This window comes from Triplophysa dalaica, chromosome 3 (assembly GCF_015846415.1).
Source record: "Triplophysa dalaica isolate WHDGS20190420 chromosome 3, ASM1584641v1, whole genome shotgun sequence".
Lineage (NCBI taxonomy): Eukaryota > Metazoa > Chordata > Actinopteri > Cypriniformes > Nemacheilidae > Triplophysa > Triplophysa dalaica.
The window spans coordinates 1,182,898-1,326,646 of NC_079544.1; the positions used below are offsets into that span (position 1 = coordinate 1,182,898).

Genomic DNA, 143,749 nt, shown 5'->3' on the forward strand with positions numbered 1-143,749 from the left:
GTTTTCTTTGAAAAGTATTAACTTGAAATTTGAGATCTGAATAAGAGCAATCAAATTTGATCAATCTGAATGTATTTTATCTGAAATTCTGTAAGTTGATTTTTTTTGTATCTGAATTTGTGAGCATTAAATTCAGGTTTTTAAATTGGAAATCAAGAATTTTCATATTTAAATTTCATATCCAAATGGGACTTCACTCCCAAATACTCATTTCTTGTTTTTCATTACTTAACCAAGCAGGAGTCCCATGTTTGTAGCCCAAATAAGGGTCATATTCAAATTGGTCAACGTATAAAATTGGTACAAATTGGTCTTATATTTCCCAGAATGATGTCTCAATTGGGTTGAAGAGGAAAATTTAAGGCATTTCATTTCATGCATCAAAGAATTAGTGTTGCTGTAAAGTAACGGTTAATTCAACAGCCAGTACCTAGACAGCACCGACAGTGACAGAGAATAACTCGAAACCCAAATCCATTGTTTGTCCAGACATTGGTCCCAGAGCACAATTAAAGCCCAATTAAGTAAAACCTAAATAATAAACACTAGTGATTAATTTATTTGGTCACTGTACCAGTGGGAAACTATTGTTATGTGGCTCAGCTGGTCAATATATCACAATAAAATTGTTTATAAATTGATGGAAGTGTTTTTTCTAACTGTAAAAAGTATTTTTTGTTGAAACGAAACCTACTCCTTTTCACCGATGAGTCCCTGTAATAATCTATGTTTTTTTTATTGTTGTTGGGATATTAACAAAAATCCCAAAAGTGTCTGTAGCAGATGAAGTTGTGTGTTTGGCTTACAATAACTGATAATAAGATGAGGAAATCCAAACAGATTCACCAAGCCAGAGACAACTACAAAAAGGTGTGCCCCATCGTGCATATATGTGGTCATTTGTTCATATGTTTTTACATATGGAAGAAGAGAAAACATGCAAATAAGTTATAATCCCTTTCAGTTGGCATTTAATGTGCCCCAGACGTACTAAATGACAGAGACAGGTGTTTTACATTTTGATAGAATAATATGCTTTATTGTTCATATTACCTTATAAACAATCCCATCAATTAAAAGAACAACAAGCTTTGATGTTTCTGAATACATGTTGATATAGAAGCCAAATAAGCAAAAGATTTAGATAAAAGGTGCAAATGTTTATATATCAGAAAAGCCAAGTGAGACATTGTTAAAAAAACAATATGCTGAATGTTATAAAAGAATCGTTAATTTCCCTTGTAAATAATCACATCACATTGCTAATCTAAAACCGCATCTTGATAAACCCACCCAAGGAAAAGCATCATCATTAGTTTGGTCATTCAAATCTTAGTAAATGTATATTCTATATAAAAACTGATGTCAACTCAACTCAACCCCACACCTAAAACATGAATAGAAACTCTTGTTACATCTTAAGAATAGGAATTAGCATTTGTCTTACTAAGACTTGACTTGACTAAGTGTCATCGCACTATAACTACTTGAAGTGTAGTCAACACTGCCCCTGCGTGAGCCAGTACGAGACCCTGCTCTAGATCCTGAGCGAGAGCCTGGGCCAGAGGACACATTGTAGGGGCTGCTTATTCCTTTTGAAGACATGGAAGTAGCCTGGAGCATCTTCATGCCATTGTTCTCCTCCACCATGCAGTTATCCATCGCCTCTTTGTATGAGATCTTCAATTTGGTTTTAGGACAAGTAAGGTTCTTAATGTAGGTCCTCGAATCCTGCAGCTTTTGTGCTCCTTTGCCATCAAGCCATCCTCTTCGTATAGCTTCTTCAATGCAAACCCGCCGGCCAGTTTCAGGCTCGAGAAGTCCTCCTGTCAGATACTGGAACTCCAAGAACCTCTGGCCTGCCTCGTAAGGCAGCCATTTTTCCCTGATGGCCTCGGCGGCAGACAGTTTCCTCTTGGTCTTCACATCCTCGAAACCCGCATAAGCCTTCTGTGCTGGTTTCAGTTTGGCAGCCATGTCATCGTCGATGATGCTCTGTTGTACGGCATCTTTCAGAGAGAGTCTTTGGCCAGTGGAAGGATTTATTACACCTCCCGTACAAACCTGTGCTTCCAAGAATCTCTGAGCGGTGATGTTGTCCACTATACCACGCCGCTGGGCCTCAGAGATGGTTATCTTCTCTAGGGTCTCTGTATCAAAGATGGCTCCCACAGGGCTCTGATCATCAAAAATATCAGCTGGAGGGGAGAGTGTGATGGATATGCCAGAGAAACGTTTGCGGACGGTTGGAGATGATGGTGCGATCTGTGTGGGACTGCTGCAAGTGGCAACGTCCTCAGCACTGCTGGACTGGATGTTAAGCTCCAAGCCACGGCTTCTACTGTTGATCATACTTGCAAACTCAGTGAGCGTCAAAGTCCCCGCACGATACTTCTCCAGGCTTTGTCTATCAATAATGCCCCTATCTAGTGAATCTTGAACGTCATACTGGTTTCCAGTCTTGCGATCGACAAGAACTACTCGCTTGCTGCCATCAGATCCTGAGATCGTGATCTCTTCCCACTCGCACTCCTGTTCAGAAAGTTCCAGGAAAGTGTCATAGTCAATCAGCTCCCGGTGGTACGCTTCCCGAACAGTCATCTCTTTTCCTGTGTCAGGGTCTACAATTACCACTCTTCTCTTGCGTAGTGTGTTCTTTTGAGTTGTTGTCTGCTTTGGCTTTGTCTTGTCTTTCAAAGGTAAAAGGATGAGGCCGCTCTTGGGATCGGTCATGCACCTCTTCTTTAGTTGCAGATACGTTAAGTTTTCCTGAGTGTTGGGGTCAAAGAAGCCTTTGGTGTCGTCACCCTCATATGACAAAATGTCATTCATTACATGATCAAAGTAACCTTTCTTGTAGGCCATGTCCACTTCAATTCGATGACTGCCTTTAGGATCGATGATTCCTCCACTGGCTATCTGAGCCTCCAGCAGTCTAATGCCATGACCCCTTTCGATCACTTCTTTTTCAATAGCTTGAAAGAGCGAAATTGTTTTTCCAGTTGCGGGATCTTTGTATCCTGTGACAGCCCGCTCAGCAGACAGAAGTTTGTCTTTAAACTCCTTTCCTACAAGACCTCTCCTCCATGCCTCATCTACTGTCATGCAGATATTGTTGACTGGATCGACAATGAAACCGGAAGCAGCCTGGGCCTCGAGTAGCTCTAGTGTGGTTCCCCGTCGGAGTAGTCCGTCTTTCATGGCCTGGTAAATGGACATGACACTATTGTTGGCCTCATCGTAAATACCAGCAATACAAGAAGAACCACCAAGGTACTTTTTGAGCCTCTCCTCAATATCTTTGCCTGTAAGCTTTCCTTGATTAATTTGATCCAAATCTGCTTGACTAAGTAAATTGGAATCTAGAAGCTCTGGAATCGTAACATCATTACGAATGCCTTTTACGGTCACATTCGTCGACCCCTGAGGTTTAGCGATCTCATCAGTCTGTGTACACTTAACTGATGCAACTGGACGCTGCTGCAACCTCCTCAGCTCTATTTCTAGCGACTCCCTTAGACGAGTGAGCTCTGAGATTTCCCTCTCTGAGCTCTGAATACGAGTCTTGTAGCGTTCGTCCACACTCCTCAGCTCAGCAGTCAGTCTCTGGATCTCACTCCTCAAGGAGGCCCTGTCTCTCTCTGCTTTGTCTTTATCTAATTCGCTCTGCCTGATCTGCCCTTCTTTTAACTCGTACTGGCTTTTCCAGTGCATGAAGTCTTTTGAATTTTTTTCAATTTCATCTTGGTAGCGTTTCTTTTGCGTCGTTTCGGATTCCAAGGAGATTTTGATGCGTCTGAGCTCCTCTTCATAGCGCTGCTGCTTTCCTTTGTCCTGATCCAATAGTTTCAGTTTTGCTAAGAGATTGTCTCTCTCTATGACGACTTCTTTGTAGTGGGTCTCAGACCTTTGAATCATCACCGATGTCTGAAAACAGAAAAGAAAATCGGTTTATTAAAACAACTCATCAAAATCATCTAGAAAACTTAGCAAAAAAGAACAATGAACACAAATCATGCTAGCAGAGGATAGATGAGTTATGACCTTGAAAAAAAATTCAATTCCTTTCAAATTGAATTTTTAGCCAAAGAAAATCTGAAAATTTATTTGCGACCATGCAGTGTGCAGCAAAGGTGATTTCAAAGGTCACTGAAACATTATCCAGCAAAGCAGTTTCAAACAAGCCAAAATTCTGATGCATTTTCTGATTCAAATGATGTAGATAAAAATACAATTGTGCCTCTCAAGGAAATACCTCAGAGAATTGCTTTTGGATTTGAGCAATTTCGACCCTTAAACTTTCTCTCTCTTTAGTCAGTTCATTGATAAGTTCCTGCAGTTCCAGTGCCCTGTTATTGGTGGTTTGCAATTGGAACTGAATGGCCGACAAGCGTGATGCACTTTCGCTCTCGATGGTGCTCAGGCCTCGTTTAAAGTCATCCCTCTCCATTCGCACACTCCTCAGCTCTTCCTCTAGCCGCAGACGTTCCTTGGTAAGATTCTGAGTGCTGCTTTGCAGCTTCTCAATCTCAGTGGTGTTTTCATTTAGCACCCTACTCTTGTCCTCTAAAGTCTTATAGAGACAATCGTTGCGCTGGTTCGCCTCCCGGACACGGGCCTGTTCCTGTACAAGCTGCTGCTGCAAGGCCTTCAATTCAACCGTCACCCTAGTCAAATTATCTAGAGTGACCTTATACTCCTTCCGAATTTTATCCAACTCGTCACGTAAACCACGAATCTCCTGGTCATATTTGCGGCCGGAAACACTTTCTTTTTCCTGATTAGACCGAAGAGTGCTGATGGTAGTGGTGTATTCACGGCACGTCTGGTTAACCCTCTCCAGCTCAATTTCGATTCTTTTTCTCTTTGTGAGCTCATCCTGTGCGCCTCTCCTCTCTGTTTCCAGTTCAACCTGCAACTCATTGACCTGGGACTGCAGTTGATTGATGCGACTCTGGAGTCTGGTGGTGTTCTGTTCCAACTTGCTCCTCTCATTTGTTTGCTTCTCCATCTCTCTCTTCATGACCAGTATCTCTTGCTCAGTGATCTTCAGCTTGTTAATGGTCTCGGTGGTGGAAGTGTGCTTAGTGAGAAGTTCGCTTTGAGATTGTCTGAGGCTTTGGTTCTCAACCTCCAGGGCTTTCTTTCTTCTGGCCTCATCTTGCAGGTTCTGTGTCAACACGTTAATCTGATGGATCTTATCCTGAGCTGCTCGATTGGCCTCGGCCAGTTCCACCTTGTGTCTTGTTTCGATCTCTTCCCATGATCGTCTCATGTTCTGAATCTCTGACTCCAGTTCTTTCTTGAACTTGCCCGTCTCTGTTGCTGAAGATCTCTGCTGAAGTGCATCCGCCTCTGCTTTCCTCCTTGCTTCTTCTGTGCGACTGACGGAGAGCTGCACCTTTCTAAGTTCATCCTCTAGGTCCCTTTTCTCAGAATTTAATCTATCCAGCTGGAGTTTTAGGGCCATTGATTCCTCATCCTTCTGCTGTGACGCCATGAGCACGGTGGTCTTGGTGACGTGGATCTCAGATTCATGAGTTTGCTTTAGGCTATTAATCTCCTGGCTCAACTGTGATCTTACCTTTGAGGTCTCTGACTCTGCTGCAGAGCGCCGGGAGGCTTCATCGTCCAGCTTCGATTTCAGCCTTTCGATCTCCCGCTCTTTTTCTTTGATGTCCCTTTCATATTGACTCTTGGACTGGTTGAGAGCGTCCAGTTCTGTCTGTCTCCTGCGTATAGTAATATCATACTGTTCCTGCTGGGTGGTGTAACGCTCCTCAGCCAGCCTCCGCTTGCGTTTCTCCTCTTCGATGTTTAAGGTGAGGCGGGACACCTCGTCTTGTAAGCTCCTTAGCTGATTCTGGGTGCTGTCCAGGCTATCCTTAGTAGTATTGCATTGAATGAGGTGGGTTCTCTTTATCTCTTCCAGAGATATTAGCTGTTCTTTGGATTTGTTGAGCTCCAGCCGACTGCGTGTCAGACTTTCTTCTACTGACTTGTTCTTCGCCATTTGATCATTGATGTTATCCTTCATACGCCTCAGCTCCTCCTCCAAAAGTTCAATTTTAGTGTTTCTCATCTAATCAAAAACAAAAATCCAAATTAAATACGTTACTGGGTGAGGTAAAACAAGCAGAACAAATGAAAAATATTTTTTAAAACAAGACTCACATTTACATTTAGTAAATTAGGAGACGCTTTTATCCAAAGTGACTTACAAGTTGGGTTAACCATGCAAGCAATAGGTTCAAACATTGGGACATCAAAAAGCATAAGATCAATAAAAACAGAGCAAAGTTTAGTTTATTTAAGCTTAAATAAGCATGCTTTTTAAGCAGTCTTAAATTTAACTCTAGCTAATGATGTGGTTTAAGAAAGGGATAATTTGCAGCTAGCATTCCTTTGGAGGGCTTTATACCACGACGCGGAGGCCAAGACCCATCTGACGAAAAAACCTTTAATGCAAAGCTAGCCATGGATTATCTCGCTTATACCATGTTCACTTGCCAAATTGAAGCTGTTATTGATGTTTACAGTGTCATTTTGGATCAGACTGGAGAAAATGAAAGTCAGTTAATTTCAAACATTGATCAAACTGACTGCAACTACCTACAACTTCAAGCCAACCAGAATTGAGTGTTCAAACAGAGTATGGTATAAACCAAACAATTATAATAATTTAAAAACGTCAAAGTCACCTTTTCAAAGGAATGGTTTTCTAAACGTAAAGACAGCACTTTGTGCATTTTTTTTAATTGCATCAGACGTAGTTGCTTACCTTTAACTCCTCCATGTTTTTCAGCATCTCACCAAGAAATTTGTAGTAGTCACTTGATCGTGTCAAGAGCTCGATGTACTGTGACTGCATCTCTGTTGACTTTACCAAAACAGTTACAAATCAGTTGTTGTAAAAAAGCAATGCATTGTTTTTGTCTGTTAAAACTTGATGAACTGTGATGTAAATCTGCCAGTACCTCCTGTCTCAGTTCAGTGGCTGGAGACTGCAGCATAGTCCTCTTGATGGGAATGTTGAGAAGCGTCTCCAAACCTGCACTGTAGGAAGCCAGCTGGAGCTCAAAGTCCTGTCAATACACAAAGATGTATATTAAAACCCTGGGAAGACCTTTGGTGTGATAGATTTCATGCAATTGAGACAAATGTGATTTTATTTACCTTGATGGAGGCAGCACATGTGTCAGAATCTTTGACCACGTCATCCACCTTTTCTTTTCTTCCTTTTATCTCAGAATACAGTGCCTGTTCATTAGAGAAACATTCATCCATCAATCTATTTTAATCCAATAATTGATCAAATTAACCACATTTCTAAACCCAGATTAAAAAGTCTTCAAATTACTTTAACTAATAAATTTATCTTTTTTTTTTTCAAAGTAAAGCTAACATGTAATGTTACCCAAATTTCACTAGAACTTCAGTAATAAAGCTCAGGTATATGGTTGGGACATGGTGCCTTAACTGACTTTTTGTTGGTTCAGGTGATCCATTAATTTTTCCACACTGCTGAATTTAGTCAACTGGAGGGCATCTTGGCGGTGACGTGTCTCCTGAATCCATTTGTTAATCATGCCATTCGTCTGCTTGTAGTGACTTAACTGTTTTGACTGTTTTTCCAGGTCCCACGTCCTGAAAAACGATGATTATTACATATTAACTTGCGCATTATATTATATATATATTCAGGAGGGGATCAAAAGAAGAATCAGCGAAACACATTACCTGCTATCAATCTGAGTCACAATTCGACGCCACCGGTCAGTCATCTGCCCAACCAGTTCTGTGTACTTGGACAGATCAACGTCGCACTGATGGAAAGACTGACCTATCTGACCGTTCCAATGGATGGCCTTGGACAGCTCAGACTCCATAGTCTTTAAAACACCTTTCTTTTGCTCCAGATCAGCTTTCATGTTCTGCAGAGGCACCACATAGTTAACACCCGCTTAGACAACCGAAAAGGAGACGATGATCTAAAAAAATACTTGGTCAGGTAATTTTACCTTGAGAGTCATGCAGTATCTCTCAACTTCATCCGAATCCACAGAAGACGTTTCTCTCTCTGTAAGACGGGCTTCGTGGACTTTAATGACGTCCTCAGCCTGCAGGAGACTCTGCAGCAGAGCCTGAAGAGACGTGAGCCTGCACACAGTACAGACAAATCCTCATAAGAACAAACATCAGATCTTCATAAGCCTTTTACAAGTTGTCAAGGTCGTTAATAAGAAATAACTGACTGAATCTTAGCAAACTCTCATTTTCTTCTCAGTGTACGTACAGACCGCCAGCGACTGTGTCGCTAGTTTCTTGCTACGAGGTGGTTAGAAGGCATTCTTAGTAACATTCATAAACAAACCCTTCAGTAACTGACTAGAGACGGATGCATGAGCTCCGCTGCTTTACTCCTATTGGCAGATGCTAAAAGTCGCTCGTCTTTGGCATAAAGTTGAGCAAAATGAATGACATTTCCTCGTTTTGTTGCTGGCGATCTGAATGGGGCAGGGACCTATAACTGTAAACATTGCCATGTTTGACCATGTTGAATGTTCTTGCCTTTGGATATAAGCCGTCGAGAAGCCTTGCAAGCTGCCCAGTTTCTTGTTGATGTGGTCCAGTTCGGTGCGCAGGTACCGTGTCTGCTCTGCGTTAGTGCTTCCCTCCAGCTCTCTCAAGATCTTTTCCCTCAGACGCAGGTACTCGTCTCGGATAGAGTCCAAATCACGATGCACACCCTGAAATAACCAAGATTTTTACTTAATTTACTCATTTAGCTGTTAAAAGCTGATCAGACTCTGGACTCTGGACAGTCCAAATCTGTATTGAAATATATTGGTTTTGAATAATATTGGTTGACCAATATAAGTTGATGCTGATATCAAGAGAAAGGGATTTTAGGTCTGGCAACGGCTGATATAGAGTTGATTTGCATCGTTTGTATTCGTCCTGTTTTCGAATAGTCTATATTTTTTTTCTATCAGATGTTTGTTCGGTAGTCTCTGTAAGTGAAATCTAGTGAATTGCACCCAGCCGTTCACCCCCCTCCTCCTGTTCGAAATGCTATGACGTCTGACAGAACATGGTGAATTATATGCAAGGGGACCCAGGCTGAAAACCGCTCATTCTAGGGTAATAAAAACATAACGCTTCATTGTGTAAGCTCTTTATACACCTCTAAAGTCATAGTTAGAGTATGTATATTATATTGCATTTTGGTTTCATATATTGTTGTCTTACAATGTGCATACAATTTGGTTGAGTTTTTCGCTTTTCCACCATCCAAATACAATAAATGATGTATGTACAATGACAAAAAAATGATCATGTAAATCAGTACTTCAAAACCATCAGTGGGCTTGGCCATCAATCAATGCTAAAGAAATCACAAAAATGTACAATGTGTACAAGTGTGCGAGTGCTGGCGATGTTTGTGTATACCTGTAGCCGCACAAGTCTTTTTGAGCAGTCCTGTACGCTGTTCTCCTTCAGAGGCACATGAAGGTCCTGAATCAGTCCTGCCTCCGCTGCCTCGAGTTTGTATCTGAGAGCGCTCAGGTCTGACATGAACCCAAAGTTCAGTCCGGAGCTGTTCGTCACTGTGGTATTCGACACCTTGTTATTTGTCACCTTGATCGTCGTCCCTCCATTCTTCTCCTCCACTTTCTGGTTCACTTCTTTCGGAACATTTTTCGAATCTGTTACAGTCGTGTTCTCCCCTGAAGCACAAATGAAACCTCAGGATCTTTTTGAAGGCTGCAGTGCATTACTTCATCTACATGATTAGGTTGTTTGGACTTACTGAAGATGGGGAGCTGGATGACCAGGTTGTCATAATGCGTCTGTGCTCCCGTGTATTGCTGCTCGATGAGTCTCCTGTCTTCTTCTCCAAACATGTTGGAGCCCTGACTGTTATGTATAAACTCCATATAGCGGCCCTCCAGACTCTTGATAATGTTGCGATATTCCTCGGGGCGCATTTGAGACAGCTGTAAGAGGGCGAGAAACAAACATTGTTTTAGTCACGTAAGGCAGACAGAGCTGAGAGTATGTGTCGATTTGTCATGTAGTAATTCATACCATGGAGATTGTGAGGGAGTTAATGTATTGAATGTCCTTCATGCAATACTTCCAGGAGATCAGGCTCTTGATGTTGATGTACAGCTGACTCCAGATGGACATGATGGCTTCATAGTACTGCTCGTTTCTGTGGAGCAATCCATGAGTCAGTTCTCATTGGCCTTCTTTAAGATCATATGCGTTTCTATCTGTATGTGTTTGTGTGTGTATGTGTGTATGTGTGTGTGTGTGTGCACGTGTAAGTACTTGTTGGCCAGGTTGATGCTCTGAGGGTTGGGTGGTGGTATGATCAGACACACTGATGGTATTTCCATGTCCAATCCTCCAGGTCCAGTTACGTTCCACTTACAGCGCTCTGAGTTGTTCTTCAGAATTCCTGTGTTGTCCTTCAAAATGCCTTTCTGTAACAGACAAGCACGAGTTGCAAAACCCGATTAACACCACACGTGATAACTATAGAGTAAACGAAGTTCCGAGATTCCACATCCCCACAATAGTGATAACTATAGAGCAGAACAGTCCCCACAGGATTGATTTCAGCGGACAAAAGTTCTTGATTTTGCAGCTGCTTTATTCAAATTTAGCGATAAAGATTGCGGCTTTTTTCTAGAAAAAGTTTAAATACTACTTGATTAGACAAATAGTTCTTAACACTACCACATGTGAAAACATTATTTATAAATTTCCTATGATTTAAAGGCATGCAGCAGATTCGTACAGACGGTCTGGAAACCTTGGACCCTTAAAGTTGCAAAGGCCCGCCCATGAGGCCATTTTGAATGACAGGTCAGGCAACCAATCATGTTTGCTTTTAATGCTGCTTCATGTTTATAGTAGTGGAAACGTCCCTGTGATAACAGACTTTATAGAAATCTCCATTTAGTTGATCGTAATGAATGTTCATTGTTATCAATATAAACAATCTTCGTGGTCTTTGTGTTTTTTCCAGGCGTATTGTTTAAGAAAGTGAAACACACGTCGCTGAGCCTGACTTGACTCAAAGCCACTAGATGGAAAGCCTTCAACCTTTCGCCATAAAAGCGTAACGGTTAATGTTAACGCCTTGGCTTCAGCGGAACGCAGGGGGCTACTTTAAAAAAAAAAAGATGTTATCTGTTACGTTTTCTCCAATTGTAAGTGTTACAGGCCCTTTTATCCCCATAATAAGAGTATCTCTGATTGACTTTTGGAGCAGGTTTTGACGGAATGCATGATGTGATGATGTCAAATGGCACGTCTTCGGCGAAAATATACCTAATTTTGCAAGTTTGTTTGATTATACGTTAAATTCTGCGATCTCAAAGTCCTACAGGGACAATACAATCGTCATTAATTTAACTAATTGTTCATTTAGAAATTAAGAAAGTGCATAGATTTGGAACGGCTTTCTATAACTATTTCTCCCATACAGATGTATGATAAAGGTGGTTGTGTGGTAGTATGTGATTCCGAATCGAGCTGCTGTCTTGAAACATTGACTCCGAATTATTGACTTCGTTCTGTAACAAAATACTCCTTATTTGCTTTATTTTGTTGGACAAATATAATATGCAGAATTGTATTTTTGTTGACCTATCAATGTGACAAAACTCTGTTCTAAGTGATTATCATTTTACTGCATGAAATTTTCTGTAGAGAACCACTGAAAAGAATCAAATCATGAGTGTGCTTGAGAGTGCTTACATGATCTTGTTTGTAGTCACACAGAGCTTTCACTATGACCGGACTGCTGCTCTTGTCCTCTGGGTTCCGAGGCTTCAGACACACGATGTTCTTGGACTTGCTGACCAGCGTCTGTACCTGCCTCTTATTCTCCATGATCCTCTCTTTTTCTTTCTACAAACACAACATTATTACAATGGGCCGGTTTTGGTCATATTTTTCAATTGTGTAAATGACACCACACAGTGTAAAAAATGTAAACACGCTCTTCAGGTGTTCCATTGTTCTGTTGGCTTGCTTGGGATGTTTTATCACAATTTTAATGTATTACAGCTGAAAGTATTCAGTAGCGATCCCTTGCATCATATTTTGACATTCAATTCAAGAACAGCTCAGTTTTGTGGTGGTTATATCACCACCGGCTCTGTTACCTCCAGGGCTTTGACCATTTCTGTGAGGTTCTCCAGTGGTGTATTCGTGTCAAAGATGAACTTCTTACGGATGCTCTCGTCGTCTTTCTGCAGTCTGGTGTACGTCTCAGTTGCCTCCTTGAAATACTACAAAACACAAACCACACAATCCAGTTAAAATGTTTTTGTTATTTCGTTAACTGGGAATTCCGAGCTTTTGACCAGTTCAATATTGTATCTTTTAGTTTTATGCTCACCAAGATTTTGTTGACATTATGCATGACATATTTAAAAAAAATTGAGTTAAGACATTTTTATGATGTTGTGAGATACGCTTTACTATACAAGAAGCAAATTAGATGGGGGGAAGAAAAACCTTGGTTATAAATAGCGTTATAAGGTCTAATCATTCTGAACAACATGAAACCGATGTATCGGCCGCCGATATTAATTAAACACCAACGGCATTATCAGCAATTGCATGAAATAGGCGATTGCCAATGGTTTATTATGGCCCTATGATTTCCGTGAAGTGGTAAACACAGATGGAAAGTAACAAACACTCCAGAAAGTACTTAAAAGTACTCAATTTGTGCTGTGAATAGCGCTAATAATAATTCAGCCGCTGTTTAAATATCCGATCTTCTTGTTCTGTGTGTGAATGAGGGTGTGGTAATGTGTACTGTAGTGGACTTTTTAGCATCTGGTGGACGCAAACACATAAATGAATCAGCGCTGCTCTAACAAAGTTACCGCGGGCGCATTTTACTATTTCATTTGAGAGAAGCTGCTGACAAACTTTGCAGCAAGCCGTCAAAATTAAAGTCTGTCATCAAAATAAAAGTCCCGTTAACCACATGCTACTAAAAATTTACAAAACTAGTAATTAAATGTAAGCAGACTTAAAACAACAGAAGATGTAAGATATTGGTTCATATTAACATAGTTGTACAACAAAAAAAAGACAGAATACAGAAAAATAAAAACGGAATTTAGGAAAAAAATAAAACAGATTTCAAATGTCCCTAGTTTATTAAATTAACTGCATGGAGGCAAGAGTTGGATGTCTGAATATCCAATGTTTTTCTCGGGGCAAAATATTTATGGTAAATTGCAACATCTCAGACTTTATCTAAATTTATTAAAGAAATGATAAATTTTAAGTCAAGTTTCAGTTAATGTTTTTAATAAAAAAAATATTGGATATTAAAATCCCCTTATAAGATTGTCATGTTGTCATATTGTATTTTTATCTTAAAATCTTAAATGGATCCAATTCATGTTCAGTAAAATTAATTTAATGCAGAAAAACTAGCTATTTTATAGTACTGTATGCAATTGAATGATATTGGTATGGGTAATAGTTGTTTGATTATATCGGTTAACAAAAAAACGCAGTAATAAAAACACGGTCCAACTCAATGGTTTCTCAAAGACCCAATGACATTCTGTCCCTCACCTGACTGTAGGCAGCGTTCTCTCTCAGGTGGACTTGAATGCAATTGGTGATCTGCAATATCCAGCTCCATTGGGTCTGTAATGTGTCCATGTACGCCTGCAAGAAACAGGAATTAGAAAATGACAATAAGGACACATAAAAATGAATATAAAGCAACTATTTTATTTTCTATAGAGAGGCATCCCTTCTCCATTCATTGGGTATTATTGCTTAAGGATTGTGCATTTTATTTTATACAAATAATCCAAAAGAATTAACAAAAAAGTTTATCGTGTCCCAAAAAAATTATCCTTTTTTGTCACGTCCATAACGCATGCTTATTTCCCATTTTTAAAATGTAATATTTTTTATAGACTGACATTTTTTGATTTTTAGACCCTATCAACAAGAGTTCAGTAAAATATAAACATATGGTTCAATATTATCGTAACAAATTCATTCTCTGAGCATTTTTATGTCACATCCATAACGCAAAATGTCACGTCCATAACACTGGAATTGCCCTGCTAAACACCCAGTTTGCCACAACCCTCACATGTGTGAAACCAGTTTTGGCCAGAATTAACTTGTAGTCATAGCGCCACCAACTGGCAGATGTAGAGGCTGTACCTGTATCTTATCAGACGCCGGGTGTTGGTTCCTCAAGAGGCCGTCCACCTTTGCCTTCAGTTTGTTCAGGTCTATCTCCTTTTCTTCCAGGTCACACATCATTTTCTGACAGGAAGGAAGAAAGTCATTCTTTTGCATTGTATGTTAAACGTTTGGTAAGATGCAGTGACTTTAGCAAACTGTGCATGAGGTAACGGGTCCTGATGCGTGTCTGCGTGTGTCTTACCGAGTAGCTCTCTTGTTTTTTTGGAATGTAGGAATCAATGTTTTTATCTCCCCAATCAAACATCAGTTCTTCTTCTTCTCTGTCATTCACCCACATGATGGCTCTGGAAATCTCCTCGAGGATGTTCTGCAGTTCTTTCAGGTGAACCATCCGAGTGTTTGACATTTTCTATGTGGTGAAGAAAAACGACGTGAAGATGTTTCGTGCCTCTGATATTCCATCAGTAACACATCGTCATAATTTTAAACTTAAAAGTCAAGGCAACTTTATTATATAGCGCTTTTTACAATTTTAATTGTTACTAAGCAGCTGTACGTGAAACTTATTGACTTCAAGCAAAACGTTTAAAGTTATACAAGTAAAACATAGACACGCACACACCGGTTCAAACATACCAACGTATAAAACACAGACTCACAACTGCGAACACACACTTACGGCCATTGAAAATTGCATCCGAACATTACATTACATCATTACATTAATTATATTATATTATATTATATTTTACTATATTATACTATATTATACTATATTACTACATCACTTACTTTACATTATTACATTACATTACATCACTTATATTATATTATATTATAGATTATTATTACATCACTAACATAACATCATTATATTATATTATATTACTACATCACTTTCATCATATCATTACATTTCTTGCAATATAATATAATTAGTGGTGGGCATAGATTAATTTTTATAATCTAGATTAATCTAGATTAATTCCAAGATTAATCTAGATTAATCTAGATTAAAATGGCTCATTTGAATTCTGCCGAAGGCATTCAGAATATGTGTGCTACCCAAATAATGACTAAAAGTAAGTCTTTGAGAACAGGATTCTCAAGCCAGGTGGCGCATTAGACCAGGGGCTCATCTCCTGTTTCCAAAATGCATCACAAACTGCTTGAGAAAGCTGTTCTACTATGATAATTGGTGATGGAAATTAAATTATGTTCAATAAGATGAACTTGTGTTTACTTCCGCATTAGCTAAGGGATGATTTGCGTTTAGGTGGTACTTGAGACTGGAAGAGCTCCTACAGTACATTTACATTTAGTCATTTAGCAGACGCTTTTATCCAAAGAAATTTACAAAGAGTGAGGGAGCAACAAGCGATATGTCATACAGGAGCCATAATACATTAGATCTCAATACAAAGTTACTGGTTTCAACTAAAGCTAGACCCCTACCTGTTGAGAGAAAGGGTTTTTTTTTAAACCAATTCCGCATTGCACAAGGTACAAACAACCTTAGTCTTGTCGATGTTTCTATTGGGAAGCTTCTTAAAAATTAATATTCCCTGAAGCAAACCCGGCGGCTTCATAGCTGGATCCATGTTAGCACGTCACGTTTGATGCGTTAATTTCACAGTAACGTGATGTTGTGTTCAGACCAAACGCGAATGGCGTGTCAAGCGCGAGTGATTTATATGTTAATGCAAAGAGCCAATAGACCTACTTGCTGCACGAATCGCGCAAATGAAGCCCTGGTTATGAGATGATGAGGCGGCTTCTGCTTCCGCGAATGACGCAAATCACGCGAGTTGAAAAATCTCGTTCTCGCCCCGTACAGTGCAGTTAAGCTGGTATACATCCGCGCTAAAATATCAAGGTGAAAGTCATCATAGCTTGCGTAGTATAGACCCAGCTCCCAACCCAACTTTGAGAATAGATTAACGGCGTCATTTTTTTTATCGCGCGATAAGAGTCTGACTGCGTTAACGGAGTTAACGGCGTTAACGGCCCACCACTAAATATAATATTATTAAATTAAATAACCTTACTTTATTGATAATGGTTTATTATAGTTGATTATCTTTGGACTAACCTGTAAAGTATCCCATTCTTGGTCCAGGGCATGAACTCCACCTTTATCTCTGCTCTGCCTCTGAAGGAAAACATATAAAGAGACTTTAAAGTTCAGCCAAACAAGTTCATGACGCAATTTTGCACTCATAGGTTTACGACTGCATACTCCCAAGTGTGCACTATACGTGTACGTGTTCTTTAGTGCCTACACTTTCCACATGCATATTTCCAAGGCCCTGTTGTTGCATTTCATGATTTCAAACTCTATAGAATTTGTTTAAAATACCTATAAAGAAAAATAGCTTTTATGTCTCTTTGTTGCATTCACGTGAACCACACACACTCACCAGCTCCTCTCGTGCTCTGTCCACCTCTTGGCTTCTCTGAATAGAACTATGAAAGCTGTTGTGGTTCACGATTTGTTGATTGATGACATTTTCATCTTCGCCAAAGGGTGCGGTCTCGATGAGGCGCTGCACACACACAAAAAAACACACGTGTCAGGTAAACGAGCACACCCATCAGATTTACACACCTGCCGGAGTTTCCCTCGCTGCAATCAAACTGTTGCAAAACACTGAAACATACTTTGAAAAACAAAGTGGCAAATGGGGACATTTATAAAATATGTATAAACTGAAAGGTGATGATGCAATGCAATGCAATAAAATGGAGATGCAATGTTTTTATACAATATTTGTGCAGATGTCAATGATTAATGTGATTCACGCCTCTAGACTGCAGCGATTAATCATTAACATGAGTGTGAATTACAAGAGCTCTCTCATGCTGATCTCAGATCAGTTCATCGGTTTCTTATATAATGTCTGGGAATGAGGATCGGGACCTCATCATGGTTTTAATGTTGTGTTAGGAGACTCCGGAGTTATTTCAACTATACACCCCTACAGAGCTCGGCGCAGATAACAAAACAAAACCAGTTACACCCGACCCTGAAACACACTCACTGCTTTTGTTCCGCTCCCTTTCACTTTAGCCACTCCCTGTGTTCCCCCTCCTTTCTCCTCCAGCCACACAATGCAGGTTCTGTCTGTGGTGAACTGTGTGTGTGTGAGTGTATCACAGGTAGCTGATACATGTGGATAATGTGTGCACGGACCCGAGTAATAGCCTGGAAATCTGTCATGTCATCATATTACTTTCTTTCACTTTTTAAAGAAAAAGAGAACAAACAAATATGGTGCTTCTTGTGCTTCAGATATTAAATACTACTGGCCTAACATTAATAAATAGCTTAATAACCAAAAAGAGTGATAACCATCACATTCTTTTAACATCGTTCTATTTCGCCTGTCTCTATGCTTGTTGTACGGACAAAAAAACTTGAGTTTGTTTGCAAAAACAAAAAAGTTGTATTCTTGATGTTTTTATTGTGTTAGTTAGCTGTGTTTTTAAGTTATCATTACTAATTTGAAACAACCGGACCACAGTTGTATTAATTGTATAAATTGTGATATGCATATTAGAATATACCCATTTCCAATAATTGAAAATATGCTGCAGCCCCTCATTTCTATGTACACGCATAACGTGTTATATTTTTTTTTGCATGCCTGACAGGTAACAGAGAGAGACAGAGAGAGAGGGGGAATGAGAGTGACAGAGACAGAGAGAGAGAGACAGAGAGAGAGAGAGAGAGAGAGAGAGAGAGAGCGAGAGGGTGAATGAGAGAGACAGAGAGAAAGAGAGAGAGAGAGAGAGAGAGAGAGAGAGAGAGAGAGAGAGAGAGAGAGAGAGAAGAAGGAAGAAAGAAAGAAAGAAAGAAGGAAGGAAGGAAGGAAGGAAAGAAGGAAGGAAAGAAAAAAGAAAGAAAGAAAGAAAGAAAGAAAGAAAGAAAGAAAGAAGGAATGAAAGATACAAAGAAGGAATGAAAGATAGAAAGAAAGATAGAAAGAAAGAAGGAATGAAAGATAGAAAGAAGGAATGAAAGATAGAAAGAAAGATAGAAAGAAAGAAGGAATGAAAGATAGAAAGAAAGAAAGAAAGATGGAGAAAAAATGCAGAGAAATTAAACTGAAGCTGCTGCTGATATGAATAAGTTCATGGTGAGGTGGACTGGTTTTTGGGGTGTGGTGCGGTAGGAAACGGGAGTGGTACTAATACCGGGTGTGTCTCCTGCTATAGGTGTGGAAATCATTACAAGCTCAAATATTGCAAGTAACAACAAGTGAGCGTCTGATACAGAGAGGCACAAGCGTGTTTGTGTGCACACACCCCTCCAGTACTTCAGTCTCTCAAAGACATCTCATGTTTCAGAGGGTCAGAATGTGAGATAAGACTCATCACACTAAACCGGCCTGGACACGAGGGGGAGACTGAATTCCAATGTAGTGGCGTCAGTCTGAGCTCAACGGCCTGTAAACTCTTCCCTTGTGTCATTCTGCAGGGCTGGAGTTCACGTTAGCATCTCAACGCGCTCGCGGCTCTTCTCCAGACAACTGCATTTGGGCAACAAGTCCTGCAGCTTTCGCAGTTAAACAAAGACGCACACAGCTCAAAAATCTCTTATAAACTAGGTGTGGATTCTGCCGCTGAAATCTGACTTTCACACCACATGCGAAAAATGTGCTGAACATCAGTGATGTGTACTACAAGAGAAGTGTGCGTGCAAGACAGTCTGAAGATTTTAATGCATTTATATGGAATATTTGCCTAATGGGGCTGAATAAAATAACAAGTGATCACTTTACCACTATATAAGTTGTTTTGAATAGCCGTGTAAAAACACACCTTCTTCTGGTTGATCCATCCTAATGCGTCCTGTACGCTCTTGTGAGATTCCCCCCAGTTCATTGTGCTCATGCCGGTGGTCATGCCGGTGTTCATGCCCATGCCGGTGTTCATGCCCATGCCGTTGTTCATGCCCATGCCGGTGTTCATACCAGCGCTCATGCCAGTGTTGATGGTGCTAACATTGGTGTTCATTACGGTGCCGCCCCTCCTCATCGTTCCTGTGATTGAGTTTCTGATGCCGAGATGTCTGGTATAGCATTCCTCTAACCTGAAAGATTATCGGCATACATATTTGGGTCTTCCTCCTTATTTCACTTTAAACTCAAGTTTAAATTACAACATTAAAACCGTCAGAACAAGACTTCTGAAAGGAAAATCCATAAAACATGAGTGAATCAAAAATAAGCCAATTCAATATTTTAAATAAACCAATTCAACATCACTCGCTCTGTCATTTCCACAACAAAATATAAAATATTTCAAATACGATTCACTAGCTAGCATAGTTAACATTAGTATGAACTATGGCAAAAGTCAAATCAGTGTTAGTTTTACTTGCCAACATTAACATGCACAAGACAAAGGAATTCAAGGAGTAGTTCACTTTCAAAATAATTGTTCATGATCATTTACTCACTCACATGTCATCCAAGATGTTTATGTGTTTGTTTCTTTAGTGGAAAATAAATGAAGGTTTTTGATTGAAAACATTCAAGGATTTTTCTCCATATAGTGGACATCCATGTTTTCATTACACACCTTTATTTATTTTCCACTAAAGACACGAAAACATAAACATCTTGGCTGACATGGGAGAGAGTAAATGATCATCAACATTTATTTTGAAAGTGAACTACTCCTTTAAATGATTTTTGTTGGTTGAGAAAAATGACAGACTTCTCTATCTGCATACATTAGTCGTATGCATTATTGTGAATATTAGAATAAAACCCTGATATTGTGCGTAACTCTGTGCCTCTGATTTACATACTTTAAAGGTATAAATTACGTGATGGCATACTAAAGTTGGTTTTATTTATTCACGTCAAGGCACACACACACACACTCATGCACGCACACACGCGTCAGTTACCCGCTAAATATCATGTCAGAGGATTGACCGGACATCTTTGATTCCTGGCCACACATTTCAAGCTGGTTCATGTACTCCAGAGCTGCAACCATGTTTTTGTCCACTTCAGCCGCCGGTCCCATCTGCAAGCATATGCATCCATTAGAATAATTCTCTAACTAAAGTTCACTCCAAAAAGTCGACCGCAGCAAAACTGCAGGAAAGAATTCAACATGTCAGTGCACAGCCTAAAATTGGACAGAGCACAGGAAATTCCTCTGAAGGGAGAACAAAAGCTTTTAAACAAATCCAAGCGTGATACCCCGGACACTGTTTCCCTTACAAAACACCAGCTCTCGCAAAAAAGGGAAGATTCGGGAAACAAGCAAAAAACAAAGGCACTAAAAGAACTTAAAAGACGTTTGTTACTCTGCCAAGTGCCTTTTACAGCGGAGATCCCCAAAAGCAATAAGTCTTACGCCATAAATGCCACACAAATCACACAGTTTCTCAACATCAACTTTACAAAAGCCGAGCTGAAGTCATTTCAGAGAGCTAAGAGAAGGGCTGTTATGGACACCTCAGAAGTGAAAGTTCAAACCGCTGCGCTCACGGGTCATGTGAAAGAAATGACACTCACGTTATCCAGGATGATTTGAGCTTGATCCATATAGTTCATACATTTGTTGTAAAGAATCTGAGCTTTCATCTGAACAGACATGGAGGATGATGACATTCTAAAAGAAGAAAGTTATTTAAATCACACTTGAACTTTCAAGAAATCACATTTTCAGACACATTTTCAGGGATACTTCACCCACACATGAACATTCTGTCATCACTTATTCACCTTACAGTTGTTCCAAATCTGTTCTGATGTACGCAGAGAAAAATATTTGGAAGAATGCTTATAACCGTTCAGAAGTTGCCACCCATTGACTACCATAGTAGAAAAAATACAATGTTATTCAAAGGTGCCCCAGAAATGTTGGCTGTCGTACATTCTTCAAAATATCTTCTTTTGTGTTCAACAGAACAACAAAAATGATAAAGTCATTTCCTACTATGGGAGTCAATGGGGGGCAAGATCTGTCGGGTCATACACATTCTTCCAAATATCTTTCTCTGTGTTCATCAAACAAAGACAGTTATACAGATTTGGAACAACTAAGAGTGAGTAAATGATGACAGAATGTTTCTTTTTGAGTGAAGTATCCCTTTAAAATGTAATTGTGCTTGGATGTCTCACAAACTGTTAGTTCACTGTATTTATGATAAGGCCGTTACAACAGATGCTTACGAGTTGATTAAAACCGAAATAATGTATTAACAATTCAAACGGACACGGAAAATCTTGACTTTTTACTCAATTTGGGTTCACATGTTTCCGTCCATTGCCAAACTAATGGAATGTGTTGGACCGAATTTCGAAACTCCGTGAGATTTTGACTTCCCTTCTTCTGATTGGTTCCTTCACTTAAAATACTGCTGTGTGATTGGTCCCTGTCTCTAAAGCCCGCCCCCGGACTTAATCGTAACCCTTACCTTCGCAGCGGAAAACAGGGGAGTCAAAATCTCACGGGGAGTCCGATTTTGATAAGACACAATGTGATATCAAGATTGATATATAAATCCAGATTTAATAAAGATGTTTCGTTTAAGTATCAACGTGGTATTTTAGCAAACCAAAGAGAACAATGGAAGGAAATAACAACAGCAACACATGAGTCACTTGCTGACATAATTGTGAATAGCAGAGGTCAGATCTTTTCGTCCTGTTAGAATCGGTATATTGACACATTTTAACACAAACATCGTTATTATGCCTAATTAAATTTTTTAAGGAGAGAATTTGAGGTCGAGACAACCATTCGAGCGAACGCATACGTTGTTGTCATAGTTTGTTAGTCAAACAAACTGGCCTTTTTCTTCAGGGGTTTTACAAAGAAAAGAAACAAAAATAAGAAAGAAGCTAAACTTGTATAAAACGGTATAAATAATAACTCACGTCCGTGCTACTCCTCCTCCTCCTCCTCCTTGTGAGTTTCTGGAGAAAGACTGCGAAGTGACCTGTTGCACGTAGTTGTCCGACGGGTATCCATTACTACCCATGAACACCTGCCCACCATCAGTCCTGAAACCCGTGGTGAGATCGGTCCGCGAGCCGGATCTGCGTCCGGTCGTGTGCAGTCTGGTCTGAGATCCGTGCATACTCATCTTTCTGAAAGCTTCAGCCACTTTTCGTGGGCCAGTAACTCCGAATGAAAACGCAAGAACAGTATTAAAAGTCCTCTTCTTTACTCTCCTCTCCGTGCGCGTCTCTCCTCGTCTCCGCCTGCGCAGTGACTGGACTCTGCGCTCTGTGTAGTTCCGGTTTTGGCCGTTAGACCACACCTAGACCTGCGCCTCGATCTGCTCGCCTGGGGAGATATTTCTCATGACGTGACATTCCCACACTCTCCCAAGAGATCGAGGATTCACTTTTTCTTTAAGACTTCGTAAGTTGCTGACTTTGAAAAGGTTTTGTCTTTTATTTGTTTGTGATTATTATCACGCTTCATTTGGCTAGAGGGTGTTTTACGCAAGATTTTCAAAGACGCATCAGACACATGCAGATAAAACACCTTCTTGTTTCGTTTGGCTGATCGTTATTTGTTAGTCTGGTTGTGTTCGAAACACATAACACTTCTTTATTTAGATGATTTGTTTCATGATATTATCTCATTTAAAATCGTGCCACATTATTGCAGAAACAATGCGCATGAGATGCAGGGAGACGGAGACGCGCGCACACCCTGTCTGACACAGACACTCAACATTTAGAGGACTTTCGCCTGTGCATGTGTCATCGACACACCCACCTCACCCAGTCACACACCCTTTCAACTCCTTTGAGACCGAAGAGACCTTCTCGTTTTGCCTTTTCTCTTGTGTCCTTGTCTTGTATAGACTTCTTAAGAACGGCTTGCCAGTTTAATTAATGCAATTGAAAAATCATAAACATACATTTCCCCTATTGCATTCTTTAATAATTCTTTGGTTATTTTTCAAGTATAAGCATGTGTTCGACTGTACTATATAAATGATATAGATGCTGATATAGTGAAGATGTCATGATTAAGATAAGTCAACAGTTTTGTGTTTAACTGTGTTAGTGTGTGTAGTTAGTTAATCGTTAACGTTGTAATATTGAATTCACGGCTTTTGCACCGGATCATCTCAACCAACCATTTGTCTCTTACCTAGACCTTAATCAATCTCACTGATAAGTATTCGCATTATCCTTTCAATGGCTGGAGCGCTGAACCTGTTTATCAGGTGCACACCCCTTTGAATCTAAAACTCTTCTTTCAAATGCCCAACTTTCAACGCTCGAGAATGTTTAACTTTGGAATTGGAGGTAAATCCAACCTCGGCTAGATTCAGCCCTTTAGACTTTAACCTTTAAACCATTAGCCAGAGACTAGCAGCTCTAATATACTCTGATGCCCTGGTCTAATTAGAAAATATCAGCACAGTGATCAAATATCAAGTGTAAGGCATTACAAGTGTCATGTAAGGGATTATCTCGCTTAGACCATGGTCGTCTGCCAAATTAAAGCTGTTATCGATGTTCACAGTGCAAATTTTGAGCAGACAGGTGCTTTTGACGGGTTATTTTCATCGGTTGAAGTACAGTAGTAATTCACCTCAAAATAAACCCTGTTGACTTTCCATGGTCATTTTTATTCCTACTGTGAAAAGCCATTGGATCTTATTTTGAGGGTAACATACACCTTTTATTTCAAACACTGATCAAACTGACTGGAGCTACCTGTGCATTCAATGCATTGGCTGCTTTTGGTCAGCTGCTGCGATATGTCAACGGCGCCGCCATATTGGTCACGGCAAGAGTAACATGTAAGAGTAGCAACCAACAGGTGGTCTAGGTATGTCTATGAATAACCGGTTTTAATACACAGCTTCCAGCCAATCAGGATTTGTAGACCATGGTATAAAATGCAATAGCTCACACCCTTGAAGGATTTTAAATTTGTCATCCCAACATTTAATTCAGTGTAACACCCTATACAGACATGTTTAACCTAGATATGGATGTAAATAATAGATATTTATGAACTTTTTACGGGTCCAACTAGACACTTAAAACTTGAAAGTACTCCAGATGACCTCACCCCACTCGGCAAATGGAAATCAAAAAATGATCATGACTCCATTACACAATTTTTTGCCATATTAGCATTATATTTTTTTTATTTCGCAAAAACGTAGTTGTGCAAAAAACTAGATGGAACTAATCCTTTGAGAAAAGAAATATAGCATTAGTTATTTAACATTGTTGAACTTCCTATTTATGTGATCCAAAATACAATAGCAGCCGTATTTTATTTCAAGAACTTTGATGCGTGTAAGTCAAATACTGGGCATATGTGACAGAACTAAGCCACGTGCTCACTCTATAATAATAAAACACGATGAAGATAACCAAACTATTGAACTTAATCAAGCAGTCTAGAAGACGAGAGTTTTGTTGAAGTCACGCATCTTGAAAAACATTTGCATCACCAACAATTGTTACTGTAAGCAGCAATTTGATATGTTTACCAAAATATACTAACCTAAGGCACACTTGTTCTACCCCGAACACATTGTAGATCATTTGATATTATGTAATTGTTGTTTATTACAGTAATAAAGTCCTTCTTTGAGGACCCGCAGCGCTGCACTTTTCATATGTTATCTGACTCATCTCTTCAACTCGTATTTCTGCCGTGGACCTAAATTTTTGAATCAGTCAGATTTGTTAACTCACCGCAGTGAATCCCCAGGACGAGGATTAAGAATCACTAGTATAATATACTTAAACTAGGAACATTGTGTTTCATAATTACAAAGAGCGTCACACACCTACAGACACACCAGGCCTCTTTATTTATGTATTCAGTTTTGGCACACTTAATTGTTGCACTGATAAGAGTCTATGCATGAAAAAACTTGTCTAAGGTATGCTATAAACAATGACTAAGACCGGCGCTACCACTCACACACTTAACTAAACATATTAGCTTTAAGTCCCTTTGAACCGAAAGTTGACATCGTTTTTACTTTCTTATTTTTATTCTAACTTATTTTAATTCCAGATCAAATGGAATTTCTAATAAGGGAAAATAGTGGATGTTGCTTTCGGCTTTCTCTGCGATTTGATTGGATGTATAAAAACAGCTGTTTTGTTTTGAAATGGAACTGGCAGCAGACTGATTTGAAGATTATGAGGGTACATAAACTTTAAAAGAAAATGACCCACATTGATAAGATATTCACTGCAAATATAAGCTATTTACTGCAATATTTCATGAAAAAATAAGAATTGTCATTTTTTATTTACCTGGCACTTTAAATGTGAAAGTCCCAAAATACTAAATAAACACAAAATATTACATAAATCTTTCGTTTGTACTGGGACTGAAAATGTGTTATTTAGGTTTAAAAATAACTAAAAGATTACCCAGCAGGTTATATATGCATTGTGCAATTTTGTACTATAACATATTGTAATTTACCCTATTGATGAATAAAAAAAAAAACGCAAATAATGTAAGATATTCTAGCCATTTTGCTAACGTCAGCAACAGACCCTTGCTCCAAAGACCCATCCAGCCAATCAGATGTCAGTAAACTGAAACCAGCAGACGGACAGTCGGACAGAGGGCACTTCTGATTGGCTTATGGTTGTCACAGCGACAAGTGTGATTTCTCACAATATTGTGTTCAAATACTTTATGAGTATGTCTCCTCTGTGAGTTACGCAGACAGATGTTTATTCAGAAATGACTTCCAGACATTACCAGGAGTGGTTTATAGGGGTGGGGCCATCACCTCTCCTCAGTTCTCTCTACTTCGGTAATTTTCAGGTGTGGCTGCCTAAATAGTCCCGTGTCTTCACCTGCTCGGTCCCTCTTGTTATGTTTCTGTTCAATCCTTTCCTGACAGTACTTTAGTCACGGTATTCTGACAAAATGTTCACGACACACCCTTAGCGGTGAACTCCCACACACACAGACAGGTGTTCTCACAGGTTTTTGATCCAAACTGTTTTTTTCCTAATCATAATTAATCGTCTCATAATTGTCTTTTTTAAGCGATTGTCATTTTGTTCGGAGGCAAAACCATTTAGTCACTGGTTTAAGTGGATTTTACGAACTATACCAGCATGAAACCAAGTGCGAATCAGCGAGATTGAGTGCGTTTACATGCACAAAATAAATGGATATCTTTCAAAAATCAGCTTTAAAAGAAAGCTGTTTACATGCATGCTAGGCTAAAACCGGCTACGCATAATACCGCGTTTACACAGAAGTTTAAGACTTGCCGGGTTTTTTCGCGTGCAGTGACGTCATCGTCGATAGTCTGTTTAGTACTTAAAAAAGCAGCGGGAAAACGGTCAGAAGCTGTATTTTTAAATACAGTCCCTTATATGTTATTTTACAATTACTTCCGTTTGGGACTTTTACCGCTGCGCTTTCAGACATGCGCACATACAAAACTGAGAGAAACCCGGTAAAGGCGTTTACACGCAGCGCGAAATCGGAGTAAATTTGCAAAAAACTACCTCTGCCGAGCGGGTTTATGACCTATCCCCAATCAAAAAAACGTTTTACGCGTTTTCATGACCTTATATATCAGCTTATTAAGCATAATCGGCATGTAAACGCGCTCATTGTGATGCACAAACACTGAAGCATGGCAGTCAGACGTGATTTTATGTAACTGAAGAAGAAACTTTATAAAGGTCATAGAACAGAAAGCACTTGAACGTTTGCCGAGTTTCAGATGTGACTGCCAGCGCCACTGTTGTTCTGACAAGACATCAAAACCTCATTCACAAACACGCATGCGCGCGCACAGAATTAGTCATATGATTTTACACACCTCATGACTTCATAAACCACAGTCAGCCATGCCCCATTTTATCTGCTTATTACCGTTTATTTCGCATCATATCATAGTTACAGCTAGATAAAAGCTTTAGTACAGTTACGCGTCTTATCAGACATTATTCACACATCCAGAAGGGAAACCAAAAACATTTTCCCAGAGACTATTTTTCTTAAGCACGTGTTGTGACGGCGGGCCCTTCTCGTGAGCTAATTTATTACTTAGCAAGCAAAGAGTATCATTTATGACACGAGTGTAAAGAAAGTTTTGCCCAAGAGTAAAACCTTCACACATAATTGTTATGAATGATGCCTTGAACCTGATTTTTATCATAACTGCGCATGCAAGAGGCGCGTTTAATTTTGCCATTGAAACCTTCATTACTGTATAGTTAAACCCATTGTGGATGTTTTTTTAATAAGATATATCTATTTAAGCTGTATATTAATGTCAAAGAAGTCTGCATTATTGATCATCACAGGCTAAAGAAGGTATGACTCATGGCATTGGATCAAAGCTTGAAGATTTCTAGTAAAAGGTGTGGCCAGCTACCAACTCTTTGGCACAACATTACCAGGGGTTGATGTGACAAACATAAAGCAATAAAATTACACAACAGATTTAACTGACTAAAATCTGAGTGAACTTGTGGTGTAACACAAAACAATGGCATTTATATTTGATAAGATTTATCAGTGCATGTTGTTTTCAGTTGAAACAGACTGGGCTTAAAGTGATAGTTCACCGTAAAAAGAAAACAGAGTCATCTTTTACTCGGCCTCTTGTCGTTCTTCTTTCTTTCTTCTGCAGAACACAAAAGAAGATATTTCGAAGAAAGTCAGTGGCCAAACAGCGCCAACACCCTTTAACAAAAACATGATGCATTTCAAAGTCACAATGTTTTGTGTAGTTAGAATGGGGACAGGGCAAAACAAAATGAAATTTAAAAAATGTAAGTGTTATTCATACTTAATACATTCATGGTAAAGTAACAGTCATCTACTCCATCTATCTAATGCTCTTGATTACACTGTTTATTCCAAAAACAATCATATAGCTTGTCATCACTAGAGGGCAGACTTGCCTAAATTACAAAACTTCCCGGTGATTTGGCTTTAAAATATTGGGGGGGGGAGACAGATCATTTTAATACACACGCACGTGTAAAATGATAAATAAAGCCACACTTCAATGCTAAAAAATAATGTACAACAACAAGAGACAACTATCGTCAAAAAGATTTTGTTTTTGCTCAACACTAGTGTTCAAGTCCATCGACTACGAGCATTGACCAGTAGAGGGCATCGGCTCCTACAAAACGAGCATCACCATATTAATTTTATCGTACATCTTTATTAAAGAAAAATATGGACAAACAATGTTATCCAAACCAAAGAAGAGGTTTTCTCTAACCGATTAAGATAAAACTCGAGGTCCACAGGCAGCTCGTGTATATGTGTGATAGATACACACAGTCTGGTGAGCAGAAGTTGAACGCACAGTCAGCGCGAGCGTGCAGAGGGCGGAGGTTCGGTCGTGGTTCCGCCTCCACAACTGTTTATTGTCTCTATATCATCCGAAGAGAGCCAGTGTCTGCGAATTAACTGCTTTATTTGGAACAAGACACGAGATTCGTCATCTCACTGGATCACATGACGCATGTCAGTCTGTAATGTCCAGCAGCGGCTCTGTGCGTCTGTGCGCAGGTCGTGACAGGTGTGTTACCTGTGGCTGCGAACGGCGGAAAGGGGGCAGGGTTGTTTTCATCGCCGTGTGCTTTCTTCCGGCTCGGATCACCGGCACGACGTCGAAATGAATCGCTGTGACCGCACTGTTTGAAGACTCGGGACCGTGAACGCGTCTGAATGGCGGAACGCTCGTGATAGCGGACCTTTAAATCCACCGAACAGTTCGTGGCGCTTTACTGTATGAATGGGCTAAGACGCGCGCACCACTCCCTTATCACTGACAATACGCGCTCTCGATACAGCGTTTATTGAGCTCGAACAGCGAGTCTCTGACGCATTACAGAACCGGGCTGCGGGCAGTATGTGCGAGACGGTCATGGCCGTTTGTCAGCTGGACACCGAGGCTCATCCACCGGAGAACGGCTTCGTCACCCCCGAGACGAGCAGGACGCCCGATATACTTTCGCAGATCGACGGCGGCGTCTTTGCCCGTCTGGGAGGCTTCGGGAGATTCAGATACAGCTGGTCGTTTTGACGTGCATCCCGGCGATATTCATCGGCTTCAGCCAGTTTTCCGACTATTTCCTCCTCGGGCAGCCGTACAACACGTGCGCCCGTGTGCACGAGAATAACAGCGACCCGTCGGCCGCTGCGCCCGCGTTCAGCGGCATGAGTAATGAGAGCAACGGCACCGATCGGTCATCGCAGTGCTTCTGCACGCAGTCGGAATACAAGCTGGAAACCGGACTCGAGCAGAACGTTGTCACCAAGGTAAGCTGCGTTATTACGCGTATCGTCGTTCCATCAACAGTTGTTCAGGGTAAACCGGCTCTGTTTGTTTGACAGGCGCGTGTGTTCGTGGCTTTAACAGTTAACACAACGAATCTCAAACGACTCTCGCTGTATACACACATGTGGTGAAGTGAGTTTATTTATATTGCATATTGCAAAAGCGCAGACTGACAGGGAAAGAATGGCATTGCTGACTTCGATTAATATGAGTCATCTGCATCAACAGTCATCTGGGGGGGTGTCACCGGGTTCCCCTCACGGTGACTGGATGACATAACCACCTCGGTACACCAAAAACAGATAATCAATTCTTCTTTATTGGCCTTCCGTATCAATGTATTGCGCAATAGTAAATGTGGGTCAACTCTATGGATTACCTGGTAACTGTGAGCAGGATACAGAGATAATCTCAAACACGCCTGTTGGCTTTCTTTGATCATATTAGTGTCACATTATGCTCGTTCAAGATAAGCCGCTTGTTCTTGAAGCAACCGCGATAACCGTCTCATTTCATTCATTCGAGCAGACTGTCAATCACTTCGGATGAAGTGCCAGGGGTCGTTCCATTGGGAAGTGGTGATGTGCGGATTCAACCAATTATAGTCGTCCATCCATTTTAGTCGTCGGGATTTTTAAAATGGCAATAAAATGTAATTGTGTATAACATTCTCTGGGTTGATTAGATCAGACATGACATGATTAAACGAGGAAAGCACAGATAAGCAGGAGTTGTCAACTATGGAATAGAAATTGATCAGATACGTACATATAATACACTGATCTGAACTGCATTTGATGCAAAATATGGAGCCAAGTTAAACGCACTTTTTAGCAATATAATATCTATAAAGGAAATAAAATGTATTTTCAAACTAAGACACGTTCTGCTGTGATGCTAAACGCAGTGACACCAGTTGATTTAAAGTAACAGCCAAACTTACTTCAGAGGAAACGTCTGACATCATGTGTTCACAGTTGCCTCGGTTTGATGTTTTCATATTTACCATAGTTCATAACAGCCGTACGTTCTTGCATGAGGATTGAGTCTCTAAATGCTTCATGGGGTCACGGTGTGTTTTTAGCACTTCGTGAGTATGTGTGAAAGGTCGAGCACGCTCGCCAATGATGAAACCTCGCACACTGAGTTTGTGCACTGATTTGATTACATATTTGCAGATAACTTTATACAACACTACGATATGAAGTCGTCTTATTCAGAATTCAGAGGAATAACGGTACAGATTCGGCAAAAGAATCAGACGGCAGGCAGCGTACGGTGGAAGTGAATCAGCAGAAATGCACAAAGGCTTGAATTTACCCATGACTGTGCTGGTTTGTCTCAAAGGAAATCTTTAATCATCATCGGCACACGTTCTCAGGCAAACCTCAGCCATCTACAGTATTTACTCGCTATCTTTCATCTATTAAGGAGGTGATGATCAATGCATGTGGTTTCTTGCTGATAAGCCTCATCTCAGTAATGATCAGCCATTAGAAATATATAACGCTCATTATCTGAAAACACATCACAGGCTTGTTAATGTCAATGCGGACTGAGAGAAGTAGTTCATCTAATAATGTAGAGAAGAGTTAGTGTGCTGTTTGTGGGCTTGTTCAGAGAAAGGCAGCGTTCATACCAGCGCGTTTTATTTTAAAAACACAATCAGACTTTGAGCATGTGGAGATCGTTCAGACGATGGTACGACTTTTGACATTTCTGTACCGAGAGGTCACGCTGTGACGTTTTGATCTTCTATCGGTCTCACACGTGACACGAATTCGCAGGTCAGAGTTCACCAAACTTGAACGGCCGTGTAAACAAGTAAACTTGTTTGACTTCAAGTACACAAATTGATGCGGTGACATTACAACAGCACGTGAGAGAATCGAGAGCCTTATGCTTTTAAATAACATGGATAACAACTCATCTATCCACACATTTAATTTTATACTGGAAATTCTGTGACTAGTAACTAGCTACTAGCTGTCATCAACAACCAACTTGTACTGATAGAATGCGTATACAACTGTTTACAATTGTGCGTGCATGTCCAGCGTGTCTGGATGGTCAAGTGACATGTTTTCAGTTGTGTGGTGTAAACGCAGATTTTTTTCGGAAACTCATGTAAAAACGGCAGTGTAAATGTGGATCGCTGTTTTCGTACGACAACGGGCTAATGTAGACAGCACCTAAGTCTAAATTCTGTCTCTCTTTGGAAAAAAATCTCAGCGCTGAATTGCAAGCTCAAGCCGCAGATGATGCTAAATAGAGAATATTTGACATTTGAGTCAGTTAAAGGATAATTCATTTTTCTCCCATCTATTCCTCCGACCGTTTTGGTCAAAATCTATCATGGGATTGTTTCCAAGTGTTTGTGCTGCCGTAAGAAGGGTGGTTATAGTCATAGCTTCGACCTGTTTCATCATATATTTCATATTTGCTTACTGTAGGAGCAAGCCGGATACACAAGACCGCACCCTTAAAGTAGTATTTGATCTGCAAATGTTCTTGGACTTCAATGCTTTTCTCCATTCATTTCACAAGTGTGAATGACGAGATCATCTGTGGCCATTATTAAAGGTGTTTGCTAAGGGAAGCGTCACTGTTACTCGCTCGTCTAAGCACTTTGAACAAATTCTTAACATAGTTATTTAATTTTAGTGCACAACCCATCTAGCTTTTGTTACCAGCTAGAAAAAAGTCCACAATAACCAAGGAACTGCGTAGAAATGCTAAACTTTAAATGTTGATACCATAAATTCATGCAGCTTATTCATGGGGATCCTGTTACTTTTCCAACTGATCAGATTTACTGAACTCTCTTACATTTACATTTACGGATTTGGCAGACGCTTTTATCCAAAGCGACTTATATTGCATTATACTATACATTTATACATAGGTATGTGCAATCCCCTGAGATCGAAACCCACAACCTTGCGTTGTTAACGCAATGCTCTTACCACTAAGCTATAGGAATCATTTAAAATGAACCAAAGAGAATGCAAGATGTGAATGAGCTTTGGTCATTTATTAAGACTGGTTAATTCAGTTGGCTTTTTTGGGGTTTAAGGTTAGTTGGAAATGATGAAAAGCTTTATTTGATAAAAAAAAACATTTCTGTTTGGTTAAATAAAAGTAATGTTTTATATAAATGAATAATTATCATTTTCATCTAATTTTATTATAACTTTTAATATTTCAAAGTTTCAAACTTTGAATAAGCCATTTAAAGGCACAGTAGGCCTTCGCGTGTGTGTGTGTGTGTGTGTGTGCAAGATCAGGATGGCACCAGCTCCCCCTCATTTTGAGCCAGAAAAAACCCTGAGAACAGAACCTCTGTCCCAGAGACTCTGTGGTCTTTAATAACTAGATGTTTTTTTGTCATAGCACAGTAGTGTTTTGTTAATATCTATAGATAGTAGATGTAACTGCAAAGTCACAGACAGTAAAGATGAAAGAGGGCTGGAGTGGCATCACAGCAAGTGTCTCATCTGACCTTAAGTGATTCAAATAACATCTCAACCGGCTTAAATCGTCACATATTAAAATGGATTTTTAGGAATTATGGGAAGTTATTTGGTTAATTATGATATTCACAACACGGAACTGAAAGTCTGAAAGTGAGAACGTGTACTGAAAATCTCTTAAAGCACTTAAAAGTGGAGGAACTACATGACACAGCACACTGCATCTGTCAGTGCTTCCTCATCTGATATAAATCATCACGGATGACTTCTCTCTTCATGTCTGTGGAGGGAGTTCAGGGCCCTGAAAGTGAATTTCTCCAAGATCAACTTGGAAACAATAGTGTAGTTAAATCTCTGAGGTTCGCTCTATAAACCCGTTTACCGTAATGGACCTGCTGTGAAAGAGCCAACAGAAATACTTTGTCTTAAATTCTCTTGAAATGCAGTTGCATTTCACACTGGACTGGCCCTGTCCTAACACATCTGACTGTCTCTCGGAGGAATGAGCGGAAAATAATCAACAGCAGGTTTGTCTCCGTTGTCTCTTTCAAAAAGAAATATGTCTCGAATTTCCAATGGACGGCGTTAAAGGAATGTGATGGTCCCACTGACTGAGTCGTCAAGTCGGAATAGTCACTTGAAATTAGAGCCATGTTCTTATTCTGGTGTCCTTGGGCAGCTCGTGAAACTCAATTTCTAGCGGGAGAGCCTTGTAGATTTTGAGGACTATTCTAATTGCATCGGAGGCCCCACAGGATTTCAATTTAATAGGATGATGTGAAATGAATAGGAGAATATCATCACTGGGAGATACAGATGGTTGGGTTTTGACATAAAGGTCACGATTTGGAGTCGATGACAGTGGAGTAAATAAATGAACTCTTTCTTCTTTAGTTTAGTGTAGGAGGATTTAAAAAAAAATGGTTGGACGATATACTGTATTTAGCTCACTTGGTGGATCATTGCGTTAGCAACGTAAAGGTCATGGGTTAGATCCTCAGGAACCGCAAGTCACTTTGGACAAAAGCATCTGCTAAATGTGTAAATGTAGATCAGGCTTGTTACATTTTCAACTGATGAATTTAATAATGCCATCCATTACTCAAATTTATTACACTGCTCGTTGGAATGCTTGGTTCTGATTGGCCAGTCACGATATTTGCATGTTCGATATTTTCCCATATAACAACCTCTCAAAACTAATAACACACGGTAAACCTGATGCAGCTAATCATTTGAACAGGTTTATTTTTATAAATTGAATATAAATTTGTCCTTTATAGGGGAGTATGGTGTTTTTAAATCTTCCAAACGAACAAATCACTCCATTTCATCTCCCCTCTTTCTGCCATGCGCTTATCTATAAGTGCCCTCCCCGCACAAAGACGTAATATGCGCGGGTGTAAGAGGCTTATTTAATGCTATTATTGAAAAAGTGGAAGGAAATCAATAGAGTACAGAACACAAAAATGTCCCAAAAACAAATTGTGTTGTGTGTATTGTATGCAGCGTGAGGCTAATGCAGAAAACATGTTTAAACATGCGCGCCTAGAGAGTCAGACATAAACTACTAAACTGAGTTCTTTCACTTCTTCTTACTCTGAAACAGACAAATAAACACAAAATGACGTCAAAATTCCCATATGAGGAAGGGTCCATGTAAAAGTAGTCCGTTTTATGAACATTAAGAGCTGGTAAACAAAACAGACGCGTCATTAAATAATAGATCCATATGTCTGTAATGAGCGCTCTTAAAGGGGCAGCAGCATAATAAAGATCTCTGTTTAAAATAAAGAAAAAGTAGCACAAAATAATGAAGTTGTTTAAAAATATGCTTTAAACACACTTTACACTTTGTGTTGAAAGAGAGTTTATGAAAAAGAAACAAAATCGATGATCATAACACACAACTTGTTTTTCTTTATCAAACTATTCACAACGTTAATGCTCTGACAGTGGCAGATAGCTTTGGTTTTATATTTAATTTGATAACATTAATTTTCAAGAAATATTTTAAGCTAAACCTGTAAATGCTACATGTAAAGTAAACACTGTTGTAAAAAGCACATTATTTCTGTTTGCAAACCAAATCTTATTGCACTTTTGTTCAAATAGCAGTACTTATAGTGCACAATAATGAATTCATTATTGAATTTTATACTTAACATGCGATGGATCATGATTAATCGCAGAAAAGTCGTGCAATTGATGCGACTAAAAATTGTAAAAGCTGCCGAGCACTAGTCTTTATATGACATTATACTAAACAAATTGTCTCTTTGTGACATTTGAACGTCGTTTCTTGTCTTAAAGCAGAAAGTGAACGACCTTTCCTCGAGGATGGTCTGCATTCAGTACAAAATAAGCGAATAAATATTTCTAATTCACATTTCATGTCCAGTTTATTTCTCATGTGGCAAGTAGCCGGCTGCCTGTATATTATATGACTGCAATCAAAACTGTCGCTTGTGTTGAATTGAAGACAGTTGTTTAAATGAAATAAAGCAGAGATACTGTGTGTGTTTTGTTGCCAGATTCTTGTCATTTCCTGTTTAATTAACAGCTGTTGATTGAATTAGTCCAAGAGTGGATTAGATGACCAATGTAAGGCAATAAAACGACCTCAAACAACAAGTTCTAGTTTAGACATTATGTAAATGAGGAAATGCAGATATCTACAAGGTATGGATATAATCATCTTTAAAGATGTCAATGTTTTTGTCATGTTATTAGAAAACAAATTTAAAGAGTTAAGTAATCATCTCATATCTCTGTTCTATACTCTGTTTTCTGTTGTGTTCTTAAAGTATTTTTCCTGAAAATGGCTTACAAATGATATAAATGTTTTCCAAAATACCATTCACTTGAGGAAACCGTATGAGAGATTCATATTCCAGCCACAAAAATAGAAATATTTTATTTTTAATTGAAAACAAAATTTGGTAGCACCGCATTTTCGTCAATAAGCCAAATCTACAATAATGAGCATATGGTAAGGACTCGCCTGTTCTCGTACTCATTTGGCATCAGCAGTGCTAGGTCAGCGTCTCGTGGTCACATGACAAAAGGTTTTTGTGTGCGTGTGCAAAAGGAAATCATTCACATCATTACGCAATCTTGCTTTTGAATCCTTATAAATAGATCTCTTTCAAAGCAGGTGTATGGATACTCGTGAGCAAGCGCGTAAGGCAGGTGCAGGGAAGAGGTTATATTGTGTCCACGGTTCAGGTGTCCACTGTTATTGTTCAGAGACAATAACACAGTTCCTGAATCAGCCCGATTATTAAACTCATTCAATGGAGTCTAACTCCACCAATTGTTCAATTGTACAGTTGATATATTGATGTCATATTTGATAACTAGTTAATGTGTAGCCTTCATTTTTTTTTACAGATAGTTATTAATATGAAAGTGTAAGCTTCAGCTTTCTGCAGACATTAGTGCAGACATTCAAACACACATAGGGTTTGTGTGCTCCCACCCACACACGTTGTGTTTACCCAGCTGTTTGGCTTGCCAGGTCACTTCACTGTTCCTCTATCAGTTGGCGCCAGTTGATCTCTTAGTAAGATACACAAGATGTTTCTTCACAGATTCCTATGTAGTCTCATGAACAGCGTCTTTAAAGGATTTCTCGAAAACATTCTCTTTCCCTGATAGCACACATACATCTGGCTTACGTCTATTTGACGTCTGAATTTACATCTGCAAAACATCTGCTAGACATAGTTTGCTCATCTGCAGTACGTCTCGGAGACGTCTGCTATCAGACATCATGTAGACATCTAGGAAATGTCTGTAAGATGTTTATGATTTAGAATGGATGTAAAGCTGCTCTTTTTAAGATGTTTAGCAGATGTTTTTACGCAGCAGATCTCCAGATCTTTAGCTGACGTAATACAGACGTTTAGACGTCTCCCATATAGACATATACTACAGACCCCATGGACACCAGTTTATAACACCAGTCATGTGTACTCTCATTGTTTGTGCATACATTCATACTTCATTGTCATACTTGTTTTCTATCTTCCTACTTCATACCTATGATATCGCCAGACGATAAATATAAATACATAATAAATCTGATTATCAGGATTTATTTGGATATCTTTAGTTCCTTTTTATCATTTGCCTACATTTTAACTATAGTGAGCATTTATACGAACTGTAAAAATGTAATTAAATAAATCAATCTAAGAAAAATGACGTATACGATAGGGAAATAAAATGATTCATTCCGTGAAATTTTGGCAATTCCGCCCACCTCTCCTGGATGTAAAACGGATACATACAGTAGGATTAGGAAATGTTGCATTTCAACACTGAAACTGCAGACAAATATGAAAGACTGTCGACCAGTCCGACAGCATTTACATACATCTATGAAACCAGACAAGTTTTGGGGGATGTTTTTATTCTCGCCGAAGGTATTTTCTTCATGAAGTCCAACAGTAGATTGATGTTGTTGACTATAATGATTGGTTTGTGAATGTACTTTACTCGGCACTGCATAAACTCTGTCATCTCCTCTGGTCTTTGCTCCACTTTCTTGTGTGGGTTGAGTGGCCTGTGACTCCAGTGAGCGTGTTTGCAGAAGCAATGAGATTTGTGTGGCATAGAAACACCCTTACATGCACAAGACAATGGGCCCTTATTGCCTCTCCCTTGTTTCACCCGCAAGTACAATTCGTCCTTCACATAATCTCTCTCTCCTCTCTCTTAGTCACACTTATTTGCAAGCTGAAACTATGGACAAGGGGACACGCCACATTCCCAATCCCACATGTCCAAGAGCCTGAATGATTCCCTCGTCCACATTTGATTGTTCAGAGACAATAAATACAGCTGAAAAAATATGTGAGGGCCGATTTCTGGTGCCAGGGCATTTTGCTGTTCCAAGTTTAAAGAACCCACACCAAAGTTTCTGGGATGTTCTGCTGTCTACAGACTCAGATTTGTGCCATAAAACTCAATGAACTTGTTTATTGGTAAGGATCTTCTTTAAGAATGCTGTGTTTCTATTGTCAAGAGACATGATGTTTCATTCACAAAGTTCGGGAGGAGCACGTGCAGATAACTAACCCGGCTGGCTTGACTTGACCAATCTCACCAATCGTCTTTTTAGCTCGGGGAAAAAAACCCAACCAATAGTCAAGATGCTTTACCCTCATTCTCCTCCACCCCAACTCCTCACCCTCAGCCCGTATTTACAGCAGTATAACGGGGGGGAACGACCCGAGTCCGGACACAGACCGAGCCCGGGGGCCCTGTCCCTGGACAAGGGGCAGGCGCTCCGAGTTTGGAGGAAGCTCAGAGCCCTCTCCCCGGGACAGCATACTATCCGTCCTTTATCATCTGTACTTATTATCTGTGAGGCAAACTCATGAAATAGCTCTTTGTTGCATGTGTAACCGGTCTTACTGAAGCGGTGTCGGTCTGGATGGGAGACGGGCACTTTAACGAGGAGGCTAAAGACTGCAGTGTATAGCGCCGGTCGCTAGAGCGTCTCTGTTGGTCGGGGAGTGAGGTTTACCTTTCACCAAAATCTCTCGCTGAGCTCCGTTACACACGCATGCTCCCGGTTATGTCTTTTGGAATGCCGATATGTACTATGGAACACCCCAAGCATTAGGATTACATTGAAGCGCATTGAGATGAACCCAAGAGTTTTTCTTTTGAAGTCTGTATAGAAACATTTTGCGCAACAAAGATGCAGTTATTCTGCCTATTCATTTATTTTATCTGTTAGTTAGTCATCCTGTTGAAGGGATGAGCCCAGCAGCCATTCATCGCTAAAATAAATTGTACCCTGATGAAAAAAACAGAATATTCTGTGTTAGGTATGTCTTGATGCTGGTTTGACCATCTTAAACCAACTATGGACCAGCACATGACTGCTTAAACCGGCACAAACCATCATAAGAACATACCAATGAGTTGGTGTGGATGGTGCAGTTTGTGTGAGATATTTGTATGTGGGATATTGGATCTGATAATGAAATGCGTCCGAGTGTGCGTCTTTACAGCCGACTTGTGTGTTTTTAATGAACAGATGCTTGAAGAACAGATTGATGGGAAGGTTTGCCTCTGCGTCTTCATGTCATCCTGTAATAAAATTGAGCGGCTCTCAGTTTTAATACGCTGCTTTATCTCACTCGGTCATGCATCACATGTCTGTGGCTTCCTCTTCTCTTATTATGTGTGTCGCCGTGTTCTATCCTCACAATTATAAAGCAATAAATGCCGGTGGAGTGAGATCCGCTGTTGTGTGTCGCTGCTCTCACACTGATAGACTGTTGCTAGGCAGTAACTATGCGGCAGACTCTCTCTCTCTCTCTCTCTCTCTCTCTCTCTCTAAAATAAAGTATATGTAAGTAAACAAATGAAATATGGAAATAAAATATCAATATCAAAAGTAGATTTCAGGCAGAAACATGAGAATGTAATAAAATAAAAGAGTGTATTTGTGCATTGATTGTAACAGATGAAGGCAGTCGTTTATTTCTGAGTGCGTACTCTCTCTCTCTCTCTCTCTCTCTCTTTATCTCTCTCTCTCTCTTTATCTCTCTCTCTCTCTCTTTCTCTCTCTGTCCTTCTCTCTCTCTCTCTCTCTCTCTCTCTTTATCTCTCTCTCTCTCTCTCTCTTTCTCTCTCTCTCCTTCTCTCTCTCTCTCTCTTTCACTCTATCTCCCTCTCTCTTTTTCCCTCCCACTCTCTCGTTTTCTCTCTCTCCCTCTCTCTCGTTTTCTCTCTCTCTCTCTCTCTCTTTATCTCCCACTCTTTTTCCTTATCTCCCTCTATCTCTTTTTTCCTTTTCTCCCTCCCTCTCTCTTTATCCCTCTCTGTCTTTCTCTCTCTCTCTCTCTCTCTCTCTCTCTCTCTCTCTCTCTCTCTTTTTTTCCTTTTCTCCCTCCCTCTCTTTTTATCTCTCTCTCTTTATCTCCCTCTCTCTCTCTTTTTTTTCCTTTTCTACCTCCCTCTCTCTTTATCTCCCTCTCTCGCTCTTTTTTTTTCCTTTTCTACCTCTCTCTCTGTCTCTCTCTCTCTCTCTCTCACTCTCTCTCTCTCTCTCTCTCTCTTTTATTCCTTTTCTCCCTCCCTCTCTTTTTATCTCTCTCTCTTTATCTCCCTCTCTCTCTCTTTTTTTCCTTTTCTACCTCTCTCTCTCTTTATCTCCCTCTCTCTCTCTTTTTTTTCCTTTTCTTCCTCTCTCTCTCTTTATCTCCCTCTCTCTCTCTCTCTCTCTTTTCCTTTTCTCCCTCCCTCTCTCTTTATCTATCTCTCTCTCTCTCTTTATCTCCCTCTCTCTCTCTTTTTTTTCCTTTTCTACCTCTCTCTCTCTTTATCTCCCTCTCTCGCTCTCTCTCTCTTTTCCTTTTCTCCCTCCCTCTCTCTTTATCTATCTCTCTCTCTCTCTTTATCTCCCTCTCTCTCTCTTTTTTTCCCTTTTCTACCTCTCTCTCTCTTTATCTCCCTCTCTCGCTCTCTCTCTCTTTTCCTTTTCTCCCTCCCTCTCTCTTTATCTATCTCTCTCTCTCTCTTTTTCCCACTCACTCCATCTCTCACTATCTCTCTTTTTTCTATGTCTGTCCTATTCAGATAATGTGGTTTTGTGTACAAACTCTCGGTGTGTTACATGCGTATGTTAAATCTAAAAAACATGTGTATAGTTTTCCCCATGTACACTGGACAAGGTCACATTAATGGTCGCTGACGTCAGTAAATTCTTTGGCAGCACAGATATTCAGATTTTACAAACACACATCAAGCCTCTTTTTGTAATAAGCCTGTCCTGTTTTGTAAATATTTTCTTAAGTACATTTTTTTGTTTTTAGTTCATTGTAACATGTTTATAACATTTACGTTGTATGCATTTGCTTTTATCAAAAGCGACTTACATTGCATTCTACTTTACATTTGTTTCTAATTATGTGCAATCCCTGGGCTTGAACCCATGACCTTGGCGTTGCTAGTGCCATGCACTAACAGAGCTACAGGAAAGTAAATAAAAGCTTATAAATATTAAATAGATGTAATGAAATTTAAAGGCTGTAATAAAATAACAGTGTAGTATGAGCTGATAACCGGGGTTGCAGTCAGTAAGGTTCGGCTGGTTTGGGACCAAATGTTGACATTTGTAGTGACAAATAATGTTTTCTTTAGTGTGACCCCAAAAATGTAACCATTAACTAACAACTAAGATAAATCTCTCTTTGAATCTCTCGCTATTATGGGCTAAATTTATACATATTAAGCATATAAAATTGAAATATTATTAGCAGTTTGTTTCAATTTTTTGCTTTGTCCACCATACAGGACTCAATGGTATATTTGTCATCTACTCGCTCAGTTATTTGTGTATTTCTCTCAAGAAACTGAGGTTATTTAAACTGTGTTGGTAACAGGGCTGAACAGTCAGTACTAAATCATTGGTTTTATGAAAAGAGAAAATAATTGAGGACGTTTGATCACTTCCTTCCGCTTCAAGTCAGCTGTGCATTGCTCTCATAGTTAGTGTTGTGAATATCTGCACTGTTGGAATGTTGCTCGGTCAGTAAGATTAGAGTAAAACTATCTGTAAATGAATCTAGCTTATCCAAGAATTGTTCTTGTTCAAGTTAGTCTTTGTTAGGTATGTTTTGATCCTGGTTTGACCAGTTTAGGACCAGCACAAACCAGAAAGCTTCAAAACATACCAAACCAGCATGTGCTGCCTGTTTGTCTGCGCGGTTGCCGGGTGACATCGATACCGAAGACGTGAAGTTTCATTATGTGTCTGAGGCATTGGAGGACATGAAAGACTGATCCACACCACTTCATCAAACCAAACTTTGTTTGTTTGTCTCTGTTGGGTTTCTTTGATGTTAAACCTGTCTTCATCTTTTGTTAGTTTGGAAGCATCTCATGTTTAGGAAATTTTATTTCGCAATGACAGATAGCCTCCGTGACCCGAGGTAGTTCGGATAAGCGGTAGAAAATGGAATGGAATGGAATGACGGATAGCGAGATCAATCGGATTTATATTAGCACTGCAATTGTAGTTCCTTGTATTTCCCATTCTGCTGATGTTGAGACTTTTCTCTTGGTGTGTGGAAGTGAACTGTGCGGTGAGGTTTTAGTCGCCGGCAGTTTTCAGATAAAAAGGGGAAATTCTGCATTGAAATCTTTTGTCTGTATTTATTGCAGATTTGGATTTTTGTTGTTGTTTGACACACCATTGTATAGGTCAAAATCATCATGGCGTAAAAGAAAAGGTTGCAAAGCATTTTAATCATCAGAAGCTAAATAAAGACATGCATAGGCCCAGGGGCGGACTGGCCATCTGGCGTATTCCCGGTGGGCAGCTAATGTATAGGGGGCTTTGGCCACTCAGACGGACATATTATAAAAGCGAATGCATGCAACGCGAATGCAAAAGACACGCACATGCTTCCCCCGGACAAAGCCCGGTTATACTTGACTTTCTGCGTCCGTGTCCGTCTCGCGCACAAACGCGTCCGCACAGCCTTTTGCTCATACTCATCACAGATAAGCGTGAATATCTGAGTTTAACACATGCGCAATACAAACAAGTATGTGTGACCTTCCAGACCGTCAAAGGGCAGCGCTGAGTCGAGTCATTCACAGACCCACTGCAAATTAAAGATTGAGGAAGTGTTTTCGCCATTGCAAACAATCCGAGCAAACAGTATGGAGAAGGATTTGCTTCTTAGATTAATGTTCTAGCATTTTAGCATGTTGATTTTGTATCATTCTTCTTCGACAACTGGACAATGCAAACTTTCTGTGTGTGTATTGATAACTAGTGGACTAGTACACTTTCTCTCGCATGCGCTGTTGTACGCAGCACGTCCGCGCTGTCTCAAAAAATGTTTACACCACACATCGGGACAACAATCATTTAGTGTGTCCGCATGCGTCAATGTAGACGACGTATTGTGATTTAGATGATTTAAAAGCGCCCCTAACAGAATCTCATATTCATTTTGAGTACTTATAGAGTAGTTTTGCATACTTCGTATCTTCGAAGAGCATTTAGTTTGATCACATTTATAAAAGATAGATACGGTTATTTTCGAAAACGTGCTTTTCCGAGATAATTTTCCAATAAAGGTCTACAATTTTTTTTCCGAAACCTGTACAATCGCTGAGGGATAGTATTGAGCACAGAAATGCCACGGAATATGCCCAACTTGTTTTTTGTTAAGCATGAGAAGACCGCACGTTTAACATTGTAAAGAAGTCAGAATGCATGAAACACTGTTGCACGGCCACTTTAAATGATGATGTAACTTTAAATGAAAATAACATCTCTTTCTCTCTCCACAGTGGAACCTTATATGTGACGCGGCCTGGATAGTTCATATAGCCAAATTCTCCCTCCAGGTGGGCTCCATATTTGGATACTTGGTGTTGGGAGTGCTGGCAGACTGGTAAGTGCTGTGTCTCGTATGTTTTACGTTCTCATAATTTCCATGAAAATAAAGTTTCTTTGAGATAGAGGGAAACAATGAAGACAACTCTGAGTATTAGTGCATGGCGAGCCAAAAATAGGACCGTTACATGTTTGTACTGTAGCATTTACTATAAATTTTGCATAATTACTTGTAACTAGTCTTAAACCACCACACCTTAACCCTGTAGTAAGTACATGTAGTTAATTATTATTACTCAGTACCTAAATATAGAATTATACTGTAACACAAGACACTTGATATAAAGTATAACCCAGTGGCTCTCAAACTGGGGGGCCAAAAGATGGGTTCGGGGGACCACAGATTTTCTGGCATTTTATGAAATACATCAATGTATCAAACATCAGTCAAATAAGACCACCGACCGTAAAAATTGATGTTCTAGCATTGTATAACTGAATATGTTTTTGGTTGAGTTAAAATGATGGTCTCAAATTAAAGTCTATTTGGGGGGCTGCAAAGTGATGCACCCTACACAAAGGGGGCCTCACAACGAAAACATTTGAGAACAACTGGTGTAACCAATGCCAATGATCTCATATTGCGCATAATTAAGAGGCCGGTTAAACAACACCGTTTTCAACATTTTTTGGACGGAAACATTTTGGGGGACTGAAAACGCAAACTTTTTAAAATGGGTCTCGAAGTGCAACGTTTTGAAAACGCCGCCTTTTTATTTCCATGTAAACTGCAAGACGGACCTTTCTGAAAACAATTACGTCACGCGCATGCGTATATGCGTTTAGCCGCGCGAGGATTCCCAAAACAAAATGCCGGCTTCCCGTACTGTGAGCTCTCGCTGCTCGACTATGAATTTATGTTAATCCAGCAAAATGCACTAATAAGAGCAGCGGAGACACACTGTTTACAATCCCCAGACTTTAAACGCGCAAATGTACTTCGACCAACGGTATTAAAAGCACTTTTGCCTTATAACTGTTAGTGTGTGTGTGCAAAGACATGTTGTGTTTCGTTACACAACAACATCACCATCCGCTGGCCTGGTGTACAAAAAGGTTACTGTTTTTCATCGTGTAAACCTGGCCTTCAGTAGCAAAATAAGGCTTTTGACCTTTATAAAAAAAGTGGGGATCGCATAATATGTAGCTTCCTCACCCTTATTAGGTACTTTTGACATGTTCGGTCAAATTATTTGCGTTCGGTTGGTTGAAAATGTGGGCCTTGAAGTAAAATCTACTGAGCTCAATCTAGGTCTTATTATGGTCATCATGTCTTACATTATATTTGTGTCACTGACCCTTCCGTTTCTATTCAAACATTCAGGTTTGGTCGTCACCCGGTCCTGATCATCTCCGTCTTCTTCATGCTCGTGTTCGGCATGACGGTGGCCTTCTCCGCCAACGTCCCGATGTTCAGCACCCTGCGCTTCTTTGAAGGCTTTTGGTTAGCAGGCATCACGCTGTCGCTGTACGCTCTGAGTGAGTACTCGCTGGAATATGACCTGTTCTCATAATACGGGTCGTGTTTTGGAACTGAATACTAGGGTCAGGGTGCTATGTGTACATAACAATGGGTTTGAGCAGCTGTATCTCGCTCTGGAAATATCCCAGCGAGCTTTGGCTGTTTTGAAGTGTGATTGATGGTTTTCTGTCCTGGTGGCATTTCTCAGAATGACTCTTTATTGGAAAGTAGTCACTGCTCCACAGACAAGGCAGATGTTGTTGTTATTGTCTTTCTGGACTGTGGTTAATGTTGATGACCGAGCGAGATCATCGAACTTCACGATTTTACATCACTGACACAAGCCATTCAAATGAATATGTGCTACAACAAGCTTTGTACAAAACCCTATAACATCACAAACCTCAAAATCTTTTAAAGGGATATTCCAGCCAAAATTGTCATCATTTCCTCACACTCGTGTAATACATGTATGAATATAAATAAAGACATTTGGAAGAAAGACAGTAATTTTCAGTTACCATAGTAACTACCATAGTAGGAAGAATTTAAGGGTTGTCAAAGGTGCCCGAGAACTCTTGTTTTCCTAAATTCTTCAAAATATCTCATTGTGTGTTCAACAGAACCATAATCCAATATTTATTTCCTTCTATGGCAGTGAATGATGTCCAAGAACTGACATTCTTCCAAATATCTTTCTCTGTGTTCATTGGAACAGAGACATTTACACAGATTTGAAACAACCAGAGGGTGAGAAAGTGATTTTTGTGATCACGGTGATTGGTCTATTTTCTTATGGTGGGCACATGAAAATTCGTTTTTCAAAAATAGTTTGGTCATCATTTGCTCTGTTCAGCTGTTTTTCCATAAAATGAAAGCAGATATATGAGGTTCGAACAACATCAAAATTCATTACTTTTTCAGAGGAACTTGCCCAACACTGGTTGTAATAGATTAAATGTATTAAAAATGAGTTGATAAGTGTTATAATGTGTAACTGTGGTTACAATTATTCATAAGACGTCACAATGCATCATAAGTTGCATTATAAGGTGAAAACGGTTTCGAACGAAATGTCAGTGTGACGTAATTCGACTTGACTTAAAATTAATATTTTAAACAAAGGTTGTGATATAAGTAACAGATATAAGTTATTAATTTGCGGCTATTTTCAGTCAAATAAAATCACATTCGCTCTTTTTCATGAAATGGTCAATTCTGTATCTTTTTGTTTAATTACAAGATACTGTGTAGGCAAAGCAATTGCATACTGTTTATTGGTTAGATATTTGCAAAACCCAGTGAAAAAAGATTAATGGTGACTGACCGCAATGATTTGTCGCAAAAAAAATCAAAATCATGATGAAATATGGAGATATAGGCTAGTTGCGATGACTTCTCGGTTGGTTACAGCCATTCTTATGGATCATCTGTAGAGCAATAGTGACCTTCTACATGGTTAACAGTGAAGACATTTTCTGATGAGTGATAATCCTCTTCGTGTGGCTGCTGCCGTGTTAATGGCTTTGCCGTTAATGGCTTTTGCGACTGAAGGACCCGTCTGACTGCCTGATGGGCCCCTAAAAGCATCACCACATGCTGTAATTGCCTGACGGTGTGTTGGGACTCTCTGTGTCCTTGTCATACTCATTTACTTCACCCCCGTCTATCTTGAAAAGCCTACGCACTCTCAAAAATAGACTTAGCCGGGAGCATCAGACGGACATGGTTACATGACTACAGTAGGAAGCCTGTGGTTTCCACGCTTATTTGAAAATGAACAGAGAGGTGTGTTGTTTTGCATTAAACATGTTTACTGCTCTCCTAGTTAAATCAGGCAGATGTAGATTGATTTATCAGAGAAGCACTGCAATACTGTGACTGTATGGTGTGTTGCTCAGTTTCTTGGGTTCAGGAACGGGAATCGATGACTTGACTAAATAAATGAAGACGGACATTTTATTTTGAGCTGAAGTATCCTTTAAATAAAATGAAACCAGTACGGTAATCCACATCTCATAAGGCAAATAATCAGATTCATTCCAGCCGCGTCTGGATTACTTCAGTTTAAATATACAAATAAATATGAGGTAGAAGTGGAATTATCAAGACGGCTTTCAAAATTGATATTGATTAATATTTTTTTATTAACAGTATTTTTGAAATACGGTCAAAAAACGTTAAATTAGAGAAAATGAGCGAATTTACAAGAAAAACTTGAAAACATGTCATTTAAAACGTTATTTTACAGTTTATTTCTGGCGCCCCAGAATTTCCGGTTTTAACAAGATTTTCTTTTACAGTCAAAAACTTTAACATTACAGAACGGGGGACAACAATTTATTAGATGCCCTTATATGCTGTAATTTTACAGGAAAAATATTTTATACGATATATTTCTGGTAATCCAACTGACGGAAAATTTCAATTTTTTTACATAATTTATTTAAAGTGTATCTTTTGATGTCTCTCAGATGCCACACAGATGAAATCCTCTGGAGAGTCTCTTGGCACTTCTAGAGAAGTCTGAAATATACTGTTTAGGTGCTCAATGAATTTGCAATATACAACAAAGGCCAAACTGAAAACTCTTGGTCAAAGACAAAATTATTTTGGAAAAAAATCTGACGAGGTTTATTTTAATATACAAAAGATGCATATCGTTGCTGTCCGTCTGAAACCTTGAATGTCCACATTTTTCAGGACATGGCAAAAACACTGTACTTGTTAAATGATAAAATACTGTGTAGTCAAAATTGAAAAGCACTTTTTAATACATGCTTGGATATATTTGCAAAGCGCAGTGACTAACTTGAAGGGTGACTAATAATAATAATATATGGAAAAAATCTAAATCACGAAATGTGGAGATACAAGGTTTCAGAAGGTCAGCAGCAATGAATAGAAAAACAAAAAGCTCAAAAGAAGAAAAACATAGATTGACTACAATTTTATCTGGAGTATTAATATTTTGGTAATCCTGTTTTTGCCGACAGTAGTCATTCTCCACGGCCTTGATCTGGTGCATGTGTTATATTTTTGCCAAGCCTCCTTAAATTCCTTTCAAAGCCGAGCTTTGAGTACACCACACAACATTTTTAATAAATCTATAATAATATGTTTAAATGAAGAGCCAAGACGTCAGTTTTCCAAAGTTGTAATGCCTGGAAACACAAAACGTTTAATGCGCTTTAATTTGTAAATAGTTTTTTTAAGTGGTTAATGAATAATCTATAAATGGATAAACGTAAGTGAGCAATTCCCAATTTGTTTTTTTCCAGCAATATTTACTCTGGTAACAGCAGAGATTTGAACATTTTGTGGTTGAAATACTCATGTGAGATCTCTCTTTAAATTTGTAAATTATTTGGTTTTTTTTTAGTTCATGATTTTTCATAATCAGGTAAGAGCCATTTTCAGGATTGTCATCCATAACGCTAAATATTCCTCATAAATGGACACATGAAAATGAATATAAAGTAACTATTTGATGTTCTATAGAGAGGCATCACTTCTCCATTCATTTGGTATTTTTGCTTCAGGATTGTGCATTTTCATATAAGTTTATGGTCTCCCAAAAACCAAGTCCTTTTTGTGTCACGTTCATAACGCACGTTTATTTCCCTTTTTTAAATATATATTTTTCATAGACTGACCTTTTTTGATGCTTGGACTCTATCAACAAGGGTTCAGTAAAATATTAACAGATATAATCGTAACAAATTCATTCTCTGAGCATGTTTATGTCACGTCCATTCCGCTGGAATTGCCCAAGTGTTAATGGAAACTTATGACATATGTATATTAGAAAGATGGAAAGTGCCGAGTTTGGCATCAGATTTCCTGTCAGTAACACTACTCTCTCTTTTTGGTGACAGTGTCATTGTTGGGTGTTCATCCAACCATTCTTAGCCATTTGTCAATAGACCCAATCAAAAAACAAGCTCTTAATATTTGTTTAGATGAATATCGGTGAAACCGATTGTTGGGTTATAAAGCATTTCTGTTGGAGGGAGTTTTTGACTGCGGTGACCCAATGTTGACCAAACTTCTTATGTATAGCAGTCTTGTGATCACTGCTTGACTAATCTTTCCCAAGCATGACAGGTCAGCAGTTTGTGTGTCGTGTGTCAGAGCAACAGTTATGAGTCAAGAGAAGACCACTCTCAATACTCATGACATTTATATAGTGGACCTGAAACAGTCTATATTTACCCAAGTCTTCACATGCTCAGTGTCTGTGTGTGCACAACTGGTTAGACGGGTTGAGACGCACACTGTGTGTCAGAGCGCTGCTGGGTGAAATCATGAAGATTCACATCCATCACTGTGAGCAGAACATGTGTTTGCTCCGCATCAAAAGTTCAGCGCAGATCCAGCGGGAGAAAAGAAGAATTCAGCAAGATCTCCGTCTCTATGTTGCTGAGTCACACACAAACTCCCGGCAGATGTGTTTCACAAGAGCTTGTGGGACTGCTGACTCATGTTAAACACAATGTGTGCACGCTGTAAGAAATCTGCTATCTGAAGGAGCCCGAGTCATGAAGCCAAGAAGATTAAAGTATTTTTATGACCTTGTCTGTCCACTGGCTTTGTTTTAGACCATTAATGGTCCTTATAGAAATTAAATATATAAACATTAGTAATGAATGACTAATACACACCACGATAGACCTTTCATCAGATTTGCGCGCCGGGACTGCAGTTACTGTCTAATAATAATGAAGGAATTTATGTTTATTTAAATTCATTAATTTTATTTTATAATAGTTATATGACATTTTCAGGAATCTAAAAATCTGGTCGACAGTGGGTTTTTGTTAAATTATGATTCTATAACATCTTGTCTGCATGAACAAAATAACCCTGCAAAAATACCATAAAATATCACCATGTGTTGGGTTTTCCCAGATTGCGTCACAGAGAAAACAAGGTTTTCAGTAAATGATTCCCAACAGGATGCATTTATAAGCCCGACAGGGAAAACATTCCCATTGGCAAAACAATTTCTCATTTGGCATCTGCTCTTTACATTATTTATGATAAAGCTACGCTACGCTACCCTACAGATGAGTGATGTATGAAAGTGAATGTGTGTTATGATATTTGAGTCTTAGATACAGCTCAATAACAATGCATTGCCCTTCATGACGTCAGTATCATTTGCATTACCAACCATGAGGTTATAAACAATAACCAATGCTTGCTTGTTTGTTAGTATGCCAAAATATCCTTTAAAGCAGACGTGTGTTCATTGTGATAGTTTCTGTTATCTGCAAACTCTTTTAAGTTGAATCCCAAATAAACTGGACATGACAGAAAGAGATGATATTCAGTTCAGTGAGATTCACTCAGTTATCTATTTTACTCCAACAAAGGAAGTCTATAGTGTCCTGTGCGGTCTATAGACTGTACGGATGCATATATTTCAGTGGCATCGGCCTGTCTGGTGCATCAGTTAACACCCAAAGCGCTCTTTATCAACCTTTTTATTTTCCTTTGATGACATGAGATATCTCGAGACGGGTCGTGTTTGTGTATGAACATGTTGTGATGGGTCCTGCTTGCCGTATCTTATCTGTCAAACAGTGGAAGTACGTCAGAACATTTTACTGAAATAAATGTGCTGCAACCTGTCTGCAGTTTTTGTGCAGCGAGTAGCTCAGTTGGATTGTGTTAGATGGGTTTGATTCCTCTTAAATGACTGTGAGATGCTTCACATAAAGATGTCAGACAAATGCATTGATAGAAATGTAAATATAAATATGTGATAGAAAAAAAACAACCGTGAAAAACAATATTGAAAAATTTAATAAAACTGCCAATTTTCCCAATTTTCCGCGTTCGTGGAAATCGCACGTGGAATTTCAAACACTAAGGACAGTAATTTAAGATTGTGGAGCACATGACATGATTTTTATCTCATTTTGGAACCATTCGTGGCCAAAAGTATTGGCAATAACATAAAGTTTGTGTTTTGCAAAGTTTGCTGCTTCTGTATTTGTAGATTCTTTTCCACATGTTTCTATGGTATAGTGAATATCTTTATCCAGTTAACATATCTAACGTTTTAAAGGCATTTATTGGCAAAATTATAATATATCCAAAAGGTTATAACAATAACAATCTTTAAACAATGTGAATGAACAACACAACAGCTTAAGCAGAGACTTTGCAGAACACAGCATTTATGTCACTAACAATACTTTTAAACCCGACTGTAATAGTTCACCCAAAAATGAACATTCTGTCATAATTTACTCGCCTTGTCGTTTTAAACCTAAAGACTTTTTCCGCCGCATTCTCCATTCATATTTAGTTAAAGCTTCGATTGCTTAATAACTAAATAATAAATGGACATAAAATATTGAGTTTAAATTATTTTATTTTCCTAAACGAGAGGGCTAGAGAGAAAGAGTGATATGGGAAAAAATAAAGTTGGACAGTGAAGTTTAGGAGTTTAGTCGAGTATTGTAAATAAAGCGATTATGGTAAGAGTTACTTTAGAAAAGGTCTTTTTATTTACAGCTTAATCCACAGGTAATTCTTTATTGTGTCAAGTTTCCGTTAACTTAGTAAAACAGTACTTGACTAAGGTGAGTCTTCTCTTATTTAACTTACCGTTCCAATGTAGAAGTTCAGAATGTTTGGTTATTGTAAATGTTTGTTGTTAAACTAGTTGAAGTAAAGAAACTGAAGAGGGTTTTTTCTGGGTCTGGTTATGAGACGTTAACTGATTTAAGTGTATAATAAATGCTATTGTTCGTGCGGTTGACCTTTTGGCTGAAGGCTCTTTGGCTCAGTGAAGGCATTAGTGAGTCTTTCCCAGGAGCAGAAAAGGCGTAATTGAGCTCAGGTCTTTATGGACTCGGAGGCCTGAGAACTCAGAATAGACCGCTGAGAATCTATGAAGTCATCACGACTGTGTGAACCACATCATGTTTATATGTGAAAGTGAAATTGAAAATCCGTTTGGCTAAATCTTTAAATCATTTTGCATTGGCCTACATTGCATAATACATTTTATAAGACAAAAGATTGTGGTCCGGGGTGATGAAGGCAGTGTTTCATCTATGTTAAAACACATGACATAGCAAAAAAACAACTTTTCACCTCAGTGTGCGTGTTGTGTATGATATCTTGAAATTGAAATATTGTGTAGATCCATCCCGATTCACAATTTGCGCCTCTTCCTTGCGCATATTAGTTATTTTAAATGTAGACGTGCGGCAGGCACGCACAAATAGACTCATGCAGTGTGAACATTATTGTAGGCACGTTGACGCTGCATCGAGATGGAAATAGTTCAACTTTACTGAATGCGGGTGCGCACCGCTGGTCATTTGAAGAGATAAATCGACACAGCTCGTGTTTTCTGCGCAGTTTTAGACACAAAACAGCTGTTCTTACCCACAACTCAATGAGAGGGCGGAGTTTAGTGTTGCTTCACTGCAGTAATGCAATTAAATAAGGGATTCATCACTGAATGAATAAATGTTAATAAACATTACATCAATTCAGTCAAACAGTACATGAGAAATAATGAATGAATTAAGGCTGTTCAACGGTTAATTGCATCCAGAATAAAGGTTTGTCTTTATAATAATATATGTTAAACACATACAATACATGTATATATTTAAAAAATATAGAAAAAGGAACGAATGCTAGATATAATTTAAATTAAGATATATAAATATCAATAAAGACATGCTTGTACATATACATTCCCTAAATAAATACACATGTATGTGTGCACGTGTTTATAAATCAAAATCAAAATGCACACAGATGTATTATATCATATTATTATGTAAACGCACACTTTTATTCTGCATGCGTTTTTTCGTTCTTTCGTTTTTTGTGAATTTCTAAATAAAAATCAGTAAAAAATGATTTCCATTTTTGTCTATTAAATTCTATGTACAAACTCACAACACATAGTAATGGTCAATAACCTTAATTGATTTAAAGACATTTGTTTTCTGAAAAGAAATGAGACCTTGCACATGATGATGCCACATTGTGTTAGAATTTGAAAGTCAAAAAAACGAAATGTGTGAAAACAGCTTTTTTTGCTTCAGGTTCTAAAGCGTTAGAGTGATAAAGAGAGCTGTATTTGAACTGTTAATGATCACGATACACAGACATGTGTGTCCCAGAGCGTCATGTTGTTTTGCTACACACTAACATCTATAGACTTTTACATGAAGTACATACTTTTAGGGCATAGTAAGTAGGCGAGTTGGGACGCAGCATATATTTGTAACATACTGTAGCATGTCATGTAAGTTGTTGGTTATGTTAGAGACAAACAGCTGAAATGCATCCGTTCATGTTTTCTATGTTCTTTGTTTTAAATACTTCAACAACACAATCTCACAGCACAAACAAAACTATTTGATGCTGCTGCTAGCTTTAACTAATTCATATGAATTACTACAGTTTGTATATTGGTACGAATCTCATTAGTAGATTTGAATATGATTTGCTTTCGCTCCGGTGAATTTTGGGTCATGAGTGTCTTCAGAATTACTTTTGTTCAAGTAATCGAACATTTCTGAACAATTCACAGAGTACAAATTCATATGAAAAAGCTTCAGTGAGATCAGATGTTTATCTCTAAAATACTTCTTAACTTAATATCCCCTTTCTTTCTTTCTTTCTTTCTTTCTTTCTTTATCTTTCTTTCTTTTCCTTCCTTCTTTCCTTCCTTCTTTCTTTCTTTCTTTCTTTCTTTTCCTTCCTTCTTTCTTTCTTTCTTTCTTTCTTTTCCTTCCTTCTTTCCTTCTTTCTTTCTTTCTTTCTTTTACTTCCTTCTTTCCTTCTTTTTTTCTTTCTTTCTTTCTTTTCCTTCTTTCCTTCCTTCTTTCTTTCTTTCTTTTCCTTCCTTCTTTCCTTCTTTCTTTCGTTCTTTTCCTTCCTTCTTTCTTTCTTTCTTTCTTTCTTTTCCTTCCTTCTTTCTTTCTTTCTTTCTTTCTTTCTTTCTTTCTTTTCCTTCCTTCTTTCCTTCTTTCTTTCTTTCTTTCTTTCTTTCTTTTACTTCCTTCTTTCCTTCTTTCTTTCTTTCTTTCTTTCTTTCTTTTCCTTCTTTCCTTCCTTCTTTCTTTCTTTCTTTTCCTTCCTTCTTTCCTTCTTTCTTTCGTTCTTTTCCTTCCTTCCTTCTTTCCTTCTTTCTTTCTTTCTTTTCCTTCCTTCTTTCTTTCATTCTTTCCTTCTTTCTTTCTTTTCCTTCCTTCTTTCTTTCCTTCTTTCTTTCTTTCTTTCTTTTCCTTCCTTCTTCTTTCCTTCTTTCTTTCTTTCTTTCTTTTCCTTCCTTCTTTCCTTCTTTCTTCTTTCTTTCTTTTCCTTCCTTCTTTCCTTCTTTCTTTCTTTCTTTCTTTCTTTCTTTCTTTCTTTCTTTCTTTCCTTCTTTCTTTCTTTCTTTCTTTCTTGTCTAATCTTGTAATAGATGTTGTAATCAGTGTTTAGTGTACTGACTGGAGTAAAGTTCAGTCGTAGTGCTGTGTGTGTGTGTGTGTGTGTGTGTTTTAGTGAGCTGCATGCTGCTGTTTATCTGTGACCTTTGACCCCAGCTCAGCACTGACCGACATCACCTGCTCTTCACCAGCAGGCACAGGTGTAACACTGTGTTCCTCTCAACATGTCGCCTGTTAAGCTTTTCCTCCTTCTGTTTTCACGGAAACACTCTGAAACACATTGAAACATTATAAGCAAAACATGAATCCGTTACATGTGCTGTCAGTCTTATCATCTACTCTCATGTTATTCATAGAAAATAAAAAATAAAAGCCCTTTAAAACTTGCGCTCGATATTTTGAAGTGGTATGATGGAAACAGACTCTAATAGAGTGAGTATTAGTGAGACCGTTTCACACGTGTGTCTTGTTAAAACACACTTCCTGAGTGTCACTTCAGGGCATGTGTCTGTGTATCGTGTAACGTTCAGAGAGACGTGTGTATTTGTGTGTGTGATTAGAGAGGGGCTGACGCATAAAGCCAAAGGGCCGGGCGAGATGGAATGTATTTGAATATGTGAGATCATGGCAGGATGCCATCAGCGACTCATGTGACGAGGAAGGTCGTAATGTCAGCCTTAGGCCAAAATCAAATGCACAAACAACCCTGATCCCCTACGGCGCCCCCTTCTGGCTTGCAGCAGAATACCAACAATTCTGACCAAAACTACCTCAATCTTGACATGGTTCATTAATTGATTCTACAAAATGGTACGTAAGGACATATGCAGTCATTTATAGGAGCAGCTGAGCCATGAAGAGCTGTGGAGCTCAAGGGTCTTTCTCAATCTCTTTTCGCTGATAGCGAACTCCCATAATGCATTGCGACAAGCTTTGATGTGAAAGAGTTGCCAAACGCAATGGAATCGATACTGAACGTATTGAACGTATTATTTAGGATACAAACATCCATTTTGCTTTGGCCTGTTTCACACTGCTTTTCAAATTCCTGTTGGTCAAATGCTCTTATAAGCTCATATCACGATGACGATGTTCAGTGAATAATGACTTCAGGGAGCTTTCGGGATGTCTGGTTTTGGTTTCTTCTGCTTTATTTTGGTATGTAAAAAAGCAGTCAAACCAGTCTGTGAACTGAGGTGTTTAGTGAAGTCATATGAGATGAAAACAGACAGACACTATAGTCAGATAACATCTCTGCTGTCTGACTCGGAAAAAGAAATGTACAGATCTTTTCTTGTTTCTGAGTCAAGTGTTTTATATGCGGTTCATTCCTCTACTAAGAGATTCGGTCGAAATAAAACACATCAGCCCGTCTCTGTAATTTAGTTTATTTAGGTGCGTTAGCTAACAAAATGTGGCATCTGCAAAAAATGAAATTGGACCTTTTTTAAAAACAAACTTCACTGTTACTTTAACGTGTTAACTTGTGCATTTTGTGGATGTTTGGGGTCAGTTCCCTTTCAGTTCACACAGGTGTCACAACTTCAGTACATTATAAAATAAAGTTTCACTAATAACAAGAAAGTCTCACTACTAACAGTAATGTGAATTTAAACTCCCTGTGAACCGGAAGTTGCTTTTTACTTCTGTATTCGGACACATTTCTGAGTGAAAAGGAATTTCAAAGGAGAAAATTTGTGGGCAGGGCTTGCGTTTTTCCCTGCGAATTGATTGGATGTGTAAAAACAGCCATTGCATTTTGAAATGAAACTGGCAGCAGACTGACAGGTGAAGGGGAGGAGTTAATGGATGCCCCGCCCAAGCCATCTAACATACGTCATTTGAGATGGATAGACATTTTAAGACGGAAGTGCATTTTCTGATTTTAATTAAAGATTATGAGACTATATGAAATTGAAAACAAAATGACCCACATTGATAAACTATTTTCTATAAACGCTGCAATATTTCATGAAAAAAATAAAATGGTCATTTTTAATTTCACTGGGACTTTATAACGTTATATACAGACGCAGAAAAAAATAGAAGACTATTTCAAAATGATGTGTCTTGTCATGCTGTCAGTCTTTCACATTGCTGTTGTTTGACTTTGTGTCACTGAGGTTTGTTTTAGGACTGGAATGACCACGTTACGCCTGGTCAAATGAACATTTAGAATGGTTTCTTCATTTGAATCTTTCCTGCAGCTGTATGTTTTTTCATATTTGTAACCATCTGTGTTTTGTTGTTGTTGAAAAGCTGTCTTTTGCAATCTTCCGTTAAATCTTATTCTGCAGTTTCCCGTGGCTCAGTAGACAGCAAGGTCATGGGTTTCCATCCCAGGAATTGCACCTCCTCAGAAACAAATGTAAATTATCATGCGATGTAAGTGGCTTTGGATAAAAGTGTCTGACAAATGCATAAATATAAATGTAATGTGCTTTGTTAATACAATGACACGAATTCGAAATTGTGTCTTAGACTTTAAATTACTTCTTTAAATACGGCCGCTAATCTCCAGGCAGAGAAATGAATTGGGTGTTTTCTTGTCGCCTTGCTGGTGATTTCAGCCTGAGCTGTGTCCCTGAACGGAGCCCATTATTCAGCTCCCTGTGGGAAGCGCTGCTCATTGAAATTCCAGACTTTTCTGAAGGATCGTGCAGTCGCTGTGTTGAAGTATTGTGCAGTCTGAGCTCTGTCACCTTGAAAAGTGCTCTCCCGAAGCTGTTCGCCCACGTCAGACGCTGTATGTTCTGTGGGTTTGTTTGTGAAAATATGAAGTTGTGTGAAACCGGCATGTCATTAAAGCCCACCCCTGCTTTCTATCGTGCTGCTCTGCATATGAATGCTGCTGAAGGTTAGACAGATGATGGGGCTGACGCTTTAAATTAGACACATGTATCCCAATCATCCCATGAGTGTATTCAGTATTGCCTCTGTTCCACCAATATACTAATAAGGGCTGTTCACACTGCGCTTAACCCTGGGTTATCTTCATTCCAAACATTTGCATTACATTTAGTCATTTAGCAGACGCTTATCCAAAGTGAACTACAGAGAGTTCTGGAATCAATAAAGCGATAAACACCACTTTTAACCCCCGGTAAACCAATATTTTACACTTAAATTGTGAAGCAGGGTTTTCCCAGCATCTTACCCGGGTTATGAAACCGAAGCAGGGTTAAACCCGCATTGCGGTGCCAATGTGTGCAGAAACAGAGCGGGGGCAGAATTACACGACCAGATGTATAGCAACAGTCACTCAATCAAAACCTCATTTCACAAAAACTGTAAACAAACCTTTTGAGTTTTTATTTATTTATTTGAGTAAGTAACGTTTCCACTTACAGTGCATGTTTGTATCTCCTCTTTGCTCCGCCTCTCTGAAACATGCAGATTTTTTACAAAGCTCATGGCTCTGAAAAGCGAGGTGTGCTATGATTGGCCAGTTCACCAGTGTGTAGTGATTGGTGGAATACTGCAAGCGTGTGACAGAAATGTGACGCCTCTGACCATATTTGGAACATCAGGTTCCTCTTCAAATGTACTGACAGGTACACCACCTTACTTGCGTAAACATTTGGGCGGTCTTAGTCAAAACAGACCTCGAACTGACGTAGATTTGTGGGGGTTTGGTTACACCAGGTGTTTCAGACAGGTCTGGGTGATCATTCACTTTAAGATAGAATTATTTTGTTCCCACGCTTTCATTTTTACAACTTTATGTGTCTAAAACATGCATGGGCATCTTATTACACACCAAACATGCAATATGACCCCTTTAAAAGCCAAGTAATGTCGTGTTTATGGTAAATGATGATGTTTGCAGTGCACCACTCTTCGTATGTGGCTGATGTTTTTGTCATAGATAAAAATCACAAAATGGTGTTATTTCATCCCAAAACAGAAAAGTATTTTTATTTTGGGATAAAATAACAACAGGTGAATAACACTTCTCTCTGCTGTTTATCACACTTGATTTGAATGCTTGCTTGCCTCAGGTTGTCATTTATGTTTATATAAAATCATAAATAAGATCATAAATGATTATATTTATTCTAAAATGATTATATTTGTATAAAATGTATTGGCAATAAAACACAACAATTCTAAGTGGTTGACAACCAACGGTTAAGCAATTTATACTTGGCATTGAGTTGTTATCTAATTCTGTAGTTATTATATCATTGTGATGATAATCATTCGTAGTAAATGCCATTATTGCATTATTTCACGGTTGCTGTTGTTTCACACCGTTTAGTCAAGGTAAAAATGGCCTTTTGTGACAGTTTGCTGAACTGTTTACTGTCTCTTATGTTGGATCCGTTCGTTCTTGTCTGCAGGGATTGAGCTTTGTCTGCCCCGCTGGCGTTTCTCCATGACCATGGTGGCTAACTTTGTGGCGTTGGCCGGGCAGCTGCTCATGCCGGGACTGGCGGCCCTCTGTCGTGACTGGCAGGTTCTGCAGGTGGTCATCATCTGTCCACTCCTACTCATGCTCTCCTATATCTGGTAAGCCACTGCGCCACAGTTGTCCCTCTCCACAGGTGTCCGGTACATGTGTTCAGTCCAAACCGTAGACTGCGCAAAAATGATTGGAAAGACGACACGCATTCATTCCCTCCGGCTCTGCTATGTTTGGCATTATGGCCAACGTTTAAAAATAACACCAGAATGAGACACTAATGGAACATGATTCTCGCCGCCTGTGTAACATATTTCACTTCACTGTAATGTTTCACACATTGTTTAAGATGTCTTTTACCAGCGACATTTTTTGTTTGATCCGACTCTTCTACAGCACACATAAACTCTTTACATTACTGATGTGATGTGTTTATATTTTAAATGTCTTTTCATCACAGGATTTTTCCGGAGTCTCTGCGCTGGCTGCTCGCTACTCAGCAGTACAGTCGATCTAAATGGATCATAGAGGGAGTCGCAAAGAAAAACAACGTCAATCTGGAGCAGGACGCTGAAGAACTGATGACGGGTGTGTACAAAAACTAACACTAGTCGTTCAACACTGCAAAAAATGACTTTCTTAGTATTTTTGTCTTGTTTTCCAGTACAAATTAAAAAATTCTTGAATCAAGATTCAGTGAATTTGTACTTGAAACAAGTAAAAAACTGTTTTAGCAAAAAGTCATTTTTTGCAGTGCATCCCGTTGTTTCGTACATGTTGACTTAATACTTTTTGCTAAAACAGTTAGCATTCTTTGTGACACAAAAACTTAAAGGATTAAAGGAGTAGTTTGCTTTAAAATAAGGCTTAAAACAGCCATAGTCCTTTTATTCCTGCTTTGGGAAGTCAACGGAGGACTTATTTGAAAGTGAACTACTCCTTCAAAAACTATAAATCTTTGAACTTGATGAACTCATAAAAATCTGGAAACGTGACCTTTGGAATGAAGACTTGTTGAGAAGGTGCTTGAAATTTTGTGAAAGGTTTTGTCGTCTCAAGAATCAAATCAGTTGAGCCGCTGAGTGTCTTGTATCTGCTTCTATTTGTGCAAAAGAAAGCAGTTCTGTGTCCATCCAGATTTGATCAGTGGAACTTCTGTTTTGGGTATCTAATGCTGATATAGTTGAACATGATGTTACATAAACAGAGATTCGTAGGTCACAGAGTCGTGCAAAATGTGAACCTTGACCACCCTAATAATAGATTGTGAATCGATGTGAACTCAGTTTCTGATGTGAACTGACTGAACGTATCTTGGCTCAGAGGCATTCCCGATGCATTCCAGCCGGATCACTGCTTTCATTTTGAGGATGTAAATAGGAATGTTTCAATAAAGAGCGTCTCTAGAGCTCAGACAGCGATCTGAATCAATGAACTTATTTCAGCTCCCCACCTGCACACAAACAACGTCTGGAGAATATACAAGTTTAATTCTTGCATTAACCCCCTTTCATCGTATACAAAATTATTCAGATTATATATAATTCTATATTATTATATATTATAACTTGGGCTGTCAATAGATAAAACATTTGAATCGCGATTAAACACACTCTTTTCGTGGACACGTATGGTGAAATTAAACATAATTTATATTGTTTGACATGTTTATTTTAGTGCTCTCAATCGATTAAAAAAGTGAACTAACTAATCACACATCTTTGATGTTTTTAAATATACTTTAACATTCTTATAATTTCACATTTTATCTCCAAATGAATGTAGAAACAACACATTTCTTTAACAGCATCATTTTATGAAAGAAAGCAAACATTCTAATATTGTTTGCTTTGCAACTGATGTCTTTATTGAATTTATTGTACATATATATATAAATGTAAATATAATTCTTCTAAACAAACCTATTATAATAAGTGTGCCTAATCTAACAGGTAGGAAATATACAGAAAATAAATCAGGTTTACAGTCTTTACTGCTAAATATTTGAAATATAGAAGAATCATTAAAGCTACAAAAGCACATTGATTTATTTTTCTTTTGTTCTTTGATTAATAACATTATAGTTTAAAGGCCTTTATATGAATAACATTGTGATTACCTAATGTAACGCTAGACAATGATGACAGAAAAAAAGGTATTTTTAAAGCGTTAAGGCCATTGCACATTGAGTCCAAAATTTGCATCAGAAATGTTTGCACTTTAAATAAATTAAAACATCCTCACGTTGTGTCAATCGCATTAACACACTGCCACCAAAATTTTGTCCGTAATAAACAATTTGGACGTGATAAGCTTGACAGCCTTTGGTATAAATCAATATTGTTATTATGTGTTTGTATGACGTTTTTAGCTTTGCAATTTGCTAACGTCAAAACTAAATATTGTTATCGAGTCTCTTGTACACATTAGTATGATGTGTGAGGTCCTGGATTACAAATGCTACCAGTGACCAACAATAGAACGAGTTGGTGACCTCCCCTGATAAAATCCCTCTTTGTTTGAATGGGACAGGACAAGGGACCATCTTAAGTAGACTGTAGACAACACTGAAGTTTATAAGGGCTTGGAACAGAGCTTTGATTGAATAGTTTCCTTACATCTCGTCATTTCAGAGCTAAACAGAGCCCTGCCAAAGCACTCCAAGAGGACGTGCATCGTAAAAATGGTTGGCACGAGGAACCTCTGGAAGAACATCGTGGTACTCTGCATCAACTCGTAAATTTCTTTTTATTGAGCACTAGGCTTTTTATTTGTTAAAGTTGTTTGGTTGGTTTGAACAAAAATAAGCTCTTCATTATTTTCTCAGACTTGCAGGTTACGGGATTCACCACTGCTTTGCACGCAGTATGGTGGACCCAAACATGGAGACAATCACTATGTTTCATAACTTCTACACTGACTACTACACAATGGCGGGCATAGCCGTGGCGTCCTGCGTGGCGCTGTGCCCTGCCGTGAGCGTGATGGGTCGGCGTGGAGGACTCCTCATGTTCATGATCATCACGGCGCTGGCGTCTCTTCTTCAGCTTGGCTTGCTCAACTGTGAGTGAATGCTTGACACACAATAATGCTGCACACACAGACTGAAACACTTGCTCATTTATGTCTGCTAATGTGTTTATTGGAAGTCAGTTTTATTTCTTTGGCGCTTTTCACAGTTTTTCATTGTTGTAAAGCCGTTTTATAGTAAACACATATCGATACAGATAGTTACAATGAAAATCGTAGTACATTGGATACGTAGAATGAATGGTATTAGTGCATTTCCGCCCTCCAAAAAGTACTATAAATCAACAGAAAGTAATTGACTGTAAGTTTGTAATTCCACTGTTATATTTATAGTGCGTGTATCAGATTGTTCGTAAGTTGCCTATTAATGATATTAGATAATATAGCTAATACATACTACCAAATAATCGTCTGTAAAGTACATTGAGTCCGAAATTTGCGTCTGACTTTTCCGCATGTTAAAAAAATAAATACAACCTTACATTGTGTCAATCATATTTACACATTCCTCTGAAATTTTCGTCCTTCATAGATTTTTTTAGCAATTTTCTGTGTTTCTGCATCCGTAGCAAACATTTTGAGAGATATTTAGTTCATGATTCAGACCATTGATGACTCTTATACTACGTTCAGATTCAAAAATTGATTAAAAAAGCAATTAACTTACACCTGGCACAGCACATCGCACTGCATGTTCATTGTTGCATCAATGTTGGAAAACATAATAGAAAGTCATGTTGATGATTTATTGTCAGTAAATTAATTTACAGGTAACAAAACCATTTGCATTATATTTCTATTATAACCCAGTGTATTCAGTAGTAGTACAGCTTTACCGTGGAAGAAACAATGTTTTATACTGATATGGCTGTCTAGTGTCACATTTGTATATTTTTGTTGTTTTTTTCCCCCCATGTGCTTCGTCCATGATGAATGAAGTGTTGGAAAAGTACAGTGTTCCACTGAATATGGGTAAAGTATTAACAATTTTCCTACAATCGCCTCTTTATTACCGTGTAACTCACTTTTATCCAGGGTTAATCTGTAGGCGTACTGTAATACAGAAGCTGTTATTATAAGCATCGACAATACCAGAAATTAAATAAATGGATAGTCAAAGAAATATTATACATTAAGCCAAACGCAATGCTACTAAACCACAAATGATAAAGAGCTTTCATATAGAGCGCTGTTGAAGAGTTTTGTTATTGGTTGAAAGTAGATTGTTCATCTCAATTGTCATGAGCTTTACTGTCTGTACTCCCATTTACATTCCAGCTCTTGATGAAAAGCCATTAGCCAACATGAAACAAAGGCTGCCCCTGCCAAACTAAACGCCATTTGACTTTCACTTTCCTCTCGTATTGCCTGTCGCGATTTGCATAAATGATATCTGGAGGAAACAGTTTGTTAAGTCTGACGTCACAGGCAACCACTTTCGGGTCCAACCGCTCTATCAGATGCCAAAGGCAAACAACATACAATGCTAGTGTAATCCTTTTACATAAACCGTTAAAATGTTCGTCTTGGGGATACCATGAGCCTGTAGTGTAGTGTTTATTAAATATTAGCTTAAATATGTGATGTGAAGAAACAGCTATTGAGATGGTAGTTTCACTTGAAAAGAAATTACGGCTTTGGACCCAAAAATGGTATTCCTTACCGTATTCATTAGGACTTTACTCTGCATTTGTTTCCCGGGGGTTTGTTAGGTGTCAGATTGGTGTGTCCCGGTCTTTAATCAAAGGACTAGCGCTTAGGAAACCTGACCGTGATGTCTCCACCCATCACCTGCGTACGGGCAAAAAAAGCTGTACTTGAACGCACCAGACAGACAACAGTCAACAATCAATAGCGATGACGCTCTGAGAACATTCTGACAAACAGTCTGCGATTCGACAGGCAGAATTGGTAAAAAAAACAGCTGAAGGCATCTGACTAGCGGTGACACTGCAGAACACACCAACAAAACTAAGGTCAACAGACGCTTACAAACCATCTGACATTGCCAGACGTCCGACCTTCGGCATGTTGTGTCTCGGCCTTAAGAGTCGAGGATGTCCTGTCAGTTCAAGTATAAGAAGAAGCTCATTGGTCGTCCCATCAAGGCCACGAGAATCCACCTCGGCCATTGCCAGCTGTAATTGAAAGCACATAGGAAGTTGTCTTTGAGTCGACAGGGCATTATCTCAGCGGGGAGTTAAGTTGTTGGGGCTATTAATGCTGACCCGCCAGAACGGCGAACAATAAATCGTTTAGTGCTAGAGGTGCTTTCACCCTGATAATAATGAAATCACTTGAGGTCACAGAGTCATCGTGCTGTTGGTCGCTAGCAAGCATTTTTGCAGCCAGCTGAATCAGGCGCTGAATAACTAAACCTGCCTGCGCCTGGTAGTTTTATTATCATGTCACTCCTCATTTGCATATTGATGAGACTTTTACACAAACGGTCTCGGTCTCTTTTAGTGCTTCAGATCGGGAGCTCTCGCTGAATATCTCAAGCAACATGCAACACGACATTCTGTGGGTGGCTTGTATCTGAAACTGCATTAAAATCCTGCACCACATAGTTTTAATGTATGTATTGTATACATTCTGCTTGGCTGTATATTGTTCCTTAGTCGGTTTCAGCGGAGGCAGAATGATTATTTGACACGTGTAACAACGTGCCCGCTCAAGACGAAGCTTAACGAGTTAAGGGAGTACACCAAACACAAAACAAAGGGTAAATCCCAGTCAAAGGTTCATTCCTATTGAAAGACAGCAGAATCCCATCGTCTTACAGCTTCATTTAAAAGACTTCTCTTTCTCATTGGAATGTCAAGCGATTGAAATGAAAGTGACCCCAGGAGGGCCAGCTGTGGTCTTCCTGCCTGTCTCAGCTTGCGTTTGCCCTTCTTTCCTCACTCAAGGCTTGGCTGCGTTCTCTCTAGTGTTCACAGAGGCAGGAATCCATCCTGCTGTCAGTGCCGAGAACAAAGACTGCAGTCAGTTGAAGAGTTCATGTCGTTTCCTCGGGCCGTAGGCCTGCTGGAATAACAATGATCTTACTGATGGGTTCACCAACGTTCTGCATTGGGTGTGAACATGAGCGCTCACTTAAAACAGTGGTTTTTTTGCCTTTATGGACAAAACATTATTAGATTACAGATTTACATTAAATAAATATAGAGAGTATGTAAGTGGGATGCTAAGCAAAAGAGCCCAGGGCTTAGGGATCCCTTCTATAATCTAATAGTGCCTTCACATGCTTCAGAAGACCTCAGTTGTGAATGCACATGTTTGATGACGCCACTTTCAAGTACTTAATGGTCAGTGAGAATAGAGAATGGACCAGCTTGCTGACAATAACATCATTTCAAGCCATTAACTGTCTGTATTTCTTTATATTTTTCACTACTGACCGTCTTATTTACTCCTGTGTTAAATGGCTTTGGGTCTCTTAGAAGTTACCAGTTCTAGTTAGGATTTGAGGGGCAGTCAGCAACTGGTATTTGTGATTAAGGTTGTGTACTGGTCAAAAAGTTTGGGATACTTTAGTAAAATGTTTCTCATTATTAAAAAAACTATTATCTGAAGGTGTAGCTTAAATGTCTGATATTAGTTTAGTAGACAAAAATATAATTTTGCAAACATACATGTCATTGACGTGACAGAACTAACATTTCATTTAAATAAAAAATGTTTATTGAATGGATGACTTTGACTGATAAATGAAAAAGAGCAGTCAAATGCACATAATAGATGGGAACTGTTTTAATATTGTTTAAATCTGCTTGAGAAAATGACAAAAGACACATTTCTGCAAATTCTAGTCAAAGGGTGACGACAAAAAAGATCAAATATGTAATATACGTGTATGTTAATATTACCTTGCCTAAAAAACATGAACACATAAGTGAGCAAATGTCCCCAAACCTTTATACCGGTAATGTAAGGGCAACATAAGTATCTAGGATTTTTTAGTTTTTATATTCACTAATAAAAACTCGTCTAATGCAGCTCTTCACCCAAATATGAAAATAAATTACTCGCCCAAATCCTATCCCAGAACAAAAAATGAATCATTTTATATTAAAATGCCATCATGCTATTTCATATTTTTGGCTGAAAATGGCAGAGCATCAAAAATAATCTATCATTAAAGTAATAAAAATGACTCCAGTGGGTTAATAAATGTCTTCCAAACCCAAACGGTGCATTTGATAGAGAAAAAAAACGGCAACATGAATTCTATTTAGATCGAGACACGCAAGCAAGCTGCAAAGTATCCTTCATGTTTCTAGCACAAATGCTGCCGAGTATAAGAGCAAATGTTAAAAGCAGAAAGTTGAAACACTGTGTGAATGGTTTTCTTGAAGCTTGCGATGGTCTTCAGACAGGAAAAAATAGCGGGTGGTCATATTGATGCTTGTCTTAGGAAACACCACCAATAAAATCATTTACCCAATCTTTGCATCAAACGCTTCCAAATAAAGTCACGTGCATCTATTGGACTATATAAACCTCTCATTCAAGAGGTCCTTGTAAGAATGACTGCATAACGGTCAGTTGAAAACATCCTGATATTGCAAGTCTGTCATTCCACTATAAGATCATTTACAAAATGTAAAAAATGATACAGATGATTGTGTATGCAAACTTGTTTCAACAAATTCCATCAATGCATGCCATTTGCTTCCACAAGATTCCTGTGATGACATCTGTGGGTTTAAAGGCAGTGTTTGGTCTTGCCTGTTGCATGACTCAACCAGCTGAACCAAAATGAATTTGCTCTTTATACGGTTTGTGATCACACATGGAAACTTTTGTTTGCAAAAAGAATGAATGCCAGAAATACATCGCGAAGATCCAAAGAAAATTCCTGAAGCCCCTTATCCAAAAAATAGCAAAGTACTTGAGGATAATGTGAAGCCAAGGTCCATTTTTCTAACTTGAAAGTGAACCGTATGTGCAGGAAAAACTTTAAATCAACAACAATCTGTTGACGGTCTGTGCTCAGCTTGATATACAGCGGCTGAGTGATAGACAAAACAAAACAAAAACACTTGCACGTGAATAGGGAGAAAACACTCTTTGGGATTAAAAGCTTTGAAGCTGGAGGTGTACATCAATTTTGAGCAAGTCAAACACAAGTAGACAGACTGTAAGTCTTAGTAAAGGAAACAACAAAATTGTATTTAACCTTGTGTTTGCCTGAACAGAAGTAATCAACTTGAAAAAAAAATGTTGTTTGTAGATCATGTTTGTTCATGTATATGTAATGCATATCTATTCCTTGACTTGACAAATGATTGTGATTCTTGTGCCACAGATACCTCTGATACGCTGAAGTCCAATTTTTCAGTGGCTTTCTCCATCATTGGCATGTTCTCCTCCCACGCTGTCAGCAACCTCAGCATCTTCTTCTGTGCTGAAATTACCCCTACTGTTATTAGGTGAGTAATGAAACATGGAAGATTGATAAAAATATATATATATTTAAAAAACAACAATCAGGCTTAGAGATTGGTTAAAATTCTTCAAGTACAGGGATTCTTAAGCCATATTGGCACGGGGTTTGTTTTATATAGAGAGAAGGGGTAAAGTAATCATTACTTTTGATTATTGTTAATTATTCTTATTAATTATGAGGTTTTCCCTTTGGCAAGTTAGCATTTGTTACAAATGAGGTAGTAAAATGTTTCAAATGAATATTTAATAACTTACTTATGATGTAAGTAGCTGTGTAATAAATGGGGTAATGTACAGCATCGGGATTCATTCTCACAACCGGTTGCTTGACTTATATACCTCTCTTACTTAGATATACTTTTGTGCACAAGATATCATAAAGCAACGTCATGGGATGGTGGTGATGCGTAAATCGAATACCCTCCCACTTCTGGTAGTTTTCCTTAGATTTTTATTCCCGTGCGAATTGGCCATTAATATTACAGACGTCCTTTTGTAAAATAATTTTACCCACCTTCCCATGTAAAACTACTCCTCTCCGAATAGGGCTTTTGCTTCTGTCGTCATAAGGACATACATGTCCCCCAACAGATTGGGTCACATTCTGATGGTGGGATCTTAAATAGCAAAAGTAATTCAGATGTACCTGCAAAATCTGTAAAACCCAAACTGCACAGCATGATTCCTGATCTTTTGTGTCGATTCCAAGTGCTTGGTTTTGAAGGAATACGTGGTTATGTTTCCTGCTCATGGGTAAATTGACTTGTTTAGGCAAGTGTTCTAAATGGTTGCTTTTCATCGCTAACCTTGTATCTCTTGTTTGCTCAACAGGGGTGGTGGTCTAGGTCTGGTCCTGGCCAGTGCTGGTTTCGGCATGTTGACAGCACCCATCATGGAGCTTCACAACCAGAAAGGCTATTTCCTACATCATGTCATTTTCGCCTGCTGCACTCTTATCTGCATCATCTGCATCCTGCTGCTGCCAGAGACTCAAAATCGTCCGCTACCAGAAACGTTGGCTGATGGTGAAAGTTATGCACGACAGCCGCTTCTGCCAACACGCAAGCCAGGGGAGCAACGTTCTCTGCTGATCAAGTCTGAGAGCCGCGAGTACACGAGGGTTGGAGACACGCCTCTTCATGAAGCAGCTGCAACTGCTATTTCCACTATGGATTCTACTGCCTCATCAGCCGTCGACCTCCCAACACTCCATGAAGCGCCTGGTCCGTTACAATTCATAAGAATGAAGAAATTGGCTTCTACCCAAGAGCAAGATGAAATAAGGCAAACCATTGACGAGTATCCCACATCTGTCATCACGCTTGTGTCCTCTGCTCCATCTGTGAAGGACCCTCTCCTCGGCTGTATTCCAAACACATCTACCCCAATTATTATTAGTTCTGTTCGGGCATCTAAAATGGAATCCCCCCCTGATGTTATCTTAGATGTTTTGCCTTCTTCTACTGTGGACACTCCTTTGATCACCGACCCAGTCTTAGAGTCCCTGACCCCAACTGCTTCGACTGCTAACGTCTTATCCTCATCGACTGAGGTTCTACCTCCGGCATTTCTAGATGTAGGTATTCCTCCTATTGCGCAAACTCCTGTGCCAGTTGCCAATGACAGCAACTTCCAAGCTGAGATGGACTCTTCAGGTCTGCTTCTTGACTCTCCATTGCCTTCTTTGGTCAGTGATTCTAACGTCCAACTTGCAGTGGACTCTTCGGATACCCCGATAAACGACATCATTCCTCTCTGCAACACAAACGTGACCGATGCATTACCCCTGTCCACTGGTCAATTGCCCACACAACCTTCCTCATCAGACTCTCCTGTTCATCTAGTCAATGAAATTCCACCGTCTCCCCCAACAGAACTATCATTAGATTCCCAGTCTGACCCGTCAAATCAAGTTCACCACATCCCAGCTGAATCACTCTCCTCACCTATAGATTCTGGTATTCCAATACTACTCTCAGTTGCTCCCTCTGCGATGGACTCCTTAGAATCTGGCCCTTCTTCACCAGCTGTCCTCGAGTCTTCAGCGACCATAAATGATGGTGCATCTCTCCTTGCCACAGCAGACTCGAGCACAGCTCATGCTATAAGCACAGACTCTGTTACAGATTCTGGTATCCCGATGATTATGGACTTAACCACTTCCTCACCGATTGACTCAGGTGTACCTTCTGCTTTGGACTTGACTACCACAGAAACCAGCAATACTGCCAATGAAGTGTCATCTTCATGACAGACAGATTCATTAAGGCCGTAGGCAGCCTTATTTGAAGAAGCAGTTCTCATCATTTGGAGGACTCGTTCTGGTCATTTCAAGTGTCAAAGTACCCTATGCTTTCCAGGAGCCATGACAAAGGAAAAGCAAGAAAAGGTGAAGGTATACAATTATTTGACGAAAGGGATGAACCATAAGCAGGTCAACACTCAAAGCATCCGTGACTTGGTGTCCAGCGATGCCGGTATTTGCTTTTTGGGCAGTGTTATCATGTGTTATCATTGAGCTTCTATTATTAAAAACACTAGGACTACCACAGACAAGTTTTCACTGGAGTAACACTGGAATCAACAACAGTCTGACTGCTATCAAGTCTATAAACTTGGCAGCAACTCTTAACAGTATCCATCAAGGGTAGTCAGTTACGAACAGCACTGAGTATTTTTTTTTACAGCATCTGTGAAGTCCAGTAATATGGCTACTTGAAAATACACGATAAAAGGTTTGTCAAGAAAAATCCCTTCACTAAAGATAAGGAGATACAGTATATGCCTAAAGGGACTTACTCAGTAGCCAAACATTGTACATTTGATGCTGAACGGTGTGCCATGAAAGGCTAAAACCTTTTCAAAATTAGGAATCATATTAACTCTTCCGTGTTAAACGTACTCTACATGTTTTTATAAAGCTAATCACCAGATTCTGGTGGGGATAAAGTAATTTTAAGGAATATAGAAAATACAGGCATAGGACTATTTTGTAAGTGACCCACAACATGCTAAATCAAGTGTATGAAACAGATTAATTGTGAATGTGAAAACTTTGGTGAAATTTTGTAATTTATGCTGTTGTGGTACTGATGTGGAGCTTTACATAAAAAAAGGAAAAAGAAAATGTTATTTTGTCACTATTAATTAGTGTGCGCCCGTTACTTTGGGCCTTTGTTAGCAAATCCGTGTGAATGTATGTGGCACTTTATCTTTCACAATGACAACAAAGCATGTGAATGTCTAAAACAACATTTGTAAAAAAGTGAACAGAGAACAAATATCGATTTGAGAAGGTGGTAGTTGTCATTTTATTTGTGGGACGGTTTACCCGCAGCAATAACATATTTATAATATTTGACTCTTCTGTTGTTGTTGTTGTGGGGTTAACCTTTTTGTTGTTGTTTTCCATTGTTGTTTTTAGACATTCACACTTAACAAGTACTCATAGTTTTAATTGGCCAAAAATGGTTGACTTTGACCACAAGGTGCTCAATGTAATTGTACCACTAACATCTTTTTAGCAGCAGGTTTCTTCTAAGTTTGATGAAAGCAGGTTTTGAACATTGCAAAATCAAAAGAAAATGCATTATAAAATATGGCAATAAGAATGTTTACCTGCACTCGATAGCCAACAAATGTACGATTTTGTCCAATGGTTATGAATATTTTAATCATTTTATCTTAATATATTTTACCTCTGGCAATACTAATTGATTATTGAAAATGTATTATTGCAACAGAGCATGTAACATGTTTAAGAGAAGGTTCTTAACCAAGATTATTCCAAGGACAGAGGAATCGTCTGTTTTATCAAAATCATCACGGCCTTAATCTATTTATTTCCACAAAAGTATTGAGAATGACTTGTTACATTTGATACGTAGACGTGAGTCATTGCTTTACAAGTTTTCAGGTCAAAGGGACTCCTTAGAGGAATCCTAAATCTCATAAGAGTCGCGTACACAGATGACTGGTTTGGCATGCTTTTGGTTGTGTATTGCCTATTAGAGTCTCCAAGAATGACATTAGTTTGAAAAATTCTGAAAACTTGTCATTCAATTGAATGGACAGTTTATAGTCCAAATTAGTCGGTTCATACCTGTAATGATATCAAAAACAAGACTAGAGTTTGTAAAGAAAGCTCAGTCAAGAAACAGACTATGCTCTTGTGTTGCTTAGGCAGTAAATAACCGCAGAGAGCGCAACAGTTACCTTCAGATGCTTCAGCCATGTGTTGTTATTCAGGTTGCTAACTACAGTATAAACATGTTTAAATGATCTGATTTCTTGTCTCAAGTGTTTCTGAAGACGAGGATCCACATTATGAAACTCGTGTGACCAGAAGCATTGTATGTTTCCCTTCTCTACCCTATAGAGCAAACATTTTAAATCAGTCCATTCTCTACATCCACCATGTTGAAGTCTCGGCTCATAACTTGACATTACACTAGACAACAAGAGCTTATGAATGTCATATTACATCAAACAACATTCTTTCCTGCATGGTGCCCTGAACTATGTAGAACCTGTTCAGATTAAGTGTGAGACAGCAATGATGTAAGGACCCTTCTATAGCCAACATTCATTACATAAGTCTCAGTATCACCGCCAACACATCCATACTAGATTTTCTCGTCAAGTCATCCTAATAAGCACAATATTTTTTGGTATATGGCATTACAAGAATGCTGGGCGAGTGTGATTTTTGCATGCCATGGATGGCTGTTTGCAGTGGGAGGGAACAGTGTTTAGTGTTTTACTGCTGGCCACACAATAGCTCCTCTTTTACCTGAACCACATCATATTTACATACTTCAAAGATATATACATATTTTATGTATGTAAATACTGTAAAGTATAGTGGCCTCTTGGTTATAATAACTGTGGTAATGCCAAATTTGGTACTGCTTAGCTTTTCCGCAGCCAATGGTCGGATCAGTTTTGGAGCGAGCAGGACATGTCATGTTAGTTGTCCAACACAAACTATTTCAAATGCACGTGGTTTGTGACTGAGTATACCTCATGTACTTGAAAAGGGTATTTAACATGAGTATTCAGGTCAGAATGAATGCTCAAAGAGTACTGGCACGAGAGTGAATGTAAAAGACTAGTTGTTTGGGTTTCATCTACATTTTTTAACATGAATAATGCTCTTGTATATAAACCCGTATGTGTCGTAATATACTTTATGGAATAAAATCTATTTATTGATTACTGATGAATGTGTAAATGTCATTTGTCTTTTGTCTTTCGGCTGATCAAATACAATGCACAAGAACTGAAGCTGAGTCATGATGAAAAACAGAATAGTTTTTCCTTTGGGTTTTTGAAAAGTTTCACGTACACATGAGAGCGATATCAAAACAGTCTGCGTTTACACAGATCCAGGAAAATGGATAAAAACGATGTAGTATGCACGCCAGGCCAGTGGATGGCGATGCTTTTGTGTAAAGAAACAGGACACGTCTTTGCACACACACACTGACATGAACAGTTATAAGGAAACGTGTTTTTTAATAATAGTGCTTTGGTCGACATAAATGTCTGTTTAAAGTCTGGGGATTGTAAACAGTGTGTCTCAGCTGCTCTTATTGGTGCAGAAAATCCACATTTTGTTGGGAAATCATTAATAGATAGTTGAACAGCGAGAGCTCACAGCACGTGACGTCATCATTTTCAGAAAGGTCCGTCTTGCAGTTTACATGGAAACGAAATGGCAGCGTTTTCAAAAAGTTGCACTTTTGAGACCAGCTTTCGAACTTATGCGTTTTCAGTTCCCCAAAACGTAGTTCCTGTCTAAACGAACGGCTACAACGCATAAGTTTTCCGTTTTCAACTCGTCTAAACTGCCTCTAGGCCACTGTTTTTACTGTAATAATTGATAAGTTAAAGGTGCACAATATGTTATTTTGGCTGCTAGAGGTCACTAAACAAAATCACTGGTGTGGTTATGTTAAGGAGAGTGGAATCATGGGAGTTATTGTCCTCATTTCAACTGCCAATGGAATGAATCTGAGCACTGCTAATGCATTTATTTACAATGACGATATGATGTCATACGACAATCGGAGTGGGTAGGGACCGCTACGCTGATTTCATTCTTCTTAAACTTAATTAAAATCAATACATCATGTCAGTGAATTGTGCATCAACTCATGTTAAAGGGGCCATATGGCGCGAACACGTGTTTTTCTGTCTTTGGTGTGTGATAAGTCGCCCATACATAAATTAAACACATAAATTGCAAAAATGAAGTGTGGGAACAAAAGATGCATTCTGTCTAAAAGTGAATGCTCACCCAGACCTGCCTGAAACACCTCATGGAACCACACCCCCACAAATCTACATCAGTTGGTGGTCTGATTTGACTAAGACCACTCAAATCTATACACAAGTAAGGGGGATTGAAGAGGAACCTGATGCTCCAAATATGGTCAGAGGCATTTCCATCACACGCTTGCAGTATTCCACCAATCACTACGCACTGGTTAACTGGCGAATCAGAGAACACCTCGCTTTTCAGAGCCATGAGCTTTGTAAAAAATTTCAGAGAGGAGATACAAACATGCACGGTATGTGGAAAATACAGCGTTTTTAACCTTAAATCGTTTACAAACATTGCAGTACATCTACAACGAATGATAACATTCATTATAGCCGTTTTTTATGTATCACTATTTAATTCAACCGAAGTTGTCCAATGTGTGGCACAATTTAAACAGATTTAAAATTAATATTAAAAAGAAAGATTGTTGTTGTGAGGTTATGAACTGCTCACTCCACCCCTCCCATCCAAAGCACTACGGAGGCTGAGAGAGGATTAAGATGTCGTCACGCTTTTGCATCTTTGCCGGAGAAGATAATGCATTCACGAAACGTGTTCTGTAGAGTAGTTTATCCGTTTAGGGCCACTGTAGAGTCAACATGCTGACATGTCAACAACACGCAAGTGCATAAGGTGCATACAGGCCAAAACAGCACGACTGAGCGTGATACCGCTTTTACAAGGGCAACTGATGCACATGTCAACATGTCATACAATCAAAACTGTATTTTTCCATATAGTAACATAGCATTAACCCTTACAAGCTGTTGACCGAACAGCACTGGACCCTTTCACTTCTATTGCATGAACACACAACCAATGCAAGTGAATGTGGGCTGTTAACAACATTTCAATTGACAAGAGGGTGAGCAAACAATGACAGAGTTTTATTTTTGGCTGAAATGTCCCTTTCAAGAAGGTTTTTAGCAAGCACGTGTGTTTTACATATATTTCCATATAGTCTATGATTATTCTGTAAGGGAGGAGTGTGCCAACAACCTCTTGTGTGTCGACCTATTTTCTGACTTCTTTAAAAATGAGTATTCATTACTTAGTCGAAAACCTCAGCAGAACTTAAAAACGTCTGCTTTGACTGTCTTAAAATGAGCGTGCGCGTGCGTGCGTGCGTGTGAGAGATTTTGCGTGATTATCTGCGTCATGTCCACTGAGAAAATAATAACTGCACAATTCAGATATTAATCCAACGTCAGAATTCATTTAAATACACGATAAACGTGCTTATAAGATTTAAATGATTCTAAACCTGTGTACGAAGAGACGACGTATCTCGTGTCTATACACGAGTGAACACTGACCTCTGCCGGACCGGAGTGGCAGGATTTAAAAACGCACAGATATCTTTTGCGCGGGGAAAGAAACAAAATTATGCGTAAACTGAATTATAAATAATAATATCATGTAATACTGTGACAAGAGCGGCTCACCTTTACAGTTTCGTGTTATGGAAATGCTGATTCATCCGTATGGAACTCATCATGGCGTTAGTGGGAGTGACGGGAGGTCACGTGACGCTGCACCATCACTGCATCAAACCCGCCGCTTCTCATTGGCTGACGGGGAGTCAGAAGACATCCACAAGCTCCATAAACCGCTGAGTGTTGTCATCACGCTGACAGACGGAGCAGAAGCTGAAGAAGCTGCAGTCACACATCGGGAAGCTTTTGTCATTACAGCACAATGAGGGAAATTGTTCACATTCAGGCCGGACAGTGCGGTAACCAGATCGGTGCCAAGGTAAGAATTTGACGCCGTGTTGCGCATTTCTACTAAAAACAAACGACAGGCCTAATAATGAAAAGGATTTAATAGAAAAGTAAGCTTGTGTGAAGAGAGAGAGTGTGAAGAGAGTGTGAAGAGAGAAGTGTGTGTTTTATGTGGCACAAGCGTCGTGTGTGGGTGTGGTGAAGGTCTGCAGTGGCTGTTTGGGGTATTGTGCTGAATTCATCAATGCGCCATTGCACTTATCACAGTGTTTCAGGCCTTTAAAACCGCAATAACCTTAAAAATGTGTTTTATTCGCTGTATTTGTCTCTCACGGTTTGATTATTTCCACATGTTTTGCTTTGATTAAAACTGTGAGATTGCTTTTCTTTGTTACGTTTTTGTGAAATTGAACTTTTAGTCGTTTTTATACCTAAAGTGTTTTTTATTAAATGTACTGTATGCAGATTTCTTCTTTATGTAATGTTGGGTGGGGGCGGGACGGGACGGGGGCTAGAATCAATGCACCTGTTTCAACACAATGTGAATAGCACAGGCGTTTACATTGCAGCACTTCTTCACATTACATTCATCTGTTTCAGTTTTGGGAGGTGATAAGCGATGAACACGGCATTGACCCCACCGGCAGTTATCAAGGTGACAGTGATCTGCAGCTGGAGAGGATAAACGTATATTACAATGAGGCCTCTGGTAAGCAACGGTATCACTACCTGTGCAACAGCATTTTCATGTCGGTCGGTTTGTGATCAGATGTGTGTTTATAAGGTGTGTGTGCGCTGAATGCAGTCGGATTACCTCATCAGTAGTTGTGCTTTGCGGTTCTGCCGGCTCTACTCCCCTGACAACAGACCTAATTCTGCAGCTGTCAGCTATTGGCCGCCCTTAAAACGCCAGTCTGACCCTCTGCTTATACATTATTGATTTCATTTGGGTGATACTCGGAGACTGAAATGGTAATCACTGCACATTTATCCGTCCGCCGTTTGACCGGCAGTAGTCACATTCTTCTGTCGTGCGATTTAGACAAGAACGTTCAATCATCCGTTATTAACCTGAACTGCTGACGATGAGATAAAGAGAAACGGGGATTTAATAACAACTGCAATCGTTCAGTAAGAGTCCAGATGTGCTGCTGTCGTCATCGTAACGGATGATCCTGCACTTTTTAAGATGGTCAGCATTTATTTGACAAAAAGATCTCTGGCTGTGGGGAAACGAATGACAGGAGACACGCATACTAAAAATTCATTTATGACATTTTGCAAGTGTTGAAAGCATTTTTATTCACAGCTTTATCTGAATGCAACGTGAATTTGTAACACTCGCCCCATTTTGTTTCACAGGAGGTAAATATGTCCCCCGTGCAATCCTGGTGGATCTGGAGCCTGGCACCATGGACTCCGTGCGCTCGGGCCCATTTGGACAAATCTTCAGGCCAGATAATTTTGTTTTTGGTGTGTTTATGAATCCCATACGCTATATAGACTAACATTAATTCTGTACACCTTTGTCATTTGAAAACGTGGATTAGTAAGGCTTTTACACTCATTTTAGATTTACAAATGTTTGCATTGACACTTCTGCCAAATTTAAGCCGACTTTCTTCCATGGAACACAAAAGGAAATATTTTAAAGAATGTCTTTAGTGCCCTTTCAATGAAAAAAATGGAAATCGAGACCAAATCACAAAAATTTGATCTTCGAAGCACCAAACAGCTCTTGTACTATAATCCAACGATTACTGTAGACATTCAGCTTAATACTTTTGTGTTGCACAGAAGACTGTCTTGGATCAACACGAAGGCGAGTAAATGACAATATTTTGTGTTGTTTTACGAAGCCGCGTATGTGTGTAAAACTGGGACTTTCTTTCAGGTCAAAGCGGCGCTGGGAACAACTGGGCTAAAGGCCACTACACAGAAGGAGCAGAGCTGGTGGACTCTGTGTTGGATGTTGTACGCAAAGAGTCGGAAAACTGCGACTGCCTGCAGGGCTTCCAGCTCACACACTCCCTGGGCGGAGGCACCGGGTCGGGCATGGGTACCCTACTCATTAGCAAGATCCGAGAGGAGTACCCCGATCGCATCATGAACACCTTCAGCGTCATGCCTTCACCAAAGGTGTCCGACACGGTAGTGGAGCCTTACAACGCTACGCTATCCGTGCATCAACTGGTGGAAAACACAGACGAGACGTTCTGCATCGACAATGAAGCGCTCTATGACATCTGCTTCCGCACGCTCAAACTCACCACTCCTACTTACGGCGACCTGAACCACCTCGTCTCTGTGACCATGAGCGGGGTCACCACCTGCCTGCGATTCCCGGGTCAACTGAACGCCGACCTCCGCAAGCTGGCCGTCAACATGGTGCCCTTCCCTCGCCTCCACTTCTTCATGCCTGGCTTCGCCCCACTGACAAGCCGCGGAAGCCAGCAGTATCGCGCCCTCTCCGTCCCGGAGCTGACACAGCAGATGTTCGACGCCAAGAACATGATGGCGGCCTGCGACCCACGCCACGGCCGCTACCTCACTGTGGCAGCCATCTTCCGTGGACGTATGTCCATGAAAGAGGTGGACGAGCAGATGCTCAGCGTTCAGAACAAGAACAGCAGCTACTTCGTGGAATGGATCCCCAACAACGTCAAGACGGCAGTTTGCGACATCCCACCCCGTGGTCTCAAAATGTCGGCCACGTTCATCGGCAACAGCACGGCCATTCAGGAGCTGTTCCGTAGGATCTCCGAGCAGTTCACCGCCATGTTCAGACGCAAGGCTTTCCTGCACTGGTACACCGGAGAGGGAATGGATGAGATGGAGTTCACAGAAGCCGAGAGCAACATGAACGACCTGGTCTCCGAGTACCAGCAGTATCAAGACGCTACCGTTGATGAGATCGGAGAATATGAGGAGGACGATCTCGAAGACGAGGAGGATGTTCGCCATTGAGAGAGCTCTCTAAAAAGCTGCACAGTTGATAATATTTTATTTTGAAATCCATGGCTTGTAGTTTAAATGCTAATGCAATAGCAATGTGAACAACACTGCAACTTCATAATTCAACAGGTGCTGTTGCTTACGGTCCAGGCTGGTGGAGAGACGAGTAGACCGTCAGTTCATCAACAGCATCATCGGTCCTTTTTGTGTTGTAACATATTTCAATCCCTGTTGCCATGTGGAATAAATTACAATAAATCACACATTTATCGCAGAGTCTCTTTTCTTTAATGGTTCAATTCAAGTATGAGATGATAAATCTTAATTCATCTTACATTTTAAAGTGTAAAACAATGAATGTTTGGTGTTTATTTGTAAATGCGTCAGTCCTAGTGCAGAACTATACAGGACTGTCCAAGTTTCAACAATTCAATCAAACAAAGCCAATATCAAGCCCCGCCCTACACTTTCTTTTTCTTTCAGAAGGCATTTTACTCTTGGATACACTGGTAGCACTACCATTGCAACTTTCTTCTCAAGGGGTGTTGAGTTCAGAGCTAGAACCGAGCCTTGGGTTCCAGCCCCCTTCAAGGACAGCAAGCCAAGTTTGATTACCACTAACACAAGACTGCAGTTGTGTCCCAAATGACATGCTACACACTATGCACTCGACCATCTAGTGTGTGAATTTAAGACTGGTAGTATGGTCCCCAAAGTACATGTGGACTCCCAAATGAGGGCAAATTACGTCAATCTCACAACACAATGCGAGTCAATTTATTAGATTAGTACACTGTACATTTTATATCATTTCTATATGTTTTGCCCCGCATGACTTCAGTCATCATCAGATTGAAGCATAATCACTCCTCATTCAAACATATATAAAACATGCAGCACACATGTACTGCAACCGAAGTCACATACTGTGACGGTACGAATTGATTAAATTGACGCTAGCTACTTATCGACTGTTAAAACAGTATGTTCTATATAGTATGTGAGGGAGTAGTAGAAATACATTTTGGACATGTTATCATTGTCATTTGACCGGTATGCACTTTGACTTATAATAATTATAACTATATTATATATTGCGCCTTTAAAAGTAGCATCTCAAATAAAAATAGAGGGACAAAACTTCCATATATACTAGAAATCAATAACAGCAAGATAAAAACAATCAGATAAAAATATAAAGAGAAACAAGGAATTTCACAGAACAAATTATACAATAAAACAAGGCACTCACTTATCTCACATAGAAGATTCCCTTAAAAAGTATGTTTTTAAGAGATATTTATGAGAAGAAAAATATTATGATCACAAACCTTGAAAATAGTGTACGTAGATGTTGTTAAAAGGATAATTTAATAACAATTAAAACAATATCTGCGCTTAAACTTAAAAAACAGCGAACCGACTTACATTTTTTTCGCTATTTTTTTTTTATTAATTTAAAAGTTACTAAACTTCTGTGGCATCATGAGATGTCCATTCAACACTCGCTCATAAAACTTGGCGGAAACCGTAGACCAGTCATCCTCAATCTGGTAAAATCTGTTTACTGTTCGCTATATGACTCCAACCTTTCAACCTTTGTGATATTTAATGAATCATAACGTTTTTATCTACATTTAGCATTAAGGCAGTTTCAGACGCTGGGACTGACTTTTTATTCATTTTTTATAACATCAGGTGTTTTAACAGAAGACGGGACATAATGGTTTAACAATAAGACAAAATGATCATTTTCAAATCTTTCAAACTTTATTGCATTCATTTGGAGAACTGTGTCTGTAAACAAAAAATTTCAAGCTCTACACATTCATGATTTGTGCAAACGAATACTTAACATTCAAGTGAACAAACAAATACAAAATTAAACCCACAACCTATTGTGAGTACGTCACAAAACATCAGACAATTAACACACATTACTTAAATTCACAAATATCATATTAAAAATACAAAACTCTGAATCTCTCATCTACCCCAAGATTTTGAATGATGTACGTCCTGCATCAATGGATGAAAGTAGTAAGCAACATATCAAATGATATTAGTGTTCAAAAACTACATTGTAAAAAGTGCTTCATCGGATGCCTTATGCACTATATATACATATTTTATTCTTATTCCTAGTACTATTTTACAATACACATTGGCAACTTCAGTGGAGATCATAAAAGAGAAAATGCAAAAGAGTGAGCAATGGATTGTCTCCGAGATGAGCTTCATTCAGGTGATCATACCATCCGTTTAATTCTGCAGAGTTTTTTCTAATACACCTTCCGAACACATCAGATCAGGAGGTAAAGGAGCCGGCAGTGATGGCGATGGCAGTAAGACATCAGTAAAGCTGTGTGACACCTGCACTGAACACAAGGAGTGTGTCTCGAGGGCTCAGAACCGTAACACTGAAGAACCTCTAGATGGGGCTGTTCTCATCTCTGACCAATGAGAAGACACTGCAGTCCACAGAGCCGTTCCGCAGCCGTGACCTCACCGTCTCGCCGCTCTGACGTCTGCTGTGTCCTCTGGGGAGACAGGGGTGTTTATGACCTACATCGTGCATTTCACATCTTATTAACGTTTTAATGTGGTAAATGGAAAAGAAGGTTTGGTTTTGAGACATGGCAGTACCTGCTGTCTGGAATGAGACGCAGCGAGCGGTAGAGGTCAGCAGTGGAGGGCATCTTCACCGGGGCAGCGTTGGGGGTGGAGAATGACGTGTACGACTGGGACTTTGTCAGCATGGGTGGAGTGGACTGGATTTTGGCTTCGGGTTCTGTAGCTGCAGATGAAATGCAGATTGACATGCCCACTTAAAAGAGCATTTTGAATAAAATAACCTGTCGACCAGAGGACTATGGAAACCATAATTTACATTTTTATGTATACAAATATCTCGAGTCAAGTAGACGTGTAAATGGTTTTGTATCGTCTACTCACTGGCTGAAAAGGCACATTCGCTTTCAGGCAATGCTGGTCTCTTACGATCTACAAATGGAGTCATGTTCAAAAACTGAGTCTTCAGCAACGCAGCTCGGTCATCCTCAAAAGCTTTCCTCTAAACACACAAAAGCAATAAACAGGAGTTTAACTTTTTTATACTTTTTTTATGGGGTGTAACAATATTTCAGTGTATCGAATGTGAGGCTGACCTCACTTTTTTTCTAACTTTATGATGCCAAGAATCCCCAAATAAAATTAACCTTTTGTGATGAATCCCCTTTTTAAAATACATATCCATCCATAAAGTTTTATGTGCATAAACATCGATTCATAATGAATGTGATATAATCAAGACAACGTAATGTTTCCAAATGTGAAGGTTGGCTACACATGTTGGAGGTATACTGTAAAACCCCGAAGAGACATTTTCAATACAAACCTTCACTTTGAGTGCTTAAAAAAGGAACCGTAGTAAAAAAAGTCCTATAACAATAATGTTTTGTAGACTTTAACAAATTTTGCTTGATCTTTTTTCCTTTAAACTTTTCTAGGGACCCCTTGTAACCTTTTTGGGGCCCCCTGGACCCCAGTTTGAAAACCTCTGATTAAAAATGAGTTTTGTGAGGTAAGGCATTGACATTTGATTCAACAGTAATTCATACATATCAAATAACTAAAAAGCTGTTTTTCTCAGTGTAAACAATGAAGTGACTGTCTTTCAAGTGCATCTCATGTGACTTGGGAGTGATCGATCACCCTGGGCACTTTAGTATACACATGATGGCTGCACTGCATCATTCTGAGACCGCAAAACTGCCGGTCACATTTAAGTCTCAAGTGTGGGCATATTTTAGTTTTCTAGTAAACTACAGGAGTGGAAATCATGCTGGAAGACGAAACGAACACCATCTGATGTGTTTCACAAAACACGCTCCTGCGGCAGGAAGCATTTCTAATAATGTGCAAGTGTTTCTTGCGAAATCTTAAATGTATTAAAGGAGAAATGTGTGTTATTTGGTTGAACTATCACTATAAACTCCACTGGATATCATTGTAACATATTGATTATAGTTGATCATTTAACAATGATCAGTTGGTTTGTAGATCTGTAAAAATGGGAATTTTTATTCATTATTTTGTTGTTGAAACTTAATGGAGTGAATGAAGACTTCTTGTACAGAACAGTATAACACTTAGAAAATGTTGGCAGAAATCTTCACGATACTTTCATGGTGTTTTAATGTCATATTGATGCTGCAGTGCCCCAGTCTTCAACCACTTTCATTACGTGGGGAAAACTCACACAACATGTTTGAAGTGAAAGAAAGGCAAGAAGATACTGTGTGTTTGTTGTGATACGCCAACTAGTGATGCACCAAATTTTGGCTGCAGAAAATTTCAGAAGGCGTCCACGAGACACTCTTCCTCTAGTTGTTATCAAAGGATGATCATGCAACCCTGGCGTAACAAAGGCCAAAATAATAAATATAACAAGAAAGGCTTAAAACCATTTTAAATGTGTGTGTAATAAATACAATTATATTTTAAAAAAATTGTGCATCCAGAATGTTCCGTCTCTTTTTCGTCCCAGAATTTTCATGTGGTGCATCACTGCTTTAAACCACACTGTGTGTGTGATAATTCTCATGTTGTGTCTCTTCATGGCACCTCATGGCCCAGACGAATAGCAGCTTCAGTGAAGTTCTTCCTCTCCTTCTCAAAGTTCTTCTTCTGGTCGTTGAAGAGTCTCCATTCCTCCTTCAGTCGCTCTTTCTCTTCCAATGTGTAGCAGTCGTTCAGTAGAGCGGCCGTCTCATCATCACACGGCGAGTTTAGCTGCTGCTGCGAACCAACACAGAACACTGACAATATGCATCAAATGTGACACACTGTATTCATCAACACACACTTTAAAATGCGTTATCTCACATTAAATGTGTAAACTTGAGTATACCTGCAGGAGCTGCTGCTGCATGTGAATGAAATCTTTACACTGCTGCACCTCCAGCCTCATAAGCTGAATCTCGTCCTCATGTTCTCGCCTGGAGATCTGATCCTCACCTTCACGCTCCTGACACGCCACCAGAGACGCTGACACATGAAGAGATGTGATCATATAACCGCTCTTATTCATCAGCATGTGAAGCCATACATCCACGTCTTCTACCTTGGCTGTCGAGTCTCTCCATGTGGCTCTTGAGTTTCCTCCACTGCAGTCGTATGCTGTTGGTGAGCTGTTCTCTCGCCTGCTCGCACGACTGCTCTAGCATCTCTCTGCTGGAGTCGGCCGCCTCCTCTTCTCCCTCGGAGCCCACCTGACATTACACATCAGTCATTCAACGCAGTACGTTTCTGTCACATCCAGGGGCGGACTGGTCGGTAGGACATTCTGTCAAAGTCCAGAACGGCCATCCCACCGCCGGCCTACGGCTGTGACCAGGAGCGGACTGGCCAGCTGGATTACAGTAAATTTTCCTGGAGGGCCACTAAAGTATGGGGCCGAAATGGATGCTTGGGCCGGACAGATGGACGTATTATAAACGCAAATGCGCACAACACAAAGGCATTAGCGAGTCGGAAAATTATGGATGTATTGAAATGACACGTTGCATACAACCCCCCACCCAGACAGAAATGGCGAATAAACCACGGCCGATTTTGCTTCCCAGTCCGCCCCTGGTCACATCTCCTGTACATCAAGTATTATCTGATTTTAGACCTGTTCGAGGCTGTCATCTGTCTGCTCGGTTTTGAGACAGGCCTTTTTTGGACTCAGAATGGAGATCATGTCCTTCTTCATGTGCTGTAACACCTTCTTCAGCTCAGAGTTTTCCAGCATCAGAGATCTTTGACGGCTCTCGTAATCACTCAAGAGAGCCTTGTACATCTCTCCCTCGTGTCTAACACACACGCACACACAAAGGTTACATTCGCACATCGTTCTCATAAACATCTGCAACGTAAGAGACAGAGGTTTACCTGGCCTCCATCTTTCCTGTCTTCCAGAGGCCTCTCTTTCCATCGGACCTCCCCACATAGTTTGACACTTCAATGGCTGAATAAAGTAAATATCACAATCATGTATGAACTGTTCTGTTTTTTCTTGAATAACATGAGCTAAGGTTCACAAACCATTTGACTTAAAGGAGATCATTCCAGGGTTCTTATCCATATAATGGACTTCACCCGGCGCTGTAGGTTAAGGCCCAAATTTCACTTTCATCACGGTTTCAAAAGAGTCTAAACGACACCAGCCATGAATTATGCCCGATTCACATTTTGCGTCTTTTCTGCGCCCATATTCAATATTTCAAATGTAGACGCGTGCCCAAATAAAAGGCGAAGAGGTCGAACGCATGTGCATGCGCTGCGCAGATTTTTCTAAGCACGTCAGCGCCTCATAGAGATGGAAATAGTTCAACTTTTCAGAGTGTCGCGGGTCATTAGAAGAGAGAGCCGCGTGGCTCGCGTTTTCAGCTTGATTTTATGTCAAATCACAAAACGAAAATAAAATCCATGTTTGCAGTAAATACCTGCTGTTCAAAACATGTATTGCGATTCAAATAACATCTTATCCGGCTTAAATTGTCACATATTACAATCGATTTTCAACCGGCTCACGGTTAATCGTTACATCACCAAGAAGAACTCTGGAAAGCTTTCCTCAAAAGCCTCGATTTGTGTTCGACAAAAGAAATAAACACACGGACAGCTTGTATGACATCATATGGGTCATATGGGTCCTTCAAACACTATAGTGCATTAATATTCACCATAACATAAAAACTTTCCCATCAAATATTTTTTAGCATTCTCTGTTATGCTTCGCATTAATGTGGAAATTCTTTAAAGATCATCCTGAAGTAAAATGCAGGAATAAACCAGACATCTGCTCACTGAGTTTCTTGTCCCGTTTGTCCATGAGCAGCTGGTTAAGGCGTTCCTTCAGTTTGGTACATTCTCTCTCTTTTCTTTTGGTGTCGTGGTTGTACTGCGTGGCACGGCTTGAGATGATGCTTTGCAGTTTCTGTACCTGCAATCACACAAAGACCTCATTTGGTTTTAGCAGGAACCATTCCCTTAAAGGGACAATACACCCCAAAAATTCTCACATCATTTATTCACCTTCGAGTTGTTACAAATTTTTCAAACATTTCTTTGTTCTGATGAACACAGAGAACGATATTTGGATGGAGGCTTGTAACCAAACACTTTTTGGACCGGATTGACTCCCATAGTAGGAAAATTTACTTTATAATTTCTTTGTTCTGCTGAACACAAAATGAAGATATTTTGAAGCACGTAGTACAATTCTGTGGCGCTTTTGACTACTACTGTCATTTTTCCTACTATGGGAGTCAATAGGGTCCACGAACTGTTCGGTTTCAAGCATTCGTCCAAATAAGAAATGCATACAGATTTGAAACAACTAGAGAGCGAGTAATTCATGACAGTATTTTCTGATCTGTCCCTTTAAGGGCATTTTCAGCACTTCACATTATACACTTGCTCAAGCACTGAACCAGAAGCACAGCAGACAATATTAAAGTCACATGACTGTCGACCATGAAGCTGTGGACTTACTTCGTCTTTCTCAGACTTCAGGCAGTTCTGTAAGGTCTTGATCTTCAGCTGCAGCCGTCTCTCTCCCTCATGGAGACCCGAGTTCTCTCTCCTGGTGTGCTCCAACTGATCCTGAGACACCCAGCAAAACTCATCTCATTGACATACAACGATAACTCAAACCTTAAAACTGCATGTGAATATGTTTCATGTGTAAACTTGAGTCAGAGTCATGTATTCAAGCAGTACTTTGAGCCTGGAGTGGCTGTGCTGCAGATGTTCCAGGTCACTGTTGTTCTTCAGCTGCTGGTTCTCCAGCTCTTGCAGGGCACACTGAGATCTCTTCTGCAGCTGCAGGAGTTCATACAGCAGATTCAGAACCGGCACGGAGCTCAGACCGTCAGAAACACACTCCAGACCGACTCCAGACAGGCCCAGTGAACACACCTCCTGAAGAGAAACATCACATTCATGTACAGGTACAGCCAACTATTGATGAAAACCATTCAAACAAATAAATACAAAAGAGTTTGAGGCCTTCTGCACAACACCGGCTGTTGGAGTTTTTGTCTGTATTCTTTGGTCTATTCTTTCTAAATGTCCATTGACAAGGTTTCTTTATAGACGGTTTGATACTAAAGCGCTCTTGAATGAATGAAAGGTTTTTCATGGGGATTCAAGAACCTGTTCTTCCTTACGTAAACAAATATCAGTTATACACCCTAATTTTACTGATGTCTTTAACTGTACGTTCGTTCATTCTATACAGACTATTCCACAAACATCTGGCTGATTCTCACCAAACCACTGACACATGGCAGTCAAGATTTGAATTATAAAGCTATAATAATATATTATAAATTATAAACTATATCATAGTACTTCAATTTTGGGAGACTTTTACTTTAACTCCACTACATTTCAAAGTCAAATATCTTACTTTTTACTCTACTACATTTTCAAAATCAGTCGTTCCTTTTTATTTATAAGTCAGTAAAAACTTAACTGGTAAAACGAGCCACCAATCACAGTTCATCGCGCGCTTTATTTTGAATTTGTTTTGTTTTGCCCTGTTGTCGCCTTGGTCACGTCATCTACTTAGCGCGAAAATACGATTAAACACATCAGATTCAGTGCAACTGTCTGCAACAACATAACATTTCGACTGCTAATATCTTTAGTGAAATCATGAAAGAAACTGAAGAATCGAACTTGCCACAAAACCCATGGCCTTATTTACGCGATTTTTTTGAAAAAACGTTGAAAAGAAGAACGAGTCTTTCATTTATAAGTGCCTTCTCTGCCTGCCTCGGTCCTGTACAATTTCTTCATACAAGAATTCTCCTTCCAATAAGGGAACACATAGAGGTAAGCCATTTTAATTTCACTCATTTAAAATAAAGAGATATAAATCTAACAGTAGCTTGCAGAACAAATATAGACTGTTACGCTACCATGAACATTGTACACGTCGTCAGCCTCGTAAACTTAGCTGTTTAAGCTTATTTCATATTTAAATTTGAAACTTTTCAAGCTGAGTGCTCTGATATTGTGAAATGGGAATCAATCGAATTTAACATTTTATGTTGGAATTTAAATTAGTTATATTTTGACTAGGCTGCACCGATTCAATTCACATTTATTTGTATTAGCGTTTTTCACAATACATATAGTTTCAAAGCAGCTTGAATTTGTCTACATAAATATTTTGAGTGATCTGTTATGAGAGGTGACTGTCTTTAAGATAATACAAACCATGCTGTTATAGCTTACATCGTGTAATAATTTAAAGAAGGAAACAATGAGCTAATTAAAGTAATTATTACAAGTTAGGAACACAATGATTATATTATAAGAAAATGTTGCATTGGTGCATGTATGATGCTAAAACAGTTGACTGGTGGAGTGGAGTTCTCCTTATTAACAGGTATTGTTATTTTCTAAAGCTTCCAAAGACTGATCTAACTAAGCCTATGCTGAAAATAATATACTCTGTATATACTCTGTATTTCTTATGACATGTTAAAAGAAAAGCACATAAAATATATTTTATTATTTTATTTAATCAAAATAATAGTACTTGGATACTTAAGTACATTTGAAGGCAAATACTTTTGTACTTTTACTCAAGTAAAAGTTTAAAGGCAGCACTTCTACTTTTACTTGAGTAATATTTTTCCTTGGGTATCTCTACTTTTACTCAAGTACATGGTTTGTGTACTTCGTCCACCACTGTGTATAACCTGGAAATGCCGTCTTCCTGTCTGCATCTGGCATCTTTTTATCACTGTTTTTCATGATATTAAAGTATATTTATGAGGATGATGTGTGACGGGTGTTGCTTTTTGGAATGCACGATTTAAGCCAAACAAAAAGATTTAGATACAGCAGCATTTCCCACAGATCACAGCCGTGCTTCACCATCAAGATGCGCATAATCGCAGCCTTTGCAATTTCACGATCGTGATAGCCACAAGGATTTAAATGGGAATTGCAATTATTCGTGAAGCCCTAATTTAAACGTAGTAAAAATTGTATATTGTAAAACACAATGTGATGTTCTACCAGATGTTCTCAAATTATAAAAAAATGATTGATGGAATATTCATGTATAATAAAAATGAAGACATAGTGGAAGAAAGAAGTGTTCAGGACTGATATTCTCATTCTCAGTGACAATTTAAACACACACAAAGATATTTACATTTACATTTTATTTTATTTAAAGTAACAAGTTAATAAATGACTTTATATTTTTCTAGTTTAAAACATTAAACCTTCTTGTCATGCTGTGTACGCAACTTTTTCCCTTCTCATTACCCATACACGTAGTTTTCCACATTTAAAATAATTTTACATGTATAATATTCTATGAATATATAATTCATTAATGTCTTATGTACGATTAATAAAAACTTGCTTCGCTGGCTTCACTTGTTTTTAGCAAAACACACTATGTGATTGACAGTTTTAAATGGTTACGTAATGATCATTTTTTTAGGCCTCTTTTTGTTTTTAATTGTGTTAAACTGTCAGTAAAGGTTAAGAAATGAATGCCTTGAAACACGTCACATCTCATCTAGTTTAAATTAGTATAAGGGGAATTTGTTGTCACAAGTGTTTTTTAGAAACTAATGTTTGATGTCTTAAAGGGGTCATATGGCGCGACTAGTGTTTTTCTGTGTCTTTGGTGTGTTATGGCTGGAACAACCTATAAGACTTCTAAAATCTGAATATGATTTGACTAAGACCCCCCAAATGTATACACAAATAAGGTGGTGCACCTGTCAGTACAATTGAAGAGAAACATGATGTTCCAAATATGTTCAGAGGCGTTACATTTCCCTCACATGCTTGCAGTATTCAACCAATCACTTCACACTGGTGAACTGGCCAATCGGAGCACACTTTGCTTTCCAGAGCGATGAGCTTTGTAAAGAATCTGCACGTTTCAGAGAGACGCAGCAAAGAGGTGATACAAACATGCACTGTATGTGGAAAATACAGCGTTTTTAAATCATTTTAGCCCTATCATATGACCCCTTAAATACCAAGATTTTGTGAGGATAAAATAAAGTGTATAGTGTCTAAACACATGGGCAGTGTTGTGCACCTGGTTAATGTAGATGATACACTGCGACACGTTGTCTTCTGTGCAGAAGGCGCTCAACACGCTGTAAGAGGTTTTGGGGAGGGCCATGGTGGAGTGCAGCGACGGGTGAGAATTCTGCCTGGAGGGAGACATGCTGATCCCAGAAATACTGGAAAGATCTTTGGCGTCTGTGCGGAGGACAAAAGACAAGGCAGAGCCCATTATTATAACCTGTTGAAACCCGAAGCGCTTAAATCTTCTAACGTGACATTTTTACACAGTTTGTGCAGCTGCTAAACATTTCAGAAGTAACAAATGATACAATATATTTGGTTGAGACAGACAAGGAGTGAGATATATACAACAAAATATTCAACCTTATGCGACTTGTACAACATAAACCACAGAGTAAGTGTAAGCTTCAAGTCGAGTAAAGTTTGAAGCACAAGCGTCAAACAAAAGTGAAAAAATCAAACACTTTCCCCAAACACAGATAGCCCGACACCACAACATAATGTAATGCATCACGCTTTGCCTCTAAAAGTACCTTTAAATCATGTTTAAAAGGAACGACCGGCCCACTTTAAATGTTTAAATAAACCTTTGTGTGTGCATGTCTCACCGTGAGCTGGATCTGGCATCATTGCTGGTGTCCACCAATCTCCCATGTCAACATTTGAAAGGGCTGGGATGCTCAGGTGTCCATCATCCACGGGAGACGCCGGAGGCTGGAAGACGGGACACTGGTGGGCCGCCGGTCCTGAAATAAAACAGCCGTGCTCACTGGATTATACAACAGAGGGCCGGATTTAACAGCAATGCAATACTACTGTGGGATTACCAGAGGGGGAGGAGAGACGGAGCAGAGCGGGAAAAACACAGACGTAAATTGAGCTTAAGGTGTACGTGTGAGAGGCAGATCGGATGGTTTGTTTAGGAATTTAGTCTGAGCAATAGTAGACAAAGAAACCTGACGATGTGAAGTTACCTTAAAATCATTTACGCTTCTCTCAGATCTCATCGTTGTAGTCAAACATGATACAGTATATTACTGTGATATCAGTCTCACTAACAGAGCAACACGCACTCCTCAAGATAATCTAAACCTTTAATACAATGACACGCAGCAAATCCCTCTTTAAAAGTCTGTATTTAGCTCATGGCTGACTGTGGCGGCCCTCAAACTGTGTTGGAGAAATACTTTTTATTGTAATGAATGATAAGACCTTACAGGGAGAAAATGAAAGATGAAAATACTGTCATCATTTACTCACCCTCAGATTGAACAAATTTTGGTTGCTGACATTCTTCCAAATAACTTCAAATATTGGTTGCTGACATTCTTCCAAATGACTTCAAATATCGGTTGCTGACATACTTCCAAATAACTTCAAATATCGGTTGCTGACATTCTTCCAAATAATTTCAAATATTGGTTGCTGACATTCTTCCAAATAACTTCAAATATTGGTTGCTGACATTCTTCCAAATAACTTCTAATATTGGTTGCTGACATTCTTCCAAATAACTTCAAATATCGGTTGCTGACATTCTTCCAAATAACTTCAAATATCGGTTGCTGACATTCTTCCAAATAACTTCAAATATTGGTTGCTGACATACTTCCAAATAACTTCAAATATTGGTTGCTGACATTCTTCCAAATAACTTCTAATATAGGTTGCTGACATTCTTCCAAATAACTTCTAATATTGGTTGCTGACATTCTTCCAAATAACTTCTAATATTGGTTGCTGACATTCTTCCAAATAACTTCTAATATTGGTTGCTGACATACTTCCAAATAACTTCAAATATCGGTTGCTGACATTCTTCCAAATAACTTCAAATATTGGTTGCTGACATTCTTCCAAATAACTTCAAATATTGGTTGCTGACATTCTTCCAAATAACTTCTAATATTGGTTGCTGACATTCTTCCAAATAACTTCTAATATTGGTTGCTGACATTCTTCCAAATAACTTCTAATATTGGTTGCTGACATACTTCCAAATAACTTCAAATATCGGTTGCTGACATTCTTCCAAATAACTTCTAATATCGGTTGCTGACATTCTTCCAAATAACTTCTAATATTGGTTGCTGACATTCTTCCAAATAACTTCTAATATTGGTTGCTGACATTCTTCCAAATAACTTCTAATATCGGTTGCTGACATTCTTCCAAATAACTTCAAATATCGGTTGCTGACATTCTTCCAAATAACTTCAAATATCGGTTTCTGACATTCTTCCAAATGACTTCAAATATTGGTTGCTGACATTCTTCCAAATACCTTCTAATATCGGTTGCTGACATTCTTCCAAGTAACTTCAAATATCGGTTGCTGACATTCTTCCAAATGACTTCAAATATCGGTTGCTGACATTCTTCCAAATAACTTCAAATATTGGTTGCTGACATTCTTCCAAATAATTTCAAATATTGGTTGCTGACATTCTTCCAAATAACTTCAGATATTGGTTGCTGACATTCTTCCAAATAACTTCTAATATTGGTTGCTGACATTCTTCCAAATAACTTCTAATATTGGTTGCTGACATTCTTCCAAATAACTTCAAATATCGGTTGCTGACATTCTTCCAAATAACTTCAAATATCGGTTTCTGACATTCTTCCAAATGACTTCAAATATTGGTTGCTGACATTCTTCCAAATACCTTCTAATATCGGTTGCTGACATTCTTCCAAGTAACTTCAAATATCGGTTGCTGACATTCTTCCAAATGACTTCAAATATCGGTTGCTGACATTCTTCCAAATAACTTCAAATATTGGTTGCTGACATTCTTCCAAATAATTTCAAATATTGGTTGCTGACATTCTTCCAAATAACTTCAGATATTGGTTGCTGACATTCTACCAAATAACTTCAAACATTAGTTGGAGACATTCCTCAGACTGTGGGTGAGTAAATGATGACAGAATTTACATTTTTGGGTGAACTGTCACTTTAATGTGGACTTGGACTGCTTATGAAATCCACTATGATAAAACAGACTTCACGCTTTGGTGTTTGTTAGTTTTCATACACGATCACATATGTAGACAATGAGAAAAGTGGATTATAAACATTATACATAATAAACTGTAGCATGTGTTTTATAGTTAAAGAAAAAAATAGGCATTACAAATAATGCCATCTGAAAAACAAAAGATGTTCTGAGTCGACAAATAACCCCTAATATTGATCCTGGAATCGATTATCAATTCACGTCATTGCTACAGGCTTGTATGTGTCTATGGATCACATTTTAAATGATATAAATATAACAAGTTACAAAAATGTTGTATCTGGAAGTGACATTAGGTCACATTCCGTATTCACCGCAACATACTCAAATAGTATATTTACAAAACAACACGTGTTTATTCTGCATAAACAAACGTTTTTAGCATTGAGGTTTATATATGTTTTAGTGGATGTGTCTTAAATCTAGTGTGCTGTCTACATAGACAACATATCTAAGCGTCACAGACGCGTAACAGCGGAATCCAGACATGATGTCTATGCAGACAGCACACTAGATTTAAAGACACAACCCGAGTGTAACTTTAGCACAGCGGCTAACATCAACACACAGACTCACACAGACTCACACAGGTCGACTTACATTCAGATGCAGAGAGACGAATCCAAACACAGCGAGCCGTTCAGACGCGAGATCAGATCGATCCGATTCATGAGCGAGATCAGTGATCCCCTGAAGCGCTCGAGGTGTTTGGGTGGTTTGAAGCGCGCCCCCGTCCTTCTAAATAAACAAATGAGACGTTCATTGGCCAGCCCGTTGTCAGGCAACCAGCATCTGGCCGCCTCATTGGCTGAATTCTCTCTAACCTGACTGTAACGACACGCAACAGGTGTTGAACGTATTTCCACAGGAAACCGCGCATATTTACAAGTAATGCTTAATAAATGGTCAGATTAATCAAAAAGACGAATAAATACTTGTACATATTTGTATACATTATGACTTATTATAAACAATAATCAAATTGTACATAGGATGTACTAAGGGATATTGTATATCACACGATGAATGTAGCGCTATTTAAACTAATAATAAACTCATTCCAAACATGATCCATATTCAGTGTCAACAGTGTACAACATATTACTCAATATTATTAAGTGTAGCCTACTATATTAAAACAGTTGAACGTAGCGTGTGGGATTCTGTCAATGACTATAGCATGTCTCAACTAAAATAACAGATAATAAATGAACAATATTGTACAATATGACAGTCCTTATTCCACACAAAGTTCATATAGACATAAATGCTGTAGGCTACATTTACATTATGCTGGGTTCACACCAAACGCGAACAATCGCGTCTCACGCTTTTTATTCCTCGCGTGACGCGATCTGACCAATATTTCCAACCTTCGCGGAAGATGAGATTGTCGCGCGATTCGCGTCTTTTTCAACGCCTGCCGTGAGTTCGCGCTTTTGCATTTACATTATATATTTACTCGCGCAAAACGCTTAATTCGCGTTTGGTGTGAACACATAGGCTGTGTAATTAGTAGACTATGTTTTCTTGTTTAGGCAACTACAATAAAGTACAAAAATCATTTCAAAGCAACAGATAAAGCACAAAAATGTAAAGTCTGTCATCATTGACTCAAAAATACTTTTAATGAAAATAAATTATAATTAAATCAATGGGAAGTGAAGCTTCCAAAACATGGCAATGGCAATAAGAAGGTCGGCTATCATAAAAGCACTTGAAATGTTTCATGCACTACATGTCCGTTCTTTTGTCATACGAATGTTTATTAAATTCCATTTGTAATTCACTTCTTCTCATTTAAGCTTTTAAATGGATAGTTCTGAGAATTCAGAATGACTTTATTTCTTCTGCACAACACAAAGAAGATATTTTGAAGAGTGTTAAAAACCAATCAACATTGAACATCATATAAAGGATTTCAATGACTTGAGAGTGAATACAACCTTGTCATGCAACTGAACCACTGAGTCCAAAGAGATTCAGAAGAACGTTGCATTCATTAATCCGGTGTTGAATATCAGCAGTTTGACTTCAGACGACTAGTCATAAAGCACATGGACTTATATGAACTGTGCTTTCTTGAGCTTGTGAGTGCCAGTTGCCATTCCTAATAAAAATACAGAAATAAAAACAGTGCAATCTTCAAAATATCTGCCTTTGTGTTTATGGCAAAAAAGGAACTTATATTGGAATGACATGAAATGAGTTGAAGTCTCTGGTTAAAATATTCCTTTGAATGACTAGTGTAGGAGTATTTGTTTGCCGACTTATTAAGCTCTTGCAGTATCTTGAGCCGAACAGAAGAGGTCACTGCTCTCAATGTCTTGTCATGGGTTTGAATGCACTATGTGCATGCAGCACAAAAGCAGCAGAAGCTGGAGGTTTCATCATCCATCACGTATTTGCCCGAGTCGGGTGAGTCCCTGCATTCAGCTATGAATGCCCGCAGCTCTGAAACTGCTGCTCCGTCCTTCTGATTATGCTGTAGTAAAAGAATAAATGATATAGAAAAAAAAGAGAAAATCGAAGCATAAGAAAGCAAAAAGTGTGACTATTAGCAAACCAAGTGACACCTGTAACTGCTTTCAATACTTGCTGTCTTGATAACAAAGTATTTTTAGACGAGTGCTGTCAAATGATTAATCGTGATTAATCGTATCCAGAATAAAAGTTTGTGTTTACATAATGTATGTATGTGCACTGTGCATATTCATTTTATATTAATAAACACAAAAACATACCCATACATGCATATATATTTAGAAAATGTTAGATGTATTTATTTATATTTACCAATAATTGAAATTATATATAAGCATTTATTTATTTTTGATATTTTTCTAAAATATGTACATGTTTGTGTATGTGTTTATTAATACAAAATGAATATGCACATTGCACAGAAATATATTATGTAAACAAAAATTGTATTCTGGATGCGATTAATTGCGATTAATCGATTGATTTTACACACAGGGCTGTGGTGAACCCACCTTGATGGTCTCATACGTTTCTGTGATGATGGCGATGAAAAGGCTCAGCACCATGTAGGTGAAGAGTGGGATGAAAGTGTAGACGTACAGACCGCTGAACACCCACACCAGGTAGCTCTTCTCACGGAGTTTGGTGAAGGTGGAATAGATTTCATCCCCGTTAATCATAGCGAATAAGCAGTCTGCTGCCCTATTGAATGTTCGAAACTGAGGAAAAGTAATCATTTGAATGAGATGTTATATATGCATGAAGTCTAATACAGTATCGCTTTACTCTCAAAGAGAGAAAACTTTTCTTCTAAATTGAATGATTAAATCTCTCACATTTTCATGGTGCGGCCCCAGAACGATCCATCCACAGAAACAGTAGCTGAGATAAATCATGACAGCACAGAGAGAGAATCGAATCACATTGGGAAGAGCAGCCCGCAGAGTGAGGATGAGGATCTGGAGACACAAAACATTGATCTTCACAGGAACACCGTCATCTTCATCATCATCAGGATTAATTACATTAACACATGTGCTTTGTTGAAATACCACAATAGAAGAAACATATAATTAAAAAAAAAAGATCTTTTTCAGGTGAAACATTGCACTAAAATAGCGATCTTGGGCTCTAAATAAATAGATGAAACACGTTCTGGTTATTAAACTCAATCGTGCAACATGTACGTAGTTGATTGAATGAATAACATCCATGTTTACATCTGTGTGAGGTTGAGGGGAACTACCATTAAAAAATCTAGTTGCATATAATTACGAAAATTCAGGGAAGTGAAGCTTTTAATGTATAACTAATCCAGTGACATTCAAACTTATTTCAGTTAAAGGGACAGTTGACCCAAAACTTAAAATTCTGTCATTGCTAATTTCATGTGATGGTGAGTTCCTACCAGACGCGAATGAAGCGTCAAAAGCGATTGATCAACATGTTCAGTCAATGCAAAGACGCAATAGACATCCCGCGGCGCGAATTGAGCGTTTCGGGGGTTTTTGACAAATTGATAAAAAAGGTGGAAAATCTGATCTTTGACGAATGTTCGCGCCGCGTTAACCAATCAGGAGCTTGCTCAAGTAGGGACGTGATTACAAAGTAGCGAGCGGAGGCAGAAATCCAAAACAACAATGAAGGACAAAATCTTAGTTGCTGTATGAGGATACCTGGAACTGTACGATACGTCTTACTTTTATCGAAACAGAAATAAATAGGATCTTGCTTGGAAGAAAGTGGGTGAAGAGGTCGGACAATCTGGTAAGTTGTAAAAAATGCTCTTAACTCAATTTAAACTATATATAAATATACGAGACTGGAGCCCCCTTGCAGAAGCCCCTCCCATGACGCGAATGAAGCGATTAAACTCAAAATGTTCAAGCGTCCAACGATGCGCGAATAGCATGATTTATTCGCGGAAGTCGCGTCTGGTGTGAACGCTCAGTGAGTTTATAAATTACTGTGTTCAGATGAACACAGAGAACGTTGTCTAGAGGTGTCCTTGAACTGTTTGGTTTCCTAAATCCTATGGTAATCCATGATGTCCCAGTAATGTCACTTGGCAACATTCTTCCAAATATCTTTCTTTGTGTTCACCAAAACAAAGAAGTAGGTTTGAAACAACCTGAGGTTGAGTTAAATATTTCTTTTTATTTTTGGGTGAACTGTCTTTGAAAGCAGCTTTGGTTTCCAGACGTGCAAATTTTGGAATGGCAATGAAACAACGTCATTTGCATTGGTTGACGTTTTATGAACAAGGATAAAGGGAACTACTTAATTAGATGTCTTACATAATACTTCTGAAAGAAACTGAAGTAGCGCATGACTCCGATCCACACCAGCATTGTTGCGGTGCCTAGCAGTATACTGCACTCATCATAGTTGGTCAGTTCCTGAAATGAAAAATAAAGCCGCGCATTGAACTTGCATGTGACTTTTGTTTAAAAAGAGATTTTAAAAACAATATTTATGAGCGTCTTACCTTGCTCTGAATACATATCTTGAGAACTGAACCTGCAACGGTCAATGTGTCACTGATGATGATGAGAATGTACCAGCCGTTAATGAACTCAAGTCTCTCAGACCACGACACACTTTTACTGTTCTCATTCAACACATGTGCTGTGTATTCCTGATGGAAATTATTTTGGTAATCTTTGTTCATATTATTTCATATTTGTTATTTGTCTATAGTGTTCATCTACAAAAACCAATATTCACATGATACTCACAAACTGTAAGAAAATGCCCGTGAAGACAGAGCGCATGCAGAGAGCGAGTGACAGCAAACAGGCACAGATGACCACACAGTCAAACACAACTATCAGCATAAAGTGAATGTCTGCTGGATCAAAAGAGAGACTTATTATTCAATCACGGTGGATTACATCAGTTCGAATCAATACTTTAAATCACTTTCTTTAGGGTTAACAACATTCATTCATTTTTAATTCATTAAAATTCATTCATTTTTAATCCTTTTATACATTAATATGCAACTAAACTTGGGCAAGTGATCATGTGAACATGATTGAATGTACCGTCCCCTACTGGATGATGTGCGTGTATAGGTGAGGTGTTTTATTTAGAGTCGGCCATTAAACGGAAGTATCGATTGTGTTTATTTTCCGTGTCGTGATGTATACCCGATTGAAACCACTTCTGAAATGATCAAAAAAATGTGAAAATGTGAAAAAACAACTGATTGGATCGTTAAAAGGTGAACGATTTGAATGGCAGTTTGCAACCTGTCAGTCATTGCAGCCCCGTCCTCGCGCCATTCCTCGTGACCAGAAGTGAAGAGATGTCGTTTCGAGAGGGGGGTTAAACTTTTTTTCTAAGTGCAAATATATATAAAAAATGACGATGTGCACGGATAAATAATTTAAAATAAATACCTTACCACTGTGTAACACAATTAGAAAGATATTTTTTTTATTTCATGCCGACTTTAAGAATCTCACACTGTACTGATTTCTTTGAAAACTAACTTCAATGATTAAACCTTTGATTTAACATTAACTTATTAATTGGATAAACAGAAAAGGGAAGTTAGTTTTAAAAAAGCTTGAGAATATTGTTATTTTTGATATTCTAACGTACATTACAGCACCTGCGGTGTATTCAAGGTGTGTTCATTTGTTCCCTGAAAGTCAAACCCACAACCTTTGTATTTTTAATCCGTTGCTTTAGTTGAGTGACAGGTACACCAAAGGTAATGTAATAACATTCATTTAACTTTTAATTGAGTGGCAAAATACTTTTTGAGGCCACGCGCTATATGCAGTAATCTATTGACAATGCTGTTTCTTTAGAGTGATGACAAAGATTTAAAGGGATTTCTTTTGCATAAATGACACTGTATCATAAATCCACTTACTCGAGCCTGAAACATTCCCGTTTTTACAGCCCTTGATCTGAACATCACTGCTGAGAGATATTGGGATTTGGCCACTTTGTGCGTGGTTGTCAAACATAATCTGGAATTGAACACAGCAGATTTGACACATGATCAACTTCAATCTTTCCAAAGGGAATTCTAGGCATGAAGTCATTGAGTATTGTAATGAGAAATAAAGGAATTTCTTGACCTTATGACAAACCGTAGGTCTACTGTTAAGTCAAAAAAGTGGTTGACAAGTGGGAAATGTGTAGCTTTCATGTGACATAAGCAAAACTCTATTTGCCAATCATGGAAAAGAAAATGAGTGTAAAGCAGAAGTAGCTTTATTTGTAGTGCTCCTGGATACGTTAAGTAAAGAAATGTTATGGTCATGACCTAAATTTGTGATTATATGAAATGTAACTGAGTGCGTCCACTTACATTAATGTTAAAGTCATAGCAGTCGGGTAAGTCTTGATGGCGGACTGTTTGAATGTTTATAGCCTTGACTTTGAAATAAATGTTCACCGCTAGAAGGCTGTATCACACAATACAGTATATTAATAAAGGACTCAAGCTAAAATCAAACATAAATTGAATGAAAGTGATGATGAATTTAATAGGCAAAAAGCACACACCTTTGAAAGTCAATAGTGAGGTTCATGTCACTTGTCAAAGACTCATTCTTGTAGGGTGATGTCGGGTAAATTAAAATACATTCTGCCAATTAATAAATAAATTTAAGTATTTAGGTAAGATAGAAATGATAAAGCACACACACAATCAACTCCCGGCAACACTTAACAACTCAATTTATATTACAAATGTAAAACACATACTTTAAAGTCATTAAAGTAGTTTTCATTTCATATTTTATAATTCTGCATGTACTTTCTCTGTGTAAACATGTCTTTATAAACATTTATCCATATTGATGTTAAATAAACAGTATGATGACGAAGTAGGTTGTACCTGTGTCTACATGAGGATCAATATCAAAGGTTTCATTGGATGGTGAAATGTCAGCATGTCGATAGAGCTCCTGACAAACTGACAGCGGACTGAACATCCCATCGATCTTCTCCAACGCATGATTACCAGCAGTCAGGTTTTGAAGGTTGAGATACTTTGAACCAAAAAAAAATCCAGTCGAGATTATTAATCAACAGATAAAGTCACGCCGAGTTAGTGGCCAAATTTGACAGTCTATTTACTGCCATTAAAACCAAACAGTGAAATGATATGATGTATGTTATCTCAAAGGTTTATTTACACTTTAAGATGTAGTGTGAATTACCCTTCTGATGATGTACTGGATGTGGTCACGCACATCATGTTTGGTGTATACGGCGTAATCTGGATCACTGTCCTGATAATTCTTCAGAAATAAATGTCTGAAGGCCATGAGATTCTGCTCTTTGAATGTGACCATCATCTCATTGCTCAGTCCAAAGGAGATAAGCTGGGCGACAAACACAAAGCACAAGAAACCCACAATCGACTGTAAGGAAGTGAAACAATATATTGTGGCAAATTATAAAAGAAAAACTGCAATATGCTCTGTGGAGCTATGATGATTTATTTTACCATAGGATGTTTAAACCAATTGTGTTTGATAACTTTCACTTCTTTAAGAAGCTCTACAGGGTCTAATGTTTTTAATGGATTTCTTCGTTTAATGTTAAAATTGAGTTTTATTTTTCAGGGACAGACCTTTTACATGTTGTTGACAGATGGTTCTGTATAAATCTGTTGTTTTGAATTTCCATTTCCTATCTGAAATGTATCATATTGTGAGCTATCATGTACCGTGCCACCATCGTATAACCCACAATAACACGTCTTATTTACTAAATTGAGATAAAAAAGGGTCTGAAAAGTAAATCTGCTTCGTAGCCCGTTAGGTTGATTGAAGAACCCTTCTTTAATTCACATACACTTTTTGTCTGTATGGTTCTTTAGGTTATACTATATTAAAAACATTCTTCGTGTAACATTGAGTGCGTTAACATGCACAAGATAGATGGATATCTATCAAAAATCAGCTTAAAAAGAAACCGGTTTTCACGTCTTTACATGTATAGTAATAAAACGGTCAGAAGCTGTATTTTTATATCTCTTCTCATATCCGCAGTACCTGCATATGCAACAATAATTCTTCATTTTGACGTTTCTATATCAACTGCATGATTCCAGAGTGGACTTTTATACGTTATTTTACTATTACTTACGTTTAGGACTTTTACTACTGCGCTTTCAGACACCCGCACATGAACAAAACTGATAGAAATCCGGTAAAGGCGTTTACACACAGTGCGAAATTGGAATAATGAGCAAAAAACTACCTCTGCCGATCGGGTTCTGCTTACAACGTTTATGAGCTTTTCCTGATAAAAGAAAACCGTTCTTTCGACTTTATGTTCTTCAGGTCAGCGTGTAAAACCCAAGTACACAACCTAGAATAAAATTAGAAATTTGTCTATCCTAAAAATCTACAAAGTATAAATTCCAAAATGAACCTTTTCATACCTGCACAGTAATAATGACGATCTTGAGAAACTGCAGCAATAGTTTCCATGGCTTTCGACCTCTGGCTCTGTACTTCTGACAAGGACTCATGAAGAAATATTTGAGCTTTCTCCTGAGGTTCTCCACGAGCGTGGGGTCCACATCTGTTCTTGATGTCCTGTGGTGTGTCCGCTCACTTTGTGGACCATTACACACAAGAGGCTCCTCATCAGACATCTGTGACAATTCCCTGTCAGCTCAGAACATCAGACTGACTCGGCACTATCACAGACAGGGATTTCTGTGTTTGAGGAACTGAAGCTGTTGTCTTGCACTTTTGAAACTATACAGAATAACAGCTCATACCTGTTATATGTACAGGCCGGTAAAGATTATATCACTAAACCTGTATTTGTGTTTGTCTCTGTTAGAACCACCCAGCTCTGTACATCAGATTATGAGCAGATTGAATAGTTAAATCATTCCATGCATTTTCTGAGCAGGTTGTGCAACATTCAGTGCATTCATCTGTCACTCTTCTGTCAGTGTGAGAACTGCTGTAAAATATGAAAAGCTGATAAAACGTTGCAATAATAACTCAATCTCTCACCTCTATAACGCCAGCGACTAGAGCGACAGTGAATGTTGGCGACACGAAGTGGGAGAATAAGATATTACTTAATGTGAATTCCTTACATCCTATCTCTCCAAATGTTCTGCCAAAACATACTGCGAATGGTCATGTGACTTTACAATGTCGAAATGAATGACATCGCCTTGCTATGTCACTGGCGGTCTGAACAGGGCTTTATATAAAAGGAAGAGACAAGCAACACAAAGCGACGAAGTCATTGGCTGGCTGAATGGGGATTAAGAGACAACAGATCAAGAACTACAGGTAAAATGTCAACATAATTTAAACCAAAAAATAAAGTTTATTAATTATTTGGTTATTTTGCTTGCAAACACAGTAGATGGTTACATTTATTGGCAGTAGGTTACCTGTAGATGACAACCCCTTTTAGCAATATTGTGAAAATACATGTAAAAGTTTACAAAATATTATTAAGTTATTGAAATATTTTTGTTGACTCTTTGCTTGCAGTATGTCAGGTATATACCGTATAAACACAGCTTGTGAATATGGCAACTTTTAAAATACAGTATACAAAGTGTATTTGGCTGTCAGACTGAAGTATGAGATTTCTGTAATGTCCTTCAAGAGGTGACGCAATATGTGTCCAGTGAAGAAAATCCCACATTACATGAGTTGATACAGCGTTACACATAAGTTTGAATGCAGAAGTGAATACAGATGCTCTACTGGTTTTGGAGTTTTATGACTCTAGGTATATTTGGCTTTTATAAACAAGTCTCTCTGCTTTATACATTCTGTTAAATGGTGCTACAACATGCAGGATGGTACACTCACTGCCATCATGAAGATGTTCCCTTCTACAGTTCCTTTATTTGCACAATGACACAACCCCACGCTCATTCAACAACAGCAAAAGACTGTTAACGATTTAAAATGCTTCTCCATGTTACACGGATGTGGTTTTACAGTAGTGACATTAGATAGTCAGAACTCGCAAAAACTGCAAATGCAAGAATGCTGTTGTGCATGACAAAGAGGGTCAAAACAATCAGAGAATGATTATTTTATGAAAGTCTTAATGTAATCCTGTTGTGGGTTACCAATTATAATGGACTGATCGGCAGACTATACCCGACCGTGACAAGTCCAACATATCTTCAATGTCAAAAAATGTCACATTGATTAAAATCAAATGACAATGTGCCAGGAATGGCTTACTTTGAAATGTTGTGAACTATCATTTCAGACCGGTCAGTCGGACGACGATTTAAATAAATCACTGTGTTTAGTGACAGGGCAGAAAATTGGTCTCACGAACATCCTCTGGATCGGTTCCACATTTGTGGAATGATCTGCCTGCTGCTACAAGATCAGCAGATTTTGTGGCCATCTTTAAGAATCGGCTGAAAACACATCTCTTCCGTCGGCACCTGACCGATCATTTCTGATTTCTATATCTTTCTACTCTATCTGTGAAAAAAAAAAAAGGTTTGTAGACTGTAGTAGGCTTTGTGAGACATGTTTTTGTTGCACTTATGCATTTTGTTGTCCTAATGTTTGACCCAATTGCTTCCATTGTTTACCCCAATTGTAAGTCGCTTTGGATGAAAGCGTCTGCTAAATGACTAAATGTGTAAATGTAGAAACAGCACTCGGTTCAACATTCTACCACTACCCAGAGTTAAGGTAAGTGTTAGTTAGTAAGTGTTGTATACTGGTCAGAAAATCCTTGTTTTTTTTACTGCAAATTGCTGTCAGTGATTGTGACCATTCATGCATGTGTACAGAACACGTTTAAATGTACAATTACAAAAGTAGTATAAACGCAAACAATGCCATCCCTATGCCCATTTTTACACTGTAAAAAAAGTTCAGGGCTCAACTAATTGGCAGTATAATGTCTATTGACATTTTCCAATCGGCTCAGTTCAGGTTTTATAGATGTATCATTATGGGGGTCCTTTAACACAGTGGTTCTCAAACTGGGGTGGCCAACATGGATCGAGGGGGACCCTGATCTTGAAATATAGAAATGTATCATCAATTTTATGTAATCAATCGTCAGGAAAATAAGTCCACCAACCAAAGGAACGGATGCTCTCCAGCATTGTATAACTAAATATGTTTTATTAAAATTATAAGTTTAAGATTTTAAGTCTTTATTTGGGGGGGCTCAAAGTGATGGCCCCTTCACAAAGGAAAACATTTGAGGCGCACTGCTTTAACAGATGTCGGTAAAATTGACTGAACCAACTGAAAAATTGAGATGCAATAATTTTTGAGACATTTTTGAGTTGGAGAGGAATGAATTTCTTTTACAGTGAAAGTAGTAACCAGTGAGCCCTTCGACTCTCCCTTTGAAGTTGAAGAATGTTCACGCTGTGAAGGGACGTGAGATGACAGGGTGAGAGTTACACTAGGGCACGTGTGGGGACAGAGAGCGTGAGCGCAATGGCTGGAAATTCACATCCCCGCTGCTTCCCGTGCTCCCACAAACCCCCGCATCTATATCCGGGACCTCAGCATCAGGCTCCTCTGGAAGTGGTGGCGCTCCGGGGTCACCGGGTTTGGGCAGGTTTGATGACATTGTAGAGGACACGTTCATACTCCCAGTACCTCCACAGACTGACAGAGCCTCGTTCCCTCGGCCTGATCCGAAGCGCAGGTTAAAGGATCCTGTGGCGACAGAGGCCGACGGGCTTCCTTCCCCTTCAGGGTGGTAACACATAGTGGAGAATTTGTCATTGTCAATGTCCATCTTGGAGAGGTCATTTGTGGCTGCTTTCGTGGCGGTATACAATGAGCTGACTGAGGATCCAACTGCAAAACACGGAAATATCACAAAACGTCACAATTTATAAAACGTTTCCAATTTAAAAAAAGTCTCTTGCTTCTACACCAAATCTCGCAGAGCTCTTCTCGCAGTTTTTACCTTTAATAGCATCCAGTCGTTCGTTTTTCACACGCTGCACCTCGTCTGTAATCTTTGCGATGATGAAGTTCATGGTGCGACCCCACTTTATAGACTCAATGAGCATGTCTAAACCCCGCGGGTTTTCCGCAAGGATGTCCAGCAGCTTGCTGGTCCGTCTCCCTCTGGTGGTCCTGCAGCTGATCTCCTCTGTGTCCTCTCTGGTGAGGATTTTCTTGGACCGCAAAAAATCGAAATGTCGCTCCGCAATGACCTTATCAACCAAGTACGCCCGCAACCTCTCTATGGCCTACATTGAAAAGGCAAAACGGAGGTGAAACTTGTGACTTTATTAAACATTTATTAAAGGCTCTCAGGAATAGACTACTTGATTCTTTAGTCAATCGCATCAGTTTGTACAGTAGTCACTTATATGTGAACTCAGGTTGCAACAAATAAGACAAATTTTGTGAAATAATGATACATTTGCTGGGTTACACTTTATATTCATCCTATATGGGAACTAAACATTAAAGGAAGTAAAACATTTCTGCAGCATTTTCTTGGAAAGAAAGTGCTGCGTTCCTATTAAGAGTTGCCCCGCCCTCAAACTCTCGCTATTGGCTGGGAATTCGGCCTCCAAATACTCCGATTGGCTAACATGGCCGGGTCGTGCTTACACAGTTGTATGGGGTGCCACAAAAGCAAGATTGTTTTAAGCCGTTTAAATATACAATTTATCCCCTTTTATATCTTATTCCACAGAAGTCTTTTACATTTATACTCAGAAAAGTCATCAAAAATAATCGCACAGGACATCCACTGTTTGTTTTAAATACCTGTCAGTGTCAGACTCGACGCACCTGTGATCTGCTCTGTTAGGTGTGACGTTATTGAACACACACGATACTTACTTCTTTCTTTATTTCAGCCATTTCATCTTCCGTCAGGTGAGTCCCGTCCATCACGTCTTTTGCTCTGTCGTGTGCCGCTTCCGGTTAAACTCAAAGTACGGATATATCTTACAGCACGGAGACGAAAAAGTGTGAAATAGTTTGTCTATAAAGCGTTACGTTAGTGGCAAAATGTTCGATTCTGGCATATGCTCGTGTTAAAGTGAAGGGGAACTACCTACTTTATCTAACTTCCTTACTGAGCACGTTCTTACGTCATAAGCCACGCCCATTACGTATCAGATAGGAAGCGATTTTCTTTTCCTGACAAGTGTCTCACGTGGCAGATTTGATTTCTTGTTATTGTTTTACGCAGTAAATAAGTGTGGAAGCACGAGTCAATCTGAATATAGTCAACCAATGTTTATTTGTCATTTATTAGATTGCTTATTGATAAATCGTTCACAAAGTAATAGGGTTTATTATCTTATATTTGTTAACTGTACAGTTGCCAAAATTGAGTTTTTCATCTATGATGCCTTCAGCTGGAATAAGACAGATTCTATTCTGTATTTAATGTTTTCTATTTATCACACTGCAATCTTGATCATTCATTACTTTGCAAAGTGAGACTAATGTATCTTGGATTATGTCCTGGACATTTACAATGTGAATGGTCATGTGCTGCATAATATGGGATTTATCTCCAGCATTATATCTTGTATTCTATTAAATCACCTTAGAAATGCTGAACATGAAAGACGTGTTTGGCTTTAATGATTCTGTCTAGACAACACTGAAGAGTCACCATACAAAGCATAAAGGTTAATCTGGGTTGTTGACATGACACGGCATCTTCACTGCCACACAAGATACATAAATATAACTATTATTGAAAGCTATGATCATTAAAAACGCAGTAAATGTTTTATCATTTCTTTGTCTTGTAACTGTTGTTATAAAAAAAATCTGCCTAAAATAGCATTCAGGTCATTTATACTCTTTATTTCATGTAAAACAACACTTTATGAAAAACTTAATAGTGTATTAAGCGTTCAACGTTAATGTTTAATTTGATCTAGAAAACAAAAATGCAACTATTTAACAAACAAAACATTTCATGACAATTTGATAAAACCAAGAACACTTTGTCATAAAGTGAATACAATTCAAGAGACTTTGACGTCTCATCCAGCACAGATGTGGGCTTCCAGAACAAACCTGCGTTCATGCAAAGCCTTGTTTGTGGTAAAACATCCTTTTTTTTTTTAAGTTTACTGAACATTAATTCTAGTAGGGCTGTCAAAGGATTATTCGCAAGTAATGGTGTGCAAATAAAAGTTTTGTTTTTGCATAATATGTGCATGTGCAATAATTATGTATATACAAGTACACACACATGCATGCATCTATCATTTGAAGAAAAATATACATAAATAAAAACATTTATATTTTGCACACCATTAGTCACGAATAATGACTATTACTCGTTATCCAAAGCGTCAGTCTGAAAGCTGCTCTCCTCCTCAGTCCCTGGTTAGAACCGAAACCTCCTTCAGATGTTGGCTCACAACACTATCCAGGACTTTACTAAGACCTTTACACGCCGTCATGGCCGCCTCAATTAACGTGTCCAAGTGGTCCTGATGGAGACGGGCGTCCATCTGCAGCAGAGCTATGTTCCCGCTGCGGGGCAGCAGAGCCAATGACAGCGATGTGCCTCCTCCGCTCTCCTCTACGTGACAAAGATCGGCCAGCGGTGTTTCTTCCACAAAGCCGGCGGTGCAGGCGCACACATAGTCACGCATGGGGATGCCAGCGTCCACCAGAGCCAAAGTGGCAGCGTTTACACATGCGCTGTAGTTTCCACCATCTGCCTGCAGAATCTGAAGAACAGGATGAGATGTTTTATGCATAACACATACAAGATACATTATATTAGACACGGGTAGCCTTGACTGTATTAGTAAATAAGTCTTTCTTATAATGATATGGTAGTGTACACACCTTTACATAGATGTCGATTTGTGATCGTGGATAGAGCTGAGTAAGAACCGCCGCTTCGAAGGTCTGTTTCAAGTGAAGGCTCATCTCGCTGGACTTGCGGTCACCGTGTGGACGTCTCTTCCTCTCCGCCGTGCTGAACGTGGCCATGCTGTACTGACAGTTAATGACTGCACGGTCATGCAGGGACTTACTGCGGGAACCCCGTGTCTTGAGGGAGAACATTTAAAGTAAATAAATGTAGTTACTTATTTTAGCGGCTTTATTTAAGTTCCTGTAGTTTCAAGGGATACTTCACCCAAAAATGAACATTCTGTCATCATTTACTCTCCTTCAAGTTGTTCCAAATCTGTGTAAATGTCTTTACATTTACATTTAGGCATTTGGCAGACGCTTTTATCCAAAAAGCTTTATCCTATACATTTTACATAGGTATTTGCAATCCCCTGGGATCAAACCCACAACCTTGCGTTGTTAACACAATGCTCTTACCACTGAGCTACAGGAAAGCTTTGTTTGATGAATACAGAGAAAGATATTTGGAAGAATGCTTATAACATACAGATTTTGCCAACCATTAACTCCCAAAGTAGGAAATATAACTTCATAATGTTTTTTTGTTCTGTTGAACACAAAAGAAGATATTTTGAAGAATGTATGACAGCAAACAGTTCTGGGGCACTTTTTAATACCATTGTATTATGTTTTACTATGGGAGTCAATGGGGGGCAAAATCATTCTTCCAAATATCTTTCTCTGCGTTCATTAGCACAAAGACATTAACACAGGTTTGGATGAAACTCGAAGGTGAGTAAATGATGACAGAATGTTCATTTTTGGGTGACGTATCGCTTTAACTGTGAAATAGATGCGGTCATCAGCGCAGACTACATGAGTTTGAAACACCAGGAATTACAAGTACTGAAAAACACCAGATACACTGTTTACAAAAGCATCGACCAAAACAATGCATTCAGTAGATGTTATAGTGACTTCTGCAGACTCTGTCGAAGAAATAACTGTTGAAAATGTTAAAACAGAACAGAGGAAAACAAACTTTTGATGTTAGTAAAACAAACATCAGTAACAAAGTTATTTTATTTATATAGTTTTCCTACAAACGTCATGATTAAAATTGTTGACTGTGTCACTTTATAAGGGATGTAAAACCCGTTTATCACATTATGTGCAAACGTTGAGAAATAAAAGCAACACAAACCATCACAGAAATTCTGATGTATTCATCATAATAACATCAAAAACGAAACTATAACAGTGTTGACTATGGTAATGTGTTGAGTTTAGTGGGTGTACAGATATTTATAATCTAACTGAAAAGCCCTAAACACAAAATATAAAGAAATATTAGTTTTCAAAACTTTCATTGACAAACACAATATGGTTTATAATCTTAACGTAATAGTAATAGAAACGATTAGATTGTTTTGTTTTTCTCCAGTCTGATTTGAATATAATTCATGATGACGGAGCGCGAGGACGCGCTGAACATCTCACCTCGTGCGGACCATAAACCACCGCGAGCGCTTTTGTGTTTCCCTGCTCCAGATAAGCGGACCCGTCGGCTTGAGCAAACACACTCATGCGGGCCTGAACTTTACGCAGCTCGGAGGCTTTTCGTCCATCTAGTCTGTATCCCTGATCTGACAGCAACTCAAGACCCGCCATGACCGCGGACTTCTACTCAAACACGAATTCAACAGGAAAACAGCGTGAGTTGAACGCAAAGATCTTCTTCATCTCTTCATCTCAAATCCAGTGTGAACATCTACTGCCCTCTGTTGGACGACTTCAGTGACAGAAGGAAAATACCGCCACCTGCTGGAAGATTTCAGCCTCAACGTGTGTTGTGTTCTCTATTTTTTATTATTTTATTTATATTTATTGCTAAGACGTGCAGAAATTGTGGCCTTAGATAAATTCATAACAAGCTAATTTTCATTTAACACCGGAATTCTCCTTCAAATAAATAAAATGCCATAAAGATTAAATTGTATGTCACATCAAGCAATTTATATTTTCTTTAGAATTTGGAACAGTCATGGTTTAAATATATTTTTGACTTCTGCTTGTATACATTGCCTTGTGGAGAAAACGTTTACTTTAATATACCTCTTGAAAACATTATTTCATATTAAATGTAATGTTTTCGACTATGTAAAATGCATACTAAGCTATTTGTCATAAATTCAAATGTATTTGAGATTAAATTCATATTCAATTCTGTTAATTTAACTTTTGAGTGATTTTTTAACCCATCTAAGTAGGACTTCACATCTTTATATGTACACCCTCAGAAAAAAAAGGTTCATTGGGTTCTACATTGAATCTTTTTTCTCAGCGTGTACTTTCGAAACTGATGTTTAAATTATTGTTAAGTGTATTGCTCTGTTCAACTATGATTTGTGATAAAAAGTGAGGTGACTGACTCTCTTAAAAAGGTTTTGCATATCCTTTCAGTGCTTGCAGTGATGTTATAATGAGAACACCTTTGAAACAAAGTGTTTAATTTGTAATTGTAAGATTTTTTTATTATGAATGTCAAACCGAAATTAAATTTAGAGGTTGCTTTTAATAAAACAGTTAATTTTTTGTGATATTGGTAAAAGTTCTTCTAAGCCTGTGGTTCTCAACCTTTTGGGGCCAGTGTCCATTGTCCACCAAAAATATTTAGGCCAAGCATTTTATTTATATAGTATTCATATTTATATTATATACGCCATATAAAAGAAACCTTACACTACTATCACTATTATGAGTCACTATTTCTCCACTAAGTTTGAAATATATATTGTACTTTTAAATAAAACATGACTCTGGCATCCTATATCATCCTATAGCCATGATCCCTGACCCCCAAGATCCATCCATCCATCCATCCATCCATTTTCTACCGCTTATCCGGGCCGGGTCGCGGGGGCAGCAGTCTAAGCAGGGATGCCCAGACTTCCCTCTCCCTAGCCACTTCCTCCAGCTCTTCCGGGGGGACACCGAGGCGTTCCCAGGCCAGCCGGGAGACATAGTCCCTCCAGCGTGTCCTAGGTCTTCCCCGGGGTCTTCTCCCGGTGGGACATGCCCGGAACACCTTACCGGGAAGGCGTCCAGGGGGCATCCGGAAAAGATGCCCGAGCCACCTCAGCTGGCCCCTCTCGATGTGGAGGAGTAGCGGATCTACTCTGAGCTCCTCCCGAGTGACCGAGCTTCTCACCCTATCTCTAAGGGATCGCCCGGCCACCCTGCGGAGAAAGCTCATTTCGGCCGCCTGTATCCGGGATCTTGTTCTTTCGGTCATGACCCACAGCTCATGACCATAGGTGAGAGTAGGAACGTAGATTGACCGGTAAATCGAGAGCTTCGCTTTGCGGCTCAGCTCCTTCTTCACCACGACAGACCGGTACAGCGACTGCATTACTGCAGAAGCTGCACCGATCCGTCTGTCAATCTCCCGCTCCATCCTTCCCTCACTCGTGAACAAGACCCCCAGATACTTGAACTCCTCCACTTGAGACAGGAACTCTCCACCTACCTGAAGTGAGCAAGCCACCCTTTTCCGGCTGAGAACCATGGCCTCAGATTTGGAGGTGCTGATTCTCATCCCCGCCGCTTCACACTCGGCTGCAAACCGTCCCAGTGCATGCTGAAGGTCCTGGTCTGATGGGGCCAGCACGATGACATCATCCGCAAAGAGCAGAGATGTGATCGTGTGGTCACCAAACCCGACGCCCTCCGGCCCCTGGCTGCGCCTAGAAATTCTGTCCATAAAAATTATGAACAGAACCGGCGACAAAGGGCAGCCCTGCCGGAGTCCAACATGCACCGGAAACAAGTCTGACTTACTGCCGGCAATGCGAACCAAGCTCCTGCTCCGGTCGTAGAGGGACTGGATGGCCCTTAGCAAAGGGTCCCGAATCCCATACTCCCGGAGCACCCTCCACAAGATGCCGCGCGGGACACAGTCGAATGCCTTCTCCAGATCCACAAAACACATGTGGATTGGTTGGGCAAACTCCCATGAACCCTCCAGCACCCTGAAGAGGGTATAGAGCTGGTCCAGTGTTCCACGACCGGGACGGAAACCACACTGTTCCTCCTGAATCCGAGGTTCTACTATCGGCCGGATTCTCCTCTCCAGTACCCTGGCATAGACTTTCCCGGGGAGGCTGAGAAGTGTGATCCCCGGTAGTTGGAGCACACCCTCCGGTCCCCCTTCTTAAAAAGAGGGACCACCACCCCGGTCTGCCAGTCCAAGGGCACTGTCCCCGACCGCCACGCGATGCTGCAGAGGCGTGTCAGCCAAGACAGCCCCACAACATCCAGAGACTTGAGGTACTCAGGACGGATCTCATCCACCCCCGGTGCCCTGCCACCGAGGAGTTTCTTGACTACCTCGGTGACTTCATCCCGGGTGATGGGCGAGTCCGCCTCTGAGCCCTCGGCCTCTACTTCCTCAATGGAAGACGTGACGGCGGGATTGAGGAGATCCTCGAAGTATTCCTTCCACCGCCCGATGATATCCCCGGTCGAGGTCAACAGCTGCCCCCCTCCACTGTAAACAGCGTTGGTGGGGCATTGCTTCCCCCTCCTGAGGCGTCGGACGGTTTGCCAGAATCTCTTCGAGGCCGACCGATAGTCTTTCTCCATGGCCTCGCCGAACTCCTCCCAGGCCCGAGTTTTTGCCTCCCCAACCACCCGGGCTGCAGTCCGCTTGGCCTGTCGGTACCTGTCAGCTGCCTCGGGAGTCCCACAAGCCAGCCAGGCCCGATAGGACTCCTTCTTCAGCTTGACGGCATCCCTTACTTCCGGTGTCCACCACCGGGTTCGGGGATTGCCGCCTCGACAGGCACCGGAGACCTTACGGCCACAGCTCCGAGTGGCTGCGTTGACAATGGAGGTGGAGAACATGGTCCACTCGGACTCAATATCTCCAGACTCCCTCGGGATCTGGTCGAAGCTCTGCCGGAGGTGGAAGTTGAAGATCTCTCTGACAGGCGATTCGGCCAAACGTTCCCAACAGACCCTCACAGTACGTTTGGGTCTGCCGAGTCTGTCCAGCTTCCTCCCCCGCCATCGGATCCAACTCACCACCAGGTGGTGATCGGTTGACAGCTCCGCCCCTCTCTTCAACCGAGTGTCCAAGACATACGGCCGTAGGTCAGATGAAACAACAACAAAGTCGATCATTGACCTCCAGCCAAGGGTGTCCTGGTGCCATGTGCACTGATGGACACCCTTATGCTTGAACATGGTGTTCGTTATGGCCAAACTGTTACTAGCACAGAAGTCCAATAACAGAACACCACTCGGGTTTAGATCAGGGGGGCCGTTCCTCCCAATCACGCCCCTCCAGGTGTCACTGTCGCTGCCCACGTGGGCGTTGAAGTCACCCAGCAGAACGACGGAGTCCCCAGTCGGGGCGCTTTCCAGCACCCCTCCCAGAGACTCCAAGAAGGCCGGGTACTCTACACTGCCATTTGGCCCATAGGCGCAAACGACAGTGAGAGACCTATCCCCGACCCGGAGGCGCAGGGACGCGACCCTCTCGTTCACCGGGGTAAACTCCAACACATGGCGGCTGAGCTGGGGGGCTATAAGCAAACCCACACCAGCCCGCCGCCTCTCACCCTTGGCAACTCCAGAGTGGTAAAGAGTCCATCCTCCCTCGAGGAGTGTGGTTCCAGAGCCCAAGCTGTGCGTAGAGGTGATCCCGACTATCTCTAGTCGGAATCTCTGAACCTCACGCACAAGCTCCGGCTCCTTCCCCGTCAGAGAGGTGACGTTCCATGTCCCTAGAGCTAGATTCCGCGTCCAGGGATCGGGTTGTCGAGGCCCCCGCCTTCGACTACCACCCGTTCCACTTTGCACCGGCCCCTTACGGTCCCTCCTGTAGGTGGTGAATCCACGGGAGGGTGGTCCCACGTCGCTCCTTCGGGCTGAGCCCGGCCGGACCCCATGGGGGAAGGTCCGACCACCAGGCGCTCGCATACGAGCCCCAACCCCGGGCCTGGCTCCAGGGTGGGGCCCCGGCTGCGCCATACCGGGCGACGTCACGGTCCTCGAAATTGTAGTCATCATATGGGTTTTTGACCCCCAAGATATCAGAATAAATGTTGTTTCGGGAAGGGAACGCACAGGTGTGCATGGTACACGGGGGGAGACCGGGGGCACATCCTCTACCTCCCTCATATCCCCCGCATCGATGCCTAGCATGTTCGCCTCCTCGGAGCTAGACAGGTAAATCATTGGCTGCCATCCGGGGCAGGAGAAACAGCTCCCACCATGTTAGAGGGAGAAATAGAATCCGCAGAAAACGACACAGTCTCCTACTGCCTACTCCTTCTGTTTTCATCCTTAATTGTGGGTGCAAAAGTGAAATTGAATTAATGCAACTAACACTGACAAGTCAACATATATATATAACATATGTAACGTTTATAAAATTGATTCAATGGTTGCTTGCTATGATTGTTATGCTGAACTCTCAATATTAAGAATTTAATGTGAGGCTGTATTCAAATCAACAGGCTGGAAGGCGCAAGTAGGCAGAACCGCATAACTTTATATAAGCAGTCTAAATAAAAACAAAAACTTATTTTATGTAAAATTAAGCACAACTGATACTTTTTACAGTAAGGTTTTCAAATATATTACATATAATTCACTTTTAAGTGTGGTGTAAACTGACATTTAAGTATATTTTAGTTCACATTAATAGTTTGTCAATCATTGAGCAGTACACTTGATTTAAAACACAATTAGTCCAAATAATTAAACGTGTGAAGTTCCACATACACTGTAAAAATGATTCTGTGTCGCAGTTGATTTCATTAAATGAATTGAGTAAACTTTACTTTTTTTAACCAAAATTCAGGATAAAATTATAGAAATATCTCGGAATTCTAAATGCACAAATAATTGAATGAATTCAACTTAATTTTATCATTTTCAACCCACTTAAACTTGTATAAAGGATGTTTACTTAATTATTTTGTGGTGTAACTACATGAATTCTTTAAGTTAATTTCCCTAACTGAGCTTTGAATTTAGAGTCCCAGCATGCTCTGCGTGCGACTGCATTAGGAGAGTATTTTTGTGAAAAAGTGCTATTTATGTGCTTTAGAATAAAATGAAAGACTTGATAGTGTTTATTGTTCAGTTGTCTTTAAGATTTAAAAGATATTCTGTTTGTATTTTTCTATGTTTGGTTACCATCTTTCAGAAGAGTGCTGCTTGTGCTTAGATTGTGGGAGAGCTCATGACATTTCATATGTTTTTATTTACATAGTGAAGGGTAATGCTGCTAATGCCTTTACTGAGTCAACCTTTAGCTTACTTGTACATTGAAAGAATGTAAACTTCTTATGTCCCCTTGTCTAACAATATTCTACGGTTGAAGAGTCTAGTCGACGGAACACACAGAGTTTCAGGCCTGGAGACAAAGTTTGACACAGACACAAGTGCTTGTTCAATCAGAGTCCAATGTTTATTGTTTTAGGACTAATACTTATAATTTTGTTTTAGGAGGCGTCATATAAAACCACCAAAACAGTTGAAAATCACCAGACTTTCTGTTTAGTCTTTCCTCCTGAACAATCAGATATGATTACATATTCATTATTACAATAACAGAACAATCGTCCATAGGCATCATTAGGAACCTTGATATGGAGAACAACAGATACTTATATCAACATAAGACAGCATGACATGATAGAACTTTCAACGAGGTTAAACAACAAGAATGAAAGGCACATCTTATATGAATAGAAGCTAATATTAATAGGAATTAATAGGAATGAATACATATGATACATGAACTTTGTATTAAACACAGATGCAATATTTGTAGAGGACAGGACGAAATCCAGATTCTCACAATGGCCACTTTCAGACCAACGGTCTTACAAGCAGTCCTGTGTCCCTTTAAAGAACAAATATATATAGAGTAGTACAAAAGGTTAATCAAAAGGTTAATACAAAAATTTTTTAATAAAAGGATTGTTGCCTTTGCGTATTTTTATGTGGTTTTCTGGTTTGCAAGCTGCTCTTTGAGGTAAAAGATCAATCGGACTGATTTGTAATAAAAACATAACAACACCAATCACCCTCAATAAAAACGAAAACATAAACATAATTATATCTACTCTTCATCATCTACCGTGCCAATCTCAATTACTGAATCGTCAAGCCCATTATCTCCTTCCATTACATTGTCACGTCCATCAACATTTCTTGGTTCTTCTATCACCGGTATTGGTTCTGGTTCTAACTCCTGCGTTTGAACACAATCAATATCATCCTCGTCCGTATCGCTGTTATGATCAAATATGGATCCCCAAGTTTGATTCTGATCTTTCGGACGATAACCTTTAGATGTGCGTCTAACCAGCATAGCCTGGTTGACGTCAGTCGTTCTTTTTGGTAACATCATTCGATCGGTTCCTTTGGTTGTAAAGGAAGTAACAGATCTTTTAACACATCTCACCACACACTGCAACATGCATGGCAAAAATAATAACAAGGCTAAGATGGTCATCACAACTGGAATTACTGTACCGGTTATCCAATATCCCCATCCCCCGGATAGGCTGTCCAACCATTGAAACCATTTTGCATCTACCGGTGTGGGTTCACGAACTGATTCTCTCATGTGCTTCACAACGTCGGTGATATTGTCTGCATAATCTGGAATTGAAAAACAACAAGATACTCCTAGCATTTTGCACACTCCTCCTTTCTCTGCTGTTAATATATCCAAAGCAAGTCTATGTTGCATGACGGCAACTCTCATTTTCTTTAATTCGTTAGAGATTAAGTTTAAAGCTTGTGCTGTGTCATTTTCCAAAGAAAGAACTTGCCATGCCAGACCATTAATTTTATTCAGAGCAACAGTAGTACCGGTTCCTGTAAACAAACCTGCTAGGGACCATCCCACGTTTTCCCAAGGAGTAGTCCATGGATCACTATTCTTATGGCCTGCTTAATAATTTGGCAGTTTTACTTCCCTTTTATGTAAATTCAAAGATGTGGCCAGATTTGTCTTTTCCATTATGCTAGTTCCTGTGGACAAAATAGCAGCATAACAACAACCTTTCCATTCCCCTGCATCTAAATGGTAATATGCAGTTTCACCACAAACCCACACCATTCCTGGTGAACTGTCTAAGTGTGAAAATGGACATTCAAATCCCTCAGTAGTTTTATTGAGATATTGTATGGTGCAATTATGATGTCCGTTATTTGATTGAGACAAAGTAATTTCATTTCTACAATCGGACATTCCTACTATATGTCTGCCTGATTTGGAACACACACATAATTCTGCGGGACGAGCATTTACATAAAATGCAGGACCTTGAAAGGTTCTCCTGTATACGAACAGTTATAGTCTCGCATTACGGATGTTGGTGGTCTTCCTTCTCGAATATTCAGAGTCATTTGTACAATTAAACACATTTGTTTTGGCATATTGCAATCACCCTTATCATTTACTAGCATGTCTGCTGTAAGCTCCTGCGTTCTCCACATTGAGTGGAGCTGTATACATACCCATCATTAGGATAATTTCAATGATTCAATTTGGCCCTCAATGCACCTCAGGGGAAGCTAGGGAGTCAGCACTGTTGGCTCAATGGGCCTCCTATCTTCTTGCTTTGGGTGGCCCCCACCTCGCGAAAGGTAGTTCTTTCCTCAGCTTAGTCAGTGCTTTCTCCACCCTGAGGTGTAGTAAGGTGAATCCCCTGTTGAGATTCTATGTTAAATTGGAGCTTGCCTGCTCTCCTGAAGAACACAGATTCAGTCTGGAAGCGTTTATCCACTGTGGCTGGTAGTCCGTCAGAACTCCTGTCCGTGTTACGGCAATCACAGTTGCTGGTCCGTGGTACTTTGGTTCTCCAACCTTTGTTGGCTTCAGATTCCTCACAAAGACCTTTTGTCCTGGAACAAAGTTATGAGTAGGCTGCTCTGAGGGAAGAGCAAGGCACAAAGAAACATCATCACATATAGAATTTAACTTTTCGACTAAGGAAGTCACATAGTCCTCCTGGATCACCTTCAGATCACCTAAAGAAGAAATACCAGACCGGCCTTTGACCCACGGGGTCGGGAAAGGTCTACCCATTAGTATTTAGAACGGTTACAATTTTGTCGTGGAAGATGGGGTCATTCTTATTTCTGCCAAGACTGCGGGCAATAAATCAAGCCACTTTCTTCCTGTATCGAGTACAGCTTTTGTTAGTCGTGTTTTCAGTGTTCGATTACATCTCTCCACGACTGCTGCACTTTGCGGATGATATGGAATATTAAAATGCCAATCAATAGACAATGTTTTTGCTAAGAGCTGTGTTACCTTTGACGTGAAACTCGTCCCGTTATCCGATTCCAATCTGGCCGGTACGCCCCACCTTGGCACAATCTCCTTCGTTAAGATTTTTACCACTGTTTTAGCATCTTCCTTTGCGCATGGAAATGCTTCAGGCCACTTTGAGAATCGATCCACAATTACCAAAAGATATTTTAAGTTACCTATTGGCGGCATGTGCGTAAAATCAATTTGTAAATGTTGAAAAGGAGCTTCCGGATGTGTCAATGCATCGTGCTTAGCTGATTTGTGCGGATTTACCTGAGCACATGTTAAGCATGCATCCAAAACAAGCTTTGCTGTTCTATGAACATCGGCTATACAGTACAATTGGTTAATTGCTTGAACTACTTTTGCACAACTGGTGTGAGATAACCCATGGTAATGTCTAATTAGGATGATTAACCCTAATTTCGGTAGTGCTATTCTACCCTGTCCATCTCTTATAATCCCTTCCTTATCAGGAGTGCAAACATTTTTTCTCCAATGCTCTAAGTCTCCCTGTGTTGTTTGACTTTGCAGGAATTTGATATCAATGTCAGATACATTCGTTATGTGCACCGTCATTGCTACCTTTGATTCATTTTTTGGATGAAATGGTGATTTAATCTGAGCTTGGGCTGCTGCCTTTGCGGCTTCATCCTCCCCTGAAGCGTGACCCTTGACCTTTACTATGGCCACTTCGAGCGGAAGCTGAACTGCTTCAGTCAACTGTCCTATCAGATTTGCATGTGCTATTGGCTTTCCATCAGCAGTTTTAAAACTTCTCGCTTCCCACATTCTGGCATAATGGTGAAGAACACTCCAAGCATACCGAGAATCGGTGTGAATTGTTACTCTCTTTCCTGTCATCAGCTCACAGGCCCGTATTAATGCTATCAACTCTGCAGCTTGAGCCGAATTGTAATCTAGAGCAAAAGCTTCTTTTACCTCTCCTGTCTCGGAAACCACAGCATAGCCACAGAGGTAGACACCGTCAAATGGCTTTGAACAAGACCCATCAACATCTGTAAAAGTTTCCCAAACAACGCATGTGGGTTTGCCCCCGTATCGCTGTTTGTGATTTTATCATTTTCAATTGATATTGTGGGGAGGGCAAACTTTTCTCAACGGTCTATCATTTAGCGTGTTTCCAGCTCTTTCCCAAACCATTGAATTTTGAGGGTTTGTAGTTACATTAGGTTTATCAATTAATTTTTCCGGTTTCATCTCTATTGGTTTTATCGACAGTGATGGTGCAGAGGGAGAAGTCTGTGTTTGGCAAGGGGCAGTTTTGATTTGCATAGGCAACAATTTCATGTCTTTCCATACTGCATAAGCTTTAAACATGTATTGATAATCCCATATTGGGTCTCATGCCCTTTGCCAATAACATACACTCATCAGAAGGACCCTTCCCTCGGATAGGGAATATAACATTTTCGGTTTTATTCCCTCCAACCATCCTGCAAGATTGCTAACATACTGGATCTGTATAAAATCCCTGATTATTTCTGTACATACAGGCGACTGGCGTTTCACCCGGCAGTGGCCTCGAAATAGAATTTTCCATCTTACACTTTCAAACCCGGCGGTGCTAAGACAGTACAGTACAGACAAAACAAAGAAAAACCCTTGTGTTCAATCGACCAACAGTTTCAACAGTGCTGCATGTATTATATTGTGATCAGAGGTGGATATTACATTCACCGTCCTTTTCTGACACCAATATTTCAATACATGCAGTAACAGTGATATCAATAATATTTTCAATTTTAACTGTAAGAATGTTATCTTTTAGAATAACCATTAAACAGATTTTATTTATTTTTATTTATTTTTTGTGAGTAACAAAGCCTTTACCTCAAAGCTAACACTTCGATCCCAAATTACAGTGTGATCAAGACTGCATATACCATTCATATTCGTGCGTTAATAATTATTTTATTAATTACTGTTGCCAGCCTCGCTGTCACAACAATGGGAAGTCGAATCCCACTAACATGAATTGAAACCTATTCATATTCGTTAATAATTATTTTACTAATTACTGTTGCCAGCCTCACTGTTACAACAATGGGAGAATCAACTCCCACTAACATGAATTTAAACACACAAGAATCCTACAGGGTAAGCGTTAGATTTCTTTAAGTCATAAAAACTGTATAGAAAAACACTTACCCCTTTTAATGTAGGTCTGTGTCCGATCGTCAGTGTGCCAGAGGTATTTTGTTCTCTTTCGTTCAATGAGAGAAGAGTCTCCCCTCAGACGAGCCCCCAACTGAAAGAATGTAAACTTCTTATGTCCCCTTGTCTAACAATATTCTACGGTTGAAGAGTCTAGTCGACGGAACACACAGAGTTTCAGGCCTGGAGACAAAGTTTGACACAGACACAAGTGCTTGTTCAATCAGAGTCCAATGTTTATTGTTTTAGGACTAATACTTATAATTTTGTCTTAGGAGGCGTCATATAAAACCACCAAAACAGTGGAAAATCACCAGACTTTCTGTTTAGTCTTTCCTCCTGAACAATCAGATATGATTACATATTCATTATTACAATAACAGAACAATCGTCCATAGGCATCATTAGGAACCTTGATATGGAGAACAACAGATACTTATATCAACATAAGACAGCATGACATGATAGAACTTTCAACGAGGTTAAACAACAAGAATGAAAGGCACATCTTATATGAATAGAAGCTAATATTAATAGGAATTAATAGGAATGAATACATATGATACATGAACTTTGTATTAAACACAGATGCAATATTTGTAGAGGACAGGACGAAATCCAGATTCTCACATACATCATATATGTTGTAAACAATAATAAATGATAAACTGAAGTCAGAAAAGATCAAGAAGTCAACTCCAATGCTCAAATTAGTATTTCTTCATGATTTTTTAAGGTTTGTCATGTTACTTGCTTAAATAATTTAGTTTATTTTACTTGGTTTATTTGTGGGATATTGCGTAATAATATGCTTTAATGTGCTTATAATATTTTGTGTAATACTGTTTCCTTAATTTAAGTAAATATCCGTGTCATTTTTTACAATGTATAGGTGAGTATATCCAGTGCAATTTGTGTGTTTATCATAAAAAATAAGTGGTTCTAGTAAGTAAATATAACAAGCACTTTTACCATAAAAAATTCAGTGTAATATCACACAATCTTATTTATTATCATCACTTTTATATTTCAGAAGCTAAAATGCACAGACCCTGTATGTACCTGTATGTAAAGCGTCTTCTTAACATTAAACACTTACTGCACCTTTAAATGTTGTTTGGCTCAGACTCCTCCTCCTTAAAGTGAAAGTAAAAGTACAACCCAACAGTCAGGAGCCATTTTGTCATGAGAACAGAAAACTCCACCGAATCTCTAAAATGTCTAAAAGAAAAGTAATATTGCAGACAGTGATGAGGAAGTGAAGATCAACTCTACACAGGTGAGAACTGAACTGATACAAAACAATAAGAGAACATTTCACTAACAAACTAAAACTCAACACAGACAGAATGAGACGACAGAAAACAGGGTTGTGGTCTCTAGCAGTGGCGGTTCTACATTGAATCACTCCCCGGGCGAGATCCGCTCTGGGTGCCCCCCCATCTACTCCCACCCATCCGAGAGAAAAAAAGCCATGTTTTACCATAACTATATAAGTGTAAGACGAACCTTATATTTCTCAATTGCACAAACTCTTCAACAGAACAATTTAAAAACACAATTCTGCACAAATCAGTATAAGTTATCAGAACTTAAATATACTCTATGTACATAAATGTTGCAACATATGTACATGATGTACATATGTATCATGATGTAACACGACCAGAGAACAACAACATTAAAATATTAAGAATAATATACAAATAAAATATAGAAAAAATATTCTAAATAGCACAAATCCTTCATCACACAAAAGCAAATCTAATTATTACACTATTGCACTAAGAACAGAAAACACAAACTAAAACCTGACCTTTCTGGCCTTCCTTAATGCAAAATCATCAATAATGTCATCATACGAAATCTGCCCCCTATTGAGTTATTGATACTGATGATAGGAAGGCCAGTGAGCTGTTCTTGAGACATGGTTGACCTCAGGTATGACTTGATCAACTTTTGAAAAGCTCCTCTCTGCTTGAGCCACAGTGACTGGCAGAGTAAGTGTAATCCTGAGAGCAGTCCAAAAGTTGGGGTAGATCTCTGATAGATCCTTATCATCCATAAAAGTGATAACTTCAAGGAGGCTGATGTTTTTTGATGGCTGACCAGTGACAGAGGATTCTCCAAAATACTTTAGAAGTGCCCATGAATTTGCAATTGAAATTGACATCAAAAGACAGTAGGCTACAGTATAACTCTTATGAATTGCAAATTTAAATAAACATGCCCTTACATGCCAAATGTCTGTCATGACTCATTAGACGCTTTATTAATCTAATCTAAGGGAGGAACAATTAGCTCCTTGGTTACTGCCTCAAATTATATTCTTTGTCACGCAACAGAGTTATAGCAAATGTTTGCCTTTGAACACATCCAGACATATGTTAATTTCGTTGGCTAATTACAGGGCCCAACATTAACCCCAATGATGGAAATAAATAATAATAACTTTACTTGTAACAGTTTTGTTGCAAAGCACAATCTTATGGTGAAATTAGATCTCGTGTTTGTTGAGTTAAGACCGAATTATTGTTGTATAAGCATCATAGCAAGAAGGCTAACAAACGTAAGAGTTAACGTTACCACCCATTAACATTAGCCCTTCATTGATGATGGATAACGTCACCGTAATCATACAGAGAGAACGTAGTTACATACCTTTATCTTTTGCTCCTTTCTCCGCTTCTACTTTGATTTTTTCTTATATTGGGCACCTGACGGCTTAAACCTTTTTCTCTCCATCGCTTTCATGTTTATCTGGCACTCGACAATCAAGACTAAACCACTTCACCTCCACATAATCGTTTTGGATTAACTTTTTTTATTAGCCATTTCACACACAATGCAGAAAAAAAACGTGGAAAAATAGGCCTGTGCTTTAAAATTATGAATGAAATGTGCGTTATTTAGAAGAAAGTCAAGGTGTGACTGATTTTAGCCCACTAAATGGACCCCCCTCCTTGTCCGCTCCATTTGGGAGAGGTGAACTGTCCATCAGGGGATCAGCCCCTCCCCTTTACAGTTTTCACACAGCTTCTGCGCTTCTCAGCAAGCAGGGGCGGCGATTTGCCAATTCCCCACACAGACAGTTATATTATACATAATAGAAACCTGCTTTGCGGCGCGGATTATTTTTCTTTTTCAAGTGCTTGTGCCGCCCCCCACGTGTCGTGAAAATTTGGCGCCCCGGGCGTCTGCCCGGTTCGCCCGTGCCTAAAACCGCCACTGGTCTCTAGTCTCGACATGGACTCAAATTTGATGACTTGCGACTCGACAAAATCAGACTTGCGACTTTAAGACTTGAATACTATGACTCATGAAGTGTTTATATATTTAAACCAAACAAACATGTTGTGATCACAGTGGACTGTTCTCTACAGAGGATCACAATAAGAGCTGCGTGATGTGTTTGACACATGTGTCAGAGAAAGACTCACTTATGCAGAAGAGAGCAGAACGCTCGTCATCTATCAAAACTGTTCAGTGTTTTAAACACATCATGTTTATTTCATATTTCTGACAATCAACATTAATTAGACACAAGTGCTAATAAACTGTAAATAATATATTTTAATTATTTAACTTCTTTGGCAGCCATGAACCTTTCAACCTTAGATTTGAGAAATCCCAGATCGACGTTGAATCAATGTAGAATCAATATCTCTCGACGCATCGAAACGACGTCGTTTTGTTCATCGGGGTAATGTTGAATCAACGTCAGTCACGACATTAAAAACGAACCAAAAATCGACGCATTTGGTTCCTTTACGTAACATTGAATCGATGTTGATTTCATTTGTGTGAAACGACGTTAGAGAACGAACACATATTCAACACGAAATCAACGCAATAGGTTTACTTACATAACATTAAATCGATGTTGAGAGCTCACTGAAATTACTTCACAATTAACATAATAAACACTAACAATCTTAAAATTCTTAAAACTAATAGATAAATGGTCTACACAGGCTAATCTATTAACACCACATTCTGTTATATTGCTTTATTATTTATAAAACATATACACTTGTGGCGGGGTGACGATGGGGCCGGTTCAGAAATGAACCCGTTCATCTATCCCTTCAAGATCCGACTACGCCACCCGGGAGGGTTAAACCCAGGAACTAAAAGTAAACCCCACAAGCTAAGATCACACAGATTCGTTCTCTTCATAAATTAAGGTAGGCAGAGAACATGGGTATCCAGTAAAACAATGAGTTTTATTACATTGACATTTGTATAAAAGACAATAAAAATAGCTCAGCTTGGGCAAAACCGGCCACTACCAGCAGCCCGATTTAATGGGCCACGCACACCACAGCATATGGATGAAAAGAAATCAATAAACCAAAAATAAAAAACATTAAGCACAATAATCACATAAGGAAATTAAATACACATTTACACAGGGATGGGGTATCCACCACAGGGAAGATCGACCGTACTGATTGTACTAAAGCACACACTACCCGTGAGTTCAGATCACACAATCACACACGTCACAAGTGTCACACAACACGGCAAACCTTGTAGCACCAACACCACTAGAGACCTTTCACCCGTGGGACCCCAGCTCCTGAAAGAAAGTAATAAACAAAGGAAAACAAACACTAGCCATTCAATAAATTGAAAACTAAATAAGAAAAATGTAAGAAACAAAAAGAAAGTTATACCAAGTAAAACAAAAACAAATAGCAATAATTAAACTCACAACAACCACAGTTACGAGGACCAATAAGGCATGGCAGGTGGTCAGTGGACGAGGAAGCCACTGTAAAGCTTCCCTAACCCAGAGACAGTGACCACAGCGCCGGGGGTTCAGTATCAATAACTTTAACTTAGCCTTAGCTTAGCGACAAAACGCAAAGGCAGCGATCGCGCGCCAAGTGTTCAATAGCAGTAGCTTTAACGGCAAAACAACCCACTGTAGAATTCAACAGTCCAGGACAACAAAAGGGAAGCAAAGAGAGAAATGAGATGACTCCATAAAAGGAAAAGGGAGGATCCTGTGACATGAATAAACATTGTTATTAGAAATAACCATTACCCGCTAGGATTTTCCCAAATCATCCGTTAGTGACTTACCAAACCACGTCAATTAACCGCACACAGTTCACAGGTCAGGACACACAGTCTTCACCCGCCCCGTTGCTAAACTGGAGTACAGGGACTACACATCTAAACCCCTCGCCAATGGTAAGCCTCAATGAGTTAACTATCAAATATGTTTACATACCTGAATTTAGAGCAGTCAATAAATCCACCATAGCAACGTATGCGACATACCGGACGAAAAGGACAGGCTAGGATGCAACAAACAATTTGTCAATACCGAGGAACGGCAATTAAGGAAGAGAAGGCTGTGACATGCTTAACAGCATATACTAGGTATGATTACATCGTAACCACTTGCGGCGAACATTCTGACTCAAAAATGTGTTCCAACCCGCGCGGTACTAAAATGTGTATGTCATTCAATATCTTCTCCTGGCCGCCTGGTGGGAGTATGTTTTTCCAGAATACGACGATAACTACATCGAGTGCAAGCCCCTGAAGCGTTGGACACTTCGGGATTTCAGCCCTAATGTGATTTCAGGTCATTTCAGGCTTTCAGAAAATTTGCGTTGCGTTCAACCGGTCGGTGGGCTTCATCTAAGCTTTGGACACTAATGAAAGGTAGTCGGACCTAAATACACAGCTTTTATCTTGTTACTTACGAAATTCCATCGAGGAGAAAGTATTTAACTAAATCGCGGAAATTGTGAAGTCACATTTGTGGCGGGTAGATTAGCGAATGTACTGCAGGCGCCGTTCTAAAAAAACATCGTCTGTATTCAACTCATTCTGACGGTGTTTTTCTTGAAATTTCTCTCAATTAGTCATGCTATGTAGTTTAATATGCACATCATATGTGTTGTATGAATATGAATTAGCAATTAATTTTGATGTGTATTGTTTTTTTCTCTTGTATTCTCAAAATAAATGTTTATGAATATGAATGGGTCTGATGCCCATTCCAGCTAAAACAGTATATTTTCATGATTTCATTTGAAAGAACTAACAAAATCCTACCTTCTATTCAAATTTCATGCAACTATCTGATAAAATAAGGAAGTTACAAGCAAAAATTTGTGAATAATAAGCATTTTCGGTCACACGACTTCTATTGGAGTTAATGTTTACTATTTTACTATATTCCTCGGTACTATAAAGATCATAACTTTCGCAATCCTCAACTGATTTTCACAATTAGGTGTCGTCGGAAAGGGAAATTTCAGCTCTGTCCTATTCATGTGATCCATTTTGAGATTAGGGGTGTTTGAAAATGTTGTCATCATACCTGCAACTCCCGCACACAAACACCCACAGGGAAAGATCCGGATGTGACGCATTACAGGCTGCTGCCAACCACATCTAAATAGCCACCACTGCGCTGATCCCAAATGTCAATCCCCACACCTTCACTTCCTCGTACTGCCACACACTCACAAATACAAGAGCATACAAACCTTCTAGACAAGACTAAAAGCCATTTACACTCAACTACACATAAAGTAAAGGCTACTATAAATAGTCTAAATTTACAATGCAATGTTTTATCAAGAATAAAACTGGTCATTTAGTTGTGTACCAACCGTAAGACTATGTCTTATATATTCATTGAGGCACACAAGGGGATAGAACATTAAGAGACTGACAGCCCAGACACAATTCACTATTATTGCTTCTTTTCTATCAAATAAACTAACCAAACCAGACTGTGACGGTCCTCTTCAGTCCACAAAAACAAACACAATTTGTGTTACTTTGAGGGACCAGCGCCAGTTCAAGTCAAAGACCTCTCAGAGTTGGAGATGAACTTAAAATCCCAAAACTTACCGTCAGATTCTGGAAGATAAATTCTTCAAACCGTGTATCAATTGGAAGTGGTGACGGTCCCTCTGGAGTCACTCTTGACCTATCTGTCTTCCTGTTAAAGACAACCTGCTTTATAATCAGTGTTGGGAGTAATGTGTTACAAAAGTAATGTATTACAGTAACTTATTAGGTTTTGCTGTAACGCAGTAGTGTCAGGCATTACTAATCAATTTTCTGTAATATTTAATTTTTGAAAATGCAGTTGTGGGAAAAAATTATGGAGTCGCATGTTGCGGGTTTTTGGGCTACTAACATAATGTACTGCGGCCGCCAAAATGTTTATTTATATTCTAATGATAAACTGATGAGATGCTTAATGTGTATCCATACTCTGATGAATACCTGGCAACTCCAGGACTGGCCCGTTATCAAAACTGTGAGGAACGAGTCTGACAGACAGACTACAGTACAGTGAGAGACGCTGGAGCTCAGCTCAACCAAAGAGAAAAATATAGAGGTGATATTACACAATGCATCTGAATGATGTTTTAACAAATGTTTCATCAGGTGAACGTCACGTTGCACAATGAAAGAAATCACTCGTGAGTGTACAAAACTTGATTCTTCCGGCTGTAAATATCACGTTTGAGCAGCTATACGCAGTCTAGAAGAACTAAAACATTGACGTGCTTGTACACATTATACATATGCAATAAATATAACAATGATTATTTCTTAAGCAAGTCTTTGTATGTCTTACGAACAGTAAACATGTTTCTCGTCCATTTCCGTGCGTGGCCTCGAGCACACATGAGATGTTTTTAATGGGACACCCAACACAAAAACAATATATTCTGTTATGGATTACTCACCCTCTAGTTGTTCCAAACCTGAATAAATATCTTTGTTCGGTGGAACACAAATATATTTGGTAGAATGTTAGAACCTAAAAAAAAATGGCATCATTTACTGCCATAGCAGAAAAGATCATAATGGTAAAAAAATTCTTTCCTAAATCCCCCAAAACATATTTTGAGTTCAACAGAATAAAAAATATATACAATACATAGCAAACCATTCAGATAAGAAAATACAGCAATATAAACCTCTTTTGGTTGTTCTTAACTTTGATTTGACACCAGATAATAATTGGGTTAGTTTTCATTCCCTTTAAGTGAGTTTTGAGGGGTCATTGGGCTGCTCTCAGGAAGCTAGTTTGCAATGACACGGTAAGCTTACGTTTACATGATGAATATAGATTATATATCATCTAGTTCAGAGATGGGACCTTTTTTGTTTTTAATTTCCTTTGAATTTTTTGCCAATCAATCTCCTTATTAGAATGCAGTGTTTCAAATACATCCATTTGAAATACAAAATAATATTAATTTCTTACAGTATTTTGTATTTAAATGCAATTAATCTTAGTATTATTTTGTATATTTTTGTACAGCCTAGTTTATTAAAAAAATCATCAGTCTAATAAAGAGGTTGATTGGCAAAAAGTATTTTGTATTTTGAAAATATAAAAACACAGAGACATTTTTTAGAATGTTAAGTTCTACATCTGTTGTTATTTTGGTGAAAGTAACTCAAAAGTAATACAGGAGTCATGTAACGTATTACAATTCTGAGACATCAATATAGTGAGGTAAGAGATTACTTTTAAATAACAGTAACAAGTAATCTGTAATGTATTACAGTTAGGAAGTAATATGCACAACACTGTTAATAATAATGCACACCTGAATAAAAGACATCACTTTATACAGTATAGTTTAGTATAGTTGCACCTGTGATACGGAATATGTATAAAATATTTTAGTTTATTTGTAGCATATTTGTGCACCTCTGATGAAGACAATGAAAGTGTTGTGTTGTGAAAGAGAAAATAGAATAGAAAACAGCAGCTTATAACAAAACCAAAACCTTAGTGATACACATGTGTGACTTAACAACTACAAACTCAACTAACTGTCACAGGTGCTCAGTTTTACTCAAAGGGGTCATATGGAACGAATACGTTTTTTTCTGTGTCTTTGGTGTGTTATAAGTTGCCCGTGCATGCAAATGAAAATAAGTCTTAATAATCAGTAATAATGTTCCAACTAGAGGCAACAAATGTGGTGTTTTTTTTAATGGGGTTTATAGTCTTTGTTGAGTTGTGACGAGACGTTGTGTATCACTGATTGATGAAGAAGGGCCAAAGCACTCACGTTATTTATTATGTTACCATTCCCTGCTGTAATGTGTTCTGTTTCTATCTCACACAAACTCTATATGATGTGTATGGTTGTTTGTTCTAGTCTTTATCACATCATATATAATGTAAAACCATTGGCTAAAGTTTTTAACTATTTAATAATATATATTTTATTTAACCTTAACAATCCTTTACATCCTGCTCAAGTTGATGTATCGGCTTTATCATGTTCATTTTCTGTATCAGATTCAGGCTCTAATTGTTATAAGGAAGAACTGATGACATTTTATCACCTGTCAGTACAATTGCGTTGGAACCTGATGTTCTGAATATGGTCAGAGGCGTTACATTTCCGTCACATTCTTGCAGTATTCCACCAATCACTACACACTGGTGAACTGGCCAATCAGAGCACACCTCGCTTTTCAGAGCCATGAGCTTTGTAAAAAATCAGTGCGTTTCAGAGAGGAGATACAAAGAGGAGATACAAACATGCACAGAATGTGGAAAATAAAGCGTTTCTTAACCTTAAATCATGTTTACACATTGATTTATATCGAAACCAACGATAACATTTGTTTTATTCGTGTCATTTGAGCCCTTTAATAACATGGTAGTAGTCAGTCATTCAGGAAACAGTAAAGACAACAATTGTATAATTTAATTAATCCCTTAATTCCATTTTCTACAGTATTTTATAATATCAACTGAGTATACAGTAATATTACAGTTAAAGAGGTCAGACTCAAAATAAGAATGGTTAGAATAGCTGGTGTATCCCGTACAGTTATTATCTATAAGCTTTACCTTCAGTCAGGTGTGTGAAGTACATTTCTACCACAGTGCCCTTTGAGAAAATAGTTTGAACTTCATCTCTTATAAAACATTGTGAAGCCTTTCTGTCATAAATTAATATAAATCTACTAAACTATTTAATACAGTGAAACTGATTTGGGGAAAGTGAACTAATGACTTGTTATTAGTCTGGAACACCTGATTGGTGTAAAAGGATCTACACCCCTTGAGAGTAACAGTATAATTGTTGATGTAAAATGTTGTGTTGTAATACGATCTCATGGGCATCTCATTACTTTGTTGGCTCCAGCAATAAAGTTTTAACTCCTTGACACCTGGAACCCTTGTCTGTGAGATTCTTTTCTGCATTGAAGACAAAGACATTCCTCCTCACATGCAAAGACTTGAGACTTACTTGTGACATGCAAATCAATGACTTTGACCTCTGTTTTACACAACTGATGTGAAATAATGTAAGAAGTTTACTCTGTGGGTTATAAGAACATTAAACTGCCGACTGAACGTTCAGATACAGACACTAAAACAGCACAAATACTGAGACTTCTGCTGCTCACATCTGAATATTCAATATGTGTTCAGTTCATCTGCAGGTATAAAGTCAACATTTGAGTCGCTGTCATGACCTCCAAAAAGAGTCTCTCTGGAGAAAGAAGCACAAACACAATGAACAGGTGAGAGAATCTGACTTTATTTTTACACAAAACTTTATGACAATAATATTCTCAATAACACTGAGAACATGAAGAGACATTGTGTCAGAGTTGTGAGAGTTTGTAGTTGTTGTAACAGTGTGTATTTGCTGTTGTGTTTTAGTTTGACTGATGGAAAATCTCCTGAACCCAGTTGTGTGTCCATGAAGAGTGAGAGATCAATGGATCGTCCAATTCACTTTAATTCAGAGACTTTGATGATGCAGATGTGAGGTGAGGACAGTCTGATGGGTTAGACGAGTAAATCACTTCATCAGTCTGTATTCTCTAAACTTGATGAGTCTGTGCTGCTGATCTTCACCTGTACACTTTACACAACTGACAAATACACACATTTATCCAACATGTTTACATTTCATCATATTCACAAACATATTTAATGTGTTTTTATATTACAGTAACAGATCAAAGTCCATCAAAGGGAAGAACCTGAATTCAATCTTCCGGGTAGGTTGTTGTGTGTGTGTGTGCTGTTATCATGTAAATCATTATCACTGCATCTGTACAGAAGGGCTACTCTGATAACAAACAACACCTGAATCAATTTTAAAATTGTTAATTTGTTAATTACACTGAATCTGTTTCACTTTTACACCTGAAATTAATGTTGAAAAAGGTTGAAATTTTAAAGGTTTGAAGGTTGAAAATTGTGATCAGTGTTTGCTTTAGTTGTCTTCTGGTGTTTTAATGTTTTCTTTGGCTGTCTCTGTGGGTTAAAATACATTTGTTTTTATCAAAGGAGATTAAATCTCTGTGTCTTTAAACAATAACTTCAGGAGCTTGAGCAGAAAATCATCTCTGTGATGAAGGAGGAGCTGAAGATCTTCAAGAGTCTACTGAGTTCAGATTACCCATCATGCTCTGAGAGAGAAGAAGATGATGATAAAGATCTGTGCAGAGTCAAAGAGATGTTTCTGAAGATCACACTGAAGGTCCTGAAGAAGATGAACCAGAAAGAGCTCGCAGACACATTACAGACCAGTAACAGATTCATGAATTATTCCTGTGGATTATTGACTTTTATTTGACATATTTCATGTATTGACATTCATTTATTTTCCTTTACACAACAGAACTTGCACCGCTGAGCATGAAGAAACACAAATCCAAACTAAAAGATCAATTCCAGAGAATGAATGAAGGAATCTCAGCTCAAGGAAGCTCAACACTTGTGAATGAGATCTACACAGATCTGTACATCACAGAGGGAGGGAGTGAAGACATCAATAATGAACATGAGGTGAGACAGATTGAGACAGCATCCAGAAGATCAGAGACACAAGAAACACAAATCAAATGTAAAGACATCTTTAAAGTCCAAAACAAACCCATCAGAAGTGTGCTGACTAAAGGAGTCGCTGGAATTGGAAAAACAGTCTCTGTGCAGAAGTTCATTCTGGACTGGACTGAAGGAAAAGAAAATCAAGATCTTCACTTCATATTTCCACTTCCTTTCAGAGAACTGAATCTGATCAAACAGAAAAATATCAGTCTGATGGATCTTCTTCATCAGTTCTTCACAGATACAAAAGAACTGAGATCAACAGACTTTGATGATTATAAAGTTGTGTTTATCTTTGATGGTCTGGATGAGTGTCGTCTTCCTCTAGATTTCTCAAAGAATCAGAGTTTATCTGATGTAACAGAACCAGCGTCAGTAGATGTGCTGCTGACAAACCTCATCAAGGGGAATCTGCTTCCTTCTGCTCTGATCTGGATCACCTCTCGACCAGCAGCAGCCAATCAGATTCCTCCTGAGTGTGTTGATCTGATCACAGATGTACGAGGATTCAATGACCCTCAGAAGGACGAGTATTTCAGGAAGAGAATCAATGATGAGAGTCTGGCCAACAGAATCATCACACACATGAAATCATCCAGAAGTCTGTACATCATGTGTCACATCCCAGTCTTCTGCTGGATTTCAGCCACTGTTCTCCAGAGAATGTTGAGTGAAGCAGAGAGTCAAGCACAGATCCCCAAGACTCTCACTCAAATGTTCACACACTTCCTGATGTTTCAGACCAAACTGAAGAGTCAGAAGTATGATGGGAAATGTGAGGTAGATCTTCAGCAGGCTAGAAAGAGTCTTGAGTCACTGGGAAAACTGGCTTTTCAACAGCTGGAGAAAGGGAACCTGATCTTCTATGAGGAGGATCTGAGAGAGTGTGACATTGATGTCAGAGAAGCGTCAGTGTACTCAGGAGTTTGTACTCAGATCTTCAGAGAGGAGTTTGGACTGAACCTTGGGAAAGTGTTCAGCTTTGTGCATCTGAGCGTTCAGGAGTTTCTCGCTGCTTTTTTCAAGTTTCTGTTTTTAATTCAAGACAAAGACAACAAGTCAAGCGTGAGTGATTTACTGAAGAGTGAAGTGGACAAGGCCTTACAGAGTGAGAACGGACACCTGGATCTTTACCTCAGATTTCTTCTGGGTCTTTCACTGAAATCCAGTCAGACAATCTTACGAGATCTGATGAAACAGACAGGAAGAAGCTCTGACAGTAAACAGGAAATAGTCGAGTACATTAAGATGAAGATCAGAGAGAATCTCTCTCCAGAGAAATCCATCAATCTGTTTCACTGTCTGAATGAACTCAATGATCATTCTCTAGTGCAGGAAGTACAATATGTGAACAGAGGAGATGAGTCTAGTCTTACTGGAGTCAGTCTCTCTTCTGCTCAGTGGTCGGCTCTGGTGTTTGTGTTACTGAACTCAGAAGAGAAGCTGGATGAGTTTAATCTGAGAAGTTATGATCGATCAGATGAATGTCTTCTGAGGCTGCTGCCAGTGATCAAAGCTTCCAGAATAGCTGAGTGAGTCATTTACATGTTTTTATAACTTAACAATAAGTTCAGGAATGTGTAGTTTGTAAATAAAAAAGAGATCATCCACAGCTAGCAGTCCAATAAAGTTTTAATGCAAAAGTGGAGGAAAAGAATCAGCCGACATGTAGTGGAGTGCATTACATCCCTTAACGCCAACTGTCTAATGGTTTAATGGTTTAGTTGACAAACAGAATTGTTAATAAGACCACAAACTTGTAAATCTATTTTTACTTTTAAAATAAACCAAATGTATAGGTTTATAAATTAGACCCCCCTGGTGAGACAACATTTAAAAAAAAATGAATGTTCAGGACTTCATCATCTTAATCATCTCTAATGACACAAGCACCTGTAACACTGGTGGTGGGTGTATCTATTTTATAAAGACATCTGATCAACGGTATAAACGTAAAGGAAGAATTTAGCCGACCATCAGTTTTGACAATGACTGGAAATGACTGAAATGATTCAGTAGGCCAATAGTAAATGTGTTTACAGCAGCAGAGATGGATTATGACTTTGATGTGCTCTGGACACGAATGTTTTAAAGGTTTTCAGAGGTGATTTCCTCAGAAGCTCTTCTATAACTCTTCTATAACATTATCCAAATCCAGCTTTCTCACAAGATTGCATTCAATGGTCTTTAAAGATAGTGATGTGAGATGTCTTTGACACATTTCTGTGGTTTTAAACTCATTTTGTTATTTTGTCTTCATGTGACTTCTGCACGCTTATATTACACAGTGTTACTCGCCTCTAGATGTCCTGCTGCACATTTCCATTGTTAGTGGAGCCAAATGTGACATCACAGATGAAATCTGAAACGTCTCAGATTTAAACACTGACTCTGATTTATGCAGACAAAATTAAATAAAATTTAACATTGTAACCAGCTGCTTAACATTGTACATCTGTCAGAAGTGAATGAACACACTGTTCTCTTGTTATTTCTCTCTCAGTCTGAGTCGCTGTAATCTGACAGAGAAAAGTTGTTCAGCATTGGCGTCAGTTCTCAGATCAAACTCCTCAAGTCTGACAGAACTGAACCTGAGTCACAATAATCTACAGGATTCAGGAGTGAAGCTGCTCTCTGATGGATTGAAGAATACAAACTGTAAACTACAGATATTACAGTAAGTACATTCTTAAACAAATAAGTTTGAGTGTCTACAGTAAACCTCAAAAAACAACATTTAATATCAAACACAAAAACTGTTGTATTTTTATACTGAAGTTTAAGTTTTGCAGTTTGTAAGACTCCAGTGTAGTGATAGTTATGAAAGTAAAAAAGCTTTTCAACTGAATTCAGACATCAAGAATCAGTGAATGAATCTTAACACTCAACAAAACTGCTTTAAACTGAAATGCATGTTGAGTACCAACGTCATACAACCTTATTCATGACTCCCAGCATGCATTGCAACACGAATAAATGAAACAGATGAATTGTTCTATTATCTTATTTAATGTGTTTTGTTGTTGTGTATTTGGTTGTTTGATTGTGATTTTAATAGATTGTTTAAGGATGTTCAAAGTTGATCTGTTTATCTGAATCATTCATTTTTGTTGAGGTTTGAATAATAAGTGTAGATGTCTAAATGTGTGTCTGTTGCATCAAAGTGTCTTTTGTACCACAACAGCATTATTCATAATAACCTGCCAAACGCTCAATAACCTGTTCTATTATTTTACAGAAACACTTACACAGACATTTAAATACAACAAAACTGCATACTTGTCTCTTGATAGTAACACACATATTAGTTGTGTAAATCACACAGTTCATCATGATACGATGACAAATTAAAACTTCTGTGATGCAATTCCAGTCACTTAATTTATTAATATTTTGTTATATAACTTGCCAAGTTTACAAAAGCAGTTACATTTTATAAATATATAAAAAAATAACCATTACTTTCACAAACTACAGTGTTTCAGCTAGCATTTGGGAGACTTTGAGGGTTAAAGGTATTTTGCATATTTTAAATTAAATGCTGCAATTTGCTGCATTTTAAGAGCAAAATTTAGTGATTCAATCTATAAGAACACAATAGCTGTGCAACACTGCTAATTTAAGCCATGCACATTTCATAATAAGGGGGATTCAATCATTCAAGGGTAGAGACAATCATTTCAACAAAGATGGAGGATAAACCTTAAACATCAATAAACTTTAATCCATCAGGTTTGAGTACATTTAGTCCAGATATACGTTTGAAGGTTCAAGAGTTCATGAGTCCAGACAATAAACACAACTGAGATCACAATCTGCAGTTCACCATTCGTAGTGTAGAAATCTATCATTGTTACACTCTATTCAGGAAATATCGTCCAGCAAAGGATCCATCAGATCGATGGTAAATGAACCATAGTCCACACGAAATGTTCATTTCCTTGTCAATGAGGCTGTTAACGAAAACCCCGCAGAGATGTAGAACCAAAGAGGTTCCTCACAATGGAGTTATCAATAGCATGCGGCTGAACCTAGCAAACACTCACAGCCATGCTTGCACCTCCCTAACTTGTCTTACTTGGCCCTTTCTAAAGGGGTAGACCTCCTGACATAACCCTGTTTCCCCCTTCAGGTCTGGAGAGGCATTACCACAAGGAAAACATGGAACAGTGTCTCATGACTGTTACAGCTGTAGTAGTCATTTAATCCTCATTGTTCTCGGACTCTCCGTGTAGTGCAAATAACAGGAACAAAAGCCAAAGCGCTTTATATGTTGTTTTAATGAAAGATGAATGAAGTTCTGTCAGTGCAGAAGAGATTTACACCACCGTTTCCCCTAAAACATGTACAAGCACAGAGGACTCTTTCAACTTATAAAGTCAATTAATAAAATATTATTATAAGCTGTATATACACACCCCACAAAGCCCCGCCACAGAACTCAATTGAACCCCTGCTTCTACTTTCTAAATATTCTGTTTTACTATTTTACTACAGCATATTGCCCAATAAAGCTGCTCTAAAGGAAATAGTTTATGTTTCATATATTTATATATGAAACAGTCAGTAACAGTGTCGCATCTTTGAACTGAATGTGCTGCTTCTCCCTGCTGCTCACTGCACAGAGTAGACATTGAGAGAGGTGTTCCCTGCAGAAAGCAAGACCTCACACTTCATCAAAGAAGTAGTTTGTCTGCATGCGCCTGAGCAAAAGTCACTAAATGGATCAGAAAAGTCTCTAAAACATATGAAAGAGTTATTAACTTAGTAACACTGGCGAGATAAATTAAGATTGAATTGGAAACAGTGCGTCAGCGAGAATTTTTTACCGTTTTACTGTGACGTCAAAATGAATGTAGCAGAAACACTAAATTAACAATTAATACACTTAGATGGACATTACGTGAGGAATGAGGAGTGCAGTAAAACACTAAAGTAAAAAGATAATAAACTAGAAATAATCATTGTGAATTGCATTCTGGGTAATTCTTTTTGAGAAAGTAGTCTGCTGTCCTCCAGTATCTCACCAGAGGATTAAACATCTCCACAAACAACATCTTCACTTTAAACTCTGATAGTCTTCATTAGACGACCCTCTTTGTGACCTTCATGGACAAAAAAGGAATGTCACAAAACCGTTTTTTTTTTTATCAATAAAAATAACTTAAAGATTATTATTATTATTTGTATATTATTGATGTCTAAAATTCCAAAATTGAGAATGTAAAATATACATTATGAAGTTATTGTCACTTAATATTCACTTAAAAAAATAATACTGGAATATAGTTTTTTAGTTAGTTTGTTGTTTCATTGGAAATATCAATTTCCATTATAAGGTTCTAGCACTCACTGGGTGCATATAGACTGAAATATATAAACAAATGTTAAAAGTGAAAATTGTTTTGGGTAAAACTGTGTGTGAGAATGTTAGTGTTTGTGTGTGTTTTATGACACTCCAAATTATAAATCCTGAATCATTTGCTGTAAGTGTGAAGAGTTTTTCTTTGTGTTTCAGTCTGTTTAACTGCAGTATTGGATCTGAAGGTTGTGTTGCTCTGACTTCAGCTCTGAGATCAAACCCCTCACACCTGACAGAACTCAATCTGAACTTTAATAATCCAGGAGATTCAGGAGTGAAGCAGCTCTCTGATCTACTGAAGGATCCACAATGTAAACTACAGAAACTACAGTGAGTGAAAGTGTTATTATGTCATTAAATAAGAAATGTTTGTATATAAGAACGTTTAAAACTCTTTCATCAACTTCAAGTCTTCATGTTGAAATGTTTATTACATTTTTGAATTTTTTTAAAACACATTTGGTTTTTTCTTTGGCCCTCACAAGTAATTTCAGACTTAGAAACATTTGTTTTTCTGTGCTGGTCGAAGTTTTAAATCCAAACCAGCCGTTTTTATCTCTGAATAAATGTTTCAATCTCTGTCATGTGTTTCTCCATTAACAGGCAATAAAATACAAATATTAAAAAACAAATATTATATTAAATTAAAATTAATTATATTATTATATTACATAAATTAATTTGCTGTAAGTGTAAAGAGTTTTTCTTTTTGTTACAGACTCGCGTTGTGCAGTATTGGATCTGAAGGTTGTGTTGCTCTGACTTCAGCTCTGAGATCAAACCCCTCACACCTGACAGAACTCAATCTGAACTTTAATAATCCAGGAGATTCAGGAGTGAAGCAGCTCTCTGATCTACTGAAGGATCCACAATGTAAACTACAGAAACTACAGTGAGTGAAAGTGTTATTATGTCATTAAATAAGAAATGTTTGTATATAAGGACGTGTAAAACTTTTCCATCAACTTCAAGTCTTCATGTTCAAAAGTTTATTACATTTTTGAATTTTTTTAAAACACATTTGGTTTTTTCTTTGGCCCTCGCAAGTAATTTCAGACTTAGAAACATTTGTTTTTCTGTGCTGGTCGAAGTTTTAAATCCAAACCAGCCGTTTTTATCACTGAATAAATGTTTCAATCTCTGTCATGTGTTTCTCCATTAACAGGCAATAAAATACAAATATTAAAAAACAAACATTATATTAAATTAAAATTAATTATATTATTATATTACATAAATTCATTTGCTGTAAGTGTAAAGAGTTTTTCTTTTTGTTACAGACTCGGGTTGTGCAGTATTGGATCTGACGGTGCTGATGCTCTGACTTCATCTCTGAGATCAAACCCCTCACACCTGACAGAACTCAATCTGGACTTTAATAATCCAGGAGATTCAGAAGTGAAGCAGCTCTCTGATCTACGGAAGGATCCAGAAAGTAACGTACAGAAAGTACTGTGAGTGAAAGTGTTATATTTTTATATAATGTTGAGATTTCATGTGCAAGTTTACTGAAGTCTGCAGGATTTTAAGATACAAACTCAGAGTTTTGTTTCAGTGTATTTAGTGAATACTCTCGTATACTGTATGATTCCTCATGTAGACTATACTGTGCCTTGCGAAAGTATTCGGCCCCCTTGAACTTTGCGACCTTTTGCCATATTTCAAGCTTCAAACCTAAAGAAGAACCTGAAGAACAAGGAACACACCAGGCAGGTCCTAGATACTGTTGTGGAGAAGTTTAAAGCCGGATTTGGATACAAAAAGATTTCCCAAGCTTTAAACTCCCAAGGAGCACTGTGCAAGCAAAAATATTGAAATGGAAGGAGTATCAGACCACTGCAAATCTACCAAGACCTGGCCGTCCCTCTAAACTTTCAGCTCATACAAGGAGAAGACTGATCAGAGATGCAGCCAAGAGGCCCATGATCACTCTGGATGATCTTCAGAGATCTACAGCTGAGGTGGGAGACTCTTTCCATAGGACAACAATCAGTCGTATACTGCACAAATCTGGCCTTTATGGAAGAGTGGCAAGAAGAAAGCCATTTCTTAAAGATATCCATAAAAAGTGTCGTTTAAAGTTTGCCACAAGCCAACTGGGAGACACACCAAACATGTGGAAGAAGGTGCTCTGGTCAGATGAAACCAAAATCGAACTTTTTGGCAACAATGCAAAACGTTATGTTTGGCGTAAAAGCAACACAGCTCATCACCCTGAACACACCATCCCCATTGTCAAACATGGTGGTGGCATCATCGTGGTTTGGGCCTGCTTTTCGTCAGCAGGGACAGGGGTGATGGTTAAAATTGACGGGAAGGTTTTCAAGGAAATACAGGACCATTCTGGAAGAAAACCTGATGGAGTCTGCAAAAGACCTGAGACTGGGACGGAGATTTGTCTTCCAACAAGACAATGATCCAAAACATAAAGCAAAATCTACAATGGAATGGTTCACAAATAAACATATCCAGGTGTTAGAATGGCCAAGTCAAAGTCCAGACCTGAATCCAATCAAAATCTGTGGAAAGAACTGAAAACTGCTGTTCACAAATGCTCTCCAACCAGCCTCACTGAGCTTGAGCTGTTTTGCAAGGAGGAATGGGCAAAAATTTCAGTCTCTCGATGTGCAAAACTGATAGAGACTTACCCCAAGCGACTTACAGCTGTAATCGCAGCAAAAGGTGGCGCTACAAAGTATTAACTTAAGGGGGCTGAATAATTTTGCACGCCCAATTTTTCAGTTTTTTATTTGTTAAAAAAGTTGGAAATATCCAATAAATTTCGTTCCACTTCATGATTGTGTCCCACTTGTTGTTGGTTCTTCACAAAAAATTACAGTTTCATATCTTTATGTTTGAAGCCTGAAATGTGGCAAAAGGTTGCATAGTTCAAGGGGGGGCGAATACTTTCGCAAGGCACTGTATATGTTCAAATCAGGAAACTGATGTCTTCTGTCCTCTAAACCAGAGGTGCACAATCCTGCTCCTGGAGATCTACTGTCCTACAAAGTTTAGTTCAGATCTTAATCAAACACACTAGAGCTGTGCGGAAAAATACTAATATCAATACTATTGATACCAATGTTGGTATTGGTCTGATGAGATTAATATTTTAGTTTGAATCTCTCTAATCAGCACTAAAGTTTTGCTCCTGTTTCATCAAAGAGCAGACACGAGTCTGAACACGCTGCTTTGTTGAACAAGAGAGTTATGCTGGTATTGCAAAGAGTAAACAGGCTGGTCTTTCATTTTGTATAACAGTAAAATACTTTTATTTATTTTATTTTGTGTAAAGCAGGATATGTTTTGCTGTGCATAGCTGTTGTTTAATAAAGTATATTACGTTTTTTTGGTATTATTTTAGATACATTATGGTTTTTACTAATCGAGCAACGGAAAAATATGCATTAGATTGATTGTCCAATAAGTCGTTAGATTAGTCGACGAATCAATGAAATAATCGTTCGATTAATCGTTTCATAAATAATCGTCTACCCCCAGCCCTAATCAAAATACAAGAGTCAAGAGCTCAACTAAGGCAAACAATTGTCATGATTCCACTTCTCCTCTCAGGTATTTCTTGGTATAGAGGTGGAATATGTGGGAGAGAGACGATTTTGGCACTTACTCTCATACTCTCTCTCTCTCTGGTCTGTGTCATCGTTCCTGCCCTCCTGTTTCCTAGTTAGTGTTAATTAGTTTATCCCTTTCACCGATTCCCTCTTGATTTGGTTCCCTTTAAAACATCGTGTTCATTGTCCTGTGCTGGTTCTTTGTATGTTCTACCTTGTCCGTAGCTGTTAGATGTTGCTAAATGACATTCCGTATGCTATACGTTGTTCCTTGAACCTTGTCACTGTTGCTGTTCTTCGTTACCTTGTCCTACAAAGTTCCTGTACCCTGTATTATAGTAAGTGTAGCCTAGTGTTGTTCAAGTGTTTTATCTTCTAGTTTAGTTTGTCCGTGTCCTTGTTTGCTATTATATATATATATATATATATATACTGTCTTGTTTTCCCCATTGTGGGTTTTGTTTTGCCTTTTTGTATAGTCTTGTCTGTGAATAAATCCTTGTTTACCCCTACCATCTGTCTTGTGCCTGGACTTGGGTTCTCCTGCCATGTCTTCCCGAGCAAAGCATGACAAGAATGATCACAATAACGTTCATAAAATATTTTTCATTCATTAACTGACTGCAAAGTTGATATTGATTCAATGCACTTAACATTGACAAATCAATCATTTGTGACATCGATTCAATGGTTTTCATCTGCTCTCTTGATATCAGGGAAGCTACAGGTAGGTGTGTTTGATATTTTTATTTGAGTTGGTGCTCAACTTTGTAGAATAGTGGCCCTTCAGGACCCAAGTTGTCCAGTCCTGTCATAAACATTTCTCCCAATGAGCTGATGATGTGAAGCAGGTGTTAAATAAGAGACATACAAAATGTTCAGAGCAGTGGATTATCAGGACTGTTGAGAACCATTAGACTTGTGTGAGATGCTATTTTGAGTTAATCTAACTGTTATTAACATGAGATGAAACTGCTCTCTGATGGACTGATGTATCTGTGCATGTGTGTGTCTCTGTTGAATAAACAGCGTGTGCTGGGTCAGATATGTTTTGATGCTGGTTTGACCATCTTAAACCAGCTAAGAACCAGCACATGACCAGCTTAAACCAGCACACCAGCATCAAAACATACCAAACCAGCATATGCTGTTGTTTAAAAGGTGTGTTATATTGATGGAGCTAAATATTATCATTATTATATTGAAATTAAATTAATTTAATGTTTTCTCTGCAGTCTGGCTGGTGGCAGATTTGTAGCTGCAGGTTTTGTTGCTCTGGCTTCAGCTGCGATATACCCCTTAATTAATCAAGGAGATTCAGGAGTGATATGCGCCTCTAGTCAACCGAAGGATCCACAATGTAAACTACATACACTACTGTGAGTTATTTATTTACTCTTGAAATGATCATTCTGTTATTAAATTCAATGTCATTATAAATTGTACTCTTTGTTGATAAAAAATGACTCTTTTAAACTTTCATCTAATAGTATTATGTTTACACTTCTGTTTTAGCTTTCCTGTAGATAAGTGGTAAGAGCATTGCGTTAACAATGCAAGGTTGTTGGTTCAAATCCCAGGGGATTGCAAATATCTATGTAAAATGTATAGGATAAAGCAATGTAAGTCGCTTTGGATAAAAGTAAAAGTAAATGTAAATGCACACTACCTGTGTTGTGTTGTTCTTTGGATGAATTGTTTCTGTTGTTATTTTCATTTGAAAATCAATTTAGAAGTGTGTACATTTATATTTATTATATTTTATGATCACTACACAAGTCATTGTTGTATGATATCTGTTGATAATCACTGTAATGAGTTTATAATAATAATATCTGATGTTTCTCTTAAATGTTTACAGGATTGAGCCAAAAGAGGATGAGCCAAAAGAGGATGAGCCAAGCAAATGTGTTTTGTCATAAACTACAAGAGTTGTTTTCTGCCTCCTACTGGACACACAACATCAGTGACTCATAAGAGCTCAACATGAGGGCGTCTGTTAGAGATGTAAACACACAAACTGTTGATTGTTTGTCTTTTCATGTTTTTCTCCTCCAGTGCACTTTAAAGCAAGAGCTCAAATTTTTGTGTCACATCCGAAGATTAAAGTTAACGTTGACATAAAATATGTTTGTGTACTGAGCATATTAATGTTGTATTAATAAACACATACATGTGTATATTTAAGAAAAATATACAAATTAATAAACATTTATACATAATTAAAAACATTTGTAAATAATCAACACATGTCAATTTTCCTAAATATGTAATTGTACATAATTATGTTGACAAAATTAATACAAACACAGTACAAAGACATAAATTATGTAAACAAAAACTTTTATTCTCGATACAATTAATCATGATTAATCATTTTGACAACCCTGGTAAATATAAATGTGAATAATAATACATTTGTAAATACTTTATTTGTATTTAGATTCAATTCTGAATATTTATGTAATGAGATATTATGCTAATGATTATTGTTGAAAATTTCCTGCCAGATAACAAAATGTGTTTCTTAGACGTTCTTTAGACCAGAGTTTCTCAACTCCAGTCCTCATGTCTCCTGAACAGAATGTTTGAGATCTCTCCCTAAATAACACATTAACACTCTCATGAGTTAAACAACAAGTCACCCTAATAGTGTTCAGTGTTCTTTAGTTGAGCTCTTGATTCTTGATTTCTTAAGTTAAATGTGTTCAGATCAGATGTGATGGTGTTACTGAAGTTCAGCT

At 38.9% G+C, this 143,749-nt stretch overlaps 8 protein-coding genes and 1 long non-coding RNA gene across 14 annotated transcripts in view; 4 read left to right on the top strand and 5 right to left on the bottom strand.

Annotated features, from left to right (window-relative positions):
• Nucleotides 1–1,010: 1,010 nt before the first annotated feature.
• On the bottom strand, nt 1,011–22,467 carry dspa (desmoplakin a). Of its 2 annotated transcripts, none has more exons than XM_056742550.1 (24): nt 22,125–22,467; nt 20,757–20,853; nt 20,138–20,259; nt 19,042–19,312; nt 16,638–16,763; nt 16,310–16,369; nt 14,459–14,626; nt 14,233–14,337; nt 13,624–13,719; nt 12,186–12,311; nt 11,776–11,928; nt 10,339–10,493; nt 10,093–10,219; nt 9,815–10,001; nt 9,454–9,731; nt 8,572–8,750; nt 8,022–8,160; nt 7,741–7,934; nt 7,485–7,647; nt 7,177–7,260; nt 6,978–7,085; nt 6,782–6,880; nt 5,585–6,082; nt 1,011–3,927 (listed from the first exon to the last, which is right to left on the bottom strand). In XM_056742550.1, exons 1-24 carry the CDS (start codon nt 22,331–22,333, stop codon nt 1,447–1,449), a joined length of 6,225 nt encoding a protein of 2,074 aa, XP_056598528.1. In that variant the 5' UTR covers nt 22,334–22,467; the 3' UTR covers nt 1,011–1,446. The 2 variants fall into 2 exon arrangements, with proteins under 2 accessions (XP_056598528.1, XP_056598527.1); XM_056742549.1 differs by having other exon boundaries at nt 4,256–6,082.
• Nucleotides 22,468–22,494: 27 nt separating this feature from the next.
• LOC130417247 (uncharacterized) lies at nt 22,495–23,132 on the top strand. The gene is made up of 2 exons (XR_008906160.1): nt 22,495–22,614; nt 22,867–23,132. It is a non-coding gene; the product is annotated as an uncharacterized LOC130417247 (long non-coding RNA).
• A 5,359-nt stretch (nt 23,133–28,491) lies between these two features.
• On the top strand, nt 28,492–72,432 carry slc22a23 (solute carrier family 22 member 23). Its single transcript, XM_056742555.1, is given in 11 exon segments — nt 28,492–29,255; nt 29,258–29,511; nt 43,336–43,439; nt 44,766–44,920; nt 58,666–58,834; nt 59,188–59,315; nt 61,361–61,463; nt 61,555–61,790; nt 62,697–62,729; nt 67,072–67,195; nt 68,043–72,432. Coding segments are annotated over 11 exon segments (2,880 nt in total). The 5' UTR covers nt 28,492–29,101; the 3' UTR covers nt 69,463–72,432.
• A 2,679-nt stretch (nt 72,433–75,111) lies between these two features.
• Nucleotides 75,112–78,481, top strand: tubb2 (tubulin, beta 2A class IIa). The gene is made up of 4 exons (XM_056742593.1): nt 75,112–75,294; nt 75,864–75,972; nt 76,626–76,736; nt 77,158–78,481. Exons 1-4 carry the CDS (start codon nt 75,238–75,240, stop codon nt 78,228–78,230), a joined length of 1,350 nt encoding a protein of 449 aa, XP_056598571.1. The 5' UTR covers nt 75,112–75,237; the 3' UTR covers nt 78,231–78,481.
• Nucleotides 78,482–79,966: 1,485 nt separating this feature from the next.
• ssx2ipa (synovial sarcoma, X breakpoint 2 interacting protein a) lies at nt 79,967–94,392 on the bottom strand. 2 transcript variants are annotated; one of them, XM_056742567.1, is made up of 15 exons: nt 94,315–94,392; nt 92,969–93,106; nt 89,954–90,091; nt 89,353–89,519; nt 85,989–86,189; nt 85,761–85,871; nt 85,074–85,209; nt 84,156–84,231; nt 83,896–84,076; nt 83,344–83,491; nt 83,131–83,267; nt 82,845–83,018; nt 81,174–81,291; nt 80,865–81,015; nt 79,967–80,758 (listed from the first exon to the last, which is right to left on the bottom strand). In XM_056742567.1, the coding sequence occupies exons 3-15, from the start codon at nt 89,997–89,999 to the stop codon at nt 80,650–80,652; spliced, it is 1,755 nt and encodes a 584-aa protein (XP_056598545.1). In that variant the 5' UTR covers nt 90,000–90,091; nt 92,969–93,106; nt 94,315–94,392; the 3' UTR covers nt 79,967–80,649. The 2 variants fall into 2 exon arrangements, with proteins under 2 accessions (XP_056598545.1, XP_056598546.1); XM_056742568.1 differs by having other exon boundaries at nt 80,653–80,783.
• On the bottom strand, nt 93,975–101,570 carry mcoln3a (mucolipin TRP cation channel 3a). 2 transcript variants are annotated; one of them, XM_056742572.1, is made up of 12 exons: nt 101,271–101,570; nt 100,039–100,203; nt 99,714–99,867; nt 99,380–99,461; nt 99,183–99,279; nt 98,739–98,838; nt 97,591–97,700; nt 97,341–97,490; nt 97,150–97,251; nt 95,689–95,811; nt 95,365–95,571; nt 93,975–94,853 (listed from the first exon to the last, which is right to left on the bottom strand). In XM_056742572.1, the coding sequence occupies exons 1-12, from the start codon at nt 101,484–101,486 to the stop codon at nt 94,716–94,718; spliced, it is 1,644 nt and encodes a 547-aa protein (XP_056598550.1). In that variant the 5' UTR covers nt 101,487–101,570; the 3' UTR covers nt 93,975–94,715. The 2 variants fall into 2 exon arrangements, with proteins under 2 accessions (XP_056598550.1, XP_056598549.1); XM_056742571.1 differs by having other exon boundaries at nt 97,591–97,703.
• Nucleotides 101,571–103,952: 2,382 nt separating this feature from the next.
• On the bottom strand, nt 103,953–105,919 carry bcl10 (BCL10 immune signaling adaptor). The gene is made up of 3 exons (XM_056742613.1): nt 105,673–105,919; nt 104,780–105,068; nt 103,953–104,667 (listed from the first exon to the last, which is right to left on the bottom strand). The coding sequence occupies exons 1-3, from the start codon at nt 105,721–105,723 to the stop codon at nt 104,264–104,266; spliced, it is 744 nt and encodes a 247-aa protein (XP_056598591.1). The 5' UTR covers nt 105,724–105,919; the 3' UTR covers nt 103,953–104,263.
• A 140-nt stretch (nt 105,920–106,059) lies between these two features.
• Nucleotides 106,060–109,402, bottom strand: exosc4 (exosome component 4). The gene is made up of 3 exons (XM_056742614.1): nt 109,171–109,402; nt 107,659–107,865; nt 106,060–107,537 (listed from the first exon to the last, which is right to left on the bottom strand). The coding sequence occupies exons 1-3, from the start codon at nt 109,339–109,341 to the stop codon at nt 107,178–107,180; spliced, it is 738 nt and encodes a 245-aa protein (XP_056598592.1). The 5' UTR covers nt 109,342–109,402; the 3' UTR covers nt 106,060–107,177.
• An 11,934-nt stretch (nt 109,403–121,336) lies between these two features.
• The window catches only part of LOC130417205 (NACHT, LRR and PYD domains-containing protein 12-like), a 22,700-nt gene continuing 287 nt past the window's right edge, over nt 121,337–143,749 (top strand). Inside the window, exons 1-12 of one of the 3 annotated variants that reach the window (XM_056742556.1) lie at nt 121,337–121,475; nt 130,659–130,750; nt 130,893–131,002; nt 131,188–131,236; nt 131,566–131,770; nt 131,863–133,603; nt 134,575–134,748; nt 137,590–137,763; nt 138,152–138,325; nt 138,714–138,887; nt 142,241–142,384; nt 142,867–143,749. The exon at nt 142,867–143,749 is cut by the window's right edge and continues 287 nt beyond it. In XM_056742556.1, the coding sequence (XP_056598534.1) occupies nt 131,593–131,770; nt 131,863–133,603; nt 134,575–134,748; nt 137,590–137,763; nt 138,152–138,325; nt 138,714–138,887; nt 142,241–142,384; nt 142,867–142,927 (2,820 nt within the window). In that variant the 5' untranslated portion in view covers nt 121,337–121,475; nt 130,659–130,750; nt 130,893–131,002; nt 131,188–131,236; nt 131,566–131,592 and the 3' untranslated portion in view covers nt 142,928–143,749. Of the gene's footprint in view, nt 121,476–130,658; nt 130,751–130,892; nt 131,003–131,187; nt 131,237–131,565; nt 131,771–131,862; nt 133,604–134,574; nt 134,749–137,589; nt 137,764–138,151; nt 138,326–138,713; nt 138,888–142,240; nt 142,385–142,866 lie in introns of those variants that run through there. The other 2 variants (XM_056742557.1, XM_056742558.1) reach the window with 2 other exon arrangements.

What these genes read in the sequence shown, in the direction of transcription:
- dspa (XM_056742549.1), bottom strand. Translation starts at nt 22,333, where the DNA reads ATGAGTATGCACGGATCTCAGACCAGACTGCACACGACCGGACGCAGA. An exon ending in AAAAACAAGAGAGCTACTCG is followed by an intron (nt 14,338 to 14,458) that starts GTAAGACACACG and finishes CCTTCCTGTCAG; the next exon opens with AAAATGATGTGTGACCTGGA. An exon ending in AGAACGCTGCCTACAGTCAG is followed by an intron (nt 12,312 to 13,623) that starts GTGAGGGACAGA and finishes TGTGTTTTGTAG; the next exon opens with TATTTCAAGGAGGCAACTGA.
- bcl10 (XM_056742613.1), bottom strand. Translation starts at nt 105,723, where the DNA reads ATGGACGGGACTCACCTGACGGAAGATGAAATGGCTGAAATAAAGAAA. An exon ending in TGGCTGAAATAAAGAAAGAA is followed by an intron (nt 105,069 to 105,672) that starts GTAAGTATCGTG and finishes TTTTCAATGTAG; the next exon opens with GCCATAGAGAGGTTGCGGGC. An exon ending in ACGACTGGATGCTATTAAAG is followed by an intron (nt 104,668 to 104,779) that starts GTAAAAACTGCG and finishes CGTGTTTTGCAG; the next exon opens with TTGGATCCTCAGTCAGCTCA.
- exosc4 (XM_056742614.1), bottom strand. Translation starts at nt 109,341, where the DNA reads ATGGCGGGTCTTGAGTTGCTGTCAGATCAGGGATACAGACTAGATGGA. An exon ending in TGGTTTATGGTCCGCACGAG is followed by an intron (nt 107,866 to 109,170) that starts GTGAGATGTTCA and finishes TTCTCCCTCAAG; the next exon opens with ACACGGGGTTCCCGCAGTAA. An exon ending in AAATCGACATCTATGTAAAG is followed by an intron (nt 107,538 to 107,658) that starts GTGTGTACACTA and finishes CCTGTTCTTCAG; the next exon opens with ATTCTGCAGGCAGATGGTGG.
- mcoln3a (XM_056742571.1), bottom strand. Translation starts at nt 101,486, where the DNA reads ATGTCTGATGAGGAGCCTCTTGTGTGTAATGGTCCACAAAGTGAGCGG. An exon ending in TGATCCTCATGTAGACACAG is followed by an intron (nt 99,462 to 99,713) that starts GTACAACCTACT and finishes ATTAATTGGCAG; the next exon opens with AATGTATTTTAATTTACCCG. An exon ending in GCTATGACTTTAACATTAAT is followed by an intron (nt 98,839 to 99,182) that starts GTAAGTGGACGC and finishes GTTCAATTCCAG; the next exon opens with ATTATGTTTGACAACCACGC.
- tubb2 (XM_056742593.1), top strand. Translation starts at nt 75,238, where the DNA reads ATGAGGGAAATTGTTCACATTCAGGCCGGACAGTGCGGTAACCAGATC. An exon ending in ATATTACAATGAGGCCTCTG is followed by an intron (nt 75,973 to 76,625) that starts GTAAGCAACGGT and finishes TTTGTTTCACAG; the next exon opens with GAGGTAAATATGTCCCCCGT. An exon ending in GCCAGATAATTTTGTTTTTG is followed by an intron (nt 76,737 to 77,157) that starts GTGTGTTTATGA and finishes ACTTTCTTTCAG; the next exon opens with GTCAAAGCGGCGCTGGGAAC.
- ssx2ipa (XM_056742567.1), bottom strand. Translation starts at nt 89,999, where the DNA reads ATGGGAGATTGGTGGACACCAGCAATGATGCCAGATCCAGCTCACG. An exon ending in CAGATGACAGCCTCGAACAG is followed by an intron (nt 83,492 to 83,895) that starts GTCTAAAATCAG and finishes GTGTAATGTCAG; the next exon opens with GTGGGCTCCGAGGGAGAAGA. An exon ending in CTATTCGTCTGGGCCATGAG is followed by an intron (nt 81,292 to 82,844) that starts GTGCCATGAAGA and finishes TTGTGTGTTTAG; the next exon opens with AGGAAAGCTTTTGAGGATGA.